Below are 144179 nucleotides of genomic sequence, written 5' to 3' on the forward strand. Positions count from 1 at the left end.
GCGTTCCTCTGGAGTAGTCGATGTAGCGGCTCAGCAACGGTCGCCTTTTGTCTCAGAAAAACGCTGTAGAAGTTAAGTAGTCTGAGGAAGGCCTGCAACTCGGTCTGATTTCGTGGTGTGGGGGCGTCCTGGATCGCCTTAATTTTCTTTGAAGTGGGGTGTATTCCCTGACCATCGATTCTATAACCCAGGAATTCTACACTAGGCACGTTAATTTGGCATTTTTCTTTTTTAAGGCGGAGACCCTTCTCTCTGATTCTGGCCAAAACAGTTCTGACTCTTTTATTTAATTGCTCCTCGTTTGCAGCGGACACTAAGATGTCGTCGAAATAGGGGACGACTCCCGGTATCCCTTGCAAAAGTCGTTCCATGACGCTCTGGAACAAACCTGGAGCAATGCTCACACCGAATTGTAGCCGGTTGCATTTGAATGCTCCTCTATGCGTCACTATGGTTTGGGCCTCCGCTGTGGCGCTATCTACGGGCAACTGCTGGTAAGCTTGTGCCATGTCTAATTTAGCAAATATCTTTCCTGGCCCCAACGAGTGCAATAAGTGCTGTACTACTGGCACAGGATATGCGCTTTGTTGTAGTGCGACATTAATTGTGCATTTATAGTCCGCGCAGATGCGGACTGACCCGTCTGACTTAACGGGGGTCACAATGGGAGCTTCCCAACGCGCGTGATCCACCGGCTCAAGGATTCCTTGCTCCACTAACTTATCTATCTCCTTATCTATTTTTGGGCGGAGTGCAAAGGGCACTCGTCTCGGCTTAACTAGGACCTAGTTACTTGCGGGATCGTATTCTGCCCCATACATCCCTGCGACCAATTCGCTCGCACAGAGAGGGCCTCCTCCAGGTGCCGTCCACTAGACAATGTCGTGGGGCGGCGCCTAGGAGTAGAGCCTTCTCTGTGGCGGGCCCAGCCCTGTGGAATGACCTCCCTCCGGATATTAGGATTACCTCTGACCTCCGCTCCTTCCGTATTAAGCTTAAGACCCACCTATTCCAAGCAGCTGGCCTGGCTCAACTTTGATCTAACCATATCGCTCCTGACGGGTTTTTAACTGGGTATTTTAAATATATTTAATTTCTAGGGCTTTTAATATTGTATTTTAATTGTTTTTATTTTCAGCCGACCTCCTCCTTGTGTATGTCTCAGTATATGTCTTTGTTATATGTTTGTTTTGTCCACATATTTATTTCGTATGTTTCATTGTACGCCGCCCCGAGTCCTTCGGGAGAGGGTGCGGCTAAGAAATAAATATATTATTATATTATTATTATTATTAAGTCGGATTGGCGCCACTTTGGGGTCTAAATTAAATGAGATTGGTTTACCCACATACTTACCAAGACCACATCCTCGAACTCCTTAAATATCTGCTCAGCGCTGCTGTTTTCCACGGCGTTGATTCCGGTGACTTCTAACCCCAATGCTTCAAACCAATCTAGTCCAAGAAGGTTCTGTAACAGTGCGCTGGCAACGGTCACGGGCAGCTGGGCTACGATGTCCTTGAAGCGGATCTGGAATGTGCCTTGGCCCACGATGGGGACTTGGTTCCCCTGGTAGTCTCGAAGCAGGATGTCTGGAACACGTAGTTGGCTCTTTTTGAGGCTAGGGATAGCCTGTTTCATGGATGCCCATGAAATGATCGTCAGGGACGATCCTGTGTCAACTTCTAGCTCGCAAGGTGAGTCCTCCAAGAGAACTGTGACTTTCAGCTTTTTAGGCCGCTTGGTGCGGACCTGACTTATTGTGGTGAGATACGTTCGCAATTCCTCTCTCTGGGTCAACTCTATCTCAGCATCTGTATCCTGAAGATACTCTCGTTGAGCGTCTTGATAGAACGCTCTCTCAGCTCTTTGCGAGTAATCTCTCTGGGAATACGCTCGCTCAGCTCTTTGGGAATTTTCTCTCTGGGTAAACACTTGTGGATTTCTCTCTGGGTGCCCTTTTTGATTTCGCCAAGCCCCTGGGTTGGGCTTCTGTTGGTGGTACATGGGTGGCTGCCGTGAGGCAGGGACTTCGCTCCGGCACACTCGTGCGATGTGCCCAAGTTTGTTGCAGTGCGAACAAACAACGTTCCTGAACCTACAGGTAGACCGGGGGTGATTCCCTCCGCAGCTTGCGCAGGGCGGCAAACGGAATCCGGGTCTCCCCCCAGGTCTCACGTGACTGCTCCGCATCAGGTGACTTTCCTCGAGCTCGGGATCCTCGAAGTCAGGAATTGTGTCCTCGTAGTGGACTCTGGTGTGTCTTGGCGCTGGCTGGCTTGTGTTGAACCCGCGTTGAATTGTTTCCGCTGATCTTTCTGCTGATTCTGAAGCTCTTGCCTCGTCGAGTGCAATCTGCAGGCTTAAATTGGTTTTGGCCAACAGCCGTTTTTGTAGGGAAATGTCTCTCAGCCCGCATATGAGTCGATCCAGAATTTGCTCGTCCAGGTCTCTGAACCCGCAATGTGTGGCTGCTTTTCGTAGAGCTGCAACGTACTGGTTGATAGAGTCTCCCGCCTTCTGGTTCCTCGTGTTGAATGCTTGGCGACAAACGTGGCGGGAAGGTTTTGGCGCGTAATGGGTTTGCAGCGTTTGTTGCAGCGCCGTCCATGATACCTCCTGAATGGGGGTTGGTTCAGAGAGGTCCCTGGCCATCTCGAAAACTTCTCGGCCGCAGTAGCTCAGGAATATATTTTTCTTTCGAGAGTCCGGTATTCCTGTGTATTCGTTTGCTTCGAGAAAACACTCGAACCTGAGCATGTATGATTCCCAATGATCAGCGATTGGGTCGAAAGGAGCTGGAGGAGTGTGCATCGCCATTTTCCCTCGTTTGAAATTGCCGCGCTGCGGTGTCCTGAGATGGCTGCCGGTATTTCTGCCGAATTCCTGGCTGGATCGAATCCGGGGATTCTAAGGTAGCGTTCTTCGTCCTATCTGTCTCTCGATCCCACCTTCGTCGCCAATGTTAGATCTGGGCAACGAGAGAACAGACTGCGGACACGAAGTGACTTAACAGCTCTTTATTTGTAGAAGAAGTGATCCAGCTTGCTCTGTGGCCGGAGGGTTCCCCTTTTATAGGACTCGGGTACGCCTCTCGACCAATCAGAGCGATACCTGTTTCCCGCTGTAGCAGCGGACCAGAGAGGAGACTTCCTACGATATATGCTAATATCTAACAAGGCTCTTCTCCAAGGAGTCCTTCTTCCTTCTCATTAGGTGGCCAAAGGATTTGAGTTTCCTCTTCAGGATCTGGCCTTCTAAAGAGCAGTCAGGGTTGATCTCCTCTAGGACTGACCGGTTGGATCGCCTTGCAGTCCAAGGGACAATAGGTCCCATTCATGGGACCTGCTCATAGCTAAGAGTAGAGGGCCATTTGTCTGTAAAGTTTTCATTCCGATTTAAGTGGATGGCCTCTTCCAATGCTACAGTCCTCTGAAATGATCACAGGGGCTTCTATAAGAGAATGTCCCAGCTTGGTAGCTTTTAATGTTTTTTTTTCTTTATATTAAAACTCACAAGAGGGGGCAACTAATAATTCCATGTCATGACTACATTAGTACTTTCATAACTCTCAAGGGACAGAACAATTCATCCAAACACAAGCACCGTGAGGTTTTTATAATGATATAAAAATAAAGGAAAGTTTCTTTTCTTCTGGTAAAAAAAAAATTATGCTGAAGCTTTTGTTTCCAAAGCAAATATTAAGCATCTGTTGGAAGAAATGTCCTTCTGGGTTCAGGTCCAAGTGGGGAGAAAGACACTGGAAACATGGAAGCTGTTTGGAAAGATGGTTTAATGGTGGACAGAGCAACATGGTTTGAGGTCCTGGGTAATTGAGGAGAGAGAGGGGGGGAGGGAGGGAGGGACCGATCGATCGATTGATCCTCTCTCTTGGGCCCTGCCTTGGAACTTCCTGTTACTGTGTAAGAAATGTATTCTGATTGGTTGTCAGACTCCCTTGGGGTCATGCTTGGGTAACTTTATAGGTTGTCCTGAGTCCCAGGTTTGGTTGAATCTTGCTGGGTGATGATGTAATGAAGAGGGTTTGGGGCAATTCTTATTATGTTTGAGGGCATTCCTACCTTTGTTGAATCTTGGGTGAGGGCAGAGGTAGGCTGCTACCACTTCGCACCGGTTCCGGCAAACTGGTAATTAAGATTCTTCACAGTTAGGCAAACTGGCAAATTCTGGCCCCGCCCCTGCTTGTTTTTCTGCCTATTTTGGGGGGCATTTTTACTCCAAAAAACCTCCCTGAAAATGACCTGAAAATGGCCCGAAAATGCCCCCCAAAATGGCCTGAAAAACACCCAACAAATGCCCTGAAAAACGCCCTGTTTTTTGGCCATTTTTCTGCAACCTACCTCTGCCCTCACCCAAGATCCAACAAAGGTAGGAATGCCCTCAACCATAATAGGAATTGCCCCAAATCCTCTTCATTACATCATCACCCAGCAAGATTCAACCAAGTCTGGGACTCAGGACAACCTACAAAAATGGCTCGAAAACCAGCCTGAAAACAGCCCAAAAAATAACCTGAAAATAACCCAAAAAACAGCCTGAAAAGGGCCAAAACACCGCCCAAAAATGGGGGGGGAGAGAGGCCCAGGCAGTGGTGGGATTAGCCCCCACCGGCTGTATCCTACCTTTGCCATGGAGGCGAGTGGCCAGGAGGCGGGGCTGGGTATGATGAGTGATGTCACCCACCCAGTCACATGACCAACCGCCAAATGCCTACCCAGCTAGAGAACCGGTTAAGTGATTCAGGTCCCACCACTGGGTGAGGGTATTTGCTTATGAATAGACCTAGCTGTCTCTTTATCTTTTAAGTGCTGACATCTGCTGTAGGCTATTGAGGAGGGTGGGAGCGATTAAGAGTGAGTTTGCTTCCTGCCTAAAAAAAACATGTTTCTCCATTTCTCATCCAGGGAAATATAATATTCTGCCTTTTTAATATTTCCTAGAATATTTCATCCTTCTAGGAGAAGGGTGGGTGATAACTTCCTACACGTCCTTTTATTATGCAGATTTATTTGCTCTTCCTTGGATTATATTACAAGGATCTCCGGTCTCCAAAATACAACCTACTCTCTTTTTGCACGTATTTGCAGAAAAGCTTTGGGCCCACCACCCAAAAGAATTCTCTCTCCCCCCCCCACTTTTCTCTACATTATAATTTTACAGTTGGAAGCATAATACCTATAACTCCAATAACAATGGTTAATCTCCAGAGGCCTGCAGGGCAGAACAAATATTACCAGCATTATCTTCATAGGATTTGCATGTTTTAAATCCCGCTGAGTAACTGTGCTTTTAGTAAAAGGCACGGAAAAGATTGGAACAGAAACAAGAGAGGATATCGGAGATTTAGCACGATGATCTGTTAACCAAATAATGCTGGGCAATTAGAAAGGTGGAATGATATGCTGTGCAGTCCTTCGTAATGCTAACTCATAAGGAAAATATTAAAAGATGCTTGCTCCTGGGGAGGAAAGCTATGGCAAATCTAGACAGCATCCTAAAAAGCAGAGACATCACCCTGCCAACAAAAGTGGGTGTAGTCAAGGCTATGGTTTTCCCAGTTGCAACGGATGGCTGTGAAGGTTGGACCATAAGGAAGGCTGAGCGCCAAAGAATGGAGGCCTTTGAACTCTGGTGCTGGAGAAGACTCCTGTATTGAGTCCCTTGGACTGCAAGGCCATCCAACCGGTCAGTCCTAGAGGAGATCAACCCTGGCTGCTCTTTAGAAGGCCAGATCCTGAAGAGGAAACTCAAAGACTTTGGCCACCTGATGAGAAGGAAGAAGGACTCCCTGGAGAAGAGCCTCATGCTGGGAACGATGGAGGGCAAAAGAAGAAGGGGACAGCAGAGAATGAGGTGGCTGGATGGAGTCACCAAAGTAGTCAGCGTGAATTTAAATGGACTCCGGAGGATGGTAGAGGACAGGATGCCACCTGTGGCATCACAGACCTATATAATTCAAAATAGACTTACTGGTTAAGTTTGAATGTTGCATTAAGATGAAATATTTGTTTTTAAGATGAAATACTTAAGTTTTTGGTTGGGTGACACTATGAATCATGTCAAAGTGATTTAATAACTGTGTTTTATGACTTAGCATATTATGCAACCCCTTAGAGTGATTCATTCTATGTAACCCAGTTAGACTAACGGTAACTTAGTATGTGACCTTTTCTTTCTTAAACTGGGTTTAACAACCTGGGCTTACGATATGTGGTGTGATCCCTGTTAGACACTGGTATCAAGTACAGTGGTTTCCACCCAGGTCCTCTGTTCCGGCGGGAACAGAGGTTTAATCCTATGGGTCGAAGGGTCTGACAGCTCCTTATAAAAGGGCTGCTGTCATACTCAACCTTCGCTGGATTGTACTTACTTGTACTTTACTAAAGAGCTGTTGTTGCCTTTAGCCTTGTGTGTGCCTTTCCATTACCCCAGGGGTGTCCAAACTTGGCAACTTTAAGACTTGTGGACTTCAACTCCCAGAATTCCCCAGCCAGCAGATCTGGCTGAGGAATTCTGGGAGTTGAAGTCCACAAGTCTTAAAGTTGCCAAGTTTGGACACCCCTGCATTACTCGATCTAACAATCACAACACTGGTCGTTTCAATAAGGATTGTCTTTTTGTGCTGGCATCTTCTGCTTACTACTGGAACAGAAACGAGCCGGATTATGCTGTGCAAATATCAGTTAATATGATAGTAAAGTAAGAAGAAGAAAAAGATTTCATACTGTAGATTTAGTAAAACATAAGCGGTTCCGTATCAGATGACATTTCAAAGCTTGTTCTCACGTAAAAAAACCTTCTTGTCCTGATCATTTAAGATAATATTTGGTGACACTTAATAGATGTATGTGTGTTACACCTGTACACACACACACGAAGAGTAGTTGTTGTTATTTTCAAAGTTAGAGTGGGGGAAAAGTTCGGTATACTAGTTGGGGCAACAAATATCTAAGAGTATCGTTGTCTTAAAAATGAAGTTAACAAACAGAAATGTTATTGTTGGGCATACCAAGGCAATTGGTATATATATATATATATATATGGAATATCCAACTGCCACTTTGGAACATCTAAAAATGTCTGAGAGGTTATGTTGGAAGAAATGTGCTTCTGGTTCAGTTCCAAGTGGGGAAAAAGACACTGGAAGCATGGAGGATGCTTGGAAAGACGGTTTTAATGGTGGACAGGATCACATGGTTTGAGTTCCTGAACAGAAAACAGGGAGCACATGCTTCCAGATGTTGGGTGAAGACAAAAGAGAGACCGAGATGCTGAAAGTCCCTGGTTTTATGCCCTCTCTGACCTTTGATCTTGAGCTTGTATTCTGATTGGTTGTCAGACTCCTATGGGACCATGCAAGGGCAACTCTCTAGGCTGTGTTTTGAGTCCAGGTTTAATTGAGCATCACTTCTTCCCAGGTGCCCTGTGGTGAGATGGGTAAAGGGCTAATACTATCATGCCTTAATCCCACCGCTCTGGAGCTGGGGGAGATCTTTGTTATGTAGAATAGACTGGCTCAGGCCTTTTAATGGCCCATTGAGAAAGGTGGGGGCTATTAAGAGTGAGTCTGATTCCTGTCTAAAACACAATTCTCCATTTCTTATCCAGGAAATATAATATTCTGCCTTCTTAACATTTCCCAGGATATTTCATTTTTCTAGGGGTGGGTTTTTACTTCCTACAGTTAATTTTTTTAAAAATAAATAAATTCAGATTTCCAAATCAGAATGCTCAGGTGTCATTGGCGTGTCGTTTTATTCATTAAAAGGAATTTTAGGATTTATCTTTTGACTTTTACCGAATTTTCAGCCACTGTAAATGCGAGTAGCGACAGTAAGTGAATCCCACCACTGGCCCCCAATCCCGAAACCAATACCCTTCTTTTGCACGGCTTCTCCATTCCCACCTTCAGCAACTCCAGCCAAGAAAACTGTGCAGGCAGAAAAGGGCAGGACTGGCAAGCGAAGCCCGCCCACCAGCTTCACCGGCGCTCACCGCGCATGCTCATTCCCGTTTCCATAGAGAGACGAAACGTGCAGAATTTTCTTATTATTTCCCTTCTTGTTACTGATCCTCCGCTACAATTTACTCGCCGCCCCTCACACCCTCTCTCGGGCAAGATCCGAAAGAATTGAACCACACCACAACCGCAACCACGACAACAGGCACGCCCCAAGGAATAAAACCACCGTCGACACACAATTGAGAGACACCGGTGTTATTCCCCCCCCCCAAACTGGAAAGGAGGAGGAGAAGGAGAGAAAAGCCCCGCCCACTTGGCGGCTCCTCCTTAGGGCACGCCCCTGGGCAGCCCGACCAATCCGCTCCCGCGGCGCCTCTTTTTTCTTCCCCCCTGCTCCGCCCCGCCGGGCGAGAGAGGTGAGCGGTCGGGGGGCTTCGCGTTCAGTCCGAGCGTGGCCGGAGCATGAAAGGCAGCTGAGCGGGCGAGCAGCGGAGGAAGAGGCAAAAGTCAGACCGGCCGAAGGGCAGCAGCCGCCGCAGGAGCCGCAACGGCGGCCCGATGTCCCGCAAGGCCAATGTGGAATACACGCTGCGGAGCCTGAGCAACCTGATGGGGGAGAAGCGGCGCCGGCAGCCGCCGCCGCCTCCTCCGCAGCCGCCCTCCAGGCGGGAAGCCTTGGGCGAGCGGAGCCTGATCGCGGCCGCCGAGTCTTGCTCCAGCTTGAACAGCCAGGCTTCTTCGTCGGGAGGCGGCGGAGGCGGCGGGGATCTGGAGCGGGCGGCTCGGCGTCAGTTCCAGCAGGACGAGCCGGCTCCTTTCGTCTACGTGGCGGCGGCTTTCTCGGCGCTGGGCGGCTTCCTCTTCGGCTACGACACCGGCGTGGTGTCCGGGGCTCTGCTGCTGCTGAAGAAGGAGCTGCGCCTGGACGCCGCCTGGCAGGAGCTGCTGGTCTCCAGCACGGTGGGCGCCGCCGCCTTGGCCGCGCTGCTGGGCGGCGCCTTGAACGGCTGCTGGGGGCGCCGCGCCTGCATCCTCCTGGCCAGCCTGCTCTTCGCCGCCGGCGCCGTCCTGCTGGCCGCCGCGCCAGACAAGGAGACGCTGCTGGGGGGCCGCTTGGTGGTCGGGCTGGGCATAGGTAGGTAAAGAGGGAGGGGGCCGGTAGGAGCCCCCGGGGGGTGGGGATTGGAGGTGGGGATGAACCGGTTAATGGTAAATAGTGATTGATGAACTGGTTAATAATGGTTAATTAACTGGTTAATAATGGGTAATTAACCGGTTAATAATGGTGAGCAATGAGTCAGTTAATGGTAAATAAGGATTAATGAACTGTTTAATAATGGTTAATCAACTGGTTAATAATGGGTAATGCACTGGTTAAGGGACTGGTTAATGAACCGGTTAATAATGGTGAACAATAAACCAGTTAGTTGTAAATAATTTACCAGTTAATGAACTGGATAATAATAGTGAGCAATTGACTGGTTAATAATAGTGAATAGTAAACCAGTTAATAATGAATAAAAATGAACTGCTTAATAATGGTTAAATAACCAGTTAATGGTAAATAATTAACCAGTTAATAATGGTTAATGAACTGGTTAATAGTGGTTAATTAACTGGATAATAATAGTGAGCAATTGACTGGTTAATAATAGTGAATAGTAAACCAGTTAATAATGAATAAAAATGAACTGCTTAATAATGGTTAAATAACCAGTTAATGGTAAATAATTAACCAGTTAATAATGGTTAATGAACTGGTTAATAGTGGTTAATGAACCGGCTAATAATGGTGAACAATTAATAATAGTAAATAACTGGTTTACTATTAATAGTAAATAACTGGTTAATGAACCAGTTAATAATGATTAACTAACCAGTTAATGGTTAACAATTAACCTGTTAATGGTAAATAATTAACCAGTTAATAATGGTTGATGAACTGATTAACAGTTGCTAACAATAAACCAGTGAACAATTGAAAGCAATTAGCAATTCTTAACAATTAACCAGTGGAACTGCTTGCCTCCAGAAGTTGTGGGTGTTCCCCACAGACATTTCATTACCCAACTAGGTAACCTCATCAGTGCTAGAAAGTAGTGGGATTTGTGGAGAGGGGGAGGGGGAGGAAGACTGGGGTCCTTTGTGCTCTTCGAGCTTGGTGGTTTTCTTGCAGACATTACCCAACTAGGTAACCTCATCAGTGTTAGGAGGGGAGTGGGTTTGTAGAGGGGAAGGGAAGGAATGTGGGGTCCTTGGTGCTCTCGGAGCTTGGTGGTTTTCTTGCAGACGTCTCATTACCAAACTGGGTAACATCATCAGTGTTTGAAGGGAATGGAATTATACAGCATATAAACAACAAACCCCTCCTCCTTCTACCATGGGTGATATTATCTACTTTGAGTCATGAAACATGTGCAAGAAAGCCCCCCCCCCCAACTCAGAGAGCACTTCCCATCCCATCATTCCTGCCTCTTCTTGCAGGAGCAAAATTTGGGACCATTTTGGTTTAACACGGGGGGAGGGTTTCCCCCATTCTTCAGCTCAACCAAAACCCTTCACAAAAGTCCCTTCTAATGGCTCACTGACCCCTCCCTCCCCAACCTTTATTATTTGAAAATAATGCCATGTTGTTAGTTTTGAAGTTCTTGTCCAACCCATTGCGACCCCATGGACAACATTCCTCCAGGCTTTCCTGTCCTCTACCATCCTCTGGAGTCCATTTAAGCTCACTGCTGACTCCATCCAGCCACCTCCTTCTCTGTCATCCCCTCCTTCTTTTGCCCTCCATCGTTCCCAGCATGAGGCTCTTCTCCAGTGAATCCTTCCTTCTCATTAGGTGGCCAAATTATTTGAGCTTCCTCTTCAGGATCTGGCCTTCTAAAGAGCAGTCTGGGTTGATCTCCTCTAGGACTGACCGGTTGGATGGCCTTGCAGTCCAAGGGACTCAATGCAGGAGTCTTCTTCTCCAGCACCAGAGTTCAAAGGCCTCCATTCTTTGGCGCTCAGCCTTCCTTATGGTCCAACCTTCACAGCCATCCATTGCAACTGGGAAAACCACAGCTGTGACTATACACACTTTTGATTGGCAGGGTGATCTCTCTGCTTTTTAGTCTGCTGTCTAGATTTGCCATGATGCCATAAGCACTACTTTAAACTCCCAGCATTATGGAGATTAATTTGAGATTAATTTTGACAATTGGAGCCATTCTTGCTGCTGGCCATCTCCCCTTCAGGACTATGGGCTGCCCTAGAGCTTTTCAGAGACCCCCCTAGACATCAATTGTGTCCTATCGACCTTCCATCAGCCACCTACTGAGCCCCAAACATTTATTGAACCCCCTTTTAGCCCTAGATATTTATTGAATTACAGCATAAACCCATCAACTCTTACAGGGTTGATTTGGGGAGGGCTGCTTTTCAACTTTAAGGTAAAGGTTCCCCTCACACATACAGTATGTGGTAGTCGTTCCCGACTCTAGGGGGCAGTGCTCATCTCCATTTCTAGGCCGAAGAGCCAGTGCTGTCTGAAGACGTCTCCGTGGTCCGGTGGGCTAAATGCTGAAGGTGCACGGAGCGCTGTTACCTTCCCACCAAAGGTGGTCCCTATTTTTTCTACTTGCATTTTTTACATGCTTTCGAACTGCTAGGAAGCTGGGACAAGTAACGGCAGCTCACTCCGTTAGGCGGCGGTGGGGATTCGAACTGGCGAGCTGCCGACCTTTCTGATCGACAAGCTCAGCGTCTTAGCCACTGAGCCACGCTGTCCCTTCAGCTTTACACACACACACAAACACAAAATTGCAGTCTATTTTCTAGCCCCTTGGAGACTTAGACATAGACTCCTAGGGCTGGAAGGGACCTTGGAGGTCATCTAGTCCAGCCCCCCCCTCCCCCAGCCCGGTCCAAGGCAGGCAATTTTATTGCATCCCAGACAAATACCTGTCTACTTTTTTCCTTGAAGACAACCAGCGACACAGGTTTGCTGCCGATATGTCTTGCATCCTGCAGTTTTTGTGGATGTGGAAACCCAAATAAACTTTTCTTGAGATGGGTGATGGGAAGGAGACTGCCAGCTCCTCGGCTGGTTGTTGAATATATAGGATTAAAATGGGAATTTGGTGTTTCTAAAGAACTGTTCAGATTTCCCATCTTTTTAATTTCACGTTCTTCTAAAATGAGCCTGTTTTTCCCCCCTTTTGGCTGCCTCTTGAATTTTCATCCAGCACAAGGGCCATTTTAAGGGACAGAAATATAATCTGAAATAAATCACTTGATACTGATACCATCATTTTCAATTTGTTTGGAAGATTGTCTGATTGTCTTGTCATTATCCATGGTGTTTTATTAAGAATGTAAACCTCTTGTGCTCTGCATAAGATAATATAGTGCTTTGAATAGTCTCCTTGAATTTCTCATGAACTAACACAGAGCACCACTTAAAATCCAGATGCTTCATTTGATACCTGGGGGAAATTTTTTAACCTCATCTAAGCAATTGGTTAACTTGTGATATGACCGTCACAATCAATGTTGTAAGAAGATGTTGATCATTGTTTAAACTTAAATAACCACAAATAAACATCCTTTTATCCATTTATTACAGTATATCACAACTTATCCAGCAATAAGTATTGCCGAAGCATTGTGATTTCATACTAAGTCAGAATTTAAATGATCTCCGAAAATGGATTTTTCATTTCTTATGTAAAGTATCCCTTAAATGCTCTTTCTGTTCAGTTAATATTTATTCCCAAAATACCTTTTAAGAAGTTGGTCTCATAAGGGTTAATTTATCAATAGGGTATAGTTATGTGCTTTTTTGGGGGGGGGGACTTTTATTTAATCTTTGGGTGTTTTTATCACGTGGCACATTTCAAGCAGTCGGAACAAAAATACACACGTTTATGAGAATATTTAAATTTGCTTAATTCTGTGATTCTAACTTCATTCAATCTGGTCAATGTGATTACTGTCTTATATGCATCTGCCTAATATTTTAAAAGTGGCATAACTTCTGGAAGTTTAAGCTAAGGTTTTGAAAACTGCACGTAGTCGTATACAATTTTGCTTTATATTGTGTATGTACCAAGATGGTAACAAGCACCATTACATTCTGCAAGCTAAATAGCTAAATTATGCTATTAGAGGCTGTAACTATTCTGCTTTTTCAAGCAATTTAAAGAAGCTTATATTGTTTTTTCTTTCGCTTCTATCCTTATAACAATTCAGAAAAAATAGATTGGACTGTGGGGGGAAATAGTGACTGGATGAATCTATAATTTATTATTTTTTTAAAGAAAAATATTGGAATAACATTTATCTGCTGATGAATGGTAGCCAAATCTGTATGCAGGGAAGAATTGTCGGCTGCAAAGTCTATCCCGTTAGTCCTCGACATACGACCGCAATCGAGCTCAAAATGTACATTGTTAAGCAAGACATTTGTTAAGGGAATTTTGCCCCATTGTATGACCTTTCTTGCCACGGTTGATAAGTGAATCACTGCAGTTGTTAAATTAGTAATGTGGCTATTTAGTGAATTGGATTTTCCCATTGATTTGATTGTCAGAAGGTCGACAAAGGGAAATCATGTGACTTCTGCAACCGTCATAAACACGAATCAGTTCCCAAGCATCCAAATTTTGGTCACGTAACCCTGGGGATGTTGAAATAGTCATAAATCTCTTTTTTTCAGTACCGTGGTATCGTTAAAGCAGTCACAAAATGACAGGATGGATAAAAAAAATTATTTTTTTAAAAAAATAATCAAGATTTTTAAATTTTAAATTGGATTTTTTTTAAAATTTTTCTCAAATTTAGTAAAATGCTTTTGGAATTAAAAATCTTCTCCAAAGGTAGCTTTCTATTGAAGATACATCAATAATTTAGTTTATTTAGCATGAAATGGAGCTTTAGGTACGTAGCATGAGGCGGTACATTCTGCAATATTTACGTTTTTTTGGTAAATTCGTTCAGTGAACGCAAGCGCTGCAAGCTGAGGTAACAGGCGCTGCATTGATGCATTCACACAATTTCACAGAGCAAAGATGACAGTTGCTCTTTAAAAAAAATTTTAATTTTGCTTTTGCCCAGAAATGGAAAAACAAACTAACTCCAAGCGAAGATGAAATAATAAGAAAGGTTATGGATTGTGCTGAAATGGACAAATTAACTAAAGAAATTCAGGGGAAAGAAGAATCAGAATTCTACCAGATATGGGATAAATGGTATAGGTGGATGGAGGAAAGAAACAAGAATCAATGAAGGAATATAACAAAACTCAAAAATAATAGATATGAGTGAAATAAGAGAGTTATGAATGGTGAAATCCAAAGGAAATACAATAGAAGGGGAAATAATATAAGGTGAGTGGTATCGATTGATAATTGCTATTAGAAAGAATAGGAAGCTCCTGTTTGTATTGCACTGTGTGAATGTGTTGTACGTCTAAGTTTTGTTAGTTATTTTTTAAAAAAAAAATGATTTAAATCGAGTTGATTGAAATAAAATCCACCCTGATAAATGAACTGTTGTAAGTAGAGGACTCTTACCATATTTCCCCCAAAATAGGACAGGGTCTTATTTTCTTTTGACATCCCCCCCCCCAAATAAGCACTTGGCCTTATTTTCGGGGAGTTCTTATTATTTTTGAGGTGCAGGAGGCGGCGAGCGTGGTCACCTCCTCATGTCTCATGCTGTGTTGCAATATTTCCGTGGAGGGCTTATTTTAGCGCATGCGCTCCAGGGAGGGCTTATTTTGTGGGGAAACATTGTAGTTTAAAATCTTTTGGAGATTTGTTTCAGTAAGGCTGGCCCTTTGCTTGATAATTCATAATATCTTCCCGTCGGTCCCTCTGTTACGAATGCTTCTTGCATCTGTCTTTCTCTCTCTCTCTCTCTCTCTCTCTCTCTCTCTCTTCTTTTAATATATTTCCTTCGGCTGCTTCCTACGAGAGAATTTCATTAGTAATTCATTTGGCTCCTCTATCGACTGCACAGCCCTAGATCCATCTTTCCAATCGTACTGATTTGATTTTGGACTTGATTTATCTCCCTCAGTCCAGTCCTTTCTATTAGAAGGGGAAGCTGGGGTGGAGCAAAACTTTGAGGGAACTTTTTAACTGCCATTTTGCGTGTGCGGCGCTTTCATTTCGAGTGACGATCCATTATTCATGAAAGCGTCCATTTCTTCTGCTTGGAACAAGCCGTCAATTAGACATTGCATTTCTTTAAAAAAAAAAAGCGTTTGAACAGTTTTCGCTACTATAATATGTACACTGTTCCCCTGAAAATAAGACCTCCCCGGATAATAAGCCCAATCGGGACTTTTGAGCGCATGCGCTAAAATAAGCCGTCCCCTGAAAATATTGCAACACAGCAGCAGCCATGAGGTGACCACGTTCACCGCCTCCTGCACCTCAAAAATAATAAGACCTCCCCGAAAATAAGGCCACACGCTTATTTTGGGGATCAAAAGAAAATAAGACCCTGCGTTATTTTGGAGGAAACTGGGTACTCTGGCAAGATTTGCTCAAAATCATTTGGTAACTGAAGGAATTGGTATGGGTGGTTCTTGACTTACACGTCTTTGCTTAGTGACCATTTTGAAGTTAGAACGGCACTGACAAAAAGCGACTTATGACCATTTTGTCACATTTACGGCCATTTGTTGCGGCATTCCCACGGTCACATGATCCAAATTCAGAGGCTTGGTAACTGGCATGTACTTAGGACAGTTGTATTGTCCCCAGGGTTACTGTGTGGTCCCATTTTGCGACCCTCTGACTAGCAAAGTCATGGGGGAAAACAGATTCACGTAACAATTGTGTTACTAGCTTAAGAAGTGAGGATATTCACTTAACAACTATAGCAAGAAAGGCTGTAGAAAAGGACAAAACATGCTTAACAACTGTCTTATTTAGCAAAGGAAATTCTGGGCTCAGTTGTCATGTCAAGGCCTGTCTGTATTGTCTCATGGCCACATTAATGTTAAGGACTCTGTTAAATAACAAGATGCTAAGTTAATATCAAATTGAACATGAAGGCAGAAGATATGTCTTTATTAAACAACTAGGCGATAACCCGGCATGGCCCGGATATTTATTTATCCTAATCCTGCATTAGACAGTAAAAGCCCTGATTTTGTAGAAAATGTCCAGACGAAATGTAATTTCTAATGTTTGATTTTCCCCCTTACCAGAGGAAGCCCCCTTGTGGAGTACTATGAAGCCGTTACCATGGCAACTCCACTGCGCTGTGCAGTAGAAGCTATTTTACGGCAGTACGGTAGAAGTCATTTTAAGGCACAACAGGCTATATCTTAACAACACACGCACTCCCAGGGGTGTTAAGGGGTGTCTCGCCTCCACAGTATGTGTTTCCAGAGAGTAAGTCCTATGTTTACCAAGTTTGGTTGAAATTGGTCGAGGCGTTTCAGAGTTATGCTGGTATACTACTCGGTGGGCTATTTCTAACAGCCCTAAAAGAAATGAGATGGACATGGAGAAAATAACATTTATTAAATAAGGTTTAACACGGAGGTGACAAGATAATGGGGTTGGCACGCCAAATTTGGAGAAATTCAAATGCGGGTAAAAACGGATTAGAGAGAGAGAGAGAATGAACAGAAGGAGGAAATAACTCTTCATAATGACTTTGTTTTAGAGAGAGAGAAAAAAAATGAGAACCTCATATTTAGGTTGGTTATTGATCTTTGGGGAAAACCACATGGGCACGAACCCAACATTACTCATCGAGTTGTTAATTGCGATGTCAAAATACTTTAAAATGGAGAATTTGACGGGTGGCGGGCAGGGAAAACAGCCAATGCAGAAAGGGGAGGGAGTGATATCCAAGGCCAGAAACCATGATGGGAAGCAAAGTGTTTTTTTAAAAAATCAATATATAATGCGGAATTAAAATGACATGGCTGTCTTGCAAATTAGCCAGCTACCAAAATTGGAAGGGCGAGTAACTTTACGTAAAATGAAAAACAAGGATTTGGATTCAGTCAGCTTCGTTTTGCCAGGTTTTTCACCTTTCTTGACGTAGCGGGAGACCATTTACATCTTTGAGACCAATGAGTCACAGGAACCTTAAAGCAAAATAAAATAAAATACAGAGAATTCCGATTTTGGGGAAACCAAAGCTTTGCCCTAGGATTAAGCCAGGCAGCGAGAAGTTAATTTGGAAGAGATCTCACGTTAATCTTTAGGCAAAGCTAACAGCCATGAAACAAAAACTAGTGTCAACTATAGTTATGCAGAAGGAAAAATATAATGGCTCTTCGACTATTTTTCAGGATGGGAGTGACAGAACCAAGCAGTTGCTGGTTTTGGTTCTTAAGATGTATCCTGGCTGCTTGGTTGAATTAAAAATAATCGATTGCAGAAAAGTCTCTACAATGGCACTTTATTCTCTGCTATGAAATAGAAACATTGTGGTATTAGCTCACTGTTTGCTAAAGCTCTGCAAGTTAACAGCTGGCAGCGTGTTTGCATGGCACTGAGTTGCCAATTTCTTTCTTTCTTTCTTTCTATCTATCTATCTATCTATCTATCTATCTATCTATCTATCATCTATCATCTCTCTCTCATCTATATATCTAATTTAATGACCCCATAATCCCTTGCAGGGTGGAGTCTGGGCAACAATAGAGCTAGCAGTGTTTACTGGCTGGATGCCCTTCCTGTCACCAATGCAGAGCTTTGTTTAGCAGATACATACTCAAGATATTTCTTCCCAGAGAGAGAAATATCTGCCTCTACCTATGATTGAACTCATAGCCTTCTGATTGTGAGGCGAGAACTCCACCTCTAGGCCACAGCATCTCTGTCTCTGCCTGTCTGTCTTTCTCTGTTTCTCTCTGTCTCTTTCTCTCTCCTTCCCCCCCTCCCCTCATTCTCTGTCCTCTCATTCTCTCTCCCCCTCTCCTCTCTCTTTTCTCTCTCTTCTCTCCTTTCATTCTCTCTCTCTCTCTCTCTCTCTCTCTCTCTCTCCTTTCATTCTCTCCTCTCTCTCTCTCCTCATACATACATATGAACAACTTTAAGCCATGAGGAAATGGATAAAAATGTTGAGCTTTACGCCTCTGGAAATACCTGGGGATGTCGGTTATCTTTCCGCTGCCTCTTTTTCTCCTTTTTAAATCTCCAAATCTGGTTTATGGCTCTGGAATTTCATAGTGGCTGCCCAGTCAAATATTAACCAGTTATTACCTTGGTAACCCTCCCCCCCCCTAAATTCTCTATGGGGTTCAGGTCAGGTGAGTTTGCTGGCCAATCAAGCACAGTAATCCCACGGTCATTGAACCAGGTTTTGGTGCTTTTGGCAGTGTGGGCCTGCTGGAAAATGAAGTCAGCATCCCCATAAAGCTCGTCTGCGGAAGGAAGCATGAAGTGCTCCAAAATCTCCTGGTAGACGGCTGCGTTGACCCTGGTCTTAATGAAGCACAGTGGTCCAAAGTCACGTTGCTCAGTGGTCCAAAATCCTCTTTTCTGATGAGAGCATCTTTTGCATCTCATTTGGAAACCAAGGACCCAGAGTATGGAGGAAGAATGGAGAGGCCAATCAAGCACAGTCATCCCACGGTCATTGAACCAGTTTGTGGTGCTTTTGGCAAAAGTTGCTCTCATCAGAAAAGAGGACTTTGGACCTCTTTTCAGAGCTTATACTTTTGCTTATATGCTTATACTTTTCAGAGGTCCGATATTGTTCTATGAACAATCCTTGTTTTATTGATTGCATGTAATATTCTAATTTTCTGAGATGGTGGATTTGGGGTTTTCATGAGCTGTAAGCCATAATCATCACAATTATGACAAATCACGGTTAGAACTATCTTGCTTTGCATGTAATGAGTCTTATCTCATATATTAGTTTCACCTTTTAAGTTTTTCGAGTTTCACCTGTATTTTGGGCTCAATTGTCGTCGTAAGTTGAGGACTACCTGTATTAATAGGAAGGGTCTGTTCTGGGAGTGGGAATTGCCTAGATTCCTGCTACCCAAAGGTAATTTACGTTATTCAGTAGAACTCAGAATATAAGTACAGAAATAATATAAAACATTAACATTTTTCTTAAATCTTTTAGATTCTGAAAGACTGGTATTTCCTTATGGAAAAAAATAATATTTTTTTTGCCAGTAGAAAAAAAAGAACCATACTAATTAATTTTTTAAAAGTTGAGCATTAAATAGTCTTATTTATTGTCATCCATCAGAGGGCACTAAGGAGCTAACAACTTAAACATCATAAATATACAGATCAACTGTACTGTTTTAAGTTCAAATTAAAATAACACTAAAAAGCAGTAAGCAAAATCACACATTTTTTGTTTGTTTTTGAGAGAGATGGCAGATTAGTAAACTAATAGTTCTTTATTTTTCTCCCTAATGTTCTGGTTAAGATTTAGTTTGAATTTAGCTGAATTAAAAGAGACTTAAATGCTCCAGAAAAAAACCAGGACTGCCATATAGTCAAATTTATGAAACTGGCATAATCAATATGAATTAGAGATGGTGGTAATGCTGAATTTATTTCTTCCGTAATAATGATACTTAATTGTACTTATAAGTATCCTTCCCCCCAAAGGGAGATTGATATACTGCATAATAAAACAAGTATATAAACGTTACCTATCTATTGTCTAGCAGAATAGCCCTCCAATTAAATTCATGAAGCTTACTCGTCTATACAGTGGATTTAAAAAAAAAGAGGCAGAAAGAAAGGAAGGAATATTTCACTTGCAAATAAAACGTTATCAGGCTTCGCCAGGCCAAAGACAAACCATTTCAGATTGAAGGTGTGCATAAATTGATGTCAATCTTATACTCCAGATTCTGAATGGATTGACATCCATTGATAGATAGACAGAACTGTGCGCAAGTAAGGTTGGTTATTTGCAAATAGTCCATAATTTACTTATCTATTGTAGGGACTTTAAAGCAATCTCCTGCCACCGGATTGTAGTTTATATAATCTTGGTCTCTTGCAGCCAGATCCAGGAAAAAACCGTTCACTCCTGCGCAAATGAATTGCTCTCACCCCAGGCCGCCTGACTAATTTCTGAGTACATTTTTATATAGTCCATTTCTGAATACACCTAAAGCATTACAACTCGACCTGTAAGCGGTGGAAAAGATGCCTTAATTATCTTACCACAAATTATTAGCTCTCGGCAAAAATGATTACAGTCTAATGTCACCGTTGCCTCTTAAATCCCGCTTTGTAAGAAATTCATTCTGGCAAGACCAATCTGTGGTTACTGGGTATTGTTATGGCTGTCGGCTGCCGGCTCCTCCAACAGCCGAATCAGATGAGGCGTGAGAGTTAGGGTCAGCATCAAGGCAACCTGAGAGCTCCAAGGGGGAAGAGGGAATGGAGCTAGCAGAGAGAGAGAGAGAGAGAGAGGTGGAGCCTCGGCCGTCCATCAGCATTCAGATGGAGAGTCAACAGCCGCCAGATCTGGAGGTGGCTGATGAGGAAGAGGAGGAACAGCTGAGCCCAGTGCCTGACGCACGGATGCGCAGAAGGCAGCGGAGAGGAGAGCAGTGGAAATCTATGGGCCGGTCCTTGGGAAGGAAGAGCTCCCCTGCTAACGAAGCCCCACCCTAGTTCTGGGGATCAAAGGCAGAGGGCGGAAATGAATAGATGTGACAGACAACTATTCATCTCCCTGCTGGACAGACTTGATAGCTTGCGGTGAGAGAGAAACTATTTGCCGCAGCTGCCGGCACTTCTAATAAAGGAATTTTTGAATTCATTTCAGAGGGTTTGTTGTGTTTGGGTATGTGCGTAATTTTGAATTTATTTATTTATTTTGTCATGTTTTTTTTTATTTATTATTATTATGATGATGATGATGATGATGATGATGATGATGATGATGATGATGATGATGATGTGGTGTATATTGGAGGTGGAGACCCTTTGAGATCTGTATGCAATGAAACTTCATTTTAATGGATGCCCATTCGTGGACATTCAAAGGGACAATAAAGTTTTTCTAAAATCTTAAGGGCAAAGCGCACCGAAGAAAGAAGTGACCTACGACCGTTTTTCACGCTTACGAACTTTGTAGCATCCCCACGATCACATAATCAAAATTCAGACGCTTGGCCACTGACTCACACTTATGACCATTGCTACGTCACGTGATCACAATCGGTGGGCACAGTATTTTTTCCCAGGGGGTAAGTCATCTGTCGACCAAGTTTGGTTGAAATTGCTCAAGGCGTTCCAGAGTTATGCTGGAACTCACACATGGACACAGAGAGAGAGAGACAGGCAGACAGACAGACAAACACGCATATATATAGATATAGATAGATTTAGGGTATAACACAAATATTTACTTTAAAGCTGGGCGTGCCAACTGGGTGGGCATGGCCAGCTTGCCACACTACCCAAACTGCTGGCATGTTTCCTCTTCGCATTGGGTACACCAGGCTGAAGCCATGCCCCTTACATTTTATGGGACGGGCCCATGGGCTGGATTCAACCAGATCGCAGGCTGGATACGGCCTGCGGGCCTTGCGTTTGACACCCCTGCTTTAAAGCAAGGGAGTCTTACCCTGGCAACTTTAGGATCTGTGGACTTCAACTCCCAGAATTCCCCAGCTAGTAGAGCTGGGGGTTGTCTACCTCTACTCAAGAAAAAATAAATGCTAATTTTTGTAACTCCTCAACGATTGATATCATCCTGTAACTCAGGCAAATAAATCGAGAGTCACATTTTTGGCTTACTTTTTTTTTAAAAAAGTATAGTTTGAATTGAGAGATTTAATTTGAGAACAATGTTTCTGAAAACAAGTGATTGTAATCCACTTATTGATACGTTAGCTTCAAAACATTATATTACATTCACCTTAGTTGAATATACTCACGGAAATTCAATATTTTAGAGCAGGAAGAGAATTATACAAATTTTGATGCTGGAGTACATCCGGAATCTTAATGGCTGGTAATTTTTGCTGCTGGCTTAACCATGTTTGAAAATGCAATTACGTTATAGGTGGAAATAATTTTAACAATATAGGGTGGGTTGCGGGTTGTTGTTGGGTTTTTTTTTTTTTTTTACTTTGACTGAAAAACAGCCGGAAAACGTTTGTTTATAATTCATTCCTTTTCAAATATAGATTCTTCTCAGCATACTAAATCTCCCCAAATTTATTTTATGTGCAAAGATTCAGGGTGCAAAAGGAAAGGTACTTTTCTATCCTTACGTGCTATTTCCCCCCCCCCTCCCAAAAAAGGATGTTCTCAGATAAGACGTGCTTATTTGTGGTTTATGTCTATAGCTTATCTCTGATTCATGATGTTGTGGAATATATAACATATTTTTGTCAAAGCAAATCCGCTCGGCAGCCGAGTACAAAGTGACACGTGTCGTTCGACGAGCTAAATTGTAAAGTTGCATTACCGGTCTTGGTTGCCATGGCAACGAATAGTACGTCTACCGTCCTCCTGAACGCAGTTATGTTTATATGTGTGTACATTTGTGTGTGTGTGGGTTTGTATTTGTCCAAAGGTTGCTGCTAGGGCAGATAATACAGCTGTTTCCCGTCCCCCCCATCGTCATTAAAATTGCAAATAAACTATAAACACTGTTGTTTTGATTGCTAGTTCTTAGATCTTCCCCAATGATAGGGACAAGCACTGATTTTGTAAGGATTAAAGTTTATTTTCACACTTATGACTTACCTAGTGCGATAAGCTCTATCTATCTAGCTATCTATCATCTATCTTATCTATCCTATCTATCTATCTATCTATCTATCTATCATCTATCATCTATCTATCTAACATCTATCTATCATCTATCTATCTAGCTATCTATCATCTATCTTATCTATCCTATCTATCTATCTATCTATCTATCTATCTATCTATCTATCTATCTATCTATCTATCTATCTATCATCTATCTATCTAACATCTATCATCTAGCTAGCTAGCTAGCAATCATCTATCTTATCTATCTATCTATCTATCTATCTATCTATCTATCTATCTATCTATCTATCTATCTATCATCTGCAGATTTATACCAATAAAATATTTTAGGGTTGGCAGCGTAGCGGTAAAAATATGAACACAGACAGGGAAATCTCCTTTTGAAAAACAATGTCCCAATGTTCATTTCAGTTTAACCTGGAAACTGTTTACTTATATCTAAGATTTGGCTACTGTTAAAATTAGGGTTTTGAGCTCTTGAATTACTAGTGTTTGTTTTCATTTTATGGACATCTTAGCTAAGGTAAAATTTGGTTTTAATATCATTAAATCTGACAGTTTTGAAAGGGCTGTAAGGTTAGAGTTTCATGAAAATATCACTTGTTCTAATTCAAGTTTATTTATTTACTTACTTTAAACAGTTGCCCTTCTTTCAGTGTCTTTAGCATTCTATCATCCATCCATCCATCCATCTATCATCTATCTATCTATCTATCATCTATCTATATCTATCTATCTATCTATCTATCTATCTATCTATCTATCTATCTATCTATCTATCTATCTATCTATCTATTGCTCTGTGTGTGTGTGTGTGTATGTGTTCCAGCATAACTCTGAAACAGCAATTTCAACCAAACTTGGTACACAGTTGACTTTCTCTCTGGAAACAAATACTGTGGGAGTAAGACACCCCTAACACCCCCCGGGGTGTGTGTTCTGTTAGGATACAGCTTGTTGTGCCTTCAAATGGCTTCTACTGTACTGCCGTAAAATGGCTTCTACTGTACAGCACAGTGGAGTTGCCATGGTAACGGCTTCACAGTACTCCACAAGGGGGGGCTTCCTCTGGTAAGAGGGAAAATCCAACATTAGAAATTGCGTTTGGTCCGGACATTTTCCCCCTATAAATAAATACCCAAGCAACGCCGGATTATCAGCTAGTAAAGCAAATAAAAATGCAAAAAGCAAACCAAAAATAAAAACACATAGCAACTGGGCACAATATCCTGACTTTATTATTAAGGAAGCTAACATACTAAATGCTCCTTCCTCTTCCTGATTTTCCTACAACAACAACCCTGTGAGGTGGGTTGGGCTGAGGGAGAACGACTGGTCCAGAATCACCCAGCTATCTTTCATGCCTAAAGCGAGATTAGAACTCTCCGTGATTGGCTCAGAGTCATCCAACTGGTTTTCATGCCTAAAACGGGATTATAATTATCCGTCTCCTGGTGATTGGTTCAGAGTCGTCCAACTGGCTTTCATGTCTAAGGCGGGATTAGAGCTCTCCGTCTCTTAGTGATTGGCTCAGAGTCGTCCAACTGGCTTTCATGCCTTAGGCGGGATTAAAACTCTCTTGTCTCCTGTGATTGGCTCAGAGTCACCCAGCTGGCTTTGATGGCTAAGGCAGGACTCGAACTCAGAGTCTCCTGCTTCCTAGCCTGGTGCCTTGACCACTAGACCAAACTTGGCTCTGTTATAAATATTATAACACTGACAGTTATCTACATATTGTGGTGATAGGATGCATCCTGTGTACTTAATGTCGCCTAACTAGCTCAATACTTGATGGTGCTTGGACAGGTGTCAGTCACAAACATTTTTAATTTTGTCCATTGAGTGAGGAACTAAGAGTTCCCTGTTTTTCTTTCTTTCTTCTTCTCCAGCAGCTTAGCATACTCAACATGGGTTTTTCATCATCGAAAGGAGATTAAAATTGTATACGATTCAAAACATGAAATGTTTTGCCGTCTCTGGCAAGAAATGAATATTTAGAGCTGTGCTCGTCAGGTTGAAATGAACAGGCAGGGAATTTTAATGCTTTTCTGAAGTGCAGGTAGTCCTCGACTTAACGACCGCAATCGAGCCCAACATTTCTGTTGTGAAGCGAGACGTCCGTTGAGTGAGTTTTGCCCCATTTTACGTCCTTTCCTTGCCACCGTTGTTCAGTGAATCACTGCAGTTGATGTTAGTAACAAGGTTGTTAAGTGAATCTGACTTCCCCGTTGACTTTGCTCGTCAGACGGTCGCAAAAGGGGATCACATGATCTTGGGACATAGCAACGGTCATAAATATGAACCCAGTTGCCAAGCTGATTCTGATCCCATGATGCTGGGGATGTTGCAAAGGTCGTAACTGTGAAAAACAGTCATAAGTCACATTTTCCAGTGCCGTTGCAACTTCAAACGGTCACTAAATGAACTGTCGTAAGTCGAGGACTGCTTGTGTTATTGTTTCAACATGCCTTCCCAACTTCCTGCGATCATGCCAAGGTTCTTAGGTTATTTTGCGTTCCTGTGATTTAAAATTTTGAATTTTAAGTTTAATTTCAGTTTTTATGGATTAAACAATTGATCATGATTTGAACGATCACGGTTTATCTCTTGCAGGCATTGCTTCGATGACGGTCCCTGTCTACATTGCAGAAGTGGCCCCACCTCACCTGAGAGGCCGTTTAGTGACCATCAATACACTTTTCATCACAGGTGGGCAGTTCTTTGCCAGTGTCATAGACGGCGCCTTCAGCTACCTTCCCAAGGGAGGATGGAGGTTGGTATGAATTTTTTTTTTTTGAATTTTAAAATGAAATTACAACCCTTTTTTTCATTGTCGATAGAGCCAAGTCACACTCCCAAAATAAATTTTGTTTTATGTTGTGGCCTGCCAACGGAGCTAGTAGCAGATTCGGACAGTGAGGAGTTTGGGGAGGGACCTGGGCCAGTCCTGGAGTTGGGGAAGGCTTGGGTGAGGGCTCTGTGACGGAGGCAGAGAGGGGGCCAGAGCCGTATGCCAGTTATCAGCTGCCTTCAGAGTCAGACATCAGTGAGGCAGAAGAACAGCTGGAGCCTGTTCCCAGTGTGCGCATGCACAGAGTTGCCAGACGAAGGGAAGGAGCTAAAGAACAGAGGTCGACTTGGGAGTGAGGCCACAGGTGGACGATGAATGGCCCCTCCCAGAGGAAATAAAAGAGGAGCGAAAGGGGAGTGGAGTTTGCAGGAGACCATTAGTTCGTTTAATTGGTTCGTGGCTCTCCGAGACTCCTTGCCAAGTTTTGGAGAGATCGGCCTGGCAGCTCTCCAAGCCAGAGAAGGTCTGTGACTGTAAATCCTCCCTCGAAAGACTTTGCTGGAGGTGAATGAGCAGAATTCACAATAAATTAACAAAAGGGGGTTTTGTGGGGACAAGGAGTTCGCTTCCTGCTCTTGGGAAGCTTAGGTCAGAACAGTTTACAGCACCTATATGTCGTAAAATGGTGCAAAATTCACTTAACAAGCGTCTCGCTTAACCACAGAGGTTTTGGGCTCAGTTGTGGTCGCAAGTCGAGAACTACCCATAGGGATTCCCTTGAAAAAATATCCAAAACTGTAAACTCTCGCTGTTCTTCTAGGACAGGGGTGTCAAACTCAATTTCATTGCGGGCCACATCAGGGCTGTGGTTGACCTCGGGAGGGGGAGGGCGACCGGTTGCGTGTGGCTGACTGGGCGGGCGTGGCCAGCTTGATGCCACTCCCCAAACTGCTGGCATGTTTCTTCTTTGCACTGGGTAGACTGGGACTGATCCGCAAGCAGGATCCGACCACATTGTGGGCTGGATTCAGCCCACAAGTCTTGTGTTTGACACCCCTGTTCTAGGAAGAGAATGTTAATAAGCCGATATGAAAAAAAAACATCTGTAATTTTCTCTCTCTCCCCGTAGGTATATGCTGGGTCTCTCCGCAGTTCCAGCTGTCATACAATTCGTTGGTTTCCTTTTTCTTCCCGAAAGTCCCCGCTGGCTTATTCAGAAAGGACAGACTCAAAAAGCTCGACGAATTCTCTCACGGATGCGGGGAAATCAAACAATAGACGACGAATACGACAGCATCAAGAATAACATTGACGAGGAAGAAAAGGAAATTGGGACAGGTAGGCTGAATTTTTTTTGTCCTTCGCATATAGTTTGTCGCAGGACGTGACTTGTACATCAGAATTTTAATAAGTTGCTTTAGCGTGCATTTAAGTGGAATGGCACCTGCTTAACATGCCTTACAAAAGGTTTTTTTTTTTCAATGTCTGTGGAGATTCTCAGTCATCCAGATCACAAATGTTTAAATGTAGTATGCCGCTTGGACTGACCCATGCAAGAATTGGGCGGCTGCATAAATTTGATTAATAAATAACATATAAATTATGATCCCTATTTTTTGCAAATTATCCCGCTCATCCTGACTTGTTTTATTTGAAGTTATTGTTGGATCAGTCTGATTTTATTCCTTGACCACCGTTAAATACTGTTCTTGGTTTGTACAGTATAGTAAAGATAAATGTTCCCCTCACACATATGTGCAAGTCGTTCCCAACTCTAGGGGGCGGTGCTCATCTCCGTTTCAAAGCCGAAGAGACAGTGCTGTCCAAAGATGTCTCCGTGGTCATGTGACCGGCTTGACTAAATGCCGAAAGCGCATGGAACACTGTTACCTTCCCACCAAAGCTGGTTCCTATTTTTCTACTTGCATTTTTACCTGCTTTCGAACTGCTAGATTGGCAGAAGCTGGGACAAGTCACAGGAGCTCACTCCGTTACACGGCGCTAGGGATTCGAACCGCCAAACTACGGACCTTTCTGATCGACAAGCTTAGCGTCTTAGCCACTGAGCCACCGCGTCCCCTATACGCCATGATATTTCCTCTCATTCTTTTACAGCAATTAAAGTAATTATATTAATTTAAGTTAAAACACATAAAGAACTATTGTGGGAAGTAGATTATGTCTAGTTTAATGAACAGAAGGGCTAGGGGAGACATGATAGCAGTGTTCCAATAGTTGAGCAGCTGCCACAAAGAAGAGCGGGTCAAACTATTCTCCAAAGCATCTGAGGGCAGGACAAGAAGCAATGGGTAGACACTAACCAAGGAGAGAAGCAGCTTGGAATTAAGGAGAAACTTCCTAATGGTGAGAGCAATCACTAATGGAACAGCTGGCCTTCAGAAGTTGCGGATTCTTAGTCATTCATTAGTCATTTTTCCAATACTGTGCATAGGTTATGCGCGCTGCAGTTAGTATATGTTTAATTAGATAAAGTGTATCTTTCTTAAACCCCTCCGGTATTATGCCTAGGAGAAAAGTTTCTGGTTTAAACATAATTTGTTCTCCCACCATTTGTTCTAACCATGATTGGATCATTTCCCAATATTTTTTTGCCTCATTGCACACCCACCAAACAGAACACACATTTTGAGGGGGGTCTTACCCTCACAGTATTTGTTTCTAGAGAGTAAGTCATCTGTGTACCAAGATTGGTTGAAATTGCACGAGGCGTTCCAGAGTTATGCTGGAACACACACACACACACACATACATATGTACGTATGTATGCATGTATGTATGTATATATGTATATATACACACATACACATATATATGGATTCACTGTATTTCCATATTCTTGCAAATTATACTTCAGTTTTTAGCATCCACGTTCACCTATAATAATCAAACATTGTTCTTGCTTGCAGAGTTTTTTTCCTCTATTACGCCAGGTATATAAGACAGCTTAAGAAGTGCATAAATCTTACAACAGCTGCAGACTTGACAGTACACAGATGAGGAATAAGGTCTGAGTAGCAACAGAGTATTCTTTAGGAATTCAAAATTCTCAAGCTCTGTCTGCTTTTGCTTGCAATTTATGTCTACCCGGGAAACATTAAATTACCAGCGACATAAATCTGTGTGATAGCATTTGCCTCTTTGCAATTCGCCTTGGAAAAACTTCTGTCACAAAGATGTAGCTTCTCAATTAGAGGCCGTTTTTGGAGATCAGTTATTCGTGAATAATTGGGTCATGTTCATATATGTCTGCGGAGATTCTCAATCATCCAGGATGTGTTTTTCAAAAGGTTAACTGGCTTTCCTTTGCTTCTCCTTGAAGACGTTTCCCTTCTGACCCAAGAAGCTTCTTCAGTTTTGTCAGAAGTCAGAACTGAAGAAGCTTCTTGGATCAGAAATGAAACGTCTTCAAGGAAAAGGAAAGCCAAGCCAGTTTTCCTTTTGGGAAATATATATATATATGTATGTATGTATGTATGTATGGTATGTGTGTGTGTGTGTGTGTGTACATACACACACACACACACACACACACACACATATATATATATATATATATATATATGTGTGTGTGTGTGTGTGTGTTGTAATTGTACTGATAAATAAATAAAGGGAGACTATATATATAATGTATTTGTGTTACAAGACTATATATATAATGTATCTATATATATAATGTATTTGTGTTACAACCCCTGGTATGCCCAAATATGGGAGGGAGCTCACTACTCCCCCTTTCTGTCCTTCGGCTCATTACAGAAAACCATCCAGGCAGAAAACCATATTTTTATTTTTAATGTTGCCTTTTTTTATATTTGTGTTGTATTTGTGCTGATAAATAAATAAAGGGAGACTACTATAGACTGTGGCTTAGTGGCTAAGACTCCTGCCTAATATGCAATACAGCCCAGGTTCAAATCCCAGTAAGGGTATGGCTAGCTGATGAGAGCTAAATAGCTTGAAATAGATCTATACTAGTCTCCCTTTATTTATTTATCAGCACAAATACAACACAAATATCTATCTATATCTATCTATCTATCATCTATCTATCTATCTATCTATCTATCTATCTATCTATCTATCTATCTATCTAATCTTGATATATATATAATCTTTTGAGTTCATATATTCGCACTTTTTTCACCGGGGCAAATAAGGACTTTAATGTGTTAGCAAAGCAAATTCAATTGGCAACAATAATACATCATGACACAGATTCCTGTGTAGAATAGTATTTATTCACATTTTGTTTCGAAAGGGCCATGGCTTCCTCTTATTTATCTTTCGTTGCTATGACAACAGGATTCTGTTTTCCCCACGGGCCTTAACATGCGTAACGTTTGCAAAAGGAAAAGGAGGAAGAAAATATTGATACCTAAGTAGAAAGAGGACAGCTAATTAAAATAGCAAAAATGACTATTTCTCCCCCCCCCCCAGCCCCCAGGCATATCTCTGCTTCAAAGGTTTAAAAAAAAGGCCTAATTTGTAATGTACCATAAGCAGACATTTTGAACTTTCGTTAGATGAAGAAATTTGGTAATGAGCTAAAATATGGCAATATAACGCTGGCAAATTTTAAAACACATAATTATATCGTAGATAAATTTCCTGACAAGGGAGAGCAATTCATTAACTTGCCTTCAAAAATTGTGGATGCATCACAGGAGGTTTTTAAGTAGAGACTGGACAGCCAATTGTTTGAAATGGCATAGGGTTTCCTGCCTAAGCAGGGGGTTGGACTAGAAGACCTCCAGGGTCCCTTCCAACTCTGTTGTTCTACATTCTATACTTTATATATCAAACCATGAAGGTTTAGGAGTTGGAAACTGAAGCTTTATCAAATGATGTCTTGGATTGACTTGTGAATGCAGCAGGAATTATCAGAATTTGCTGGTTTTTATGCAAAACACAGTATCGTTCTGTTGAGTTAACATAAGAGCTTCGGAAATCAAATCATCAAATGTTGCATTTGTGACTAAGGAACTAAGGAGAAATTTCCTGACAGTGAGAACAATTAATGACTTTCCTCCAGAAATTTTGGGTTCTAGAACACAGGAGGTTTTTTAAGAAGAGCTGGACCACCAGTGACCAACTGGCGGTCCATGAGAAAATTTTGGTGGTCTGCAGAAAAATTATTTGCATTTTTATATTGCACGAAATCAGGGGTCCTCAAATTATGGCCCCTGGGCCGGATATGTGCAAAATGTTTGTGTTATTGCAGAGAGTCTCCCCCTTTGGGGTCTTTTTGTGCCGGTCGGAGGGGGGCAGAAATTCCAACTTGGGGTCTGCTTTGGTCTCCTGGTGAGGGGCTTTGGGTGAAGGTTGGAGGGAAGCGCCACTGGTGGCGAAGAACCGGAGGGCCTCGTTCCAGTGGGCCTGAACTGGCTGACCATCTCAGCCCGCTGAGCCTCCAGGCGCCGGTACCTGGCCTTGCACTCCCGCAGGTCTTCCCTCTGCTTGGAAAGCCTATGCTCCTAGTCCTCAGTGAGGTGCTTCTGCTGAGCCTCCTTCTCGGCCAGATCCAATTTGAACTGAGCTTTTTTTGCCAACGTTTTCTCCTGGTGGCTGCTTAGCTCCAACAACTGCTTCCTCTTGGGGCCCTAAGGAGCCCAGGCGGGCGAGGAGTGGCTGGGAGGGGTGAGTAGAAGCTGGCGAGGTGCCCCTCGATGTGAGTGACATCGAGTTGGCCACGCCCACTCACTCACCTTCCCATGCCCAAGAGGCGAACCTATGACATACATGCCCGAAGTGGCACGCCAACAAGGCCTCTGCACGCATGCCAGCCATCGCCCCACTCCAGCTCCACTGCATATGCACCCCCGGCTGCCCAGCTGGTCTTCGTGTCTTTGCCGTGCATGTGCAGGGGGTTACACTAGAACAGTGGTGGGCAACCTTTTTTTTCAACTGAGCCAAATCTCGCCAAAACCACGATTGAAATTTATTTTGAGAGCCACATTTTTAAAACCGAAAATACATAGGATGGTACACTGTTTTTAGTTTCAATAAACTCTGGCATTGAAGCATGCAAGTCTTAAAGCTGTCAAATTGCAAGACCCTCGCACCCCCAACCCTTTAGAAAAAAAAACCCAGGGTCTTCAAACCTGACAGCTTGAAGACTTGTGGACTTCAACTCCCAGAATTCTGAGAATTGAAGTCCACCAAGGGCATCAATCATATTAGCCCAGGGATCTGCAAAATTGGCTCTTAAGACTGGTGGACTTCAACTCCCAGAATTCTGAGAATTGAAGTCCACCAGTCTTAAAACAACCAATTGTTACCTCTTAAAACTCCCCCATTGGTGGAGCCCCAAGAAGCGAGGAGGGAGAAAAAGAGACGGAGGCCAAGGAGCTTCCCCCCCGCCCCCTCCCAGCAAAAATCTAACCGGGGAGCCGGGCGGGCAGTAGCAAATTAGCTGATCACGCACGCGGCGTGATTGGCTAATTTGCTACTGCCCGCCCGGCTCCCCGGTTAGATTTTTGCTGGGAGGGGGCGGGGGGGAAGCTCCTTGGCCTCCGTCTCTTTTTCTCCCTCCTCGCTTCTCGTCCCCGCCTGACTTCAGGATCCTCCCTAATCATTGTGGGTTGAAAAGAAAAAAGGGAAAGGGGCGCTTGTTTTGAAGTGCCCGAGAGGAGGGAGGGGAGCGGCGCCCGGCACACAGAAGAGCCACATTAAAATGTGTAAAGAGCCGCGTGTGGCTCGCGAGCCGCGGCTTGCCAACCACTGGACTAGAACAGTGTTTTTCAACCTTGGCAACTTGAAGATGTCTGGACTTCAACTCCCAGAATTCCCCAGCCAGCATTCGCTGGCTGGGGAATTCTGGGAGTTGAAGTCCAGACATCTTCAAGTTGCCAAGGTTGAAAAACACTGGACTAGAAGACCTCCAAGTTCCCTTCCATCTCGGTTATTCTTGTATTGTGCTGCTCCCTGACTCCTGCTGATTTACTGGTTCTTCTGAAAAATATGCAGCATTTTTAAAACCGATCCAACCAAAATGCATAGAATAATGAGGCAACACAAGACGGGAGTCCACAGAGTGCTGTTTTTAAGTGTGTGTCCCTGTGTTTTGTGTGAAACTTGGAACAAAGCCAGTGTGTTTTGCGGTAGGGTTCAAGGCTGGTCTCTCTGAACATCTGAGTGTTTTGTTTCAAAACGCTTTCCTGAGATTGGAGCAATTTTCACGGCTCAAAAATAGATTTGTTTCCTTTGACAATCCCTTTGTCCTGTCTTCTCCTCCGTTCCTTCCCTCCCTCCCTCCCTCCCTCTCCTGCCTTCCCTCTTTCCTATCTGCTAAAGGAAGGAAGGTGGCTTTCGTATCCCTGAATTGCTTGCAGAAGCTTTTTAAAAACATAAGTTTTGAAAGCAGCAGACTGCCCACCCTGATCTAATGCAGTTGGTCCTTGGCTTATAAACAGGGGTGGGCTTCAAACATTTTAGCAAGGTGTTCTCTGCCCGGTTGCTGGGTGCGCGTGGCCTAGTCGGCCTCCTGCACCACGGCGGGGGAGGCGTTTTTGCCCTTCCCAGGCTCCGGAGGCTTTCCTCGAGTCTCTGGGAGGGCAAAAATGGCCTCCCCAGGTTCCGGAGGCTTTCTGGAGGCTGGAAAGAAACCGGCTTCTGGATTTCCCAAACTTCCGGTAGGCCCATTTTTCTCCCTCCCCAAGTCTCCGTGGCCCCTGGGGGCCTTGTGGGGACTCCTGGGAGGGGCGGGGTGGGCAGGGCTAGGGATTTCTCTCGAACTCCTGCAAACCTCCAGAAGTCAACCCTTGCTTATAACAGTTTGTTTAGTGGCTGTTTGAAGTTATAGCGGTACTAAAAAAATTGACGGACGACCATTTCTCACACTTACGACCATTGCAGCATCCTCCATGGTCATGGGATCAAAACTCAGACGCTTGGCAAGGGACTCGGGACGGTTGCGGTGTCCCGAGGTCACGCAATCCCCTTTCGCGACCTTTTGAGGAGCAAAGTCCATGGGGGAAGCCGGATTCACTTAACAACCGTGTTGCTAACTGAACGACTGCGGTGATTCACGCAGCAAATGTGACAAGGAAGGTCGTAAAATGGGGCAAAACTCATTTAATAACTAGCCTGCTTAGCGCGTGTAAATTTTGGGCTTCATTGGGGTCAGTTCTCTCATGAAAATGTAGAATTTGGATCTAGACTTTAAAATGAGATATTTTTTTTAAAAAATTCTTTTTTCCAGCAAAAAGCATATAAATTATGTGAGCTGCTGAATTACAAGTCACAAATACGAGACAGTTGACCAGTCATACAAATTTTAATCCCATGGGCATGGGGGTGCTATAATGGTCGTAAGTGTGAAAAATGGTTTGGTGTGGCCTATCGGCCGCTGGCCCCTCCAGCAGCCGAATCAGAGGAGGAGGAAGCGGCGTGGGAGTCAGGGTCAGCATCAGGGCAACCTGGGAGCTCCGAGGGAGAAGAGGGAATGGAGCTGGCAGAGAGAGGGGGCGGAGCCTGGGCTGTCCGTCAGCCCTCAGATGGAGAGTCAATAACCTCCAGGTCTGGAGGTGGCTGATGAGGAAGAGGAGGAACAGCTGGGTCCAGTGCCTGACACGCAGATGCGCAGAAGGCAGAGGAGAGGAGAACAGTGGAAATCTATGGGCCGGTCCTTGGGATGGAAGAGCCATTGCTGCTAGCAAAGCCCCACCCAAGCTCTGGGGATAAAAGGCAGGGGGTGGAGATGAATAGATGTGGCTGACAACGACTCATCTTCCTGCCGGACAGACTTGTTAGCCTGTCTTGAGAGAGAAATTCCTAATAAAGGAATCATTGATTTAAATACAGAGGGTTTGTCGTGTTTGAGGAGCTGGGTCAGAACGCACTTATTTTTCTGTGCCATTGTAACTTTGGTCACTAAACAAATGGTTTATAAGTTGAGAACTCCCGTGTTTTCCCGAAAATAAGACATGGTCTTATTTTCTTTTGACTCCCAAAATAAGCGCTTGGCCTTATTTTCGGGGAGGTCTTATTATTTTTGAGGTGCAGGAGGCGGTGAGCGTGGTCACCTCGTGGCTGCTGCTGTGCTGCAATGTTTTCAGGGAGGGCTTATTTTCGGGCGGAGGGCTTATTTTAGCGCATGCGCTCAAAAGTCCAATTGGGATTATTATCCAGGGAGGTCTAATTTTCAGGGAAACAGGATACCTATACACTGAACTGTGGCTCAGCTATCTGGAGTAAACAGATGATGAGTAAGTAATTCCAGCATCTAAAGGACGTTGGATATGCAAAGGGTGCCTTGCTTGTTAGTTGCAGAGCTCCTGTGACGATTTTTCTGAAGAGATTCAACCTGTGCCGATGGGAAGGGCAGGCTCAGATTGGAAATCTGTTAAGAAAAAAGAAATAATTCTTGGAGTCTGACAGCATTCGCGTGACGTTAAGCTTTAGGGACACGTCATTTAGCAACACAATTCCAGCCTTTACCGTCATTAACCAAGGACGAATTATATCGTAAATAGATATCAGAAGCCTGGAGTGAACTCTTTCAAGGGAAAGAAATGACTTTTAGGAGGCCAGATCTTAACCGATAAAACTTTAATCCCTTTGGCATTTAATCACTGGTACACCACAAGGTTGCGTGTTGAGTCCCTGGTGAACCTTTTTGGCACCTTTTTGGCACCTTGCCCAAACCGGAATGTGCGTGCGTGTGCGCCAGAGTGCCAGAAACCTGAAAACATCTGGCCGGTGCGCATGCCTGTTTTTTGGCTGTTTTTCGGGCCATTTTGAGGCTGTTTTCCAGCCATTTTGGGCCAAAACTGCCTGAAAATGTCCCCCCAAAACAGCCTAAAAACAACCGGGAAAACAGCCTGAAAAATTGCCCGAAAAACATTCTGGAAAAAGGCCGGACACAGCCTGGAAAATGGATGTGCATGCTGGTAAACAGAAGAGCAGCTGGCGACTGCGCACATTCCCACAGAGAGGTATCTGCGTGCCATCTCTGGCCCGTGTGGCATAGGTTTGCCATCACAGCTCTGTACTCTTTATGTGCCTGACTGCATTCCCACTCATATTAGTAATAGCATTATTAAATTTGCAGATGATACATCAGTGGTGGGACTCATCTCCTGGGTGGGGGGGGGATGAGTCTGCCTATCGAGATGAAGTGGAACGGTGGCTTTTGTGGTGTGGAGACAATAACTTGGTCCTTAACACCAATAAAACCAAGGAGCTTATAGTGGACTGTAGAAGGAATAGATTAGACCTCCAGCCCTTGCTTATCCATGGAGACCGAGAGAAGCAAGTGGCCAGTTTTAAGTTTCTGGGCGGTATCCTAAAAGAGGAGCTGACCTGGGGCGCTCACGTTGCAGCACTGGTCAAAAGGACCCAGCAGAGGTTATATCACAGGTCGGCAACCTGCCGCATGTGGCTCTTTCATCCCTCTGCTGCGGCTCCCTGTGGCCGGTTGACCCCCCACAATTGATAGGGTTTTTGGTTAGGACAGGTTGAGCCAAAAGGATGCCGCACTAGGAGGAGACTCTATGGTGGGGGAACCGGACTTCCGGTTGGCTCCAGAATTGAACGGGGGGCTTCTGGTTAGGACCTTTGTGGCTCTTTTGAGTATTTAGGATTGTTGACACCTGGATTATACGACCTGAGACTTCTCAGGAAACAACAACTGAGTGAAAAACTGCTGGCGACCTGCACCATAGAGAGTATTTTAACTTACTGGACCTGTGTCTGGTTTGCCAATTGCACAGTGGTGGATAGGACAACACTCCAGAAGGTCAACGTCATTGCCCAGAGGCTCATGGGTTGCCCTCTCCCCTCTTTGGAAGTGCTTTATAGTTCCCGCTAGTTTAAGAAAGTTCAAAACATTCTTGAAGATCCATCTCATCCTGGGCACCCCCTTTTTTTTTTTGAACTATTACCATCTGGCAGACGGTACAGGACAATAAAAACAAGGACAAATAGGCTGAAAAACGGCTTCTATCCCAGAGCACTAACCATATTGAATTCTAGGGTATAGTGCAATATGAGTGCAGTATTGGGCAAAAAATGGTAATAAGTTATCTTTTTCAGAGCTGTTGCAACTTTGGTCACTAAATGAACTGTTGTAAGTTGAAGACCAGGGTGGATTTGATTTAAGCCAAGTCGATTTAAATCACGTGATTTAAATCACACGATTTAAGTCACGTGATTTAAATCACACGATTTAAGTCACGTGATTTAAATCACGATTTAAATCACTAGTAAAAAAGCTTGATTTAAATCAACTCGATTTAAATTGTAATTTTAAAAGGGCAACTGTCATCTCTGCTGTGAATTGTTTGAATGCATCAATGCAGCGCGTATTATCTCAGCTTGCAAAGCTTCATTGAAGGAGTTAACCCAAAATGTAAATATTGCAGAATAGACCACCTCATGCTACATAAACTAAGTTCCATTTCATGCTAAATAAACTAATTATTAATGCATCTTAAACAGAAAACTATCTTTAGATAGATTTTATTCCAAAAGCATTTTATTAAAATAAATTTGATAAAAATCAAAATTCCAACTTAAATTTTAACAAAATTCTATTTTTTTAAAAAAAAATAGTCATCAATTTTTTAATTATCCACCCTGTCGAGGATTCCTGTAATAGATTTGAAAATGTTTGAGCTAGCAGCAGCTGTGAATGCTCCAACACTGGAAGTTTTTAAGGGGAGATTAGGCAGGGGGTTGGACTAGAAGACCTCCAAGGTCCCTTCCAACTCTGTTATTCTGTTCCTCAGATTTGTAGCTATGGCCAAGAGTTGTTCCTTTTTCCAGCTACACGTTTTAACAGCCATAAGAATACGGCCAGACGTATATCGATAAACCGATTTAATAACTTTCTTGAAACGTGTTTTTGGGATTTTTGACAGGGTTTGATTTTTAGCTGCGGCGAAAGTGGAGGCTATTCACAGCTCTAGTAAAATTTGCTCCCGAGCTCATCACGGTCCACCCTTTTTTCCACCAAATCCCTTTCCAACGTATCTTAGCAACAAGAACGGCAATCTGCGCACCAGGGCACCGGGGAGTTTGCTGCTTTTTTAAAAAAAATATTTTTCTTTTTAGAAAGCGATGAACTTAAAATCACGGCGTTCACCATAATTGCAAAGTTTAAAAAGCGAGGTTGTTTAAGGACTTAAAAAAACGCTTCCCGTTTTATGCCTCCTAAAAACGCAGCCCGCATTCTAAGCTGTGAAGAACAAACAAACAAACAAAAAGGTAACCAACTGCGTGTTTTAATAGACTGGTTTGGTTTTTTTTTTAATTTGGAAAAGATACCATCTTTATAATAATATCTGGTAAAAGGGTACCGGTTGCGACGGGGTCCGGAACCCCCCACTGGGCCTCGTGGGCCAGATCGAAGCACCCCGAAGGCCGGAATCCGTCTCCCGGGCCTTGAGTTTGACACCCCTACTCTAACCCCGTCAAGATTGGTACTTCACTTTCTTCGGCTGGATAGTTCTGAATCGTGGAGAAAGGAGGACAATAGAAGAATATGGGAACCCCTCCCTTACCGTTCTCTTCCCCGAGTCGCTAAGCCGGCTTTTTATTTATGTAATGGAATGCATTAGAAGGATAGAACTGGATGGGATCTGGGAGGTCTTCTAGCCCAACCCCCTGCTCCAGGCAAGCAACCTTAAACCACCTGGGTCAAATGGTTGTCCAATCTACGACAGGATTCCAAATAGCATCCCAAATTAAATCGGAGTCCAAGGCAAAGTATTGCTTCAAAGTTCCAATTTATGAAGAGAGCCATGTTGGCTGGCAGCCATATTCCTTTTGGATCGTTGACCTGCCAATCTATTTTTGAAAACCTCCAGCAACGGAGTACCCATGACTTCAGGAGCAGAGGTGGCATGCTGGTCAGGAGGCAAGCTTATTCCATTGCTTAACTGTTCTCCCTGTCAAGAAAATGTCTCCTTGCTTCTAGGTTGGTTCTCACTCTTTAAAAAGCTTCGGTAATGATTTCTGTCATTAAATAATTGCAAAGAAGCAAGGAGATGAGCATGATACTCTTCTCCACCCCTATCGGTTTGCCACAAAACCGATGTTGAAGCTCTTGTCTGCAGCCGTGTCGCTGATACCAGGAGCAAATACAGAGCCGCCGCGGAATAATGTAGTTAGTATATTTACAAAATTTAATTCCACCCTTGACAGAATTGCAGTGCATCAGAACCTCAGCACAGCCCATCGTGGAAATAAAACGCTCTATATTTTAATGAAACAGAGAAGAGAACGGCAAATGGTATGAATCATTAAATGTGTAGGAAAAATGATATTTTTCTTAGGGGATTAGAGGCCAAAACATATGGAGAACGGTTGCAGGGATTGGGGTATGTCTAGTCCAGTGAAAAGGAGGACTTGGGGTGACACAATAGCAATGTTCCAATATCTTAAGGGGTTGCCACAAAGAAGATGAGGTCAACTTATTGCCCAAAGCAGCAGAAGGCAAGGCAAGGAAGAACGGATGGAAACTAATCAAGGAGAGAAGCAGCCTAGAACTAAGGGAAAATTACCTGATAATGAGAACAATTAATCAGTGGAATGTCTTGGCTTCAGATAGTTTGGGCATAGAGGAAGAACAATCTTTCCCGCGGTTCTCTCTCCAGGTTTTTAAATATATACATGAAAATACTTTAGAACCGTGATGGCAAACCTATGGCACCCGTTCCAGAAGTGGCACGCAGAGCCATCTCTCCGGGCATGCGAGCCGTCGCCAGTTGCTCTTCCAGGTGCCGGCCAGATGGTTTTCACGCACGCAGGAGTGCCGGAAACTGGAAGAGCAGTAGTCCTCTGCGCATGCGCACGCCAGGGAGATGATCTTCCAGTTTCTGGGGTCTGCATGTACACCTGATTGTCCAGTTTCTGACGTTCATGCGCACTCAAAGACCAGCTGGCTGTTGCACATGCGCGCATGCTGAAAACTGTAACAACAGCAGCCCGGTGTGTGTATGTGCGCTGGAAACCGGAAAATCGTCTTCCCAACACGCACATGTGCACCGGCCAGCTGGTCTTCCAGAAACAGGAAGGCCAGGTGGCCAGCGCGCATGCGCACACCAGAAACCAAAAGATCAACTTCCCGGCCCGTACATGCGCTACCAGGCGGCTGCTTTTCTGGTTTCCGGCACGTGCGCTCCCATTTTAGCACTCGGTGGTGGAAAGGTTTGCTGACACTGCTTTAGAACGATGAAATTTGCAGTCCTTTCTTCTCCCGTGCCCATAAATACAGGTGACCTTGTAGAATGTAATATATAGTCTTTTGTATAGTTAAAAACTCCAGGTATGAAAGAATTCGCCCACGCTATCTTCCGAGACTTTAATTGTCAGAAGTGGTGGTAGTGAAGCAAACAGGAAGTATTTTGGACTTTCCTGGTTAGGAAGAGATGGATATTTTCAGTTTTCTGCTTCTTGAGATTGTGGTTCGAAATACGTTAGGCGCAAAAGACTAGTCCACACGGGAAGTTTAATTGGAACTCAACAGCTTCATTGCTAAAAGCCTACGCTCAGGAATCTTCTAAAATAACAGTGCAGCATCTGCTTAGAGTTAGACAGGGGTCAATGGAATTCAAGGGAGGTTGGACTTCATTCGTCTTGTGACCTCGTAGAGATTCTAGGCTAACCCCTCTCTTAACTCCACCCCTAGGTTCTGCCATTCCTTCTCCTGCGAATACTTTCCGAATGTCTTGTACGTCGCCTTGAAAGTCAGTCTACCGAACACTGTTAGAAATACTTTAATATATTTATAATGCAATCGATTTACAAATAAGGGGACGCGGTGGCTCGGTGGCTCACTTGCTGAGCTTGTCGATCAGAAAAGTCCACAGTTTGGCGGTTCGAATCCCTAGCGCCGTGTAACAGAGTGAGCTCCCGTTACTTGTCCCACTTTCTGCCAACCTAGAAGTTCTAAAGCACGTAAAAAATGCAAGTGGAAAAATAGGAACCACCTTTGGTGGGAAGGGAACAGCGTTCCGTGCGCCTTCGGCATTGAGTCATGCCGACCACATGACCACGGAGACGTCTTCGGGCAGCGCCGGCTCTTTGGCTTTGAAACAAAGAAATGATGAGCACCGCCGCCTAGAGTCAGGAACAACTAGCACATATGTGCAAGGGGAACCTTTCCCTTTAATGCAATAGCTGGAAGGCAGAGAACTGTGTAAACGAAGATATGTTTGCTTATCTAGTATGTCCAGGGTAGAGTCACTGAGCACAAGTGAAGCATTTATAGAAGATTTCAGATCCTCTGCCTTGTTGGGTTGAGCTTAGAGCAGCAACAAACGCTTGTAATTTGCACCATCAGCTATTTTAACGGTCTGAGTTAATAGTCTTACTATTTTTAAGGTAGCAATAATGTTTATTTTCATTACAGTGCGATAAGCGCTTGGCCTTATTTTCGGGGAGGTCTTATTATTTTTGAGGTGCAGGAGGCGGCGAGCGTGGTCACCTCACGGTTGCGGCTGGGTTGCAATATTTTCCGGGAGGGCTTATTTTAGCGCCTGCGCTCAAAAGCCCGATTGGACTTATTATCCGGGGAGGTCTTATTTTCAAGGAAACAGGGTATATAGTACCTTTCTCACTGTTCAGGTTTGTTTTTTCTGTTGTGAATCAGCCAACTTGTAGTTTCTTACTCATGTATGACTAAGAGCCATTGTAATACACTGGAGAATTTTTATTTTTATTGCTTTTTATTCTTTAACTTCGATAACTGGTCTATTACGTATGCTTTATTTGTTTTGAAAAGTCAGAAAGAAATTATGCGTCAGGCTTAATTGAGGCCTTTCTTGCCACAGTTGTTAAGTGAATCACTCCAGTTGTTTAGATTGGCATCACGGTTGTTAAGTGAATCCGGCTTTCCCCATTGACTTGGCTTGTCCGAAAGTCGCAAAAAGGGGATCACATGACCCCGGGACACTACAACCGTCATAAGTACGAGTCTGTTGCCAAGCCTCTGAATTTGGATTGCACGAATCATGGGGACGCTGCAAAGTGTGAAAAACCATCCTAAGCGACTTTTTTCAGTGCTGTTGTAACTTCCGCCAAAATATGAGCTGTTGTAAGTTGAGGACTACCTCTAGTAAGAATATATCAGTATTGCTCAATGTTAGATTTCCTGGAATTTCACCCAGGAAGGTATAAAAAAATAATAAAATATGCATTTTCCCCTTTCCAACGGCACAAGAGTTGTGATTAATTTAAGCTTCACTTGGAGCAAAATGCCGTGAGGTTTTTCTCATGTAAACGGAAGAATCAGCGAGGTTAGATGTTACAATGCCTCTCTGGCCACTGAGTAATTAACATCAAAGGTTTTGTTGTCCCCTTTGGAATGCTTTCATTCTGAAGTCAATATTGCAGTTGTGTTTCAAAACCACACAGGTTTTAACAGTATAAACATTTCGGAACACAAAATGCTGTCCTTTTAGCAGCGGTTGTAAGGGTGAATATAACGGTCCTAAGTAAGTTTTTTTCAGCACTGTTGTAACTTGGAACATGCTGTGGCCTGTCGGCTGCCCCCGTCCTCCCAGCAGCTGAATCGGATGAGGAGGAGGTGTGGGAGTTAGGGTCAGCATCAAGGCAGCCTGAGAGCTCCGAGGGGGAAGAGGGAATGGGGCTGGCAGAGAGAGAGAGAGAGAGAGAGAGAGAGAGAGAGAGAGAGGGGCGGAGCCTGGACTGTCCGTCAGCCCTCAGATGGAGAGTCAACAGCCCCCAGATCTGGAGATGGCTGATGAGGAAGAGGAGGAACAGCTGGGTCCAGTGCCTGACACGCAGATGCGCAGAAGGCAGAGGAGAGGAGAGCAGTGGAAATCTATGGGCTGGTCCTTGGGACGGAAGAGCCACTGCTGCTAGCAAAGTCCCACTCTAGCTCTGAGGATAAAAGGCAGGGGGTGGAGATGAATAGATGTGGCAGACAACTACTCATCTCCCTGCTGGACAGACTTATTAGCCTGCGGTGAGAGAGAAACTTTTTGCCTGGGCTGACAGCGCTCGTAATAAAGGTATCTTTTGAGTTCACTTCCGAGGTTTTGTCGTGTTTGGGGAGCTGGGTCAGAACAGAACGGTCACTAAGCAAGTCGAGGACTCCCTGTATATTAAGAAGATTTGAAAAGTGTTAGTTTGAAATGCTAAATGAATGAAAACATTTTTTTCCCCTCTGTTTCTTTTAAAGGTGGACCGGTAATCTACCGAATGCTGACTTATCCTCCGACCCGAAGGCAGCTGATTGTGGGCTGCGGTTTACAGATGTTCCAACAGCTGGCAGGTATTAACACAGTCATGTATGTATCATTCAACTTTTTAAAGAAAATTCCACCCTTTATTTTCAGTTTAAGAGACGGAAAACATCGTTAAAACGGTTTAGCAATGCAAAGTACTAAAGTAACCGTTCGATATAATGCCTATATTATGACTATTTACGTTCATGTTTGGCTTTGCTCTGGGAACATCTTGGCTTCCACCTTTTCAATGATTTGTTCCCAATCGGTTGAAGGACTTCACAGCCAGCGGGGGGAAGGAACTGTCTGAACATGAATGAGCACTGATGTTTCTAAATAAATGCAATATAATGTGACGGCCAAGGTCAGGTGTGGCTTTTACCTTAACAAAAATGCTCTTTCCAGCAGGGTGGGTTGGGTTTAAATCAAGTCGGTTTAAATCACGGTTTGCATCGCTAGTAAAAATGCTAGATTTACATCAACTCGATTGAAATCATCATCTGTAAAGAGCCACTGTCGTCTCTGTCCCGCTGTTGACTCACCGACGGTCCCAATATTGCAGAATAAACAGCCTCATGCTATGTACCTAAGCTCCAGTTCACATTTTATATTTAGATAGACTTTTACTCCAAAAGCATTTTGTTAAAACAAATTTGATTTTTAAAAAATCCAATTTAAATCTTAAAAAAGTTTTGTTTGTTTGTTTAAAAAGCCCATCAGTTTTGATTCACCCTGCTTTGCAGGAAACATCTGTATCTCTTGCAGGTCAGAATAATGGAATAACAGAATAACAGGAGTTGGAAGGGACCTTGGAGGTCTTCTACTCCAACCCTCTGCTCAGGCAGGAGACCTCGTAGGAAGTAGTCTTCGACTAACAACAGTTTGTTTAGTGACCGTTCGAAGTTATGACGGCACTGGAAAAAGCCGTTTTTCACACTTACGACAATTGCAGCCTCTCCCGTGGTCAGATGATCAAAATCAGATGATTGGCCACCGGTTCATATTTATGACAGTACGTTTGGGGCTCGATTGGGGTCCTAACCCGAGGACTGCCGGTGTTGACAGGAAGGAAGGAAGGATGGAAGGAAGGAAGGAAGGAAGGAAGGAAGGAAGGAAGGAAGGAAGGAAGGAAGGAAGGAAGGACTAGGAAGGAAGGACTAGGAAGAAAAGACAGGAAGAAGGATGGATTAGGAAGAAAAGACAGGAAGGAAGGAAGGAAGGAAGGACTAGGAAGGAAGGACTAGGAAGAAAAGACAGGAAGGGAGGAAGGAAGGAAGGAAGGACTGACTACGAAGAAAAGACAGGAAGGAAGGGAGGAATTAATTTCACCTTCTAAAAGAAAAACGGCTTCCCTTGGACAGGCTGCAGATAAAGCAGACTTTATCCTCGGAAAAAAAATAACGTGGGATAAAACAGCGACAAGGTGACCCAACACCAATCTCAGATAGTCTTTTCCATTTAAGGCTGCCTACTTTCTTTTTAATCTCCGGGTGCGATTGATTCTTGTTGTGCGCTCTGATGGATGAAGTTTGCTTATCCAGATAGGTGAAGTTTTCCCACCTCTAAAACCTGTTTTCACATCCCTAAGAATAAAGGTGAAGCCGTCCACGCATTGCGCGACCTGGCGGCCTTTGCTGTGACAGGCTTGAACAACTCATTCCACCCAAGGCTTGTATTCGGTTCTGCGGGACAAATTCATTTGATATTTTTTTATCGCTGCAATGAGCTTCCAATTGAACGTGTTTTTTTTTTAAAGCAAGCTACGCTCCCTGTCTCATCCTATTCCATCCTTCCGGGGTGGGCTGCTACGGGTTAGCTCGGGTTCAGGAGAACCCGTCGCTAACGTTAGGGCCAGTTTGGAGAACCTCCAAATCCCACCTTTGGCTGGCCCCACCCCTCCCACCCTGCCCCTCCCAGGAGTCCCCATGCGGCCTGTTTTGGATGCGAGGTACCGTATTTTTCAGAATATAAGACGCACCGGAGTATAAGACGCACCAAGATTTTGAAGAGGCAATTTAAAAAAAAAAAGTTTTTGCACTCTGCAGATCTCCCAAAACCGGTCCGTTTTTCACGAAAAACAGGCCCGTTTTTTGTCAAACAAATGGCATGCATAGCCTTTAGGAGGCTTATAGAGTGCTTCTGGTGCTGGGGGGGGGGGGATGAGCAAAAAACGGCCCATTTTTCACTCATTTCTGCCCTCCCCAGCCCCCAGGAGCACTCTGGAAGCCTCCTAAAGGCTATGCACGGCTATTTTGGTGAAGGGGGCGTGGTTTCGGAAGGCCAAAAATGCTGTATTCAGTTTATAAGACGCACCCAGATTTTCACCCTCTTTTTTGGGGGAAAAGGTGCATCTTATACTCCGAAAAATACGGTAAATGCAGGGTCTGTGTGGAGGCTTGGGGAGGGGGAAAAACGGGCCTTCTGGGAGTTCCGGAAGGCCAGACATGGGCCCATTTCTGGCCGCCGGAGGGCCTCCAGAACCTGAGGGAGGCAGTTTTTACCCTCCCAGAGGCACGCGGAAAGCCTCCGGAGCATGAGGATGGTGGAAATGCCCCCCCCACGTGATGCAAGAGGCCGACTAGGCCACACCCACCATGGCCACGCCCACCCAGCAACCGGGCAGAGAACCCGTTGCTGAAAATTTTGAAGCCCACCCCCTGCTCCTTCCCAAAGCCATGGACGAGAATGGAGTGGTTTCTCTTCCCCCACACTTCGTTTTTGTTTCCCTATTAATAGATTTCAAATTGGGCAGATAAAATGGAAGGGTAGCCTTAGTTATTGCCACGGCAACCGCGTGAAATCAAATGGGACTACGATTTCCTGACAGTCGGCGAAGGAGACGATGCTGAATTATGAAAGAGCTTTAAAATATAAATGGCTACCGTCTCCCTTCTGGGGCTCCCACTGAGATAACGCATCTCCACGATCATGTGATCGAAATTCAGAAGGCTTGGCAACTGGCATGTACTTATGACAGTTGCAGTGTCCCGGGGTCTCCTTTTGCGACCTTCTGACGAGCAAAGTCAACGGGGAAACCGGATTCACTTAACAACTTAAGAACTGCAGTGATTCGCTTAACAACTGTGTCAAGAAAGGTGGTAAAACTGTATTTTCTAGCATTTACGTAACAACATATTGTAGTTGGGGACTCTCAGTATATCTTCAGTGAAGTCAGTTCCATGATTAAATTAATAATTCACTTTTTAAAAAAATAACTTCTGAATTGAGCACTATTCAGTGCCATTGGATGATCCCAGTTTTCAATATTATTTTAAAAAGGAGAGAAACTTCTTCCTTCCTTTCGCCTTTTCTCTGCCCCCTGTTTATCTTTACTCCGCTCTATCTTGCAACAGTTTTATTTTTGGACGGATCGTTTAAATTTTTAAATGTTGTCTGCCGCTTGGAGTCACGCATGCACAAATTGGGCGGCTATAGAAAGTTGTTTAATAAATAACATATAAATTATGATCTCTATTTTTTTGTAAATTATCCCTCTCATTCTGAGTTGTCTTATCTGAAGTTGTTATTATTGGATCAGTTTGATTTTATTCCTTGGCCACCGTTAAATACTGTCCTTGGTTTGTACAATACACCATGATATTGCCTCATTCTTTTTCGATCTTTTAGAGCAATTAAATTAATTATATTAAGTTAAATTAAAACATATAAAGAACTATTTTAGGAAGTGTCATCTATTTTAATGTAGTTTAATGAGCAGAAGAACTAGGGGTAACATGATAGCAGTCTTCGTCAACCTATTCTTCAAAGCACCTGAGAGTAGGACAAGAAGCAATGGATGGAAACTAACCAAGGAGAGAAGCAACCTAGAACTAAGGAGAAATTTCCTGACAGAACAATTAATCAATGAAACGATTTGCTTCCAGAAGTTGTGAATGCCCCAACACTGGAAGTTTTTAAGAAGAGATTGGATAACCATGTGTCTGTAGTGGTGTAGGGTTTCCTGCCTAAGCATGGGGTTGGACTAGAAGACCCCCAAGGTCCCTTCCAACTCTGCTATTCTGTTACTTCATTGTGGGTTTTATCTATTGGTCTACGAGTGAGTAAGGATGGATGGATGGATTGAATAAAGGTCTTCATTTTGGTGCCTCTAACCCAGGGATGTCAAACACTTAATGTCATCGAGGGCCGCATTAGCGCTTAATGACACAACCAGTTTGGCGATAAGATTTATAACCTTGAACATATGATTTATTTATTTGTGGTTTCGATTCATTCTTTTATTCCTGCCTTTTTTTTTTATAAAGCATGTTTCTCCCCCACCCCCAAAGTTGTTCCACTGAGATTTTTTTTTTTTTAAAAAAAGAAGAGACTATCTTGTCTGCAGACGCGTAAGACTTAAGAGATAAAAAGCAAACAGATTTGAGGCGTTTATTTCAAAAACATTTTCCCAACACAACCAGATGACACAGCAACAGCTATGCAAATCTCTCACCGCTTTTCAGGGGAAGAGTGCAATGGCAATAAATAAAAAAAATACTAGAAATTCATGATCTGAACAATATATCATTATGGCACACCCCTCAAGTCTAGGCTCTCTAATGGAAAATACTGTTGTGGCTTGCCAGCGGATCATTCCGACAGTGAGGAGGTTGGGGAGGAAGATGGGCCAGTCCTGGAGTCTGGGGAAGGCTCTGATGAGGGCTCTGTGTCAGAGGCAGAGAGGGGGCCAGGGCCGTCTGACAGTTATCAGCTGCCTTCAGAGTCAGACATCAGTGAGGCAGATGAACAGCTGGAGCCTCTTCCCAGTGTGTGCATGCTCAGAGTTGCCAGACGAAGGGAACAGCTAAGGGACAAGGATCGACTCAGGAGTAAAGGCACAGGTGGACGGTGAATGGTCCCTCCCATTGGGGAATAAAAGAGGAGCGAAAGGGGAGTGGAGTTTGCAGGAGACCATTAGTTCGCTTAATTGGTTCGTGACTCTCCGAGACTCCTTCACAAGTTCTCCAGATATCGGCCTGTCAGCTCTCCAAGCCAGAGAAGGTCTGCGACTGTAAATCCTCCCTCGAGAGACTTTGCTGGATGTGAATGAGCAGAATTCACAGTCAATCAATAAAAGAGGTTTTTTGTCGGGACCAGGAGTTGGCTATATGCTCTTGGGAAGCCTCGGTCAGAACAAGTACTACCTCTTCACACCTATTGTAATTTTCTTGTTTTACAGATGAAAGAGATACACTGAGTTGTTTCCCTTTGGGAGAAGCAACGTTATGAGAAATGCAGAAAAAGAGTGAGAAGCAGGGAGCAAAAGAAATGGAAAACAGGAGGCGGGAGAGAAGGATTGGAAACTTAAAATCTAGTTTACTAACACAATTCATTATATGTCTCCATATCTTTCTGCCCTGTGGGACATCAACAGTGTGCGGCGGCAGCCAAAAAGCAAATGCAGTCCTAAATTGCATTAATAGAGGGATACACAATCAAGATCAAGTGAGGTACTGATACCTCTCGGTAAAGCCTTAGTAAGACCACACCTAGAATACTACATCCAGTTTTGGTCGAGCTATAATAAGAAAGATTTTGAGACTCTAGAACCGTGATGGCGAACGCAGTTTGCCCCATTCCTCTTCCGGGTTTCTGGCGCATATGCGTAGATGACGATCAGCTGGAAGAGCTGGTCTTCCATCTTCCAGCATGAGCATAGGCGCCAGCCAGCTGATCGTTGCACACGCATGTGTGCCACTAACTGGAAGACTAGCTGGATGGTGCACAAGCACAGGCCGGAAACCAAAAATTTATTTTCTGGCACGCGCATGCTCCCTGGTTGTGGCCCAGATGAGCGTGTAAGCTCCCTTTTCGGCACTCTGTGCCGAACATACAATATTTGAAACCCACCAAACGCAGCAATTGTTGTGTACCTCTTGAAGTTATTTTATACACGGCGCATATGGCTAAGAACCAGGAGTGAAATGCAGCAGGTTCTGGAGAACCAGTAGCGGAAATTTTGCGTAGTTCGGAAAACCATCAAGTACAACCTCTGGCTGGGGATTTTGCAGTATCCTTCCCCTGGAGTGGGGAGGGAAGGGGGATTTTGCAGTATTCTTCCCCTGGAGTGGGGAGGGAATGGAGATTTTGCAGTATCCTTTCCCTGGAGTGGGGAGGGAAGGGGGATTTTGCAGTATCCTTTCCCTGGAGTAGGGAGGGAATGGGGATTTTGCAGTATCCTTTCCTTGGAATAAGGAGGAAATGGGGATTTTGCAGTATCCTTCCCCTGGAATGGGAAGGGAAGGGGGATTTTGCAGTATCCTTCCCCTGGAGTGGGGAGGGAAGGGGGATTTTTCAGTATCCTTTCCCTGGAGTAAGGGGGGAAGGGGGATTTTGCAGTATCCTTTCCCTGGAGTGGGGAGGGAAGGGGGATTTTGCAGTAGCCTTCCCCTACCATGTCTACCAAGCCACGCTCACAGAACCGGTAGTAAAAATAAATAAATTTCACCACTGCTAAGACCCTACACTGCAGCTTAGAAAGAAAGAGCAGATGACTGATCATTTTCGAAAGCAATCTCTTCCATAAAGCCTTCAATTCACTCCTTTCAAGGTGGTTTACATTTACAATTTTTGCATGATTTTCCTCTGCAGCAACATCCAGAGTTTTTTTTTTTTTTAAATCACGGAACGTTTAAGCTGACAAGTCGCAATAGATGCCTCCTGGCAATCAGATATATTGTGTGGCTTTTCTCCTTCAACAATTTCATTTCCAGGAAAGAAATAAATGGAAGCAACAACTGGGGGAAAAAAAACCCGTTTCCCACCTGGGAAACCCAGTGAATTTGGGATGTATTGGGCTTGTATAATATGCAATTTGTAACTCAATGGTCCTTAAGCTGAAACCGGAGAAAGTTCTGGAAGCTTTGTTTCGCCTTGTTTGAGAGGGCGAAGAGAGTATTTTTTCCCCCAAAGCTTCTGTCCTAAAGTTTTTCATGTCAAAGAGCGTGTTACTGTGTTTCCCCGAAAATAAATGTAAGGTTTTTTAATTCAGCTCAGAATCTGGTAATTCCAATGAAACTCTGAACACGAGGCTACTGATAATCAGTTTTTATTTTCTGCAGAAAGCAAAAAAAGACTTGAGGGCATTTTTGTCTCCCACTTAACAGAGCAGGCAGAGAGAGAGAGGGGGGGGGGAACTGGTGTGAGCCTCACTGTCCAGTCGTGAAAAAAAAAACTTTTTGTCCAACTTCATATAGTCCTTGCACAGCTTGTACAGATCGTCATAGTGTTAGAAACATTATTTCATGTTACACAAAAACCTCATGATTTTTCTCAGCGCGTTGAAAACAATCGACTTTGGAAGAGGAAAGAAATACATTTTCTGGCATATATCGTATTTTTCGGAGTGTAAGACGCACCTTTTTTCCTCAAAAAAGAGGCTGAAAATCTGGGTGCGTCTTATACACCGAATACAGCATTTTTTGCCTCCCGAAACCCCTCCCCCTTCACCAAAATGGCCGTGCATACCGGGCCATTCCCCCCCCCCCCGCAGCCCCCAGCAGCACTCTACAAGCCTCCATAAGACTATGCATGCAATTTTTTGACAAAAAATGGGCCCATTTTCGTGAAAAACGGGCCATTTTTTGCTTGTCCTCCCCCCCCCCCCCAGCACTCTGCAAGTTCCCCCCAGGCTATTCATGCCTTTTTAAAAAGAAAACAATGGTCCTGTTTTCGCGAAAAGTGGGCTGTTTGGGGGAGGTTTGCAGAGTGCAAAAACTTTTTTTCCCCTTTTGGAAAGCTCTAACTGATTGAAGAGAATTAGATTGATCAAGTGCTGTCCCAGCAGAAACAGAGTCTTTGGTGCTGCAGATTGTCAGCGATTTCCTTCTCCAGCACATGAATAAATACACCTGGAAACATCTACCTTCCTACCTATTCTCTCTCTCTCTCTCTCTCTCTCTCTCTCTCTCTCTCTCTCTCTCTCTCTACCTACCTACTGTATTTCTCTCTCTCTCTCTATCCCTCTATCTACCTACCTACTCTCTTTCTCTCCCTACCTATCTACTGTATTTCTCTCTCTCTCTCTCTTTCTATTTCTCTCTCAATCCTCCTACCTATCTACCCACTCTCTCTTCCTACCTACTTACTGTATTTATCTTTCTATTTCTCTCTCTCTCTCTATCCCTTTACCTACCTCCTACCTACCTACCTACCTAATTACTCTCTCTCTCTCTCTCTCTCTCTCTCTCCCTACCTGCCTACTGTATTTCTCTCTCTTTCTCTCCCTCTCTCCCTCTACCTACCTACTTTTTTTTTAATTGCCTCTTTAAAACCTTGGTGCGTCTTATACTCCGGTGCCTCTTATACTCAGAAAAATACGGTAAGACAGAGCTTTGTTAGGGAATGCCGAACACACATTTCAAGTTGCAAGCAAGTTTACCAGCTAAGCTTAGCAATTCTCCTGGAAGTTTTATCTATGAAGTTGGCACGTTAGGTTACAATGGAGCTTCTCTCAACAGCAATTTAACAAAAGGTGAATTAGGTTACACTCTTGTGTATGCTCTAATCCTTCAGGGATCCTTTCATAAGTCTATGCAATCTATTTATCTGTCCATCCATTCATCCATCCATCCATCCATCCATCCATCCATCCATCCATTACTTATTGTTTATTTTTATCATCTATCACGGTGATGGCAAACTTATGTCACAGGTGGCACGCTGAGCCATTTCTGAGGGCACACGAGGCATTGCCCTGTCAGCTCCAGGACGCGCTGGCCAGCTGATTTTCGTCCTTGATTTTTGGCTGCTTTTCGCCCTCCGCTTTCCTGAAGCTTCTGGAGGATGAAAAAACGCTCAACGCGGAAAACCGGAAGTTCGGAAGCCTCCGGAGGGAGAAAAACATCCGTTTCTGAACTTCCGGTTTGTGCGTTGGGCCGTTTTTCGCCCTCCTAGGCTCCTAGAAAGCCTCTGGAGGCTGGGGAGGGTGAAAAGCGGACCTACTGAGCCCACCGGAAGTCAGAAAACTGGGGAGGGGGGTTTGGGGAAGGCCGTTTTTGCCCTCCCTAGGTTCCAAAAAAGCCGTGCGCGCATGTGCAGGGCAGCGGGAGCAGGTCACATGGGCATGTGCAGGGTGCACGGGGGGCATTAAATTATGGGGGTTTGCCACAAACTGATCTATCATCTCTATCTAGCTATCGTTCTGGTTGAGGAATTCTGGAAATCCAGAAATCTAAAAAGTTGGATACAATATTTACAATAGCAGAGTTGGAAGGGACCTTGGAGGTCTTCTAGTCCAACCCCCTGCGTAGGCAGGAAACCCTATACCGTTTCAAACAAATGGCTATCCAACATCTTCTTAAAGACTTCCAGTGTTGGGGCATTCCCAACTTCTGGAGGCAAGCTGTTCCACTGATTAATTGTTCTCACTGTCAGGAAATTTCTCCTCAGTTCTAAGTTGCTTCTCTCCTTGGTTAGTTTCCAACCATTGCTTCTTGTTCTACCCTCAGGTGCCTTGGAGAATAGTTTGACTCCCTCTTCTTTGTGGCAACCTCTGAGATATTGGAAGACTGCTATCATGTCTCCCCTAGTCTTTCTTTTCATTAAGCTAGACATACCCAGTTCCTGCAACCGTTCTTGATATGTTTTAGTCTCCAGTCCCCTAATCCTCTTTGTTGCTCTTCTCTGCACTCTTTCTAGAGTCTCCACATCTTTTCTACATCGTGGAGACCAAAACTGGATGCCGTATTCCAAGTGTGGCCTTACCAAGGCCTTATAAAGTGGTATTAACCCTTCATGTGTTCTTGATTCTATCCCTCTGTTGATGCAGCCTAGAACTGTGTTGGCTTTTTTGGCAGCTGCTGCACACGGCTGGCTCATATTTAAATGATTGTCTACTAGGACTCCAAGATCCCTCTCCCAGTTACTACTATTGAGCAAGGTACTACCTATACTGTACCTGTGCATTTAGTTTTTCTTGCCTAAATGTAGAACTTTACTCTTTTCACCCCTGACCTGAGTTATTTCTAAACGCAAGGGGGGGGGGTATTTTTGGGGTACTGGATGACTGCTTAAATATGAGCATTGTCTTGATCCCTTCGTTGGTGTCATTGTGGATGCTGCTTGCCATTTTCAATCTCTATTTTTAAACTCTTCCTATAGTTTAGTCCATCATTAAGACATGCCATCCAATCAACGTGGTATGTAAACAGTGGAAAGCATTTGAAGTGTCATCATGGGTTCGTAATACCTGTTATTTTTAGCTTTGCATCTCAAAAGAGAAAACATCTTTAATAGACATGTTAACTGTTCAGGGACCGGTAGTGGCTAATAATAACTCCAAACATATTATTAGGTTGGACAGAACTGCAGACAAAGGCAATGACTGTGTTTCCGTATATAGAAACATTTCCCGGTGTTTTACATTTTGGAAATGTTCCTGGATGAAAGCTGATTGCGTTTTGGACTGTGCTGAGTAATTAGATAGTCATCATCAAGCTATCTAATCAACTAGAAATGCTAAATCTTGTCAACCACAATCCCCCAGGTATAATATTTTTTTCTGTTTTTTTTCAGTGCAACTACTACAGTAGGCTTAAACCAGGATAGAGAGTCTTGTGACAGTTAGCAAATGGGCTAAAAAAATGGATGGATGTATATATTCAGGAGCTCAGGAAAACTTTCTTGGGTGGTATAAGATGGATGGATGGATAGGTGGATAGAAAGATAAATAGATGGACAGATGGAGAGAAAGATAGATGGATGAATGGATAGATGGGTGGATAGAGAGATAGAGATAATTGATGGATGGATGGATGGATGGATGGATGAAAAGATAGATGGACTGATGGAATGAAAGATGGATGGATGAATGGATAGGTAGAGAGATGGTGGATGGATGGATGGATGGATGGATGGAGAGATAGATGGACAGACGGAGAGAAAGATGGACGGAGAGAGGATGGATGGATGCAGAGATAGATGGATTGATGGAGAGAAAGTTAGATGGATGGATGGATGGATGGATGGATGGATGGATGGATGATGGACTGATGGAGTGAAAGATGGATGGATAGATAAAGAGATAAGGGATGGATGGATAGAGAGATGGATGGATGGAGAGAAAGAAGGATGGATGAATGGATAGATGGATGGATAATGGATGGATGGAGAGATGAATGGATGGATGAAGAGATAGATGGACTGATGGAATGAAAGATGGATGGATGAATGGATAGGTAGAGAGATGGTGGGTGGATGGATGGATGGAGAGATAGATGGACAGACGGAGAGAAAGATAGAAGGATGGAGAGAGGATGGATGGATGCAGAGATAGATGGACTGATGGAGAGAAAGTTAGATGGATCAATGGATAGATGAATGGATGGATGGAGAGATGATGGATGCAGAGATAGATGGACTGATGGAGAGAAAGATGGATGGATAGATAAAGAGATAAGGGAGGGATGGATGGATGGATGGATGGATAGAGGGATGGATGGATAAATAATGGATGGATACAAAGATAGATGGACGGATGGATGGAGAGAAAGTTGGATAGATAGATAGAAGGATGGAAGGAAGGATAGAAAGATGGATGGATGGACAGTCATAAATTTGAAACAAACAAACAAAACCCCTATTTCAGTAGTTATTGCCACCTAAACAAGAACTTGTTCCACTTCTCTATTAATACTTCAGACCAGTTAATTTGATTTGCCCCAATGCAGAAAACAGCTGCCGGTTTCAGAAACGCTTTTAAATCCAGGGAAGGCAAGAAATCACAGTACGCTTTCCCCCCCTCATGTCTCTTTGAAGATCTTATTTCCGGTGTTATGCTCACTAATTGCTTGAAATAATAACCGTAGAACGGATACCGAGAGAGAGAGAGACATTGGAGGCATTTGCTCGAGTTCCAGAATCTTCCAAGGATCAAATCTATCATATCTTGATGGATTGAGCGTAATATTAGTGTCACCGGAAAGAACCATTTCGTCTATCGCTATCCATGACAAAGACCGATCGGTCGCTTCGCTGTTGTCCAAATCGGTGAATGTACTTCACATAGAAGGTTATTTGTCTTTCAGGTACTACAGTGCCACCATCATGCAGATGTCGGGTGTCCGAGATGACCGCCTGGCCATCTGGCTTGCTGCCTTGACGGCCTTCACTAATTTCACTTTCACGCTTGTGGGAGTCTGGCTTGTAGAAAAAGTCGGCCGGCGCAAACTCACCCTGGGAAGTTTAGCAGGTGTGTAAGAATGGACGGGAACCAATGGAAGCACATTTGAACATGGACCGTAGAGATTCGGTCTTGTGGTTAACACAGCAGGTTAGAAATTAGGAGACAGGGAGTTCTAGTCCTGCCTTACCCATGAAAGCCATCTAGGTGGCCTTGGACTAATCTCCAGGAGACAGGGAGTTCTAGTCCTGTCTTAGCCCTGAAAGCCAGCTGGGTGACTTTGGGCCAATCACCAGGAGACATGGAGTTCTAGTTCCGTCATAGCCATGAAAGCCATCTGGGTGACTTTAGGCCAATCACCAGGAGATGGGAGTTCTAGTCCTGCTTTAGCCATGAAAGCCATCTGGGTGACTTTAGGCCAATCACCAGCAGATGGGGAGTTCTAGTCCCGTTTTAGCCATGAAAGCCATCTGGGTGACCTTGGGCCAATCACTTTCTCTCAGCCCAGCCCACCTCACAGGACTGATGTTGTGGGGAAAATAGGGGGAGGAAGGTGTGTTGGATATGTTTGCTGCCTGGAGTCATGTATAAAAATAGTACAGGCAGGATAGTTAATAGGTAGCCTCGGTGAAGTTGATGTGATTCAGAGCAGAGAATCTAGAAGTGGAAGAGCCAACATTTCTCGTTAGTTAGAGTGACTGACTAAGTCGGTTATCAAACTCAAGGCCCGCAGGGTGCTTAGATCTGGCCCGCGAGACCACCCTGGAAACAGTGAAGGACTGGCCTGCGGTGCTTCTGCCAGTGAAAACGGAGCTCGGGATGGCTATGCACAGCTCTCCCAGGCTCCGTTTTCGGCTGCGACGGCCTCTTGCATCCCTCTGCCATCCTCCCCAAGTTCCGTATTTGCTGGCAAAGTGCTACAGGAGGCCATTGCGGCTGAAAACGGAGCCCAGGTGGGCTGTGAGCCTCCCCCCCCCCCCCGGGCTCTGTTTTCCCTGGCAAAGGGCTGCAGGAGGCCACTGCAGCTGAAAACGGAACCCGGCTGGAGCCCCGCGGCTCCTTTTCACTGGCAGAGGGCTGCAGGAGGCCATTGCAGCTGAAAACGGAGCCTCAAGGAGTGACGTTGAGCTGGCCATGCCCCCCCCCCGGGCCCCCACGGTCAAACACAACCCTGATGTGGCCCTCAATGAAATCGAGTTTGACACCCCTGAACTAAGTGATTCAGTTAAGAATTGGGGGGGGGGCAAATTCATTTAGCAAACGTTTCACTTAGCCACAGAAACATTGGGCTCCCTTATGATCATAAGTCAAAGACTCCCTACATGCATGCACGTGTGAATTCTGTACAGTATTCTGGAATGAAGCTGATTGTTGGGTTGTTTTTTTTTTTAATAGGCACCACTGTGGCGCTGGTTGTTTTAGCTTTGGGTTTTTTGCTCTCGGCTCAAGCTTCACCACAAGTTACTCTTCACCCCGAAAGCCAGTCGGGCCAAAACTCCACCTGCACAAAATATAGGTAAGTCGTTTACATTTGCTCATTAAACCTTTGCTGTTTCTGCAGTTGTGCTCAAATGAAACACCGTATAATGAATGTTTGCATTAGTTAAGAATTCAGAATGCAATGGAATAGGAATTAGAATAGGAATAGAATGGGAATAGGAATAGGAATAGGAATAGGATAGAATAGAATAGAATACAGTAGAATAGGAATAAAACAGGAATAGGAATAGAATAGGAATAGGAATAGAATAGGAATAGAATAGAATGGGAATAGGAATAGGAATAGGAATAGGATAGGAATAGAATAGAATGCAATAGAATAGGAATAGAATAGGAATAAGAATAAGAATAGGAATAGAATAGAATGGGAATAGGATAGGAATAGAATAGAATACAATAGAATAGGAATAGAATAGGAATAAGAATAAGAATAGGAATAGAATGGAATGGGATAGGAATAGAATAGAATAGAATAGGAATAGGAATAGAATAGGAATAGGATAGGAATAGAATAGAATACAATAGAATGGGAATAGGATAGGAATTAGAATAGGAATAGAATAGAATAGAATAGAATTCTTTATTGGCCGAGTGTGATTGGACACACAAGGAATTGGTCTTTGGTGCAGATGCCCTCAGTGTACATAAAAAGACAAGATACATTCGTCAAGAATCATAAGGTACAACATTTAATGGTAGTCATATGGTACAAATAAACAATCAAATTATACTAAGAAACAATCAGTATCAATCGTAAGGATACAAGGAACAAAGTTACAGTTATACAGCCATAAGTGGGAGGAGATGGGTGATAGGAACGATGAGAAGACTAATAGTAATGCAGCCTTACTGAATGGTTTGACAATGGTGAGGGAATTATTTGTTTAGCAGAGTGATGGCGTTCGGGTCAAAAACTATTCTTGTGTCTAGTTGTCTTGGTGTGCAGTGCTCTATAGCCTTGTTTTGAGGGTAGAAGTTGAAACAATTTATGTCCAGGATGCGAGGGGTCTCTAAATATTTTCACAGCCCACTTTTTGACTCGTGCATTAGACAGGCCCTCAATGGAAGGCAGGTTGGAAGCCATTGTTTTTTCTGAAGTTCTGATTTACAATTACTCAAGCATTTTGGGTGCAGAACTCCCGAAGGGTTCGTTGTTTTCTGGAAGTGACGAATCCAATCTTGATATCTCTTTGAATATTTTAATTGGCACTCTTCAAATATTAGAAAAACATACCCCAATTATTTTCTCCACACTGAAGGTAGCAACAACACAAGAGTATAAAACAAAGACTTCTTTTAACCTAGTACTCAAAACTGCCGTTTTTGATTCAGTAGTTACAAGGCTGTTTTAATAGAACTTTTTTTTTGTAGACAATTCCTAAATAGTTCCAGATAACAGAGTAATTCTTTAACCATGTTCATCTTTTGTCTTAGCTTAATTTCTCTTCTTATGTTATTGCTGTTCCATGAAGTTCCCCCCACCCACATACTGAGAATATCATGTTATTCTCTCTGCTAGCTCCTTTAGTATCTTAGGATGCAATCCATCTATGATCCTGATAAATTATCTTTGATCTTCCTTGACTACTGCGTTTCCCTGAAATAAGTCAGGGTCTTATATTATTTTTTGCTCCAAAAGATGCACGAGGTCTTATTTACTGGTTAGGTCTTATTTTGGGGAAAATATGGTACTAAATGCATTCATCCGGCTGACAGTCTTAACGGGCTTATTTTTGGGGTAGGGCTTATATTACAAGCATCCTGAAAAATCATGCCAGGATTTATTTTCCAGTTAGGTCTTATTTTCAGGAAAACAGGGTAACTGAAGTTGCAGCTTCCTTTCCCCCCCAAGTGTTATGATACTGTTTGTAACATCCTCCAAAGGAAATAGTTTTCTGGACTTTTTAAAGAAAAGATTGGATAACCAATTTGTCTGAAATGGTATAGGGTTTCTTTCTTGAGCAGGGGGTTGGACTAGAAGACCTCCAAGGTCCCTTCCAGCTGTTTTCTGATTGGTGTGATTGACTCAGCTCATCCTAAGCCTTGGTCTTTTGACACCATTCATACAGGAATGGAATAAAGTACTTCATTCTACAGCTAGTCCTCGACTTATGACCACAACGGAGGGTAAAATTTTCATTGCGAAGGAAATTAAATGAGTTTTCCCCCCATTTTATGGATTTGCTTTCATAAATCATTGGTCTGTGGTTAACTTCAAATAGTCACTAAAAGAAATGATTGTAAATTGAGAACTGCCTGTTATAGAAGCTCTTTCCCAGTAAAACCTATTTAGTATGAGTCTCTCTTTGCTACATGTGCTCAGGTCAAAGCTGGATCTGTGACGGACATTTGAATTTGGATTCCTGCATTGAATTCATCCCGATGGTATAAACAGTTCCTTCTGCTTTACGATTCATATAGTGAAATGGGAGTAACAATGCATATTTCTCATGTGCACATTAACTGGCCAGTTGATACAAGTAGTATGGATTTAATGTGTTAAATCAGGAGACTGTGCGTTCGATCGTAGATAGAGGCAGATATTTCTCTCTCTCAGCACGATGAGAATATATCTGCCGAATAGAACTCCGCATTGGCAACAGGAAGGGCATCTGGCCAGCAAACATTCAGCTTCATTCAGTTGCCGAGACTCCCTCCCCACAAGGGATTAAGGTGTCGTTAAAAGAGGACGATGATAAACGAATGTAGTCTACAAAAATTCCATGATATCTTTTTAAAGGAAGCTTAGTATGTAAGTCTCACGTTGTGCTCCTTGTGTCCTTCATTACTAAATGAAGCTCGAAAACAGAATCAACAACCAGGTGATAAGTTGGTTGCATAATTTAGGAAAGCAATTTCATGCCTGCGTTTTGTTCCAACGTAGGCTGCTTTAAGGGCAAATTGCAGGCATCTCTTAGATGTGAACTCTTTAATGATAAACATCGTCTACAGTGATTAAAAGTTCCTTTAAGTCCAATTACGGAGCAAATCAACAGATTAAGCCTGAAAACCTAATGGAGATGCAAAAAAATTGTTGAAATTACATCCATAACATCAGCTAGCAACATACGTAAATATGATTTTAGTTTGCCACCCATTAATGAAGTAGAAAGGGAGAGAAATAATGCTTGAGTTTGAACTAGGTCAAGGCGGTTATTTTTCATTGGATGGAATTAAGCCTTGGTATTACTAAATAGGGCTGTACAATGTATTGATAATGTAACACATAATAGGAAAAATTGGTACATGCATAAGACAGTCCTGGCTAAAATATGCTGAAATTCAGCTTCAACTGTATGCAGTTTCATAAATATTCTGGATTGGCATGAATACAAGCCAGTAAAGACTTATGAATTGCTGTCTAACTAAAAAAATAATAATTGTCTATTGCTTCTCTGCTACTGTTTGACTGTTTCATTATGAGACGCTGTTGAATTTGAACAATTTTGATATAATATCTCCAAGGTCAAACACAAACCCTCAACAAAGTAGAGTTTGACACCCCTGATGTAGGTAGTCTTCAACGTACAACCACAATTGAGCCCAACATTTCTGTTGTTAAGCAAGGCCGTTGTTGAGTGAATTTTGCCGCATTTTACGATTTTTTTTTTTTGGCATACTTGTTAAGTGAGTCACTGCCATTGTTAAGTTAGCAACCGGATTGTGAAATGAAATTTGATTTTCCCGTTGAGTTTGCCTGGTCTCAAAAGGGGCACTGCAACCGTCATAAGTACCAGTCAGTTGCCAAGATTCTGAATTTTGATTGCGCCAACATGGGAGTGCTGAAATGGTTGCGAGCATGAAAACGGTCATAAGTCATTTTTTTTTCAGAGAGAAAATTAGAGAAAATAAGGACTGGGGGGGGGAATGCGGGGACAAGTTAGCAGCATTCTAGTATTTGAGGAGATGTCACAAAGAATAGAACTGTGATGGTGAACTTATAGCACGCTTGCCACAGGTGGCGCATGGAGCCATTTGTTAGGGCACGCGAGGCATTGACTTGTCGACTCCAGCACGCATGTATGCGCTGGCCAGATTACTTTGGCCTTCATTTTCGGCTGTCTTTCAAGACTCCGGAGGGTGAAAAATGGCCTTACGGGCAACCCGGAAGTCCGTTCCTGAACTTTGATTTCCGGGTTGCCCATAGGGCCAGTTTTCGCCCTCCGGAGCCTTCATGAGGCTTCTCTGAAGATTTCGGGATCGGGCATGTAAGGGCAGGGAGTGTGTGTCACACACATAGAATTATGGATGTGGTCATGCCCATGCACACAAACCCCTGCGCTCCCCCCCCCTCACTTTTGGCACGCGATGGCAAAACGGTTAGCCATCCCTGGAATAGAAGGTCAACTTATTTTCCAAAGCCCCGAAAGGCAAGGCAAGAAGCAATGGGTGGAAACTAATCAAGGAGAGAAGCAACCTAGAACTAAGGAGAAATTCCCTGACAGTGAGAACAATGAATCAGTGGAACAACTTGCCTCCAGAAGTTGTGAATGCCCCAACACTGGAAGTCTTTAAGAAGAGATTGGATAACCATTTGTCTGAAGTGGTGGAGGGTTTCCTGCCTGAGCAGGTGGTTGGACTGGAAGACCTCCAAGGTCCCTTCCAGCTCTATATTCTGAGTTCTAAAAACATACTTTATCATGAAAAGATTAAGGTTTTTTAAAAAAGGAAGGATTTGATCCAGAGACCTTCAGAAGAAACCTTAAAATGCCCACGCAAGCCATTTTCCCTTGCTCTAATCAACATGTAATTAGAATTTGATTGGGAAGTTCATGTCGTAGATCTGAAGGCTGACTTGGTAATAAACCCTGAAATTAGCTAAGCAGCGAAAGCCGTTTTGAGGGTTGCCACACTTAACCTAGCTTTTAGCATGTTTCTCTTTATTAAATCTCTGGTTTAATTTAAAACGCCCGGGGGGGGGGGTAGCAGGCAAGTTTTCAACACAAAAGAGAGCTTGCGCGTCTTGATATTTTAGAAATAAATACGAAACTCTCCTCTTTTAAAAAAAAAAAAAAAGAAGGAAAAAGATGATATTTTTCAATATCCTTCCGAGAAATTCAGATCCGACAATCACAGCATGGATAAAATCTAGGTGCTTCAGGCCAATTGTGAAACACTGCAAACAACTCTTATCATTCCAGAGAGTCCCAAAAGACTTGAAATACGAAACGCACAAAGACAGAAACGGAAAGCTTTCTAAATTAAAGAAAGCGGAGTGATTGCAATAGTGAAAAGTCTGCAGAGATTCCCACTCATCCAGGTCGCGGTTGTCCCGAAGGTGCGTTTTTTTCAGGAGGCAACTGGACTTTTCCTTGTTTTTTTTCTCTTGAAGACATTTTGCTTGTCATCCCAGAAGCTTCTTCAGCTCTGACTGAATGGAAAGATTTATTCTCCTTGCAGACAGCTGGTCATTTGCATCCTTTTTAGAGAGTCATTGAGGCCATTTGGAAGTTTGTTTGTTTTTCTTTGAAGACGTTTCGCTTCTCATCCAAGAAGCTTCTTCAGCTCTGACTGGATGGTGGGGGAATGGAAAGATTTATATTCCTTGCAGACAGCTGGTCATTTGCATCCTTTTTAGAGAGTCGTTGAGGCCATTTGGAAGTTTGTTTGTTTTTCTTTGAAGACGTTTCGCTTCTCATCCAAGAAGCTTCTTCAGCTCTGACTGAATGGTGGGGGAATGGAAAGATTTATATTCCTTGCAGACAGCTGGTCATTTGCATCCTTTTTAGAGAGTCGTTGAGGCCATTTGGAAGTTTGTTTGTTTTTCTTTGAAGACGTTTCGCTTCTCATCCAAGAAGCTTCTTCAGGTCTGACTGGATGGTGGGGGAATGGAAAGATTTATACTCCTTGCAGACAGCTGGTCATTTGCATCCTTTTTAGAGAGTCGTTGAGGCCATTTGGAAGTTTGTTTGTTTTTCTTTGAAGACGTTTCGCTTCTCATCCAAGAAGCTTCTTCAGCTCTGACTGAATGGTGGGGGAATGGAAAGATTTATATTCCTTGCAGACAGCTGGTCATTTGCATCCTTTTTAGAGAGTCGTTGAGGCCATTTGGAAGTTTGTTTGTTTTTCTTTGAAGACGTTTCGCTTCTCATCCAAGAAGCTTCTTCAGCTCTGACTGAATGGTGGGGGAATGGAAAGATTTATATTCCTTGCAGACAGCTGGTCATTTGCATCCTTTTTAGAGAGTCGTTGAGGCCATTTGGAAGTTTGTTTGTTTTTCTTTGAAGACGTTTCGCTTCTCATCCAAGAAGCTTCTTCAGGTCTGACTGGATGGTGGGGGAATGGAAAGATTTATACTCCTTGCAGACAGCTGGTCATTTGCATCCTTTTTAGAGAGTCGTTGAGGCCATTTGGAAGTTTGTTTGTTTTTCTTTGAAGACGTTTCGCTTCTCATCCAAGAAGCTTCTTCAGCTCTGACTGGATGGTGGGAGAATGGAAGGATTTATTCTCCTTGCAGACAGCTGGTCATTTGCATCCTTTTTAGAGAGTCGTTGAGGCCATTTGGAAGTTTGTTTGTTTTTCTTTGAAGACGTTTCGCTTCTCATCCAAGAAGCTTCTTCAGCTCTGACTGAATGGTGGGGGAATGGAAAGATTTATATTCCTTGCAGACAGCTGGTCATTTGCATCCTTTTTAGAGAGTCGTTGAGGCCATTTGGAAGTTTGTTTGTTTTTCTTTGAAGACGTTTCGCTTCTCATCCAAGAAGCTTCTTCAGCTCTGACTGGATGGTGGGAGAATGGAAGGATTTATTCTCCTTGCAGACAGCTGGTCATTTGCATCCTTTTTAGAGAGTCGTTGAGGCCATTTGGAAGTTTGTTTGTTTTTCTTTGAAGACGTTTCGCTTCTCATCCAAGAAGCTTCTTCAGCTCTGAGTGAATGGTGGGGGAATGGAAAGATTTATATTCCTTGCAGACAGCTGGTCATTTGCATCCTTTTTAGAGAGTCATTGAGGCCATTTGGAAGTTTGTTTGTTTTTCTTTGAAGATGTTTCGCTTCTCATCCAAGAAGCTTCTTCAGGTCTGACTGGATGGTGGGGGAATGGAAAGATTTATACTCCTTGCAGACAGCTGGTCATTTGCATCCTTTTTAGAGAGTCGTTGAGGCCATTTGGAAGTTTGTTTGTTTTTCTTTGAAGACGTTTCGCTTCTCATCCAAGAAGCTTCTTCAGCTCTGAGTGAATGGTGGGGGAATGGAAAGATTTATATTCCTTGCAGACAGCTGGTCATTTGCATCCTTTTTAGAGAGTCATTGAGGCCATTTGGAAGTTTGTTTGTTTTTCTTTGAAGATGTTTCGCTTCTCATCCAAGAAGCTTCTTCAGGTCTGACTGGATGGTGGGGGAATGGAAAGATTTATACTCCTTGCAGACAGCTGGTCATTTGCATCCTTTTTAGAGAGTCGTTGAGGCCACTTGGAGGTTTGTCTGTGTCCTCGGGGTATCCAGACTTTAAGCTACACAATTTGGGATGGACACCCTTGGAATGGGGTGGGAGTAGGAATGGATTTCCAGAGGAAAAAATCCCAGACTACAGGAACCATTTGCACCACTCAGGTGACCCCGAGGACACAGACAAACCTCCAAGTGGCCTCAAGGACCCTCTAAAAGGATGCAAATGACCAGCTGTCTGCAAGGAATATCAATCCTTCCATTCCCCCACCATCCTGTCCGAGCTGAAGAAGCTTCTGGGATGAGAAGCGAAATGTCTTCAGAAGAAAAAACAAGGAAGTCCAGTTGCCTCCTGAAAAAAACACCTTTGGGATTGCAATAGTTGTTTTCTAAAAGACAGGATGTATTCCCGTAACTTCCCCATCCCATCCTCCTGTTATTCCCTTCTCTGCTTCTGTCAGCTCAAAGACGAGAGCCGAAAATATTTGCTAAAGCTGGATTTGTTACTAAGCAGGTTTTGCCATCCAGAACTCCCATGCCTCATAGCCGGCGCAGACTTTATGCTTGAAATACTAAATATTTTTTTTTAACAAGCAGTGGGAACTCTCTTATTTGGCATCTGCTTTTCAATATTTGTTAAAGACTTGGGAGTAAATCCTGTTCAGGCACCATGGTTTCAATTAATTTTAATTGCATTCCACAGTTCCTTCTTTCGTTAATGTTTATTTAGTACGAGTGTCGCTTTCATAATTGGAATATTATTTTTCTTCAGGTCTACACACACACACACACCTTTTCCACAGCATGCTTTCTGAAAAATCTTTCAAACCTGTCGTGGAATAATTAATAATTAATAATAATTTATTAAATTTCTAGACCGCCCCCTCTCCCCGGGGGGACTCGGGGCGGTGTACAGGAATAAATTTAAAAACATACAAACAATCATATACATAATTAAAAATCATATTAAACAACCCCTGTACGAATTATAAAAATTAAAAACATTAAAAACAGACCCTAAAAAATTTAGAAATAAAACTGAGGTGGGAAGATGGAATTAGGCCAAGCCGGCTAGCTGGAATAGATGGGTTTTAAGTTTCTGACGGAAGGAGCGGAGCGGAAGGCATTTCTCTCTATCATTTTAGGCCTTGGTAAGGCCACGGTAAGGCCACACTTGGAATCCTGCATTCAGTTTTGGTCGCCACGATGTAGAAAAGATGTGGAGACTCTAGAAAGAGTACAGAGAAGAGCCACAAAGATGATTAGGGGACTGGAGACTAAAACATATGAAGAACGGTTGCAGGAACTGGGTATGTTTAGCTTAAGAGAAAGAAGGACTAGGGGAGACATGATAGCATTGTTCCAATATCTCAGGGGTTGCACCAAAGAAGAGGGAGTCAAACTATTCTCCAAAGCACCTGAGGGTAGAACAAGAAGCAATGGGTGGAAACTAATCAAGGAGAGAAGCAACCTAGAACTAAGGAGGAATTTCCTGACAGTTAGAACAATTAATCAGCGGAACAACTTGCCTCCAGAAGTTGTGAATGCCCCAACACTGGAAGTCTTTAAGAAGATGTTGGATAGCCATTTGCCTGAAACGGTATAGGGTTTCCTGCCTAGGCAGGGTTGGACTAGAAGACCTCTAAGGTCCCTTCCAACTCTGCTATTGTATTGTATTGTATTGTATTGTATTGTATTGTATTGTATTTTTTCTATACTTACGGAAAGTAACATTTAGATCTGCCTTTTTAATGTGATTCCCCCCCCCCCGGTAATTCTCTTTATCCACTTATCAAGTAAGCTAAAAGGACTTTGAAGCAATCCATTATTTAATATATTAATTGGAATAAAGTTGTTCTTTTGTTTTGATTCAGCGTTTTTGATGTAATATCAAAGATCCATTTAAATCTAAATGTGGTATGATTTTAAGAATACATGTAGCATCTTTATTTTATTCATTTATATCGCATCTTTATTATTTTTACCAATAACTCAAGGCGGTAAACTTATCCAACACATTTTTCTCCTTCTATTTTTCCCACAACAAACCTGTGAGGTGGGAAGAGAGAGAATAACTGGCCCAGCTGACTTACCATATTTTTCAGAGTATAAGACGCTCTGAAGTATAAGACACACCTAGCTTTTGGGGAGGAAGATAAGGGGAAAATATCTGCCTCTGCCTCCCAGCTATTTGCCTCCTTACAGCAAACAGTATAGACAATATACACTGTTTCTAGTGTTATATTTCAGACTATACTTGTACAGATGCTGTTAAAATTGATGTGCTTTCTGGAAGTATAGTTATTCTCTGCTATTTAAAAGGAGATACAACAGCACTAGGACTCTTCAGATCAAGCATTGATTTTAAAAAGCTTCTTCACTTTGTTAAGTTGTCTAGAACAATAATAAAGCAGTCTTTAAAAATAAATCTAATAATTTGAATATTCTATAGGCATTTATAGTTGTTGACTTACCTCCTTGCAGCAAACAGCCTGATTAGCACAGGGGAAAAAAATCTGCCTCTGCCTCCCAGCAATTTGCCTTGTGGAGCAAACAGCAAGTTTCACTTTCAATTTCTCCCCATCATCAGCTGTTTCAGCCTGCAGGGATTGCTAGAGCCTATTGCAACCTCCACAAGCCCCTGTTTGCTGCAAAGAGGTAAATTGCTGGGAAGCAAAGGCCAAAGGGTGGGGGAGTGGGGCTACATTCAGTGTATAAGAAGCACCCAAATTTTCACCCTCTTTTAGGGGGTGGGGAAAGGTGCGTCTTATACTCCGAAAAATAGGGTAAGTAATGGTTTTCAAAGAAAAACCAGAAAGTCCAGTTGCCTCTTGAAAAAAATCACCTTTGGCACGTCTTCTAGCTTGTCCTTTTGAGAAACCAGCTAACTCCCACTCTTGTTTAATTAACACTTCTCTTTAAAAAAATCCAGCTTGTTCCAATGACTTTTCCTTCTTCATTTCAGCAATTGTAACGGCTGCATGCTGGATCCCCAATGTGGGTTTTGCTACAAACTGAACAGGTCCAGCGTCATCGAATCCTCTTGCGCTCCGATTAGCAAGAACTCGACAATGGAAGCCGCGTGGGGCAGGTAAGTTGCTTTTGTGTGGCTTACTTTTGCGAGGGGTTCTTTTTCAGTGTACTTTAGAAAGTAACGCCGCTGATAACGTTAGTTTTCAGGATAATACTTAATCGCGTTTTTATGAGAAAAGGAATTCGCTGGTGGCAGAGCGGTTAGAATGAAGTATTGCAGGCTACTTCTGCTGACTGCCAGCTGCCAGCAGTTCGATCCTGACAGGCTAAAGACTGACTCAGGCTTCCGTCCTTCTGAGGTTGGTAAAATGAAGACCCAGATTGTTGGGGCAATAGGATGATTGTAAACTGCTTAGAGAGGGATGCAAAGCACTGTGAAGTGGTATATAAATTGTAAGTGCTACTGCGATTCCTCCCTCCCTCTTATACCCTTTCTCATTCCTGGTGGCGCAGTGATGAGAATGCAGTGTTGCAGGCTAATTCTGCTGACTGCCAGGAGTTCAGTCCTAACCGGCTTAAGGTTGACTCAGCCTTCTGTCCTTCTGAGGTCGGTCAAATGAGGACCCAGATTGTTGGGGGTGACAGGCTGACTCTGTAAACCACTTAGAGAGGGCTGTGAAGCACTGTGAAGCTGTATTTAAGTCTTAAGTGCTACTGTTATTCCTCCCTCCACTCTCTACCTCCTCCTGCTCCCTCTTATACATTTTCTCATTTTCCTTCCTGGTGGCGCAGTAGTTAGAATGCTGCATTGCAGGCTAATTCTGCTGACCGCCAGGAGTTCAATCCTGACCGGCTGAAGGTTGACTCAGCCTTCCGTCCTTCTGAGGTTGGTCAAATGAGGACCCAGGTTGTTGGGGGCAAGAGGCTGACTTTGCAAACTGCTTAGAGAGGGCTGTAAAAGCACTGTGAAGCGGTATGTAAGTGCTACTGCTAGTCCTCCCTCCCTCCCTCTCTTATTCCCTTTCTCATTCCCCTTCTTGGTGGCGCAGTGGTTAGAGTGCGGTATTGCAGGCTGACTCTGCCCACTGCCAGGAGTTCGATCCTGACGGGCTCAAGGTTGACTCCGCCTTCCGTCCTTCCAAAGTGGGTAAAATGAGGACCCAGATAGTTGGGGGCAAGATGGTAACTTTGCAAACTGCTTAGAGAGGGCTGTAAAAGCACTATAAAGCGGTACAGGCATCTTAAGTGCTATTGCTATTTGTGAGTGTTGATTTAAAGGACACATTGTGCTTTTTCTTTTTGAACATCATTGGCAAAATGTTTGCGAGGAGGGTACCAAATCTTTCTCAATTGTGTTATACCAAGAATAGAATATGGAATGGGATGGGATGGGATGGGATAGAACAGAATGGCATAGAACAGAGCAGAATAGAATCAGAAACTATGGAATGGAACAGAGTGGAATGGCATAGAACGGCATAGAACGGCACAGAACAGAATAGAATAGACTGTGTGGAGTGGAGTGTGGAATGGAACGGAATAGAAAATAGAATAGAATAGAACAAAGCAGAATAGAAAATATGGAATGGAAGGGAAAATGTGGAATGGAACAGAATAGAAAATATGGAATGGAACAGAACGGAACCGAACAGAACAGAAAATATGGAGTGGAATGGAACAGAACAGAAAATGTGGAATGGAACAAACAAAATATGGAATGGAACAGAACGGAACAGAACAGAAAATGTGGAATGGAACAGAACGGAACAGAACAGAAAATGTGGAATGGAATGGAACAGAATAGAAAATGTGGAGTGGAACGGAACAGAACAGAAAATGTGGAATGGAATGGAACAGAACAGAGCAGAACAGAATAGAAAATACGGAATACAATATGGGGCAAAGCTCACTTAGCCACAGAACGGTTGGGCTCAGTTGAGTTTGTAAGTCGAGGACTATCTGCATCCTTTCCTATTGCAGGAAGCCTTCATTGTTGCTTTTTATTTCTCCTTTTAATTGTCAAATAACCTTTGGGATGATTTTTTTCCCCTCAGTCAGTCATTGTTAGGGCCGCACCGAAGAATTATTACCTCTGACGTCGCAGTGCAGAAGTTTTAATTAGAGGCACAGGAAGCGTTTGCTGAATGCAGAATAATTTTGATTATATGTTATATAGAAAGCATTGCAATTTGCGTTTGGGTTTTTTTTTTCCCTTCCCTATAGTGCTATTAAACATCCATAACATTTTCGGCTGATTGTGAAGGAGAAAAAGGGGCGTCTCACTGCCAAGGAGCTACAGTGCAAGCAATTAAAATTCTCCTTTTTTTTAAGTAAAAGAGGGTATAATAACATTCACACTGGAAACCTTGTCATCGGTCCAACCACACGAATGAATATATGTATGTATGTATGTAGGTAGGTAGGTAGGTAGGTAGGTAGGTAGTATTTGTGCTGATAAATAAATAAAGGGAGACTAGTATAGATCTATTTCAAGCTATTTAGCTCTCATCAGCTAGCCATACCCTTACTGGGATTTGAAAGGGGGAGTAGTGAGCTCCCTCCCATATTTGGGCATACCAGGGGTTGTAACACAAATACATACCTATTTCCCTGGCTCAGCTGATAAGGAGGAGAGCCTGTGGTTTAGTGGCTAAGACTCCTGCCTAATATGTAATACAACCCAGGTTCAAATCCCAGTAAGGGTATGGCTAGCTGATGAGAGCTAAATAGCTTGAAATAGATCTATACTAGTCTCCCTTTATTTATTTATCAGCACAAATACAACACACACACACACACACACACACACACATATGTGATGGATTAAGGATAGTATTTCATGTGGGGTGGATAATTCATTTCGGAAATTAACAGCGTTTTTCAAATTCTGGAGGTCGGTTCCGGTAGAAAGAAATTTCATTCCGTAATGGCTAATGGAAGAATTCTTCTTCGTTACCCAAGGGAAACAAACGAAAGCTCAAGCATGGAAGAAAATGAGAATAAAATAGAATACAATTTAATTTTCATTCTCTGGGCTATAGACAATCTAAAATATTTTTTTTAAAAACACACACACACACGAGAGAAAGCATCTATGGAGATTCTTAATCATCCAGGATATGACACCAGCCCAGTCCAGTTCGAACGTATACTGTACATATAGCTGGCCAAAAAAAGAAAGAATCCTGCAAATTTTCCCAGCGGATGGTGTAAGGAACAAAGCTGTTCCAGAATCTAGTAATTCTTCTATAGATCCTTCCTAACCTCCTCCAATAGGGGAGCAACTGAAGATGCAAAGAAGGATGATGATAAGCCACCTTTTCCAGGGCTGTTGTAACTTTGAACAGTCACTAAATGAATGACTGTAAGTCGAGCACTACCTGCGGTCCACGTTATTGACCTGAGATTAAATTTGTTCTCTTGACTCGCATAACCGATAAAATACTTATCCAAGCCTCAATTGGTATTCTGAAAAGGGTTGCGTGGTTACATCCGGCCTAACATGACCTTAAAAAGATAAATAAATGATCTTTTCCAAGCGCTTGTTGTGCCCGTGAATGTAAAAAGCCGTTCTCCACTCCATTAAAACCCCTGGCAATTGCCGCCAGCTTCACTTCCTTAATAAAGCGCCCTGCTGCATTATAATTTTCTTTAGAGCAAGGAGTCGTTTCCTTAAAAGCTAATGTAGCAAGGAGCTATGCGGATAGGAAAGCTGCTCGCTGCAACACACACACACACACACACACACACTGTGTGTCGGCCAACGAATAAAGGTAAATACGGGTAACACCAGTTCATTTACTGCAGGGGTGTCAAACTCAAGGCCCGCGGGCCAAATCCTGCCCCACAGGGATGCCCTGGAAAGCGCAAAGAACCAGCCCGCAATGCCTTTGTCAGCAAAAACGGAGCATGTGGCCTTCCCGAACTCCGTTTTCACTGGCAGAGGGTTGCAGGAGACTGCCTTAGCCGGAAACGGAGCATGGGAGCCCGTTTTCACTGGCAGAGGGTTGCAGGAGACCGTCTTAGCCGGAAACGGAGCATGGGAGCCCATTTTCACTGGCAGAGGGTTGCAGGAGACCGCGATAGCCGGAAATGGAGCACGGGAGCCCGTTTTCACTGGCAGAGGGTTGCAGGAGACCGCCTTAGCCAGAAACGGAGCACGGGAGCCCGTTTTCACTGGCAGAGGGTTGCAGGAGATCGCCATAGCCGGAAACGGAGCACGGGAGCCCGTTTTCACTGGCAGAGGGTTGCAGGAGACCGCCATAGCCAGAAACGGAGCATGGGAGCCCGTTTTCACTGGCAGAGGGTTGCAGGAGACTGCCTTAGCCGGAAACGGAGCATGGGAGCCCGTTTTCACTGGCAGAGGGTTGCAGGAGACCGCGATAGCCGGAAACGGAGCTCGGGAGCCCATTTTCCTTGGCAGAGCGCTTGGGCCACCACAGATGCCCCCAACACAAGTGACATTGAGCTGGCCACGCCTACCCTGGCCACACCTACCCCGCCCCCCCAAAGTCAAACACAACCCCATTGCAGCCCTCCATGAAATTGAATTTGACACCCCTGATTTAGTGGAAGTTCAAAGTTACAGCGGTACCAAAAAAAAGGGACTTCCAACCGTTTATCGCATGTAACGACCATTGCAGAATCCCCCGGCCGGGGGGGGGGGTTCTGATCAAAATTCAGGCGTTTGGCAACTCGTATTTGTGGTGGTTGCGGTGTCCTGGGGTCAAGTGATCCCCTTTTGCAACTGTTCGACGAACAAAGCCAATAGGGACGCCACGTTCACTTAACCTTCACAATTTGAGGGATTCACTTAACAACGGTGGGAAGAAAGGTCATAAAATGGGGGGTAAACTCACTGAAGGACGGTTTTGTTTAGCAAGAGAAATTTTGGGCTCTGTTGTTATGGTTGTAAGTCAAGGACTACCTGTGGCTAATTTAATTCCTCTCTCCCCAAACAGCGCTGATCGCCATGTAAAGTTTGTCATAATTATCAAAATTTAACAGGCTGCTTCTTAAATGAATTCCATCTCCTTTTCAGACCCATAAATGCACATAAATTAAGTCACTTTCCTTTAACATAGACTTAAAAGGTAAAGGTTTCCCTCGCCCATCTGTGCTAGTCGTTCCGGACTCTAGGGGGCACTGCTCATCTCCATTTCAAAGCCGAAGAGCCAGCGCTGTCCGAAGACGTCTCCGTGGTCATGTGGCCGGCATGACTCAACTCCAAAGGCGCACGGAACGCTGTTCCCTTCCCACCAAAGGTGGTTCCTATTTTTCTACTTGCATTTTTTACGTGCTTTCGAACTGCTAGGTTGGCAGAAGCTGGGACAAGTCACGGGAGATCACTCCGTTACGCGGCGCGGTAGGGATTCAAATCGCCGAAATGTCGACCTTTTTGATCGACAAGCTCAGCGTCTTAGCCACTGAGCCACCGCGTCCCTAGCATAGATTTACCAATCTTTATTAAAGCAGCTGTTGTGTCGTTCACAAAAATAGAACACACCTGTTTCGTTTTTTTCCAAAAAGAGCAAAAAAAAAAAAAAAAGACTTTTCTGAAACTAAGGAGACAAAAAAATTCAACTTGGTTCTCTCAATTTGTAAAAAAACGAGAAAGCATTTAAAGGAAGAGAAATCCGGTTCGTTAAGGGGGCCAAAAATGCTCCAGCTACGCAGAACGCAGGCGGTCCTTCCACAATTGAGTCCAACATTTCTGTCATTAAGTGAGTTTCACTCCGTTTTGCGACCTTTCCTACTGTAGTTGTTAAGTGAATAGCTACGGTTGTTAAGTGAGTACATCAATCTGGCTCCCCCCCATGATTTTGCTTGTTGGAAGTTCTCAAGAGAGGATCACCAGACCCCGGGGACGGTGGAACCGTCGTAAATATGAGTCAGGTGCCAAGCATCTAAATTTGGATCCCCTTCCGCAGAGTTGAAATAATTCAAGGCAAAAATAAATAAATAAACCATCACCATCATCAAGGGTGATTAACGCAAATCATTGTGCTTTTCACGAATATCTCTTTTTTGCTACGTTCATTGCGGTTGATTGCAGCTGTCATTATTGTGTTTAATGATAGCTAGCGGCTGAAATACCTTTTTACGATAATGAAATGTTGAAAACAAGGCTACGTGAAGCTTCCATCCATCAGGATCTTTCCTGACGGCCCTCGAATAAAAGACTAAAATCATAACATGGAAATAATGAAAAGAATAAAAGATAAATCAGGCTTTTTAAAATTCAAAAAGCATAGCCCCGGGATGGCGAACCTGTGGCGCGCGAGGCGTCGTCCCAGCTCAGCTCCCCTGCGCATGCGCGCAGCTCCCCTGCTCATGCGCGCACGCCTCACGCCAGCCAGCCAGTTTTCAGGTCTCAGCCACGTGGGGGGGCATGTGGGAGATGCGTCCGCATGCATGGGAGGCAGGGGGCACATGGGAGTTGTGTGCTCATGTGCAGAGGTTACACACTCATGCGCGGAGGTTGGGCGCATGCAGGGGGGACTTGCTGCTGTTAAAACATGTAATATCAAATATACATTCCCTTTTCCGCCCCAAGCGCCTGATGGAACCGGATAGGTTCCAGACGGAACTTGGGCCACCTCCTGTGGACCTGACCCGCCCCCGAGTAGAGGACCTGGTAGTCGCATGGAATAGTGCGGCTACCGGGGCCCTAGACCGGGTGGCGCCTTTGCGGCCTCTCCTGCGGCGAAGAACCACCCTGGCACCTTGGTTTACCGAGGAGCTAAGGGTGATGAAACGCCACAAGAGACGCCTAGAGAGTCGTTGGAGATCCTCCCGTTCCGAATTTGACCGAGCACAGGCACGAGCATATTTGAAGACGTACCTTGTGGCACTAAGAGCGGCCAAACGTCAACATTGCGCTGCTCTTATTGCGTCTGCAGATAACCGCCCTGCCGCCCTGTTTCGGGTGACCCGTTCCCTCTTGTTTGAGAGACCACGGGAAGCCCCTTTACAGGGTAGAGCAGAGGAGTTTGGGAATTATCTACAGGACAAAGTCGCTCAAATCCGGATGGGATGGACCCCTTTCAGTGGTTCAGTAGAGACGCCCGTTGCGAGTCTTGAGGGACCGCTTTGGGAGGAGTTTGACTCGGTTGCCATCGAGGATTTGGACAGGTTGCGTGGACGTCTGCGACCCACCACATGTTTATTGGACCCGTGTCCCTCCTGGCTTGTACTGGCATCCTGGGAGGTCACGCGTGACTGGCTCCTGGGCCTGGTGAACGCCTCGCTGGGTGAGGGGTCTCTACCGGCCGCCTTGAAAGAGGCGGTGGTGAGGCCCCTGCTCAAGAAGCCTTCCCTGGACCCAACGGACCTAGTCAATTATCGTCCAGTCTCCAACCTTCCTTTTTTAGCGAAGGTTGTAGAGAGTGTGGTAGCACAGCAGTTCCCACGTCACCTGGAGGAAAATGATTATCTAGACCCGCGCCAGTCCGGCTTCCGACCCGGGCACAGCACGGAGACGGCCTTGGTCGCATTGGTTGATGATCTCTGGAGGGCCAGAGATAGGGGTTGTTCCTCTATCCTGGTCCTATTAGATCTCTCGGCGGCGTTCGATACCATCGACCATGGTATCCTGTTGCACCGGCTAGAGGGGCTGGGAGTCAGAGGCACCGTTTTACGGTGGTTTGGCTCCTACCTCTCTGGTCGGACGCAACGTGTGTTGACAGGGGAGCAGAGTTCGACCCGGAGGCCACTCACATGTGGAGTGCCACAGGGATCGGTGCTCTCGCCTCTCCTGTTCAACACATATATGAAACCGCTGGGCGAGATCATCCGTGGTTTTGGAGTGGGATATCATCTGTATGCTGATGATACTCAGCTATACATTTCCACTCCGAACCACCCCAATGAGGCCGTCGAAATGATGTCCCGGTGTCTGGAGGCCGTACGGGTCTGGATGGATGGCAACCGACTAAAACTCAACCCTTCCAAGACGGAGTGGCTGTGGCTTCCGGCCTCCCGGTTCAACCAGGTGCTTCCATCTCTGGCCATCGGGGGCGTCCAACTAGCCCCCATGGAACAGGTGCGCAATTTGGGCGTCCTCCTGGATACCCGGCTGTCCATGGATAACCATGTAACAGCCGTGGCAAGGGGGGCGTTCCATCAGGTTCGCCTGATGCGCCAATTGCGCCCCTTATTGGACCGGGATGCCCTACGCACAGTCACCCATGCGCTAGTGACGTCTCGCCTGGATTACTGCAATGCTCTCTACATGGGGCTTCCCTTGAGATGCACTCGGAGACTACAATTGGTCCAGAACGCGGCCGCGCGGGTGATTATGGGGAGGACTAGATACTCCCCTGTAACACCTCTCCTGCGCGAGCTGCACTGGCTGCCTGTGGTCTACCGAGTGCGTTTCAAGGTTTTGATTATGATCTTTAAAGCGCTCCATGGCACAGGGCCTAGTTATATGCAGGATCGCATCCTGCCCCACACATCCCTACGACCAATTCGCTCACACAGAGAGGGACTTCTCCGGGTGCCGTCCGCCAAACAGTGCCGGGGGGCGACACCCAGGAGCAGAGCCTTCTCTGTGATGGGCCCAGCCCTATGGAATGACCTCCCCCGTGACATCAGGATGATTTCCGATCTCCGCTCCTTCCGTGTACAGCTGAAGACCCACCTCTTTCAATTATCCGGCCTGGCTCAATCGCAATCGTAATTTTCCCATTCCTCCAAACTGTTTTTTAAATTGTTCTTAAATATTAATTTTATTGGGTTTTTACAATTGGGGTATTTTAAAGCAGATTTTTAACTGTCTATTGATGTAATTTGCTTCCTCCTCCCTGTATGTATGTGTGTTGTGTGTGTATGTACGTTTGGTGTTGTTATATATGTTTCATGTTATATGCTCCATTGTACGCCGCCCCGAGTCCTACTTGGAAAGGGAGCGGCTAATAAATCTAAATTTATTATTAATTTATTATTATTTATCATATTTTTCTGGTATTTACACCTAACAAAAATTGTTCTGGCTTAAACTCTATATGCTCTCTTAACACTTTGTTCCAACCCCATCTGCATTTTCGCCCAATTTCTTTTTGGCTTTTGGGCATGTCCACCACAGGTGATAGTACGTGCCTGGTTTCTGGTTACAATTCCAACATTGGGTGGACATGTTTTTAAACGTTTTTGCTAAGTCTTTTGCCGGTGGTAAATGCCACCTATAAAACATTTTAGATGTGTTTTCGTGATAAGTGGTTGCCGGCGTCAATTTATCGTTTCTTTCCCAGAGTTTTTGCCCGTTATCTAGGATGCTATTTTTATTTGGGGGGGTCTATCAACACTTCCCGCTCGGCTGTCAGATCAATTTGAGATGTGTTCTGAAGGCTAAACCGTCTGGCTCTTTATCGTGTTTATTACATCGATAAAGCAAAGCTAATGAAAACGACACCGTTGTGACCTCAATCGCATTTCAGTTGCCTAGCAAGTTTCTTTAAGTGTCACGATAAATTGCACGCGAGCTAGAGAATTTTATTCCTTGCTGACTTTCTGTTCATTTGACGATGCCGTCCTCTGGGCCGCGTCAACACAGGTAGTCCTCAGCTTACGGCCACAATCGAGTCCAGAGTTTACGTGGCTAAGTGAAGAAATTTGTCAAGTGAGTTTTGTCCCGTTTTACGGCTTTCCTCGTCACGTTTGTTAAGCGGTTCTCTACGGTTTTTTTTTTTTTGGAATTAGTAACCCAGTTGTTAAGTGAAACAGGTTTCTCTGTTGACTTTCTTGGTGAAAAGGTCCCCAAAAGGGGATTGTGTGATCGCCGGGACGCTGCAACGGTCATAAATATGAACCTGTTACCAAGCATATGAATTTTGACCATGGGGACGCTGCAAGAGTCAAAAGTGTGAAAAATGGTCATAAGTCACTTCTTTCCATACCGTTTTAACTTCAGACGGTCACTGAGTGGACTGTTGTAAGTCAAGGACTATCTATATGCTGACTAGCATGTTGAGGAAAAAATTAAAAAAAAAATTGGTGTCTTTTAATGACCCCGTAATATCTTACATCGGGGTGGAGTGTGGGGAACTGAATGTTTACTGGCCGGATGCTCTTCATGTTGCCATTGCGGAGTTTTGTTCAGCAGATATATTCTCATTGTGCCCAGAGAGAAATAACTGCCGCTACCTAGGATCAAACTCACAGCCTTCTTATTGTGAGGCGAGAGCTGCACCTCTAGGCCACTGCACCACCCATGTTAAATTACTCCAACGCAACGTCGAATTCTTACATCTGAGTAGTCTTTTCTGTTTCTGTAGATGTCGTTCCTTCCAACGTTAGCCAAAAGTGTGCGCAATTTTGGACTGAAAAGAGAAGAAGCAAAGGAGCTGATTAATGCAAATGTTATTCCAATTATGTGAACCTTTGCTTATATCTATTGTAGGAAGTTAGTACCCACCCCTCTCCTGGAAAAATGAAATGTTTTAGGAAATATTAAAAGGGAAGAATATTTCCCCTAAAAGAGAGACAGAAACACACCTTTGTCAATGAGCCATTAAGGCCTGAGCCAGTCTATTCTACATAACTAAAGATCGACCTCCTTCAGGCAAAGCCATAATAGGAATCCCAAAGCCCTTTCATTGCATCATCGCTCTACACCAGGGGTGTCCAAACTTGGGAACTTTAAGACTTGTGGATTTCAACTCCCAGAATTCCCTAGCCAGCATGGCTGGCTGGGGAATTCTGGGAGTTGAAGTCCACAAGTCTTAAAGTTCCCAAGTTTGGACACCCCTGCTCTACACCACCGCTCTACCCTGAGAACAATCTGATATAATCCTGTTTTATCAATGAAATCCAAGAATGAACCCTTTTTGTGCAACGTGAATAAAACCAAATATCAGAGACTCCTTATTCAATTGGTAGCCACCTGCTCACCCACCCACCCATCCATCCATCTACCTTATCTATTTATTTATCTACCTATCCATCCATCCATCCATCCGTCTGTCTGTCTATATCTATCTCTCAGTAACTATATTGTTAAGGTCGGTCCTCCAGAATCTTAGACAAATATGTGAGGCTGCCGTATTCCTTTTTCTGCAAAGAAGACTTTTAATATCTGCTCCCTAATGAAATTTATAATTCCTTATTCCAAAAAATAATTATTATTCAAAAAAAAAGGGGGAGAGATTTGGGTCAGCTTTTCCAACAATTGCCCTGATTTAAAACTGAAATATCATCTTATTGATATATCTGCAGAGTTTGTTTGTTATTTTTTTTTGTTTTGCTTCGTTTTATTTTTTTAAAAAATATAGGTTGGGAGGGAAATTGCTAAATTCTGACCTGTCAGTTTTCTGTCAGCTCTTAACAAATACGCTCAGAAAGCTCCGAACTTTGGGAGAGATTGCGGCATCTCTGGGAATTATGTTAGAGGGAGAAGCTAATTAAATGTGACAAGTTTGGAAAACAACTTGCCTCCTATTTTGACTTTTCGATCCTATGAGACAGGAAGCTGGGAATTGATCTTGGGGAAACAAGATCAGCAAAGCAATTAAAAGCCGAGAAGGATCGAGGCACCAGTTTAAAGTTAGAGAACATTTGTCGATGTTCTTATTTCTTTATTTTTCCTTCTAAAAGCATCTTATTTTAAGATGATTTTAAGGCGATGGAAAGGGGGGCACTCCTTAAGGGAAATAGTTCAGGCAAAGAATTGCAACCCATTAGGCCAACTTTCATTCCCTTACATGGTTTTTTTTTTCTTTGACGTGAAATTAAGAAACAGGAGAGCATTTTGTAATTTTTTAAAAACTAGCCGATAAACAAGCATTGCCCGGGTATTTATTTATTTATAAGGGAAAACGTCCGGACCAAACATAATTTCGAATGTTGGATTTTCCCCCTTACCAGAGGGAGCCGCCTTGTGGAGTACTGTGAAGCCGTTACCATGGCAACTCCACTGCGCTGTACAGTAGAAGCCATTTTACAGCAGTAGGGTAGAAGCCATTTTAAGGCACAACAGGCTGTATCTTAACAGCACACGCACCGAGGAGTGTTAGGGGTGTCTTACCCCCACAGTATTTTTTTCCAGAGAGTAAGTCATCTGCGTACAAGATTTGGTTGAAATTGCTCGAGGCGTTCCAGAGTTATGCTGGAACAGACACACATACAGCCATATATATATATATATATATATATGGATGGTTTTCTGTGATGAGCCGAAGGACAGAAAGAGGAAGTAGTGAGTTTCCTCCCATATTTGGGCATACCAGGGGTTGTAACACAAATACATACCTATTTCCCTGGCTCAGCTGATAAAGGAGGAAGAGCCTGTGGCTTAGTGGCTAAGACTCCTGCCTAATATGTAATACAGCCCAGATTCGAATCCCAGTAAGGGTATGGCTAGCTGATGAGAGCTAAATAGCTTGAAATGGATCTATACTAGTCTCCCTTTATTTATTTATCAGCACAAATACAACACACACACACACACACACATATATGTTGATTGCTGTGGACTAAGACCACAAGACATGAATGCCATTGAATGCCACCAACGCTGGCAGGGCAAGCCCGTGTATAAACACGGAGAGTCAGCTCCACGCTCCCTAGCACGGATGTTTCCTATTTTTGTGTAATAAAATGTCTGCCAGCAAACAGCTAAGCGCAGAGAGCACCAAGGACTCCATGTTTCATAAAATGCCTGCTGCTCTTGCCATCTTGTAACTCAATAGATGAGACGATAGCAATAGCACTTACACTTATATACTGCTTCACGCTGCTTTTACAGCCTTCTCTAAGCGGTTTACAGAGTCCGGATGTTTCCTATTGCCCCCAACAATCTGGGTCCTCATTTTACCCACCACGGAAGGACAGAAGGCTTAGTCAACCTTGAGCCAATGAGAATCGAACTGCTGGCAGTCGGCAGAATTAGCCTGCAATACTGCATTCTTGCCACTGTGCCACAACGGCTCTTAGGTAACTTGATTTGTAACGGCTTAAAGAGAGGATGGCAATTTTGATTAAGCTTCTTGGAGGCATGTACAGGTAGTCCTCGACATACAACTGTTCATTTAGTGGCCGAAGTTACAAGGGCACTGAAAAAAATTCCTTACAACCACTTTACTATTGCAATATCCACATAGTCATGTGATCAAAATTCAGACGCTTGGCAACTGACTCCTATTTATGACGATTGGAGTGTCCCGGGGTCATGTGATCCCCTTTTGTACTTATGTCCGTTTTTCACACTTAATGACAGTTGCAGAATCTCCAGGGTCGCCTGATCCAAATTCTGAGGTTTGGCAATGGACTCATATTTACGACGGTTGTTGTGTCCCAAGGTCACGCAATCCCCTTTTGCGACCTTCTGACCAGCAAAGTTCAATGGGGTAGCCAGATTCACTAAACAAGCGGGCTGGTAACTGAACAGCTGCAGTGATTCACTTAACAATGGTGGCCAGAAAGGTCACAAAACGGGACAAAACCCGCTTCACAAATGTCTCCACACCAAAAATGTTGGGCTGAGTTGTGTTCGTAAACCGAGGACTACAGCTTAGACTAGGGGTTGGCAAACTTAAACACTCAAAGGAGTCATTTGAACCCGTTTCCCATAGAAAAAAAAACACTGGGAGCCACAAAGATCCTAACCGGAATCCCCCCATTCAATTCTGGAGCTGACCGGAAGTTCAGTTCCCCCACCATAGAGTCTCCTCCTAGCGCGGCGTACTTTTTCCTCTACCTGTCCTAACCGAAAGCCCTATCAATTGTGGAGCCGACTAGAAACACACACACCCTTACCATAGAGTCTTCTCCTGGCATGCCATGCTTCTCCCCCCCCCCAAAAAAAAACCTGGAAGCTCCTCTCAAAATTGTGGCATCAACCAGCGACAGGGAGCCACAGCAGACAGATTAAAAAGCCACATGCGGCTCCAGAGCCGCAGATGGCCGACCCCTGGCTTAGAAGGATGGTAGAAATAAATGCATCCTTGTGTTTCCTTCCAACCTGCCGTCGTCCCCAATTTATATTAATGACCTGAAGTTTTGATTTACATAAAGTCTTAGGTACACCAAGGTCTGCTCTTCAGAGGAATATTGATGTGAGATTTTACAAACACTTTCTGTTCACAAGTACCCCTGCGCTGTCTCGGGTAGCGACCCGGCGTCTGCCGATGGGATTTTGCTGGTCGCCGCTGCTTTCCTCATACCGCTATTTAACACTGTCATATAGGTTTTATTTTCTGTCTAAATGATTTCCCAGATGCCTGGTGCTCCTGCTGCTCCCTGTGTTGTGTGTGTGTGTGTGTATCGCCTTGGGAGCCAACTCACATCCCTTGACATCATCAAATGACTGACACTATACCAACACGGGATCATATTCAAATGATGCTGCCTCTTTCAGAGCTTAAGGGATGTGTGTGGAATCATTTTTATATGCAAGCATGAATATTCACTCTACAAGGGTCAAACAGAACAGATGTGTGTGTGTGTGTGTGTATGTATTGTGTCACAACCCCTGGTATGCCCAAATATGGGAGGCAGCATACTGCTTCCCTTTTCTGTCTTTCGGCTCACTCCAGGAGACCATCCAGGCAGAAAGCCATTTTTTTTTATGTTGCCTTTGTTACATTTGTGTTGCACTTGTGCTGATAAATAACATAAAAGATGGTTTTCTGCCTGGATCGTCTCCTGTAGTGAGCCGAAAGACAGAAAAAGGGAAGCAGTATGCTCCCTCCCATATTTGGGCATATCAGGGGTTGTGACACAATACATACCTATTTCCCTGGCTTAGCTAATAAAGGAGGAGAGCCTGTGACTTAGTGGCTAAGACTCCTGCCTAATATGCAATACAGCCCAGGTTCAAATCCCAGTAAGGGTATGGCTAGCTGATGAGAGCTAAATAGCTTGAAATAGATCTATACTAGTCTCCCTTTATTTATTTATCAGCACAAGTGCAACACACACACACACACACACACACACACACACCTCAGTGCTAACCCTGAGTGCAAATGTTTAGAAAAACAGAGTAATGGAATGACAGAGTTGGAAGGGACCTTGGAGGTCTTCTAGTCCAACTCCCTGTTCAAGCAGAAGACTAATAATAAGAAGGAAGAAGAAGGAGGAGGAGGAGGAGGAGGAGGAGGAGGAGGAGGAGGAGGAGAAGAAGAAGAAGAAGAAGAAGAAGAAGAAGAAGAAGAAGAAGAAGAAGAAGAAGAAGAAGAAGAAGAAGAAGAAGAAGAAGAAGAAGAAGAAGGTTTAGACATATGGTTGTCCAATCTTTTGGGACTTTTGGATCTTGTGGGACGGATCGTCATTTGGAGCACAACACGCCAGAGATCACGGTTGTAGAGGGCCGAAGTGTATCGTTTATTGATATCGCTGTTCCTGGAGATGCCAGAGTCGAAGAAAAAGAACTAGAAAAAATCATGAAATATCGCGACCTGGCCATCGAAAGTACACGGCTATGGATGAAGCATGTAACAGTGATACCCATTGTCATCGGGGCACTTGGCACCATGTCCAAGAATTTTGCAAGATACATCCACAAATTGCAGCTTCCTGCAATAACACCAGCGGAACTGCAAAAAACTGTGCTACTCGGAACATCTTATATTTTAAGAAGGTCCTTGGTTGATTCCTAGGACGCTGGCAGCAAACCGTATCAACCATTAGCACCAGTCAATGGTGTTGGTAATGCATTTTTGAATGTTCAGTTGGCTGAGTTTCATGTTTAATGAATAAAGTATAAATGAATAAAGAATAAAGTAATAATAATAAGATGATGATGATAAGGCTATGAAAAGTCTTCACATTTAGACAACTGGCTATCCAACATCTTCTTAAAGACTTCCAGTGTTGGGGCATTCACAACTTCTGGAGGCAACTTCTGTTCCACTGATTCATTGTTCTAAGTGGCAGGAAATTTCTCTTCAGTTCTAAGTTGCTTCTCTCCTTGATTAGTTTCCACCCATTGCTTCTTGTTCTGCCCTCAGGTGCTTTTGAGAATAGTTTGACTCCCTCTTCTTTGTGGCAACCCCTGAGATATTGGAACAATGCTATCATGTCTCCCCTAGTCCTTCTTTCTCTTAAGCTAAACATGCCCAGTTCCTGCAACCGTTCTTCATATGTTTTAGCCTCCAGTCCCCTCATCATCTTTGTTGCTCTTCTCTGCACTCTTTCTAGAGTCTCCACATCTTTTTTACATCGTGGCGACCAAAACTGAATGCAGGATTCCAAGTGTGGCCTTACCAAGGCATTATAAAGTGGTCTGAACCCTTCACGTGATCTTGATTCTATCCTTCTGTTTATGCAGCCTAGTTTACATGCAAAACTTTATTCCAGAGTTGGAAGGGAGCTTGGAGGTCTTCTAGTCCAGCCCCCTGCTCAAGCAGAAGATCCTGCTATAATAACGTTCTGAAAAATTTCCACGTTTAAAGGCAGAACTTTATTCTAGATAACAAAATAATAAAATAACAGAATTGGAAGGGACCTTGGAGGTCTTCTGGTCCAACCCTATACCATTTCAGACAAAACAGCTGTGCTGTCTTCTTTAAAACTTCCACAACTTCTGGAAGCAAGCTGTTCCACTCATTTATTGCTCTCCCTGTCAGGAAATGTCTCCTTAGTTCTAGGTTGGTTCCCTGCTTGATTAGTTTCCACCCATTGCTTCTTGCTCTGCCTTCAGGTGGTTTGGCAGAAGAATAACAGAAGAGCAGAGCTGGAAGGGACCTTGGAGGTCTTCTAGTCCAGCCCACTGCTCAGGCAGGAAACCCTGCACCATTTCAGACAAATGATTGCCCACCGTCTCTTCTTAAAAGCCATTCCACTGATTGACTGTCCTAACGGTTAGGAAATTTATCCTTAGTTCTAGGTTGCTTCTCTCCTTGTTTAGTTTGCATCCCTTGTTTCTAGTCCTGCCTTCAGGGGTTTTGGAGAATAGCTTGACACACACACACACACACCTTCTCTGTGGCTGCCCAGCGTCTTCACAAGTTTTGAACTGACTGTGTGGCTGCGTTTTGCCCACAGTGTCCGTTTTAACGAGGGATGTGTGCTTAGTTCAGGCTGTCAGCCGTTCAGTGCCTCGATCCTATGGGAACTGCAAGCGGATAAATCTTTTTTTTTTTAATTCCCAAGAAAACAAATGAGCTGAAGGCACTTTCCGAAATGCGCTGTGCCAATTATAGTATTCTTTGGCTTCCTTCAAGGCACTTGAGCCAGGGATAATCAGCCTGCATTCATCACGGCGCACCTGCGGGGGGGAAAAAAATTCCAAAAAAGCAATCCTGAATTTAACTCCTGTGCTGCGAAGTTGCCGTCCCATTGTCCATACTTTCACTTAACGTCAAGGTGAATATTTGGCTGCCCGGGATGTTCAGGGAAGGAACTGGGGCCTTTTTAAACCTGCTTATTATTTGTGGCAGTTTACAACAATGGCTGTAGGATATCAATGGCAGAAGAATAACAGAGCTGGAAGGGACCTTGGAGGTCTTCTAGTCCAACCCCCTGCTTAGGCAGGAGACCCTACACCATTTCAGACATGTGGCTGTTCAATGTCTTCTTAAAAAACCTCCAGTGTTGGAGCATTCACAACTTCTGGAGGCAAGTTGTTCCACTGATTAATTGTTCTGATTGTCAGGAAGTTTCTCCTTATTTCTAGGTTGCCTCCCTCCTTGATTAGTTTCCGTCCATTGGTTCTTGTCTTCCCTTCTGGGGCTTTGGAGAATAGTGTCCTGACCTAGGCTTCCCCAGCAGCACCAAGTCAAGTCCTTGTCCCAATAAACCCCTTTTATTTAATGTACAGTGAATTCCTCTCCAGCAAAGTCTTTCCTCTCCCACAGTCTTTCAAGATAGTTCCCAATTACCGACCTTAATCAGGCTTGGAGAGGGGCCAGGCCGATATCTTTCAGACGCTGCAATACTTGGCAAGAATGCAGGAATGAACGAATTGCCTCCTGCAAACTCCACTCCCCTTTCGCTCCTCTTTTATTCCCTCGGGGAGGGGCTCTTCATTGTCCACCTGTGGCCTTACTCTCAAGTCGACCCCTGTTCTTTAGCTGTTCCCTTCGTCTGGCAACTCTCTGCATGCACACACTGGGAACAGGTTCCAGCTGTTCCTCTGCCTCACTGATGGCTGACTCTGAAGGCAGCTGATAACTGGCATACGGCCCTGGCCCCCTCTCTGCCTCCGACACAGAGCCCTCATCCGAGCCTTCCCCAGACTCCAGGACTGGCCCATCTTCCTCCCCAACCTCCTCACTGTCTGAATCTGCTGCCAGGTCCACTGGCCGCCGGCGGGCCACAACAAATAGGTTGAACGGCCCCTCCTTCTCTGTGGCAGCCCCTTAGATATTGGCAGAGTTACGACCCCAAATTGTAGAATGAGGTTCTTCCATTGAAATACTGTCGGTTGCAGAATTCAGTGATATCTGTCCATCTATTGAGAAAGGAAATAAACATCACTTTAAAAACAACATCATCATGTTGGGAATTAAGTAGTGGGAATATGATTTTTAACCGCGTGAGTAATTTCACAATAAAGTATATTTCTGAGATTTTACACCGAACATGTTTCGTGATCCACTTAGTTCAGAAGCCACTCAATTTATTTCAGGAGAAGAGTTAGGCTTAATAATAATGAGTTAAGTCTGTTCTAACTTTGTGTTCTTGCAAATAAGCATTACATTTATAGTCAAATGTTTGTTTCTTTCTTTCTTTTCTTTCTTTCCTTCTGCTTTTCTTCCCTTTCTTTCTCCTTTCTTCCTTTTCTTTCTGCCTTCCTTCCTTCCTTTGTTTCCTTCGGCCTTCCTTCCTTCCCTCCTGCCCTTTCTTTCTTCTTCGTTCCCTTTCTTTCCTTTTTCCTTTCTTTTTTCTTTCCTTCCTCCCTTTCTTTATTTCCTTCTGCCTTCCTTCCTTCCCTCCTGCCCTCATTTTTCTCCTTCTTTTCTTTCCTTCCCTTTCTCCCTCTTTCCTTCTTTCCATCCCTCCTTTCTTTCCATTCTTTCTTCTTTCTTTCTTTCTTTCTTTCTTTCTTTCTTTCTTTCTTTCTTTCTTTCTTTCTTTCTTTCATCTTGCAGATGCTCCAATGAAACCAAACTCAAAAGCGAAGATCTCTTTTGGGCTTACAACTTCTGTCCAACGCCCTATTCATGGACCGCGCTGCTGGGACTCATATTGTACCTGGTTTTCTTCGCACCAGGTAAGCCCATTTGACGAACTTGACTTCCCTGGATCAAAAGAAATTGGCTGTTATCAGCTGGGAAAACTCAGTCACCCTGGTCCAAAATCTCCCAAGTCTGCATTTTTACTTTTCGCTGAAAACAAAATTGGAATCCCTGGTTGCCCTGTTGGAATGCCCATCTCCTTGAACCATCTAGCCTGGATAGGTTATAGGCCGTGATGGCAAACCTATGGCACGCATTCCACAGGTGGCACGCAGAGCCCTCTATGCTGGCATGACAGCTGTCACCCCAGCCCACCTGCACCACGCATGCGCAGGTGCCTTCCGACGGCCAACTGGTCTTTGGGTCTCTGCCTCGCACGCATAGGGGCGCTGGGGCGCATACGTGGGATGGCTGTGCAGGGGAGGGGTGCAAGCATGGGGAGGGCACTCACATTGCATTTTGGGACCTCAAGCAGCGCCCCATGCTCTGTTTTGGGCCTGGAAGGCCTCCTGCATTAACCTGGAAGCCAAAAAGGGGCGCGGGGACACCACACAAGGCTCCCCACGCTCTGTTTTGGGCTTGGAAGTCCTCCTGCATGAACCTGGAAGCGAAAAATGGATGAGGAGGCAGGGTGCATGCGTCGGGGGGGCATGGAGGTGTCGTATGCGCATTGCATTATGGGTGCAGGCGTGTGGGTGCTTTCAGCATGCGTGCACTTTCGGCACGCGACGACAAAAAGATTAGCCATCACTGTTACAGAGTAAGGAAGGAGATTCTGCTTTCAAACCATGGGTATAATCAATCCCTGGGTGGAGAAAAATCAATGAAGAAAATGAAGAAAAACAACATACACTTTCCTATAGAGCAGGGGTGCCAAACTCAAGGCCCACGGTCAGATCCAGCCCGCAATGTGATCGGATCCAGTCCGCGGAGCCGTCCTGATCTACCCAATGTGAAGAGGAAACATGCCAGCAGTTTGGGGAGTATCGTCCACCCAGTTAGCCACACACCCCGAGATCGGCCAAAGCTCTGATGCAAATTGAGTTTGACACCGCTGCTATAGACTGAGAATCTTTCTTTTTGAACCCATCAATAGACATAACGGCAGTGTGTTTTGGGGGGAGCTGGGTTCGCTTAACGACCACGTGATTCACTTAACAGCTGTATTTTGGGCTCAACTGTGGTCGCAAGTCGAGAACCACCGATATGAGGGTGAATGTTTGTACATTTTTATTGAAGGCCATGTTAATCATTTCTATCTTTCCATCTTGGTAGATCAGAGTCATTTAAGAATCCTCCGTTAAAGTTAAAACTACTTACCGGTTATTTTTCAATTACTTGTCACAAGGAATGGGGCCCATGCCTTGGACCGTCAATTCCGAAATTTATCCCCTTTGGGCGAGAAGTACAGGAAATGCCTGTTCCTCTGGCGTCAACTGGACTTTCAACGTTTTGGTGTCTCTGACCTTCCTGCACGCAGCTGAATATCTGACCTATTATGGTAAGGAATTGCATTTTCTCTCTCTTAAAACAAGACCCAGAAAAATTAAAATTTTGCGTCCGTTGGGGTTTTCGTTTGTCATTTTCACTTATTTGGCTTGGCAACTTTTATTGTTTCAAAATGTTTCTAGCACCTTTTAAAACATCCTTAATATTTCTAACTGTGATATACAGTTGGTCCTCGACTTACATCCATTCATTTAGGGACCCTTTGACGTCACAACGCCAGTGTCAAGAGTGACTTATGACCCTATTTCACACTTACGACCGTTGCAGCATCCCCGGGGGAGGGGGGTGTCACACGATCAAAATTCAGATGCTTGGCAGCTGACTCATCTTTATGACGGTTGCAGTGTCCCGGGGTCATGGGAATCCCCTTTTGCGACCTCCTGACAAGCAAAGTCAGTGGGGAGGCCAGATTCACTTAACAACCTTGTTTATCATTTAACAACCGCAGAGATTCACTTAACAAATGTGGCAAGAAAGGTAGTAAAATGGGGCAAAATTCACTTCATGTCTCTCTCATGCAGTAACTAAAAGTTACCAGTTCGGCGCGCAACTTTTTTTGCATGCGCTTGCATCGCTCTCACATGCGCATACGCATTTGTACCTAAAAAGCTCTGTGCATGCGCATAACATTACAAAAGGAAAACAAAAATTAAATTTTTGCAAGGAAGATTGTTCTGCGCATGCGCAGCACCGAAAATCAAGAGGACGCCACTGCCGATAGACCTGGTTTGCGGGCGTGGCAGGCCAAGTTACTACCTACTTGGCCAAAGCGGTAGGAACTAACCTCTGACGCACATGTACAGACATTCGTTCATTCAGTTTCTACATCCACCCATCTCAGTGAATGATTCTGGGAGGAAGAAAAAGAAGAGGAGAAGGGAGAAGGAAGGAAAGAAGGAAGGAAGGAAGGAAAAAATATATAAGGCGTCCAAAATTATCGACTGAGATGGGTGAGTGTAGAATACACATGCGCACACACACAGTTGTAAGCTGTTCAGAATCGCTGACAGAGATGGGTGGGTGTAGAAATTGAATGAGTGAATAAACGAATAAATATTAAGTTTGTAGGGGTGTTCTTGACTTTATATAATGCTTTGAACGAAAATACCTGTATAATATTTTTGAAATATGGATCTTAAAACCGGCCCTACGGGCAAACTGGAAGTTCGGGAATGGACTTAGGGTTTGTCTATAGGGCCATTTTTCGCTCTCTGGAGCCTCCAGGGAAGCCGCCTGAAGGCTCCGGGGGTCAAAAAATGACCCTACAGACAAACCGGAAGTCATCGTTCCCATTTTCTTCACCATGGAGCCCTCTAAGTACCTTTTTGTGACCAAGCACCATGACCACGGACACCCCCCTCCCCCAAGGCTTAAGATTTAATCATAACTTTTCTTTGCGGACCCCCATGATGACACTGCCCCCCCCACAACTTTCCAGGTATACATGGACCGCAAGTTGAGACCCACTGCCTTAAAAACTTCCTTTAAAAAAAAAAAACCCTATAGCTGTGATGGCGAGGTGACACACGGAGCCCCTCTTTACAAACGAGCCGTCACACAGCTCACTCCACCGCACATGCGCTTCCCGCCAGCCAGCTGATTTTCGGGTCTCTGCCATGCATGCGGGAGAAGCGGGTGCATGCGTGTGAGTGGGGTGTTACGTGGGGGGGTTGGTGTCCCCCCCATGCCCCATTTTTGGTTTCAGGAGGCTTCAGGGAGGCCTACTAGGCCCAAAACAGGGCACGGGAGGGGCATACGCATGCGCGGGGGAGCGTGGGCAGGTCGCGTGCATGCGTGGGAGGGGGGTAGGGGAAACGCAGGGGGATTGTGCGTGCATGCGCAGGGGGCAGGGGGCATTGTATTATGGGTGTGGGCATCTGTTCACGCAGTCTGGCATGATTTTGGCCCGCGAGGACAAAAACCTTAGCCATTACTGACCTATATATTAACTCTGCGTGGGTGGACATGTTTGTTTCTTTTTAACTCCAGGAGTGTTCTTTCTTTATGCCGGATTTGCGTTTGTGGGACTGCTTTTTCTCTACGGCTGCCTTCCAGAGACCAAAGGCAAAAAACTGGAGGAAATTGAATGCTTGTTTGAGACTTCACTATGTACATGTGGCATTCCCGAATCGGAGGACGGGAGGTATATCGAGTACATCCGGGTGAAGGGAAGTAATTACCATCTGTCTGACAATGACGCCTCTGACGTGGAATAAATCTCAGCCGCCGAATCGGTTAGATTTTTCGAAAGCCTTGGCTGAGGGATGCTGAAGGAACTGCGCTGAATAACCTCACTGTTTATGGTCTGCTTCTCCTTCCTACTGCCTCGGTGGAAACGGTTCCCTATTTTTAAACCATGTCCTTTGGGGGGAGGGGGAAATTGAATTAAAATCCCACATCCTCTTATCTGCTAGCCAAGAGGCGATCGCCGAGAAGAATAGACAAGAAGGAAAGAGCTTGCAGATTGGAAGTGACTCTCTGAAGTCTCTAAGGGTTCCTGTTCTGGACGCTCGTTGTGGTCCTTGCAACTTCAGGACGAGAGTCGAGGGATGAGGTGGCGTCTTAGTTGACCAGCTCGAAAAAATTAAAATGCTTTAAAAGAACAACAAAGTCAGAAACCAGGCGATTCATAAAAGCAGTTAACCTGGAACCCCGAGACTTGGGAGCAAACGTAGCCCCACCGCTTAGGAGTAAAACAGAAGGAGGGAAAGAACCAGGGGAAATTGTAAACTGATTGTAACGTTGATACTCCTCTTAAAGCGACGTTGTGTGCAGTGAGAGAAAGCGGCTTCCTCTGGGTTGCTTGCTTTCCGTGGATGCTTTAACCTTTAGAAATCATTCTTTCCCACCGACGTTGCTTTGCACAAGGAACACTGAGATCTTTTAGGATGACAACTTTTTAAACGATTTGTGGTCCGTGGCACTTCAACGCTCTGGGGTCCTAGCAGGCCCATGGAGAAGATTTTGCTTCATCTTCTTGGGGCTCTTCCTGGTCTAGGTTGTCAGAAATTCATTCTTTTTTAAAAACTCTGCAAATCTCAAAAGCCAACGCGAGAACTTCTCGTCTCCGAAGTAAAATTGCTTCTACGCAAACAATTTGGCTTTGAATAAACCACATTGATTCAGTTTTAGAGTGAATACAGAATAACAGAGTTGGGAAGGGACCTTGGAGATCTTCTAGTCCAACCCCCTGCTCAGGTAGGAAACCCTACAGTATTTCAGACAAACAGCTGTCCAATAACTTCTTGAAAAAGATCAACCGAAGGAGCATTCACCAATTTCATTGTATTTATTTTGTGCAATGACAATAAAGACTTCTGGAGGCAAGTTGTTCCACTGTCCATGGAGATTCTCAGTCATCCAGGTCACAGTTTTCCCAAAGGTACTTTTTTTCCCCAAAAAAGTTTCTGGATTTTTTCTTTTGAAGACATTTCACTTCTCATCCAAGAAGCTTCTTCAATTCTAACTGAACAGTGGAGCATGGAAGGATTTACATTCCTTGCAGACAGCTGGTCATTTCTATCCTTTTAGAGAGCCGTTGAGGCTACCTGGAGGTTTATTTTTGTCCTCAGGGTCACCTGAGTGGTGCTAAATCTCTAGATATCTTTACTAGTTCAGATACCCCTACAAATGAGGTAAGATATTTGGGACAATCTGACCCACAAACCATTCACCGTCTTATGAGGATTAAACTAGAATTCTGTTCAGTTCTGTCCTGCTGCCATAATCCAGTGTTGATCTCCTCGGTGAGCCTTCAACTTGTAGAATTCAGGTAGTCCTCGACTTATCGTATTTTTCGGAGTATAAGACGCACCAAGATTTTGAAGAGGTAAATTAAAAAAAAAAAGTTTTTGCACTCTGCAGACCTCCCAAACCCTCTCCACGCCTCGTTTTTTTGTGAAAAACGGGGCATGCAGAGAGTTTGAGAGGCCTGCAAAGTGCTCCCGGGGGCTGCCCCCCCCCCAAAACAACGAGCAAAAAACGGCCTGTTTTTTGCCCCCCAAAAGGGCATGCATAGCCTTTAGGAGGGTTGTAGAGTGCTCCTGGGGGCCGGGGGGGGGCGAAAACGAGCAAAAAATGGTGCGTTTTTTGCTCATTTCTACCCTCCCCAGCCCCCAGGAGCACTCTGGAAGCCTCCTAAAGGCTATGAATGGCCATTTTGGTGAAGAGGCGGGGTTTCAGGAGGCCAAAAATGCTGTGTGCAGTGTATAAGACGCCCCCAGATTTTCACCTTCTTTTCTGAGGGAAAAAGGTGCATCTAATACTCCGAAAAATACGGTAACAACAATTCGTCAAGTGACCCTTCAAAGTTACAGCGGCACTGAAAAAAGTGACTTTAAGTCCATGCTTTTTTTCCCCACGCTTACGACCATTGCAGCATCCCCAGGGTCAGGTGATTTACATTCAGTTGCTTAGCAAGTGGCCTGTACCTATGACCAGTTGCAGCGTCCCAGGATCACCTGATCAACTTTTCCGACCTTCCGACAAGCCAGGTCCACGGGGCAGCCAGGTTCACATAACAACCGCAGCGATTCGCTTAACAAATGCAGCAAGAAAAGTCTTAAAACAGGGCGAAACTCCCTGAACAAACGTCTCACTTAGCAACATAACATTTTGGGCTCAGTTGTGGTCGTAAGTCAAGAACTACGTGTATGAGTAAATGTGTCTCTGTATCTAAGTAAGCTAGAAGTTAGCTAAATAGAATCTCTGGAGTTAACCTGTGGAATAAGTCACTCGTTTTTTTCTTCGTATACGAGATTACGTTCCTAAATTCGGCGGGCCTGAAAACCGTTCAATTTCAGCTAGATTCTAGGCGGTAAAAATGACTTCCCTTGTGGCCAGCGATGAGTAGGGTTGAACATGCCTAGGGGAGAAATATAAAATGTGGGAATTGTTATAATAATTAAGTTCTGAGCCAGAAGGAGGTGTACAGTAGCTTTTAATTTCCCCTCGTTGCCTCTTTGAAATGCTATAGGGCCGTGATGGCGAACCCATGGCACGTATGCTACAGGTGGCATGTGGAGCCATTTGTTAGGGCACGCGAGGTGTTGCCTGTCAGCTCCAGCATGCCGGCGCTGGCCAGCTGACTTCAGCCTTCTTTTGAGGCCTTTTTTCACCCTCCGGAGGCTTCCTTAAAGCCTCCGGAGAGTGAAAAACCAGCCCTATGGGCAAACTGAAAGTTTGGGAACAGACTTACGGTTTGTGTATAGGGCCGTTTTTCGCCCTCTGGAGCCTCCAGGGAAGCCTCCTAAAGCTCCGGGGGTCAAAAAATGACCCTACAGACAAACCGGAAGTCATTGTTCCCAAACTTCCGGGTTCCCCGTAGGGCCGTTTTTCTCCCTCCTGAGGCTTCAGGGAAGCTCCTGAAGCCTCCAGAGGGCCTCCCAGGGGGTGGGGGGAGGCTGTTTTTGCCCTCCTCAGGCTCCTGGAAAGCCTGAGGAGGGCAAAAAAAGCATGCCAAAAGCAGGGGGGGGAGCGCTGGTTGCGCAAGCATGCACGTGGGGTCACGCGCATAGCATTATGGGTGTGGCACAACTGAGCACATTTCCCGTGCGCTCTCCCCACTTTTGGCACGGGAGCCAAAAAAGATTAGCCATCACTTCTATAGGGTATGGCTTGCTTTCAGAAGTTATGGGGGCTTCATCACTTGAGACGTTCAAGAAGAGATTGGACAGCCGTTTGTCAGGAATGGTATAGGGTCTCCTCCTTGAGCAAGGGGTTGGACTAGAAGACCTCCAAGGTCCCTTCTAACTCTGTTCTGTTTCAACAGCTGGACTATTTTTTTGAACCTTCTGGAAGTTCAGCAAAGGAGTTATTGGCTGAGCTTTATTTTTTTACTAGCTGATAACCCGGCGTTGGGTAAAACATAAATTATGTCTTAATTTATCCTAATCCTGTATTAGATAGGATTTCTAATGTTGGTTTTTTCCCCCCTTACCTGAGGGAGCCTCCTTGTGGAATACTGTGAAGCTGTTTCCATGGGAACTCTACTGCGCTGCACAGTAGGATCCATTTTACGGCAGTACGGTAGAAGCCATTTTAAGGCACAACAGGCTGTATCTTAACAGAACACCCCTCCCCCTCTCCGAGGGGTGTTAGGGATGTCTTACCCCCACAGTATTTGTTTCCAGAGAATAAGTCATCTGTGTATCAAGTTTGGTTGAAATTGCTCGAGGCTTTCCAGTGTTATGCTGGAACCCCCCCAACCCCCCCGAACCATTTATATATATATATATAAAAGATGATTTTTATTTTACTGGATGCAAAATGACAAAAAATGAAGGTGCACAGACACACCGACCTACGATTCACGGTTCTCCTTGTGCCAAAGCCAACTTCGATATTTCAGAGAGCTTTTCCGTTCCAATTCAAATAAAGAAACAGTGTTGCCTTAAAGTAACTCACCTCCCCCCATCTTTTTAAAAGATCGGCTGCTGCTACGGACCACCGAAAGGACGAAAGCCCAAGCTCCTCCCCTTGGGGCTGGAGAAAAGAGGCGGGCCCCTTGCGTCCCGATGCCGCTTAATCCCACTTGCCAGCCCCCTTCCTCCTCCTACCTAGATGACACCAGGTTTGCTTTTAGGATGAATCTGGTTTCTGCCTTTGTGCCGGTCGTGTTCTGATCTTTCGCGGCATCGACACGCAATTCGCAAGCCCGGTGTTACCATTAACTGAAGTCCAGTTATAAAATGCTGCCCTTAAATATATGCCTTTACTGGTTTCCCTGCCTAAAGCCTTAAACTGGGGAGGGGATGTGGAAACAGGACATCTAGCATGTGGGAAACGGATCCGTGGGAATCAGCCGCTTCGAAAGATTTGGGTGCAAAGCCAAATGGGATGAATCGATGTCCTTCAGTTCTGCTTCACTTATTTTACTTTGAGGGTATCAAGAGTTGTGCATGGCTTCCCTGATTTATGGAAATGATTAAATATTGTCAGAAAGCCGCATGCTGCGCTTTGCAAATTATGTTTCCCCTTTTGATTAACCTCCTTAGTTTTCCAGACTCTGCTGAAGCTTCTGTCTGCCCGAAAAAGTATTAATCGTCGTTTTAATTTTTTTTTTGTTCAAGTCACATTCGGCCCCGCGACCTTTGGAAGCTTATTGTCTCCTTATGAAATACTATTTTTAAAAGTCAAGTCTGATGCCTCCCTTATCCTCCCCCCTCAGGGGTGGGCTTCAAAAATTTTAGCAGGGTTTCTCTGCCCGGTTGCTGGGTGGGCGTGGCCTAATCTGCACCACGGCAGGGGGGGGGTGTTTTTTGCCCTCCCGGGGCTCCGGAGGATTTCCTCGAGCTTTTGGGAGGGCGAAAACGGCCTCCCCAGGCTCCCGAGGCCCTCTTCTGGTAGGCCCATGTTTTGCCCTCCCCGAGCCTCCACGCGCACCCTGCACTTAACCTGCATCTGAAACAGGCCGCGTGGGGACTCCTGGGAGGGGAGGGACACAGAGGTGGGTTCCTATCAGTTTGGCCGAACTAGCAGTGATATGCCAGCCTGGGTCGCAGAACCGGCAGTGACCCCAGGCTGGCCACGCCCCTGAACCCGTAGTACACAATAATGCCAGCTAGAACCCATCCCTGGAGGGCTGGGGTGGGCGGGGCCAGCCAGGAGTGGAATTTGGGGGTTCTCTGAACTGCACAGAATCTTAGCTAGAGGTTCTCCCGAACCCCTACAAGCCCACTCCTGTTAGAAGTTGAAAACAAGTATATTTCAACTCACTTAACAAGAGCACAAGGTCCGTTGCCCCCTTACTCTAACCAGGATTACTGGTTTACGTCTTCCTTTCAATATCGCTTTATGGTTTAGCCCTGCCTTAGTCATTTACGTTAAGAAATATCCTTCATGCCAAGAATTTATTTATAATACTGCTGAATTAAATGAAATACTTGAAATAAGCCCTCTACAAATTAGGTGTTTTATTTTTGGAATCTATGTTTATACACAAATGAATAAAGGGTGGAATATTTCTATTTAGCAAGGGTTTTCTTTATATTTTGCATGCCGTACTCTTAGGTTTGAGAAGGCTATGTTACAGATCTCATGTTCTAAATAGAGTAGACTTAGAGGATATTGAATTAATTTCGTCGACCGAAAATGTCTATTTTTAATAATGTTACGAACAACAAGCTGAAGCACAACACATTCTAATGTTTAATTATTTTTAGAAGTCTGTTGGATTTAGAAGTCTGTTTTTAAAAGACACGATAGCTTCAAGTAGTACACTACAAGAGGACAAAATATCTAAATATTTATGTTGCTGTTTCTATTTATCCGTTGTTTCGATCTATCAAAAACAATCTGCTAAGGGGAAGATCTGTTTGATGAATCAAATTCTTAAATCGCCTGCAGCCATCATGTTTTAGCATTATCTGTACAGGACTGGTTATGGTTATATCAAGAACGTAGCAAAAGTTAAACCGACTCCAGATTAGGTAGCTGAATTTGCTCTTCCATTTACTTTATCAAAATCCTTTTATTTGTTTCAATGTTCCAACAGCTTTTTGAGCGGTCATGTGCATTATTTTCTTGAGAATTTTCCTCAGTCTGTAAAATGTGGTTAAAAATACATTTACAAATATATACGTATATATAAATTCTTAAAACCAGTTGGGTTAATGGTTATAACTGAGGGCTACCATCAATGGTCATGGGGAAGATGTTCTGAGCTATTTTAAAAATGAAGAGTTCTAAATTTAGAAATCTATTCAGTAAACTCGGAGAAATAATCTATTTTGGATATATTCTACTCGCTGATAACCCTGGGTTGCTTGGGTATTTATTTATAGGGGAAAACATCCAGACCAAACGTAATTTCTAATGTTGGATTTTCCCCCTTACCAGAGGGAGTCCCCTTGTGGAGTACTGTGAAGCCGTTACCATGGCAACTCCACTGCGCTGTACAGTAAAAACCATTTTATGGCAGTACAGTAGAAGCCATTTTAAGGCACAACAAGCTGTATCTTAACAGAACACACACCCCTCCCCAAGGGGTGTTAGGGGTGTCTTACCCCCACAGTATTTGTTTCCAGAGAGTTAAGTCATCTGTGTACCATGTTTGTTTGAAATTGCTCGAGGTGTTCCAGAGTTATTCTGGAACATACATACACACACAGCTTTTTATATATACATAGATAATCATGTCAAATGGAAGCTATCTTCTTAAGCAGAGAAATGTAAGATTTTTTTTTTAGAAGCACGTCTACAAGAGACGGAATTTCTCCCACATAGAAAATGGATGTTGGACTAGAAAGAATTGAGATGTTAGATCCATATATTTGCTGACTTTAAATAAGCAAAGATTATCAAGCAGTTTCAGCCCCTAATCCTCTTTGTTGCTCTTCTCTGCACTCAATATCTTTTTTACATTGTGGCGACCAAAACTGGATGCCATATTCCAAGTGTGTCCTTCCCAAGGCATTACAAAGTGGTATTAAACACTTGATGTGGTCTTGATTCTATCCCTCTGTTGATGCAGCCTAGAACTGTGTTGGCTTTTTTGGCAGCTACTGCACACGGCTGGCTCATATTTAAATGGTTGTCCACTAGGACTCCAAGGTCCCTCTCGCAGTTACTACTATTGAGCAAGGTGCCACCTATACTGTACCTGTGAATTTTGTTTTTCTTGCCTAAACGGACTTTTGCAGATACTTTTTCTACGGCTTGTGTGACTTTCAGTGAAACTGCTAAAAGTGCCAGTTTGCTCCTATCGCTGATCATCCTTCCATTTATACCCTTGTTTTGAAAGTCTAAGTAAGGTTTTTATTTTTCCACTGTGGTGTCAATTCCCATGGGCTGACCAGCAAATTCCAGGGTCTGCCTGTAACTGGAAGACCTCAAGCTTATGTACAGGAAACCGAGAGAGATAATAAAGTCAGTGTTTTAAGACGTCAGAAAGAATGTATTAAAGTTTTATTTTGATATGAAGATTACAGACCTGAGAAGCACTTTAACCCCCCCTTTTTGTCTCTTCTCTGGATGCATCTCTGGCCAGAAATAGGTAGGTACAATATGTGCTTTTTCAAGCGGCAACTGGACTTTGATTTTCCTTGAAGACATTCCGCTTCTCATCCAAGAAACTTCTTCGGTTCTGACTCACTTCTGATTCTGACTTCGATCAGAAACGAAGAAACTTCTTGGATGGGAAGTGAAACGACTTCAAGAAAAAACAACCAAGTCCAGTTGCCTTTTGAAAAAGGACTTTTGGGACAACCCCATAAGATGGTTGATTGAGAATCTCCATAGATATATGTGCTTTATGAATTGTTGGTTTTTTTTAAGTGTGGTATCGCGGGTAACTTTACAGCTTAAATGTAGCTACAGATTATAAGAAGATTCGGAAGGGTCTTCAGATTTAAGCAAGTCGCATTTTTGCCGTTTGAAAATGTGATTTCCTAACACTTCATCGCCTCGTGTACAGTTTTCGTGGCTTGGTCTCTAGGAATGGCTTGAATTGCAACGTGTCGAAAATGGACAAACTGTAAATTGGGGGCGAATGGTTTTGTTTCTATAAAATGGTGTAGATTTAACATAGGAATCTATTAGGCAGTTATTTTGTTTTGGTTATTTTCTCATCCACAAAAGATTATTTTTTTATGTGCCTATAATCCTCACTGGTGTTTTTGTAACTAAGTGCTATTGTTCAAAAGTACTGTATATGAAACTATTTTAGCCACCAAATTTGTTAGCATATATATTTCCTAATCTTAACTTCTATCAAGGCGGTAAAAAAAAATATGTGTCAGAAACTAGTTTATATCAAACCTTTTTTTGTATGTGCTAAATATCTAATTATCAAGAACTGGGCATGTGTGCTGAGCATACTTTCTTCCTTTTGATTCCTTCCCTCCAAAAATAAAAATAAAAATGAGTATATAGACATTGGGGAGGGGGGGGGTAATTTCGTGTAAAGTACCAGAGGAAGATTAGAAAGCTGAATAATGACTGTTCAAGATGGAGTAGAATGCTTTAAAAAATTCATTTTATGTAGAAGAATAGATACCAAGACATTACAGAGGTTTCTTTTTCTCATGGGGACCACTATTTAAAGCAGTGATTCTCAACTTTTCATCACCATGATCGCCTTTAAATAACCTTTATGGCCAAGGAACAAGGCCACGGACCCCCAAGACTTACCGTATTTTTCAGAATATAAGACCCCCTAAAAGAAGGTGAAAATTTGGGTGCGTTTTATGTTTGTTTGTTTATTGGATTTATATGCTGCCCTTCTCCCAAAGGACTCAGGGCGGCGTACAACATTAAAAAAACACATATTACAAAAGTTAAAAAGGAAATTAACTAGAGTATCCAAAAACAAACCCAATTAATATTAACAGTAACATTTTAAAAATTACATTAAAATCAACAAATCAAACATTTATTTTATTTTGTTCAGGCCAGGCCGGCTTGCTGGAAAAGGCAACTTTTTAGGGCACGTCGGAAGGACCGGAGGTCGGGGATTATGCAAAGCTCCGGGGGCAGCTCATTCCAGAGGGAAGGCGCTCCCACATTTATACACCAAATGTAGCCCAAAATGCGAGACACGGAGGAGGCGATGGTCTGTGGCAATCCCTGCAGCACGGAACAGCTGATTGGAGGTATTCCGGGAGGCCGATCCACCCACCAATCAGCTGCTCATGCTGAATCAGGCTGCAACCACATTCAGAAAGCACACACAAGTAACAGATTCAGCAGGATTCAATAACTCTTTATAATATAACTCATTAAGTAAATATACACTGCCAAAAGCAGGTTTTCCAATGTGGTAATTCAGCAGAGAAGTTTCACTTTCAGTTTTAGTTTCAGATAGCAGTACAACATGCAGCTTTAGTACAGAATAAGCCATGCCCTGGCTCTTTTCTGTCTCCTTCCTTGTTGCTCACATAGCAAATACTGTTTGTTTCCAAACAGCCCTCAACTCTCTCACACAATGACAGGACGCTAGACAGATGAATACCATGGATGCTGGTAGGCAGAGGCAGATATTTTTTTTCTTATTTTCCTCCCCAAAAACTAAAATGCGTTTTATACTCCGGTGCATCTTATAGTCCGAAAAATACGGTAACTCAAGATTTAAATCATCACATTTCTTCAAGTCTTGCACGGATCCTCCCGTGACGACAACGTGCCCCTCCGCGGGGGGTCCACGGACCACAGGTCGCGATCCACTGACTTCAAAGTACATTTCCTTACATAAAGCCATTCTGAAATTATAGTGTCCAGAAGTCGTTTTATCACGTCATGAAATCCTGTTTTCACATAGGTGTAATTTTAGAGACCTTGAGTGATGAGATGGAGATGGCAAAAGAACAAGGAACTTGTTGCTTGCCATTTTAGGAAGAGACCTGAGATTTCTGTGTTGCCTTTTTGACCTTAACACATGCCATTTTATTTTTCCAGCAAACAAGCCTATCATGTATTTTTTTAAAAAGTGGTGTATTTTATTTTATTTTATTTGGAAAAATGTAGTGATCTGAAGTTGACTGTTTTTATGTTCAAACTGCTTTTTGGACCACTGGGTCTTTCTCTCTCTCTCTGTATGTATGTAAAGATAAATATCTTTTAAAAACGGCAGTAACACAAACAAAATAAAAGAGAAATTGATTACACAATCTTTTGTGGCGTTTTGTTTGTATGCCAGGGCAAGTTTGATTTTTGAACGTTGAATGTTGTTCAGTCGAACGTCGTGTTTGTATATCACAAAGAAGTGCTACTGAGATGAAATGCACAAGGAACACAAGACCAACTGCGTAATTCTTTGATTCCAAATCTGATCGGATTTCTTTTTCTTTTTAAAACGGACCCTATCTCGTGTATTCCTCATCTGCCGTAGATTTTGATATTTCCATTATTTTCTGAACGTTACAGAGAACACACAAATGGCTAAATCTTCTGCCTGGAAGATCCTTCCAGTTATTATTCTGTTGTCTCTCTCAGTAGGACTGTGCCATCCTCACATAATGAGTTCTCACATGAGGAGTAACCCGCTGGTTTGTGTGCAAATGGGAAATATTTTATAATTAAAGATAAACATAACCACAGCGGCCCGTGCAATTTGCTTAGAGGTCCGATCAGGGAGGCTATTCACTTATCTTCCCTACCGGTTCGCAAATGTGAGTGCATGGGGATGCACTCCGCCTTCCGCGCATGCACTTCGGCTTGAAAACTTAAATGGGAGGTCATAGAGCCGGGGGCAGGTGGGCGAGCCCACCCATGATTTCCACTACCGGTTTGACTAAACCGGTCCTAACCGGTAGAATACTACCTCTGAGTGCGACACAGAAATCTCACATGCTGCAGGCTGCTGGTTTTCAAATATATCTCTTGGTTGGTGTCTCTGCATGTTGTGGCCCACCAGTGGCCAGTGGAGCTGGCAGCAGATTTGGACAGTGAGGAGATTGGGAAGGAACCTGGGCCAGTCCTGGAGTTGGGGAAGGCTTGGGTGAGAGCTCTGTGTAGGAGGCAGAGAGGGGGCCAGAGCCGTATGCCAGTTCTCAGCTGCCTTCAGAGTCAGACATCAGTGAGGCAGAAGAACAGCTGGAGCCTGTTCCCAGTGTGCGCATGCACAGATTTGCCAGACGAAGGGAACAGCTAAAGCACAGGGGTCGACTTGGGAGTAAAGCCACAGGTGGACGGTGAATGGCCCCTCCCAGAGGAAATAAAAGAGGAGCGAAAGGGGAGTGGAGTTTGCAGGAGACAATTAATTCAATTCCTTAGGGTGAAGATCTGTTCCTGACTTCTGGCCAAGGAATTGCTGCTACAGCGTGGAGTTTGGAAGATATCGGCCTGGCAGCTCTCCAAGCTTGATCAAGGTCTGTCATTGTGAAATCTCATGAAAGACTGTTGGCCGGGACATTGCTGGAGAGGAGTTCACTTTAAACTAAATGAAAGGGGTTTTATTGGGACGAGGAGTCCGCTTTGTGCTTTTGGGGAGCCTAGGTTAAAGCAGTAAATGTGTGTGTGTGTGGGAGGGGGGGTATTTCATTCTATCATTTGCATATCTTTAATGAAGGCAGAGAAGTCCCTGTAGCATAGAGGAAAGGTGTTGCTTGCAAAAAAAAGATCCAATTTAATAACTAGCTGGATGAAGAAAGCAGAAAGCAGTCGGCCGAAGTCTCCTAGGAAACAACCCCTGGATTTGCTGTTATCTTCAAATAGGCTTGTAAAGTTGGTGTCTCCTAGTAGTGCATAAAGAGAGAAAGGTTGATGGGAGATAGAAGCCTGTGGTTGCAAATGTTGGATGATCAAATAATGAAGATAAATCTTCCATCTAAAAGCATCAGAACAAAAATAGTTTCCTCCCTTTATTTTCTTCCCCCAATTACTGAATGTTATCTATATCTATAAAAGGCAAATATCACACCCTCATCACGAAATCTCCAGAACCATAAAGCTTATAAACTTGAAATGTGGCACGTATGTTCCTCTTGGCTTCTAGGCGCTCGCTAAGAAGGGATTTTTCGAAATGACCATCAGATCATTAGTATTTCATATACAGTATTATATTCACACGCTCTGATGCTAAACAGACATTCTACTCCCCCTCCCCACCTGAAAAGAACACTGTTCCAACTGCCAGTTGTCTTATATTAACACGCTCTGATGCTAAGGAGTTAGACATTTCTACTGCCCCTCCCCACCTGAAAAGAACTCTGTTCCAACTGCCAGTTACTTCACATTCCGTTGCCTCAGTTCAAGCTGGTAGACGTTCCACTCCGTCACGTGAGGAGAGGTCTGGGGCTCCTTACAGTACTAAACATTGGTACCTCACCAAAATGTCTACACCTTCCACCTATGGAACTGCTTCCGGACTCATAGGCAGAGGGAGCGATATTCCCTTATGTGTTTCAATCACTGACTACCACTGAGCCAACGGATTGTGAACTGAATTTCTCCTGTGTAGCCCGATCACATAATTTTGTTGCGAAGCACTGGTATCCAGCTAGTCACATATACAATAGAAAGATTCATATCTCCATAAGGGAGAGAAAGCCCTGGATAGTCACATTTGCCAATATTATAAAACATTTAGGAAACAATCAGCAGCATAAGTACTGCTGAGCAAGCCTGAACGATTCCCACGGGCCATTTCCAGAGATAGGAAAACAACCACTGCTACCCAAACACCAACGGGCAGGCAGCTCTGTGTGAAATGCAGCACATAACCAGCTTGGATGTCCAAATAATGTGGCTGGGCCAAGTCCAAGAGGCCTTCTCGTCTTATTGTTCCCCCCTTTGAGGGGATACTCCAGGACAGCGGTCACCAACTGGTGGTCTGCAGAAAAATGATTTGCATTTTTTATATTGCACTAAATCAGGAGTCCTCAAACTACGACCCCTGGGACGGATACGTGCAATGAACGCTTGTGTTGCTGCAGAGAGTCTCCCCATCGGTGTCTTTTTGTGTGGTTCGGAGGGGGGGCAGAAATTCCAACTTGGGATCTGCTTCAGCCTCCTGGTGAAGGGCTTTGGGTGAAGGGGGGAGGGAAGCGCCACTGGTGGAAATGAGACAGAGGGCCAGTGGGACTGCATCATGGCCTGAAACTGGCTGACCATCTCAGCCCGCTGAGCCTCCAGGCTCTGGTACCTGGCCTTGCACTCCCGCCGGTCTTCCCTCTGCTTAGAAAGCCTATGCTTGTAGTCCTCAGCGAGTTGCTTCTGCTGAGCCTCCTTCTTGGCCAGATCCAATTTGAACTGAGCTGTTTTGCCAACTCTTTCTCATGGGGGCTGCTTAGCTTCAACAACTGCTTCCTGTTGGGGCCCTAAGGAGCCCAGGCAGGTAGGTGAGGGGTGGGTGGGAGGAGAGGGGTGAGTAGAGGCCATCGAGGTGCTCCTCAATGTGAGTGACATCGAGTTGGCCACACCCACCCAGTCACATGACCACCTAGCCATGCCCACCCGGCTGGTCATAAGGCAGATCACATTAGTGGTCCTCAGGATGTAAAATTATGAATTTAGTAGTCCCTGAGGTTCAAAAGGTTGGTGACCCCCTGCTCCAGGAACATCGATAACTGGTAGAACGATTCACCCAGGTAAGCATTGTGGGTGCTCTCTGAACTTGGTTTTTTTGCTGACATTTCATTGCTAGCACTGATGATGTTACCTAGTTTGGTAATGAAACATTGGCAAGTTTCCAGAGAGTACCAAGAAACCTCACAGTTCAATCCTGAGCTACACATTTATTCATTGATTTATTATTACATTTGTTTACTACCCATCTCACCGGTCTGGGTGGCTAATATTCTCTTCTATCGGGTTAACCATTGTCGACCAAAGGATTTCGGCAGAATTTTCAATAGGGAATTAAACTGTAAAAGACCCACCTATATGGCACACCCTGCCATACCTCGAAAACATTGCAGAAGCAGTAGAACGCCGTTTCCGAGATCTACAAGTGGGCATCGCACCCTGCTCAGAGGCGGTGGACGAGGACAAATACGAGGACAAATTATGCATTGTAAAGATCACTTGGAGGTGGGAGATAACTTCCAATGTAATCTACTGGATCTCCTGCATGGATTCCCCCCTGTGACTATGAAGGTCAAATGGGGAGGAAGCTAACCACCAGATTGTAAGAACACAAGTGAGCGGTCAGGTGAGGGGACCCAAACCCATGGTAGCCTCACATTGCAATGAACACGGGCAGACATTCAATTCCGCAGCTACCAAGATTGTTGGCCGAGCAGGTTCAAAAACAGCCAGGGAAATGATTGAAGCCTGGGAAATGGGCCCCTTGTCAGTTAACAGGAGCGCTGAATTACCACCAGCCTATCAAATCCTTAAGAGCCGAGGGCTTGGCAGCACAAGGAAGCGACAGCCAATCGCCAGCCATCAACACACCGATCAGCCAATAGGAAGGCACCACATAAACACCACTCACAAAACAGCCCAAAACATGCATTTCAGAAGAGAGGAATTCCCTGAGGATATGCTGCAGCACGATTCTGAAAGCTTGGAAGAGTAAATCACTGGTCCCAATGACCAACCCACGTTCGATCTTGCGTCATTATCCAGGGACACGTATATTTGCCTTCCATTGGTGAATAAACTTTTCTCTGGTTTGAACTATGTTTATTGCCTGCCTGAGCTATTCACATTTTTCTTCTTTCTTTGGCTATTTCACTTTCTGTTGCCACGTTCACAGATAAGACTTCTCGCTGTTCTGTGATTCGAAATAATCCTAGAAACGTTAATGAAAAAACCGCTCTTAGATAGTAAGAGTTCACAAACTGGTTCTCACACACAAACACACACACATACACACACACACACACACACGAACCCCACTGAGGGCAGCTACTACTTCAAAGCCCTTGTGGTGGCATTTGGTGGGTGAATAGGAAAGGCTCACAATTGCCTTCCCTTGTCTTTTAGGAAGCACGAATCTTTTGAAGTCGCCAGCACAGCTGTCGAGAGCGTGTGTGAATGCGCCCTGCAAATCTCATCATCTTGCAAGCAAATCGAATTTCAGAAAAAGATTATTTAGTTAGGTGGCTTCCTGCTGGAGAATGATTCTGTAGACGAGCAACTTTCCTTCCCCAAATTGTATCACTGAGCACTGACAAACTCTTGTGCGACGTATTCGCCTATTTTTTTATTTTGATAACACGCCCGGAAGAACAAGAGGTATTGTTTTAAAGAGCTTTTGGGTCATGCGTTTCCTTCTTTTTATGTTAATATCTGGAGATATCAGATACACAATGGAGCCCAAAATTTCTGTTGCTAAGTGAGACAGTTGTTAGGTGAGGTTTGGCTCATTTTACGACCTTTGTTGCTAAAGTGATTTAAGTGAATTACTACAGTTCTCAATAGAACAGAATAGAACAGTATATAAAATAGAATAGAATAGAACAGAACAGAATATAGAATAGAATAGAATAGAATAGAAAGTAGAATAGAATAGAATCAAAAATAGAATAGAATAGAATTCAGAATAGAATAGAACAGAATATAGAATAGAATAACAAATAGAATAGGAATAGGAATAGAATAAGAATAGAATAAGAATAACAGAGTTGGAAGGGACCTTGGAGGTCTTCTAGTCCAACCCCCTGCTTAGGCAGGAATCCCTACACTACTTCAGACAAATGATTATCCAACATCATCTTAAAAGCTTCCAGTATTGAGGCATTTACAATTTCTGGAGGCAAGTTGTTGTTGTTAACCGTTGTTAAGTTAGTAAGTGAGTCCTGCTTCCCCACTGACTTTACTTGTCAGAAAGTCGCGAAAGGTAATCACATGACCCCCGTTGCTGAACGTCTGGATTTTGGTCACGTGACCTTGGGGGTGTTGCAACGGCTGTAAGTGTGAAAAACGGCCATAGGTCACCAGTGCCATTGTAACTTTGGACACTAAATGAAAGCTTTTGAGAACCGCCTGTAAATATATACTCCGTCTTTCCCATCCCTTCGCTAACCATCCACCTCTCATCCTCTCTCTCTCGAGTCTTCAGAAAAGCAGTTTTTGATTATTTCTTCTAAATTCTGTGTCTTCCAAGAAGCTGCTAAGACCTGTGAATTCTACCAGCGGGGTTTGCAACAGGTTGAGAAAGTCTTAAAAAGAGCCACAGCACGGTCAAGAATATAGTCTCTGCATGGATTGAACTCTCTACACGGCTAACATTTCTAGTAAGAAACAACTACAAGTATTCCTCAGCTTATGACCACAACTGACCTTTGCACCCATTTTATGACCTTTCATGCTACCGTGGTTAAGTGAACCGCTGCAGTTGTTAAGTTAGTAACACTTCATAGTTACTACTCGGGACCCTGCAATTGTCCTAAAGGTGAACCAGTTGCCAAGCCTCTGAATTTTGACAGTGGGACCTTGGGGATGCTGCGAGTGTGAAAAGCGGTCGTTAGCCACTTTTTTCAGGGCGGCTGTAACTTTGAGCGGGCACTAAATGAACTGTTGCAAGTCGAGGACTTTACTTTAAGATCGATGTTTATTTTAGTGAGATGTTGGTACTTTAGAACACAATTTGAAAAACACAATTCTTTAAGGCATCAGGTCTTCCAGATCGAGTTTGCTGAATTTTCCAATAACATACTTCAAAGAGGACAAAGGTGTTACATAACCACCTGCTCGGCTATGTTTTCCTTCAATATCTCTCTCTTTTGTTATCCGATGGAGTGATATCGACAACCCTAAGACTCTTCCTTAAAATTAGAAAGGACGCTTCTTTCAACCGTGGCTACTCAAGGCTGACCCACAAGGAATATGGCAAACCAAAAGCAGGGGTGGTTTAGGAAGGACCTATCTCAGCACAACCGTTGTTCAAACGGTAAAAATAAAGCAAGCTGTCATTCCCGAGTTTGCAGGCAACCAGGAGTGGGATTCAGCCGGTTCAGACTGGTTCGAGCAAACCGGATGTTAATTTGTAACCGGTAGTTACAAGGACTGGCTGACAACCACCACCCCCGTTCCCCCTACCAGGAGTCTACACAAAGCCAGTTAAGTCCACAGCCCACGCAGCGGCTCTGAGACGGCAAAAACGGGCCTACCGGAAATACCGGAAGACCGGAAATGGGTCTGTTTTTGGCCTCTGGAGGGCCTCCGGAACCCGGGGGAGGCCGTTTTCACCCTCCTGGAGGCTCGAGGAAAGCCTCTGGAGATGGGGAGGGTAACAACACTCCCCCTGCTGCTGTGGTGCAGGAAGCCGACTAGGCCACATCCCCATGGCCACATGCCCCCAGCAACCGGGCAGAGGAAACGGTTGTTTAAATTTTTCAATCCCCCCCTTGCAGGCAACATGCTGTAACTACAAAGAAAACAACAGCGAATTTCAAAATCTCTTCAACCAGAAGATGTTTGATATAAAAGCAAGAACTGGTGAATTAAATCCCTGTCTAAAAGGAGGGCTGAAATATAACTATTCAGGAGCATTCTCAAGGCTCCCAACTTCCGATGCAGAAACTTATATTCTTCATTTTTCTAATATAGCTTCTGATAGCATTAAGAGTTTACGATAAAGATGGAAATCTATGGATCCAATCCCTAAATCTTTGACTCGATTTATTTACAACGGGAAACCTGCTTCTTGACCTATCAATAAATAACAGGATGACGTGTGCCTTCTTCCCTTTCTTCCTGTAGGCTCCATCATAGATTAACCAAGATACTACGGTTTACAGATGGTTTAAAAACAAAATAGCAAACGGACTCTGGGTGGGGGCTCTTCATCCATCAATTTCTGGTGCAGACATCGTTTTAAAATGAGGATTCTTTTCCTTCTGTTCCAAACTCAGCTGAAGAGGATAAAATGAGTTTGCCAACAAATTCTGGCTTGCGGGACTCATGACAGAATTGGGCCATTGTGCATTGACTTTAGGAAGGGAAGGACAAAATGCAAATGCATTAAGTGTTGTTTTCACAGAGACATTTACATTAAACGGCGTTAACAAAAATGGGAGGCACAGGACAATATATTTAGTCAAGGGATGGAGAAAGGAGTTGCCGAGAAGATAAAGTTACTAAACCACTAGCTTAGCAATGTTATATATATTGTGTTAGTCACTGTTGTTATAGTTGTTATTATAGTTGCTAATGATAAGGAAGGACTCCCTGGAGAAGAGCCTAATGCTGGGAACGATGGAGGGCAAAAGAAAGAGGGGACGACAGAGAAGAAGGTGGCTGGATGGAGTCACTGAAGCAGTCGGCGTGAGCTTAAATGGACTTAAATGGATGGTAGAGGACGGGAAGGCCCGGAGGAACATTGTGCATGGGGTCGCGATGGGTCAGACATGACTTTGCAACTAACAACAACATTATAGTTGCTTCGTTCCCCACCGTTTTGCGACACGTATTTATCCCTCAATCTGTGTAATGTATATATGTTGGAAGGAACACATTCATTTAAGCTCCTTGACTGCATTGCCAATAAATATGTATGTTCGGGTGCAATTCCCCACCCCCTTCTTATTTGTTAGACCGAGCTAGGCTGACTTTGCCACTACAAAACCATCTGTTTCGGGAGACAAACCCTTAGCTGACAAAGAATTGCTATTTGCAGGCCGAAGGACTGCACTATCTGCTGTAACATTCTGCCCTCCAGTGGCCTCTGCCTTGCTAGTCGAAGTCACCATTTCAGCACCGTGGGCGACGGACAGCTCCTTTTTGCAGGGGCAGCTCTGGATGATGTCACACTGCACAGCTGCGTTGGATTTTTCTACTGGCTCAGCACACGCCTCGGTTTGAGAGGAAGCCTCCTGCTTCCCCTTATCGTTCACGCCTGACATCGGCAGTCCAGCTCTGCGCAACGTATTCTTTCTTGGAGTCGTGGCGGGTTCCTCCTGGGGTTGAATGTTGGTTTTATTCCGGTGCCTGCCATTGAATTGGAGAACGCCCTCTGATCCTGAGCAGGGACCGCGGGAAGTCCTTGAAAAGGAGCCTTGGGACTCCGACGACGCCCCTTCATTGCGCTCCTCTGATTTAGACTGTTGAAATAAATCAGAGTCACTGTAATTCTTTTGACAGCGGCCGATAAATGACTCTGGTTTTTAAGGGGTCCTTTTTATTGTTCGTATGACCCTTTCAAATAAATGATAAAATTATGGAAGAGAACTGTACAACAGAAGAGAAATGATAATGGAATGGAAGAGAACCGATTCCCGCTTCAAAGCACAGCCAATAGTTTTGTTTTCCACTAATCCATTAAGTAAACTGGAAGTAATGGCAATTATGCTATTAGCTATTCTATTTTCATGTGTATTATAGAGAGGGATTCTATTGTAGGAAGTTAGCACCCACCCCTCTCCTAGAAAAAATGGGATATTTTAGGAAATATTAAAAGGGCAGAATATTTCCCCTAAAAGGGAGGCAGAAACGCAGCCCCTCTCCCGCCTTTGCCAATGGGCCATTAAGGCCTGGGTCAGTCTATTCTACATAACGAAGATCTACCTCCTTCAAGCAGAGCCATAGTAGGAATTGCCCAAAGCCCTCTACTCATCTCACCACATGGCACCTGGGAAGATTACATCATCCAGCAAGACTCAACCAAGCCCGGGACACTGACAACCTACAGCAGGGGTGTCCAAACTTGGGAACTTTAAGACTTGTGGACTTCAACTCCCAGAATTCCCCAGCCAGCATGGCTGGCTGGGAATTCTGGGAGTTGAAGTCCACAAGTCTTAAAGTTCCCAAGTTTGGACACCCCTGACCTACAGTGTTACTCCTGCATGGCCCCTTGGGAGTCTGACAACCAATCAGAATACAAGCTTAAATTCAAAAGACCAGAGAGGGCATAAAACCCGGGCACTCTCAGCATCTCTGCCCTTTTTTTTTCAAGATCTTCAAGGCATGTGATCCCCATTTTCCCCAGGACCTCAAACCATGTGGTCTTGTCCACCATTCAAACTATCTTTCCAAGCAGCTACCATGTTTCCAGGGTCTTTCTCCCCGCTTGGAACTGAACCCTGGTGGACATTTCTTCCCACACATGCGTTAAAATAATTTGCAGGAGGATTCAAAATCTGCAGTGGGCAAGTGCTTGAACAGCTTCAAGGAAGCTGTGTCCTTACCTCGTCAGAGGAAGAACTGGCATGTCTATCTGCTTCCTCTGGAGAATAAGGGGGTGACGGGCTGCTTAACTGGGAATCATCATCTGAAAAAGAACAACAACAAAAGTTTGTTTTGAAAAACTCCAAACAGTAACATAGGTAGTCCTTGACGTAGAGCCAAAATTGAGCCCAAAGTGTCCATAGCTAAGCAAGGCAGTTGTGAAGTAAGCCATGCCCCATTTTGCAACTTTTTTACCGTGGTGGTTAAGAAGTCACTACAGTTGTTAAGTGAATCATGGCGACATTGAGTGAATCAGGCTTCATCCCATTGACTTTGCTCATCGGAAGCTCCCAAGGAAGGTTGCAACTCAGTATGGGCCAACTCACTGAGGAACAATTTACCAATACTATTTAATTATTTTTATTTTTGTCATTCATGTTTCATTCTATCTCTTCTTTTGCATCCTTTCTTTAAGGATTCTATGCCACTATTTCTTTAATATTAATGTAACTCTTGCTCTGCAACCAGTTGTCCTGTGACAAGTTGGTGAGTTGGCCGTGGTGAGTTGGCCGTGATGAATTGGCCGTGATGAGTTGGTCCTGGTGAGTTGGCTGTGGTAAGTTGGCTGTGATGAGTTGGCCCTGATGAGTTGGCCTCAATGAATTGGCCGTGGTGAGTTGGCCCTGATGAGTTGGCCTCAATGAATTGGCCATGGTGAGTTCGCTGTGGTGAATTGGCCGTGATGAGTTGGCCTCAATGAATTGGCTGTGGTGAGTTGGCTGTGGTGAGTTGGCCGTGATGAGTTGGCGATGGTGAGTTGGCCATGGTTAGTTGGCCGTGGTGAGTTTGCTGTGGTGAGTTGGCCCTGATGAGTTGGCCTCAATGAATTGGCCGTGGTGAGTTGGCTGTGGTGAGTTGGTCCTGATGAGTTCGCTGTGGTGAGTTGGCCATGATAAGTTGGCCTCAATGAATTGGTCGTGGTGAGTTGGCCGTGGTGAGTTGGCCGTGGTTAATTGGCCCAGAAGTGGGTGTCATATACTGTAACAATCGGTTCTCCCAGAACACGAAAATGTGGGCATACACATGGCAGCAAACACATACCGATTATATGGGACAGCATAACGTTGGGGCGGGTGGGTGGGCCCAGCCACTGGTTGGAACTACTGGTTCACCTAAACCAGTCCAAACCACCAGCAGCTCATCTCTGAACTGGCCATGGTTAGTACTCCATAGTGAATTAGCCGTGACGAGTTGGCTGTAGTGAGTTGGCCATGGCAAACTGGCCAGGGCAAATTGTCATAGAGAATCCAGGCCCCCAGGTTGCTGTAACCATTGTACATTGATGGTGTTTACCAAGCACCCAAAGTCTGATCATGTGACTGTGGGGATGCTGCAACGTTCATGAAGTGTGAGAACTGGCAATAAGTCAATTTTTTTTTCAGTGCTGTTTTAACTCTGGTCATTAAATGAATGGTTGTAACTTGAAGTCTAACGGTAACCCTTTTGATAGATGCAAAATGTAGCTTAGCAATTTATTAGCTAGATTTTTTTTCAATTTCCTCCAGTGGCATCCTGATATCTCTGCTGCCAATTTCAATACTAGCTCTTTTCGGGATATCCCTGCATCGCAGCCTTGTAGAACCTGCAGAGCCAAATTTTGTTTATCCTTGGCCCCGGGAATTAAAGGCACTCCCATATTTTGTGCACTACTGAACTGTAGTATATTTGGAATTAATTTGTTGGAATGATTCAACAATTTAAAAGGGGGCATTCCCTTTTTTAGAACCACAATCGTTCCAACAATATAATTCCAGTATACTACAGTTCGGTACTGCACAGAAATGGTGGAGTGCCTTTGACGTGGAGATTACAAGGTAATAATAATAATATGTATTTACGTGAGTTCTTGGCTCACTTCTACACCTAGTTGTTACAGAGCACGGATACGCAAGGAAATAAACAGCCTATTTCTGACTCTTAAGAAAACAGTGATCAGGCAAAGGAGGTCCCTACCTCTGTAAGGCCAAGTATGGATAATATAAAATTATGAAATGTTAATAAGAAAACAATGAAGATATTCAATGATTAATCACTGTATGATACCTTATGATTGTGGCTAACAACCTTCTTACTCCATGGATCGGAGGCAGCTGCGTGGGGGAAGGCGGTGTGTGTGTGTGTTTTGTATGTGCAACCTAATTCCCGCGTGTGTGCAAATAAAGCTTCGTGCACTCACACGCTGCTTGCGCGGCCCAATTTCCAATGGGCCACAGCAGTCTGGTAGTGGTCCACGTGGCCTGATGGTTGGGGACCCCTGCCTTAAGATGGTGCTTCCCAAACTTTTTCCTTCGTTATCCAAAAACCACTGATCAGAAAGTTGTTTTTATCCAATGTAGGTAAAATACGGCCATCCCTCTTGTGATTGGTTAATGGGTTCAGAGGTCATGACCCCACCCCACGCCCCAAAATAACTTTTACCCAATTTGGGATAATTCACCCAAGTTTGGAAGGCTGTTCTTTAAGATGACTTAGAAGTACATTGCAGATCCTGTTAAAAGAGTTTTCTATTCTTAAAAAGGATATTAAAGTCAAAGAGAAGAAGGTCTCTTTTTTCCCCTTCACCATTAAATTTAAGACAACTAAGATGCCAAGATGAGAAGATGGCGGTTAATGAATTTCAAACTAAAACTCACCGTTTTGCCTGCTTTGCTTCCAATGCTGATCAGAGTCACTATAAAATTCCTTATCCAGCTTAAAGAAAATTGAAAAAAATGATATTAGTATAATTTTTTGCCCCAGCTGCTTTTGTTTAGCTTCTTTTTCAGATCTTGACATCACGGTACAAATAATTTGCTCAGAAATGTTCTGTTGTTTACAACATAATGTAGAAATAATTCTTTCCTTACATAAAGGAAATGCTGTTTCTCGGTGAGTTAGTTCAACTACAGGTAGTCCTCGACTTACGACCACAAATGAGTCCAAAATTTCTGTTGCTAAATGAGACAGTGATTAGGTGATTTTGCACCCATTTTACCGCCTTTCTTGACAAGGTCGTTAAGTGAGTCACTGCAGTTGTTAAGTTAGTAACATGGTTGTTGTGAACATGGCTTCCCCGTTGACTTTTGCTTGTCAGAAGGTCGCAAAAGGGGATCACATGTCACCAGGACACTGCAACCGTCATAATATGAGTCAGTTGCCAAGTGTCTGGATTTTGATTATGTGACCTTGGGAATGCTCCAATGGTTGTTAAGTGTGACATAAACAGTCACTTTTTTTAGTGCCATTGCAACTTTGAACCGTCAGTAAATGAACTGTTGTAAATTGAGCACTATTTGTACACCCATTGCAAGGAAACTTGATTGCAGAAAATACGACTTCAGCAACAGAGTGGTGAACAATGTTCTACTCGACTCCGTTGTTACAGCCTCAAACCCTCACAGCTTCAATCTCAAACTGTCTACTGTGGACCTCACTCAGTGGTGGGATTCATTTTTTTTTTATTACCAGTTCTGTGGGTGTGGCTTGGTGGGTGTGGCAGGGGAATGATACAATAAAATCCCCATTCCCTCCCAATCAGCTGGGACTCAGGAGGTAGAGAACAGATGGGGCGGGGCCAGCCAGAGGTGGTATTTACCGGTTCTCCGAACTATTCAAAATTTCCACTACGGTTCTCCAGAACTGGTCAGAACCTGCTGAATACCCCCTCTGACCTCACCCCATTCCTAAGAGGTCCGTAAAGGGGGCGTGCATAAGCACACCAGCGTGACTACCTTTGCTGTCTTACTGTCCCCATTTATCTGTATTTACTTCCTTTCTTCATGTTTATGTTTATGTTCATACCTATACTTGTTATTTTGTACATGTCCAACAAACAAGCAAACAAATACATTTTCTGAAGCCTTCACTAATGTAATTACACAATCATTCCATTAAGGGAACCCAAGTTTCTTTCCTATTTGGTTGTGGATTAAAATCTTACGAAGAACAGGGTTGCCCCATCTGGTTAGAAAGAAAGAGCAAATGTGTCTTTTCTGCTTATTGTACAAATGATCTTTCAGCATGCAAAGGGGAGATTGCTTGGCATCTGCTCCTGGGTAGCTACTGACTGCTCATATGCTCTGCACGCAGATCAGCTCGAGAGGTTATTTGTTTTATGTAACTCAGCCTTGTTCCCGTGGCAAGCTAACAAAACGTAAAACAAAAACAGAATGTAAAAGAGGTGTTGAAAGAGTACAGAGAAGGCGCAACAAAGACAATAAGAGTTTCTTTTTGAAATGTTCTTATAAATAAGAACAATTATTTCAAAAATAATGACAAGCAGCAGGGGAGATCTACCAGGCAACTTTCTTTGAACGATCGCTTCTCATCCAAGAAGCTTCTTCAGCTCTGACTGAATGGTGGGAGAATGGAAGGATTTATATTCCTAGCAGACAGCTGGTCATTTGCATCCTTTTAGAGAGTCACTGAGGCTACTTGGAGCTCTGGCTGTATCTTCAGTGCAAATGGGTGTGGTGTGGACTGAGAACCTGGACAAACCTCCAAGTGGCCTCGACGATTCTCTAAAAAGGATGCAAATGGCCAACGGTCTGCAAGGAATATAAATCCTTCCATCCCCCACCATCCAGTCAGAACTGAAGAAGCTTCTTGGATGAGAAGCGAAACGTCTTCAAAAGAAAAACCAGAAAGCCTTTTGAAAAATCAGCTTTGGGATAAGCGATGGACCTGGATGGTTGAGAATCTCCGTAGACATTTCTTTGAACAATTTATATATCAAATGTTACCGTTTCATGGGCGAAAATCTTCAAATAATCCATATTGGGATCTGATTGGTCTTTCTTCCTGCTGGAGAATAAACCAGATTTATTCTGCAACTTAAAATTATCAATGTTAGGGTACAGTATAGTTTAGGAAACTTAAGTAAATAAGGTAAGGATAATTCAATCGTTCTTCTTAGCAAGTTCATCTCATAAGCATTCAGTAACTATCTGACATCTTTTAGAACTAGGAAACTCTAACGACAGGAACCTACTCTAATATGTTTGAATAATACAGCAGGGGTCCCCAACCCCCGGGCCATGGACTGGTAGTGGTCCGTGGCTGTTAGGAACTGGGCTGCAGGTGAGCGAGCAAAGCTTTGCCTGCACATCTGTGGGATCTCTGTTGTGTGTGAAACCATCCTTCCCGCCTCCAGTCCATGGAAAAATTGTCTCCAATGAAACCCTGGTGCCAAAAAATTTGGGGACCGCCGTTTTACAGTATAAAATATAAAATATAATACACCAAATACAACTGTAATGCTGAGATAAATACTTAGGCCCTGAACGAATACACAAAAATGTATTTGCTTGCAGTAGTCAAATCCATTTTCATTTCTTATATTTAGCATTACAATAGCATTGCTATTTTCATCCTGGATGAAAGAAGATTGGAGAAATGTTGCAGCAGAAGAGCCAGTGTTGTCCCTAATACAACATATTAATGGACATCATCCACATCTTCTAACTTTTTGTGGTTCAGGGCACGTCGTCCAGGCCAATTGCACAATGACTGCAAAGTTGGCTTGGAAAACTAATTCAGCACTGAAGAATAGTTCTCTGGCATAATAGGTGCCAGTAATTACTGTCATAGATAAGTCTCCTCAGCTTCTTCTTTCTTTCCTTCCTTCCTTCCTTCCTTCCTTCCTTCCTTCCTTCCTTCCTTCCTTCCTTCTTTTCTTTTTCTTTCCTCCACTTTTTTTCCACACAACAACAATCTTGTGAGGTGGGTTGGGCTGTGAGACGGTGCCCAGCCCAAAATCACTCAGCTGGCTTTTGTGTCTAAGGCAGAACTAGAACTCGCTGCCTCCTGGTGATTGGCCCAAACTTACCCAGCTGGCTTTACTGCCTAAGGCAGGACTAGAACTCAGAATCTCCCGATCAGTAGGCCTTAACTACTAAACTGGATCTCTTTAGAATAAGCAAGTTGGTAAATGTTGATCATGGGACTCTTGCTGGTCACTTTGACTGTAATTAACCAAAGCTAGTCTATGAAAATAAACATTAAGCTGTAATAGTTCAGCATTATTTTGAAGTTTATCCTCAGCTGGAAAAAAAAAGGAACAATATTTTTGAAGACAGAAATTCTGTGCATGCGGGCATATTAGAGCTGTTTCCCTGTAATCAGCGTTTGATCGTGCTTCCCTCGTAGACATCTTATAAGAGTACTTTCTCACGAACTATGTAAAAAATCCTCATTCTGTAGTACCTTTCTTTATGTGAACGAAACTCTTTTTTTAAAAAAGAAACACCTTACCTGTTCGTTAAGTAATTCTTTATAGGTTTTGGTGCCTTAGTACATTTCTTTTGGTTTTTAAAACCTCCTGCAAAACAAAAGAAAACAAAAATCTTAAAAATACGTTTACATGATAACGTTAAAAAGAAAACACGGACCATAATTCAGCTGTGTGTTTTTCCCTCCTTCAGCAACGTCCCCATTAATTTCAGTTACTTATAAGTTCACTAGCCTGCTACTAAAATGAAAAGGGATCCTCCCATAATTTCTACAGACACATTCATTTTTATGATCATTCATATATCAAAATATAAGTCATTTAATTTAACATGACACTAATTAATCAGTTGTCCCCCTCCATATTATAAGGCGTGTTTTTAATTCCGCTTTCAAATTTGTCAAACACTGTATGTACCAGCGGTGGGATCTTCCGGTTTAACAACCAGTTTGGTGATCGCGCGATTTTCTGCGTGCGAATCTACTCTGCCGCGTGAATCAGCTGAGAAGATAAAGGTAGGAAAATAGCGTGGGGCGGGCAGTTGGGCCCGTCTGATTGTCGGGGTGAACCAGTTCGCTCCCAGCTGATCGTCAGAGCTACTAGTTCGCCTGAATCCCACCCCTGAGTACACCGATATTGTTGGAGAGGAATTGTCCCAGTCAAGGAAGAGGGATCAAATAGGGAATTAGTAAGGACTCATTATGTAAACACAAGAGGGCAAGGTCTCCCTTAAATGCCTTTGAGCCTTATCTGGTCTCTCTCAGGTGAATCTGCCAGATTGGGAACATTTCTGTATTATAGGCATAGAACAATAAAGTAGATACTTAGAACTCTAACGATCAGTTTGTGGGTCTGATCGTTTGTGCCTGACAGACATAGTCAAAACATTTTAAAGGTAACATCCTCCAACATTACAAGGAGAAGAGCGAGAACCAAGTCATAAAAGTTCTCATCTCATTCAGGTTTTATAGAACAAACAGGTTGATTTTGGGGATACAGAGATTCATTTCTCTAGGCCGAATCTTCAGGATCCAACCACGACGGCATTCTCTCTTTCCTTTGGTTAATCATGATTGCCGTTGACATGTTTGGGAAATCACACACAAGGGACAATATTGTCCCTAAGGGTAGTGGTATTATTTGAATGCAATATATTGCAAATGAGTTGTATGAATGGCTGGTATGAATGTGCGTTGTCATTGGGATGGGGGTGGGGGTTAATTATTACTTTTATTATTTTCATTTCTTTTATATTGTGCTTTTATGTCCTTGTAAGATGCCTTGAGAGTAGGCGGCAATAAAAAAAGTTTCTAAATAAATACATAATTAAAATATAGCCCAGCAAGACATCCCTGCAATTTTTAACTCTTTCCCAACCCACGTTAAATGCCTGCCTTAATAAAATTTTAAGAAAAATATTAATCAAGTGTTAATCAACCCCTTAAACATAAACCCTCCTCATTGCATTTGCTACTTGCATTGTGATTATTTACCTATATTATCAAAGAGCCTGGTAAGTTTTTGCTGATCACAAAACTCTACAGGATTTCTTTTCTGGACACCGCAGTGTTTGAACTGATTCCAAGTTGGATTCTGTTTTATTGCATTTAAGCTTTGGTTGTTAAGGGTGCAAATCATTTCTGGAGCTGTGAGAATGCTTGCGAGGTCCCTCTCAGCTGCCCAGTGGGAAGGATCTGTCACCTGTTGCATTTCTTCACTGTCATACAGGCTGGGTTTACCGAAGATTTCTTTTTCGTTGCCAAAATCTGTGAATAGCTGGTCAATATGGCTTTTGTTAGCAAAAGAACAGTAAGACTGAGAAGGAGGAAACGTCAGAAATTGATTTTCTTCTTCAAACAAGCTTGCAATTGGCTGGACGTTTGCATCTTGGTTAGTCTTTATCTGGTTGTTTATAGTACCAAACAATGATTCTTCTTCGTTTGCTTGACTGTTTCCAGAATCCTTATCAAAGGAATTACCATATCCTGGACTTATGGGGAGGGAAAAGATGAAATGTGAATTGCTGGTATGTTACAGACAGTATAAATGTGTAAGGTTTTAAAATTTATTTTTTACTTAATATGAAAGAGGGACTTCTTGCTCATATGACATTATGTTGGGGTTTAGAATTCTGCAATAATTATATATTTTTATTCTTAAACAAAAACTGGAAATCTGAGTTTCCTACATTTCATTTGAAATATTTTGTTCAATAACCGTGATTAACCAGTCTAACCACTGTATGTCACTGTGGCTCCATTTATGTCAGGAAAAGAGGTAATAAAAGTCACAGGAAATGATGTCAGAGTATAAAATACCTAATGAAACATCTAAGAGTTTTGAAAGGTTTTGATTTGTACCATGACTGGTGTTATACCTAATATTTTAAACAGATCAAATAGAACCAACAATACTGTATTTAATCATCCATTCATTTTTCTGAAAGTGTACATTTCAGAAAAACGAACTGCCATACTCTGTTACATTTGATAATATTCTCTTTAATTTGGATATTACTTTGGTAGTACTCAAATACATTTAGCTTTAGGTATTTAAGCTCATGTGTAAATACGATAGTCTAGCAAAATGAGCAAGATTGCCGGAAGATAAGCACAATTCTGATTTCTACATCAGACATGGCTGCAAGTGTCTCTTTATTTTCAATAAAACAGGCCACTTTTTGGGGACTGAGGAGAACTAAAGTGAGACAGGTATAAACTTGATCTGTTTCCTGCACATAATCTCAAACAATAGCATAAGATTTCAACAATATAATTGTACATGTATGTGAAATAAAATGAAATAATTGATTAACCCCCGCTTTTTGTAAGAAATTATAACTTTATTGAAAATTCACACCGAAAAATCACTATTACAAAGCAAGGGGTTTCCCCCTCAAAGATGATGACGCATTTAAAAGTAGGGTAATACAATTAATAAATAATCTATTTTTACCTAGTCAGTTGCTGAAAATATAGACCAACTGGTGCTTCTGAATCTGGTGCAGAGAATTCCTCTGGCCTGTATGCTGTAGTAGAAAACCAGAAGTCTTCTTCTTTATTATTTACTGGCCAAGAAGACTCTAACTCCTGTCAATATATTAGAAAAAGGTTTCATGACAGATTAGACATCTTCTAAGAAATTTGTTCATTTTATCAATTTAACTTCAATAATAGGAATATATTTTTTTCTTTAGAGAACAACTGGCCAACAAACAATTTATTCTTTTACTTCATGGAACTGTATAGTAATATGCATTTATTTGTTTTATGATGCCTGTATTTTATTGGGGTTTTTTAAGGGGTTTTTATTATACTGATGGATGTATATATCATTTTAGTATTATTTTGGGAAGGGTGATTGACTAGAGCTATGCAATGAAGACGAGGCTTATATTAAAAGCCTTCTATTCTACAGAATGACACTAGAATTGCTCTAAAATTCATGCCATAAACACAAACCATTATGTTGGCAGAGGACCTAGTTATCTGCAGGATCGCATCCTACCACACACGTCCCTGCGACCTATCCGCTCACACAGGGAGGGGCTCCTCCTGGTGCCGTCTGCTAGGCAATGCCAGCGGGCGACACCTAGGAGTAGATCCTTCTCTGTGATGGGCCCAACCCTCTGGAATGACCTCCCCCCAGACATTCGAACTACCACCGACCTCCGTTCCTTCCGGCAAAAGTTAAAGACTCACCTATTTCAATCAGCTGGCCTGGCACTTTCTTAGTTTTACCTCCCGGGATTTATTTATTTTAATTGGGTTTGGGGTTTTATAGGCTTTTAACGTATTATATTTATTATTCTATTACAGTCTCACAACCTCCTTCACCAGTATTAATTTAATTGTTTATGTATGTATTTTACAACGTATTTTAGTGACTGTACACCGCCCCGAGTCCTCCCCGGGAGAGGGGGCGGTCTATAAGTGTGAATAATAAATAAAATAAATAAAAATGTTATATCTGACACAGAGATACAAGTGATAAATCTTTACTGAAAAAGCCCTTACTTCAGAATGAACACTGGCTTTTTCATAGAGGTATTTTCTTCGACTATCCAAGATTTCTTCTTGTATCCTATGAAGAAAACAATTTTAAAAGCCAAGTAAGTCATTGGTGTATTTAAAAAACAACATACGATATATGCATTTTTCGGTAGAGGCAAATTTGTTTTGAAATAAACTTAAAACATTTACTTCCGTAGGATAATCCTATTCAGGTCTGCTTAGATTTAAGTCCTGTTTTCTCCAGTTTTAAATAAATGTGCATAAAATTCTGCTAATAGTTAACAAATCTAACGCCCCTTTAGATCTGGGAGTACTTTCAAGACTAACAGCCAAAATGGATTTTGAACCAATTATGGTTCAAAATCCATTTTGTGAGAGGGTTACCTAAATTAAGTACTGCATACATTGCCTGAAATATAGAAAAGAAACAACATTGAATAAGTGGGGAAAAATATTATCAGTACAAAAGAGAGCAAGTTATCTTTTTATTAATTATGTAAGGACATGAAGTCTTTGACATAACCTTTCATTTAGTAATTGTTCAAAGTTACAACGGCACTGAAAAAGTGACTTGACCATTCTTCATACTTATGACAGCTGCAGCATCCCCATGGCCATATGATCAAAATTCAGAAACTTACCAACTGACTCATATTTATGATGGTTGGAAGGTAATATGATTGCCTTTTGCAACTTTCTGACCAGCAAAGTCAATAGGGGAAGCCAGATTCATTTTACAACCATGGTATAACTTAACAACTGTGGCAAGAAAGGCCGAAAATGGGGCAAAACTCACTTACCAACTCTCTCGCTTAGCAATAGAAATGGCTACAGGGCTACCTGTAGCCTAAATCTGGGGTCGTTGAGGATGATAATCAGCAAATTAAGTGCAAGATTTTAGGTGAGAATGTATAGCTAATTGTTTATAACTTTCCATAAAGAGAAATGAGGTGGAAAGTTTTGAACTAGGGAGTTTTCCTTTAACAGTTGACAGTAACTTGATGTCCTGTAATCTACTTTTTCATGAGTTTAGGAACATGGAAAGGTTTGAGATTTTTTAATGAAGAGTTGTTGTTAGTTGCGAAGTCGTGTTCAACCTATCGCGACCCCATGGACAACATTCCTCCAGGCCTTCCTGTCCTCTACCATCCTCGGGAGTCCATTCAAGCTCACACTAACTACTTCGGTGACTCCATCCAGCCACCTCCTTCTCTGTCGTCCCCTTCTTCTTTTGCCCTCCATCGTTCCCAGCATGAGGCTCTTCTCCAGGGAGTCCTTCCTTCTCATTAGATGGCCAAAGGATTTGAGTTTCCTCTTCAGGATCTGGCCTTCTAAAGAGCAGTCAGGGTTGATCTCCTCTAGGAGTGACCGGTTGGATGGCCTTGCAGTCCAAGGGACTCAATGCAGGAGTCTTCTCCAGCACCAGAGTTCAAAGGCCTCCATTCTTTGGCACTCAGCCTTTCTTATACTCCAACTTTCACAGCCATCCATTGCAACTGGGAAAACCATAGTCTTGACTATAAACATTTTTGTTGGCAGGGTGATGTCTCTGCTTTTTAGTAGGCTGTCTAGATTTGCCATCACTTTCCTCCCCAGGAGCAAGCGGCTTTTGATTTCTTAGCTTCAGTCCCCCATCTGCGGTGATCTTGGAGCCCAGGGAAATAAAATCTGTCACTACCTCCATTTCTTATCATGAAGACTACAGTATATCTTATGGATATTAACAGCCCTAAGATTTCATTACATTTCCTCCTTCTTTATATGTCCACATCAATTTTAATGCAAGGCAATACCTGCAAGAAGGAAATGATCTGGAAATCTTAGTACTTTAAGCATACGATGGGAAAATAATTGGCAATGACAGTTATGGGGGGGGGATTGCACTTGAATATGCAAACCATGAAAGAAATGAAAACATTTCACTAAAATGTGAAAAGATAATTGACATTTTATGTACCTGTGCTGGATGTCATCAAGGGACAGCTTAGCTGGTCTGCATTCTGGTGACTTGGGAAAATCTACATTTTGCTTTCTCAAAGGAATTTGAGTTTCTCTGTTAATATCTACATGAATTGGCTTTCGAATATTCTCTGTAATTAAAATGAAGATTATTAGCAAGATTACAGTGAGTTAAAGAGGAACAGTATCTATCTATCTCTATCCCTCTATCTCTATTTTATATCTCTATCTCTAATGTTTAGGCCTCTGTATCTCTATATTTCTATTTAAAGGGGAAGAACCTGGCCAGTTTTTCAGATTCAGATCCAAATAGGTAATTGCCATGAGATCTTAGGGGAAAAAGGCAGCTACTCTACGGAAGGTAGACAGATGTTTTGCTCATGATCTTGTGTTCCAAAGCACCTGGATCCAAACGATTGTACAGCTCTAATTCCCACTAGCAATTGACAAACACGGTATTATGGGTTACAGCTTTTTATGCCCAATTTCTACTTCTAATTATGACAACAAACTTGGAGTTCGGATGAAAAATATAGTTGATATTTGATGAGATGAATATTGAGGCTACAGGGCAGCTAGGACTTGGTGATGTCCTAACAAAGAAGAGGGGGTCAAATTATTCTCCAAAACACCAGAGGGCAGGACAAGAAGTAATGATTGGAAACTAATCAAAGAGAGAAGCAACCTGGAATTAAGGAGAAATTTCCTAACAGTAAGGACAATTAACCAGTGGAATGACTTGTTTCCAGAAGTTGTGGGTGCTCCATCACGGGAGATTTTTAAAAAGAGATTGGATACTTGTCTGAGATTTTATAGATTCTCCTGCTTGAGCAGCGGGCTTGACTAGAAAACCTCCAAGGTCCCTTCCAGTTCTATTCTATTCTATTCTATTCTAGTCCAGTCTTTGAAAATTAAACTTTGAAAATTAAACTGTGTCTGTGAAATATTTACCAGCATTTTCTTTCTTTGTAGAGATCTGATTAACAACGTAGAGATTGAGGAGGTCCAAACTGACAGCTGAGCTTTTCAAAGGAGATACTCCCAGTAACTTCATCTTTGACTTAAGTTTCTTCTTTTCAAAAAAATCCTATTGAGAAGCAATAGCAGTTATCACATATATGTTCACATGGGACATTTGCGACCTTCTGACAAGTAAAGTGTGTGTGTATTTGATAGATAGATAGATAGATAGATAGATGATAGATAGATAATAGATAGATAGATAGATAGATAGATAGATAGATAGATAGATAGATGATAGATAGATATAGCTATTGATATTGATATGATTGATTTTTGACTTTTCCTCTTGGAAACTAACATGGACATGAAGGTTACAACAGCAACCATCTGTTGTGGTTAAACTAAGAGAAATGTGATGGGTCAAAAATCACACAGGATCTTACAGTAGATTCCTGAATTTTCCTAGTTAAACATCTTTAACTTCCTAGTTAAACATCTGCACAACAATGATTGATGATTTTAAAACAGCATTCAATATATCTGAAAATAGCTACCATGGCTCCATCATTATAGAATATGCAAACTTCCGTATTTGGTTCATAAGTTTTTTTATTATAAAATTATTGTGATGACAACAATGAGGATGATGAAGCTTTCTGGCTAGCTCGCACGTATTTTTAAAGTGTAATCATTAGTTACCTTCTGTTTTCTTCTCTCTTTGGTAAGCATGATTCTTCGACTAGAGGTTGGAAGAGAGAAAAGAAGAAGCATTTTTAGAACAGTTTAACGAGTGGTTAAAATGAAGCCAGATGTATTCAACCACTAAATCAGAAGTTATTATTAATGGTGTGTTTTCCTTTGATTAAATTTCTTGTCACTTAATTCAAAACTTAAAATTTGTGGGAGGGCATCAAAGAAGTGAGAATATTTGAATAATATTGTTAAATATTGTTTTTCGAACTGTTCTGTTTATAGCATCATTTGTACATGCCTTTTCTTTCCTTATTGCTATTACTGCCATTATTAGATTTTTATCTCATCTTTCTCTTTTTCCCATCTCTATATTCAAAGTGGCAAACATACTTAATACTCCTGCCACCTATTTTCCACAAAACAACCCTGCAAGATAGGTTCCTCTGAGAGTGTGATTAGCCCAAAGTCACCCATCCAAATTTCCCAATCACAACCTGCTCTGCCAACACCTTAACTACCATACCAACTAGCTTCTATTATCATCATCAAAGCTTTGCATCATATATAATTTATGATAACAACTCATGCCAACAATTAGCATGGTAAATATTGCATATTATATTATTGCATTCAACATAACATATTAATTTAGAATTAATTCCTGCATGGTATTACTATAATTATAATATATCTCAATTTATGATTATTGTATAGCATGATTAGAATAAAAATATTGCACATTATCATACTGTAGTAATCATCATTTGCTATTAATGTATGCATGGCATAATTCATTATGATGTATTTATTTATTCAACTTATTCAGCAGCCTATCTCAATCAATGAACCTGAGGCTTACAACTGAAAATATATATTATTAAAACTCTGAAAACATTTAAAAAACAACAATTTTAAAACAATAAAAACCTAAATAAAAATATGAAATAAAAGTATTATTTATCCAAAATAAACAAAATATGCATCCCAATCTATGGCTATTGATTGGCATGATTAGCATAATAAATATTGCATATTATCCTATTATTTTAGTCATCATTTGCAATTAATGTATACATGGCATTATAAAACTTCACTATGCATCTATTTATCTATTATTTATCTATTTATTTATATGTCTCTAACTGCCCATTTCACTCAATGACCCTGGCCATCATACAATTCAAAAAATGCACACTACAATTAAAACAATAAAAATAATTTTAAAAACCCTAAATAAAAAAAGATAATTATCTGAAATAGGCATTGATATATCTCAAATATACCGATTTGCATCACAAACAGAGCTTATTATCATCACATATGTTGAAGAACGAAGAACTACATAATTTTTAGATTTTTAAATCTCTTGAGACAAAGTTTCCATTACTTTTTGAATAGGGAGATAATATTTTTTTTTAAAAAATGAAGAACAAGAAGAAGGAAGGGGGACTACTCAAAGCACAGCTGTTATCGTCTCTAACATTATAGTTGCCTGTTTCTACATTTCCTTGTTGTGATACCGAGAGATGCTTGGTTGATTTTGGAAAATTAGCATTTTTGAAAAAGTGAGTCTGGAGATATTTTGGATTTGGGGCAGAGATGAATATCCCCATAAAATAGACCATAATGGAGGCTATGAGGTGTTGATCTGACTTCAAAATGGAGACACCTGAGGGTTTTATCCTAGATGTCTTTTTCCCTCACCCCAATATTTTTAAATATTTCTGGACTGCATTTCCCTGCCCTGCAAAAAAGAATATAATGAACAGGGAGATCAATAAAAGAGAGGAATTTATTCAGTCCTAACAGAGCTGGCAATAATAATAATAATAATAATAATAATAATAATAATAATAATAATAATAATAATAATAATAATAATAATAATAATAATAATAATAATAATAATAATAATAATGTAATGCATTTTTGAATCTTCAGTTGGCTGAATTTCATGTTTAATGAATAAAGTATATAATATAATAATAATAATAATAATAATAATGTTGTAATGCATTTTTGAATGTTCAGTTGGCTGAGTTTCATGTTTAATGAATAAAGTATATAATAATAATAATAATAATAATAATAATAATAATAATAATAATAATAATAATAATAATGTAATGCATTTTTGAATGTTCAGTTGGCTTTCAGGTTTAATGAATAAAGTATATAATGATAATGATGATGATGATGATGATGATGATAATAATAATAATAATAATAATAATAATAATAATGTAATGCATTTTTGAATGTTCAGTTGGCTTTCATGTTTAATGAATAAAGTATATAATGATGATGATGATGATGATGATGATGATGATGATGATAATAATAATAATAATAATAATAATAATAATAATAATAATAATAATAATAATAATTTCCTGAAATGCAGGCAGAAGTTCAAAAGGGAAAGATCTTTTGAAAATCCAAAATTATTTCTAATTTTTCCCCCTCAAGTACTTTGCAGGCCTTGCAGTGTAATAATTGGAATTTATTTTTAAAAAATGCTTTTTGTTGTCAAGGGGTAAGATAAATGTGTTGTTGCTGAGGTGGGCTGTGGGGGGTGGAGGGTTATTCTATCATTTGCCTTTTTTAAAATTATTTTTATTTCTTTTATATTGTGTTTTTATGTCCTTGTAAGCTGCCTTGTGTGAGTGTTGGCAGTGATATGAATTTTCTAACTAAAATAAAAACAAAGAAATAAGATCAGAAGGGGAAGGGAGGCCCATTGGATACATTCACGGCCTTCCATTGTTTGCGACGTCAATAAAGGCTGGATACAAATGAAATCAAATTAAAATAAAATAAAATTATAAAACAACCCAGCCTGAAAGGAGAGGGTCAACCTTATAGGAGACAATATGGTCCCCTCAGGACAAAAAAGGGGGCAGCTGTGTCATTGTGAGGCCTTTTTGGCTTCACTCACCGCGACCCGCCAACCCAGTTCATTTTCCCTTCGTCCTGCCAACGCCCCCCCTGACAGGCAGGCCACCCAGACGGCCACCGGCCTGAAAAGAAGGAAAGGGAAAAAGAAAGAAAGAAGGGAAAGAGGCAGCCCCTGAGGAGAAATGTCACTCCCCCCCCCCCCAAAGTCCAATGGGGATGACAATAATGTCTGAGGGAAAGGCTTTCCTGGGTGGGTTAGCTTCTTCTTGAACCCGTGGGCACCTCAGGAATGGATTTTTTTTTTTTAAATAGAGACAAGGAAAAAAGGAGCAAAATGGGTGTTGCGAGGGAAGAGGGGAAGCAAAGATTTGGGGAAGGGTGTGCCAAAATGAGGTGCATGAGCCGAATTTTCCAGATTCTCTGTTCGGCATTTGCAAGCAAAGTCCTTCCATGCACATGCATGGAATTTTATTTTATTATTTTATTTTATTTTATTTGTATCCCACCTTTTACTATTTTTACAAATAACTCAAGCAGTCAGACATATCTACACACCTTCTTCCCTATGTATGTTATATATGTATGCATGCATGCATGACTGTAAATTATGGTGTATTATTGTAATATATTATGCTATTGTATTACATATTATTATTATATTACATATTATTATTATTGTATATTATATATTATATTGTTATGTTGTTATGTTATGCTATATTGTATGATATTATTCTCTGTTGTATTATATTGTGCTATATTATACTATATATTAAATATTACTATATCTATATTATATAATGCTATAGTATGCTATATTATGTTATAGTATGTTAATTGTACTATTTTATACTATATTATAATATACTATGTACTATATTATTACTATACTATATATTATACTATTTTATACTATATTAGACTACAGAATATTATACTATAGTAATATATATTACTATATATATACTATACTATGCTATTGCTATACTATACTATTCTATACTATCAGTGGTGGGTTGTAGGGGGTATGCCCCGGTATGGGTGTACCGGAGCCTGCCCAGAGCACCGGGTACTGTTCCGGTACGGTGCTCCAGAGGGCCCTCCCGCCCTCCTTACCTGTCCTTTAAGCCTTTCGCGCTTCCACGCACATGCATGGCTGGAACATCGTGGAGGCTTGCGGAGGCATCGCAGGCAGGTACGACGTGCGCGCGCACCACAGGTGTCCATGTGGGCGACGCCGGGCCCGTTCCAACTGTACCGGTTGGAACGGGATCCGGAACCCACCACTGTATACTATACTATACTATGCTATACTATACTATACTATTATAGTACATTATATATTATTACATCTAACCCTAACCCCCTTACTATACTATTAGGTTTATGTTATGTTATGTTATGATTATTACAGATGTGGAAGGCTCCTCCTACAGTAGGCCAGGCTGATTGCTGCCTCTCAAGGTAGTCCTTGACTTACAGCCATTCATTTAGCGATTTTTCAAAGTTTCAACAGTGCTGAAAAAAGTCACTTATGACCAATCCTTGCGTTTACAACCGTGCAAGTGCTCCCATAATCACGTGATCAAAATTTGGGAACCGGTCTCTATTTGTGGCGGTTGCAGCATCCTGGGTCCACATGATTGCCACACTCCCAGAGGGCTTCAGGATAAGCAAAGTTAATGGGATCAGATGGATTTACTTAATGACGATGGGATTCACTTAGTGACTATGGCAAAATTGGGTGTGGTCGCATGATGATTCACTTAAGAACGGCATTGCTTAGTGACAGAGGTTGCAATTTGTGGTGTAAAAGTCATGAATTCTCTGTAAGTAACTATGCACATTGCTTAACCTCCCCCCGTCCCTATCTGCAGCAGGGCTATTCAAAGGAATGGGCAAGATAGGAATAAAAACTGCATTGTTTAATTGGATTTTTAAAAATGTATGTACAGTACTTTATTAATGCACTCTCTTCTTTCTTACCTCCCGTAGTTTGGACTGGCCTGTAAAAATTGAATTACTCTGTTCTTCTTGATGCTCTTGACTCTTCCCAAACCAATTACCCTTACCAGTTGTTTCAACGTAAGTTTTTTTAAAAAATTCTTTAAATGTTGCTTTTCCCCCCAGAGTTTAGTTTTTAAACAGGAGGAAGCTAAAGGTCACACTTAGCTTGCATCAATCTTTTTTTTTTATATATCTTTTCGATGCCCATTAGTCGTAATTCTATTCCAAATACAGGAGGAGTTATTGATTATTCAATAAAACAGGAAAGACAACCAAGTAAAACATGCTTACACGGCTGATTTCGTAAACAGATGGAATGAGGAGAGCTTGATCTTTTATATCATTTTAAACGGAAATGCAGATGAAAAGGTACAGAAATATGAGACAGGATCATACAGTACATAGGATCAATATGTATTCATTGATGTACTAATTTTATAAATTAATATATTGCCCATCCCTAAATGACTTTGCATAGATAAAAATGATGGATGATAGATCTATCATCTACAGTATCTATCTATCATCTATCTATCTATCTATCTATCTATCTATCTATCTATCATCTACAGTATCTATCTATCTATCTATCATCTATCTATCTATCTATCTATCTATCTATCTATCTATCATCTATCTATCAATCTATCTATCTTTACAGCAGAAAATAAAAAGCATTTTTCTCATCCTTCCATGCTTCTCTGTTTCTGAGTCCTGAGCAGGATAATCCCTTGTAACTTCTGAATAGAAGGCTTCTAATCTCTGGCCGGAAATAAGCAGCTCAAGGGATCAGAAACCCGTTTTATGATCAGCAAGAGGAAATTCTTATGAAAGAAGAAAGATGGAGAACGAAGGTTGTGGTGGTAACATTGGAAGATTTATCAGCTTTAGAAGTGTCTCGGAATCAAAACAGTGGGTGATGACCCCTCTCTGTTTAATAACATACATTGTAAGATTTTTATTCCTTCTGTAAGTCTGTAACTTTCATTTATTGCACTTATAAGCCACTGAGCCACCAAGACTCTATTGAGGAAGGTAAAAATCTGATTAAAAATAAGTAAAAATAAATGGGTGTAGCTAAACACACTTGCCCTCAACGTAAATCAAAAGAAAAATATTTGCATTAAGAATCATCGGAGGAAACAATCTAGAGAGCTAACTTTTGAGATGTACAGGAAGTCCTCCACTTATGACCACAAGGGAGCCCCAAATTTATGCTGTTAAGCGAGACAGTTGTTTAGCGTGTTTCGCCCCCCTTTTACGACCTCTCTTGCCACAAGGGCTATGAATCACTGCTGTTGTTAAATTAGGGTTGGACTATGAATCCCATTGATTTCGCCGGTCAGAAAGCTGTAAAAGGCGACCACGTGACCCTGGGAGATTGCGACCGTCATAAATGCGAGCCAGTTGCCAAGTGTCCAAATTTTGATTACATGACCTCAGGGATGATTCAATTAGTAAGAAAAATAGTCAAAAGTCCCCTTTTTTCAGATCTGTTGCAACTTCAAATGGTCATTAAGCGAATGCTTTTAAGTTTTCATAACTTGTAAAAAAAATGTCACATTTTGTGTTGTGTTGATCGGTCCTCAAATGATAAATTTACGAAAGGAGACAGCGTTAATCTTTGGCATGGATTCTTATTTGGCTCATAAACCAGAACAGATGTTTATGTGTCTGCATCGTTTGTGAAAGGAAATATACAGAAATATATCTTCCCCCCCCCCCCTGATGATAATTACCACTCTGGGGTATTGTTAACACCTGAGCCTTCATTGGACTATTTAATGCAAGTCAGAAGTTCCAGGTAGGTAAACGCCACGCTGTATTAATGTCAGAAATAATTGCTCTGTCCCTTTTTGTCCTGAAAAATCTTGATTTCCGAATTGTTTCTTCCAGCGCCAACTTCTTTGATTGGAGCGGAACCAAAAGCACAGACAGTCCTCGACTTACGGCAATTCATTTAGTAACCATTCAAAGTTACATCACTGAAAAAAACAGACCGATCATTATTTTTTATTGTTTAAAGCATGTTATTAGGCTATAACATAAGGAACAAAATACAAAAGTCAATAGGAAGGCAGTGGGGTGGGGTGGGGGAAAGAAAAGCGAGGAAGGTTTTTTTAAAATTATTATTATTTAAGGTTTTTAAAATTATTATTATTTTATTGTTTTAAACATTTTATTAGGTCATAAGATACAAAAGCAAATAGGAAGTCTGAAAAAGTGACTGTTTTTCACACTTATGACCATTACAGCACACACACACACACACACACGAGATCAAGTGATCAAAATTCAGACGCTTGGCAACGGGCTCATATTTATGACGGTTGCCGTGCTGCAGGGGGTCCTTTTGCGACCTTCTGACAAGCCAAGTCAACAGGGAAACCAGTTTCACTTCACGACCGTTTTACTAATTTACGACCCACAGCGATTCGCTTTTAACAACTGTGGCAAGAAAAGTCATCAAAACAAACTCACTTAACCAATGTTTCACTCAGCGTCAGAACTCTTGGGCTGAATTGTGGTTGTACGTTGAGGACTACCTGTATGTAGTACTATTTTTTACAACATGGGACTATGTTGTTAGGAATACCTGCACAGGTGGTCCTCAGACCTAAAGAACTAAAGATTAAATGGGGAAATGGGGCTTTCTCCCTAAGGATGAGGATATTCGCTGCAAATGTGGTACTATTCAAACAATTGCCCATTTTTTACAATGTCCTCTGGACGGACTTACAGGATGAGGTTTTGGTCGGAAATATCTCTGCCATTAATGTGGCCCAGTACTGGGCTAGAGCGATATAAATTTATATTTTATTCAAGCTTTTCAAATGTTAAAATATTAAATTAATAATTTCCCCTTTGCTAGTTCCTGCGTGTCTAACATGAGACGAGACGGGGAAATGCCAGCCAGAACAAAGGATCATGGTGAGAAGAAAAACTATCCAGAGAAAAGGAACTTTTGAGGAGCCACCACTAAGATGGCCTTGTACTCATCGCTCAAGTCTTCTTAACCTTCAGACAGGTGAGTCACCTGCTGCCTAGGTGCAGGCTATGACTCAGGAGCCACCTTTAGGGGAACATAGAGGGATTCCCTTGAGGGATCCTTGGTGCTCTCTGAGCTTGCTTGTTGTTTTTCCCGCAGACGTTTCATTACCCAACTAGGTAACGTCATCAGGGCTTCCTCTGCCAACGTTCTCTGCAGCTGCTGCTGTTGTCACAGAGTTACTTTGCAGCCAGGATGGATAGAAGCCTAGCTACATGGAGCACAATTAACCGAGGCCATCATCCAGTCTTTCTCAACCTTGACGATGAGTGGACTTCAACTCCCAGAATTCTCATCAGTGACCACGTTGGCTGTGGAACTCTGGGCTTGGAAGTCCACCCATCTGGGAAAGGCCAAGTTAGGAAACAACTCTTAAGCCAGCATTTCTCAACCTTGGCAATTTGGGTGGCCTTCAACTCCCAGAATTCCCCAACAAGCACACTTTCAGATGGTAGGATTTCAACTCCCAGTGTAATTTAAGTTGTCTGGACTCAACTCCCAGAATTCCTCAGCCAGCACACTTTCAAATGGATGGACTTCAATTCCCAGAATTCCCCAGCCACCATGCTTCCAGATAGGTGGACTCCAACTCCCAGAATTCCCCAGCCAGCATGCTTCCAGATGGACTTCAATTCCCAGAATTCCCCAGCCAGCATGCTTCCAGATGGATGGACTCCAACTCCCAGAATCCCCACGCCCTCATCCCCCTCCTCCCCTCTGCATTGGCCAACCCCCGGAGGGGGGGCTTCCCAGGCAGGACCTCCAGCCTGGAAAGGACCCGGGGTGGTGGGGGTGAAGAAGAGGCATCCCGCAGCTCCGCACCTGCGCCCGGCATCCCCGGCTGGGCTCTCCCCGCGGCCAGGCCTGGTGGGGACTTGGCGACCTTGCCGGCTTGCAGGCGCGGCCAATGAACGGCGGAGGTGGAGCTTGGCGGCGATCGCCCCGGAGCGGGATCTTCTTGCAGCCGGGCCGGGCGACGGCGGCAGAGGAAATCCCGTTGCGTCCCTGCCTCTCTGCGGGGTCTCCGGACGGGAGGATGAGCCCGGCGTTGCAAAGCCTGCGAGCCGGGCGCTGGAGCCGGACGAGCGCCGCCAAGAGAGCGGCCGCTTTGCTGGCCGCGGCTTACGGGCTGAAGATCCTCTGGCCGCTGCTTTGCAAGCGGTTGCGGCGGCAGCGGAGCGGCCAAGATGCTGCCAAGCGAGAGGAGGAGGAGGAGGAAGCGACGGGGTCGTTGCCCCGGCCCGAGCCGGCTGCCAGCAGAGCCTCTCCGGCCGCCAATGCGGAATTCCTCCGGCAACTCCTGGCGCTGCGCAAGATCTTCTTCCCGCGGCTGGTCAGCCCCGAGAGCGGCTGGCTTTGCCTGCACTCGGTGGCGCTGGTGTCGCGGACCTTCCTCTCCATCTACGTGGCCGGGCTGGACGGTCAGATCGTCAAGAGCATCGTGGAGAAGCGTCCGCGGAGCTTCGGCTGCAAGTTGCTCAAGTGGCTGCTGGTGGCCATCCCGGCCACCTTCGTCAACAGCGCCATCCGCTACCTGGAGTGCAAGCTGGCCCTCGCTTGCCGCACCCGCCTGGTGGATCACGCCTACCTGACCTACTTCGACCACCAGACCTACTACAAGGTGACCAACATGGACGGCAGGCTGGCCAACCCCGACCAGTCGCTGACCGAGGACATCATGATGTTCTCCCAGTCGGTGGCTCACCTCTACTCCAACCTGACCAAGCCCATCTTGGACGTGGGGCTCACCTCCTACACGCTCATCCGGACGGCCCAAGCCAGGGGGGCCAGCCCCGTGGGACCCACGCTGCTGGCCGGCCTGGTGGTCTACACCACGGCCAAAGTGCTGAGAGCCTGCTCCCCCAAGTTTGGCAAGCTGGTGGCCGAGGAGGCCCACCGGAAGGGTTACCTGCGCTACCTCCACTCGCGGATCATTGCCAACGGGGAAGAGATCGCCTTCTATAGAGGCCACAAGGTAAGAGGACAGGAGACGGGATGGACGGAGGGAAAGAGAGGGGCCTAAGGTGGCTTCCTTGTTGCTGCTGCTGCTGTAGTCCTTGGTAGGTTTTTATCCAGGAACATCTGGAGTGGTGCGGTGGCCTAGAGGCGGAGTTCTCCCCTCGCAATCAGGAGGCTGTGAGTTCAATCCTAGGTAGAGCCAGATATTTCTCTCTCTGGGCACAATGAGATACATATCTGCCGGCATCGGGGACAGGAAGGGCATCTGGCCAGTAAACACTCTGCTAGCTCCATTCAGTTGCCCAGAGACCACCCTGCAAGGGATTATGGGTTGTTAAATAAAGATATGATGATCTGGAACATCTGCTCAGGGCAAAAAACAACAACAACCCACTGAATTAATGGGGTATCCAAGATCTAAAGCAATGCTATCAAACTTGGCAACTTTCAAGAGGTATGTCTATGGAGATTCTCATTCATCCAGGTCATGGTTGTCCCAAAGGTGCTTTTTTTTTTCAAGAGGCAACTGGACTTTCTGGTGAATTTTCAAAGACAATTCTGGTTTTTCTTTAAAAATTCACCAGAAAGTCCAGTTGCCTCTTGAAAAAGCACTTTGGGGACTTTTAAGACGTATGGACTTCCAACTCCTAGAATTCTCCAGCCGGTGTGTTGAAGGCCACATAACTTAAAAGTTGCCAAGTTTTGAGAAACGCTGATCTAGAGGATGCCAAATTGGCTCTTTTCTCTCTGCTTGGTTAGCAATATTAATTGTGGGGTTTTTTTTTAAAAAAATCCTAGCAAAATGGAAGCGGGCAAGAGAAGACAATCGTAGGTTAGAATTTGTTAGGTAACCTCCCACCCAAAAATGTCTTTTTTTTTCTTTGCAGAAATTAAATTTACTCGCAGGATGGGTTTCTGCTCTGCCAGCAGTTGTGGCTATAAAGCAGCTGTGTGGACTTTGAGTGAAGGATGTACTGTAATCTGTTACCTTCCTGATTATTCTTCCTCCACCCATCTCTTGTGATTTTGCACATTAATTTTCTAATGTAGACATTTAGTTGATTACAGAGGCTCTTTAGATACTCTCCCAACCAATCAAGTCTGTGGAAATCCTGTATCGTTTCATTTCAGGATAAACGCTTTGCTGAGCGGACTGCAGCGAGATTTTTTTTTTAAAAAATGCAATAATATTTATATCACGTCATTTTAAACAGGGAGATTCTATTTTTTTTTAGAAAGTTTAAATTATTGAAAATAAGATGAAAACAGTAAAAAAACAATCCATAATGGACATCACTAATGCAAGCATAACATTATTTAACCTTATCCAATGATTGTAATATTAAAAAAAGCCGCTGCATAGCAGAGGCGGTATTCTACCAGTTCACTCTGGTTCGGGTGAACCGGTAGTGGCGGCAGCAGGCTCCACCCACCTGCCCAGATGTCACCACGGATGCTCTGCGCATGCCCAGAAGGCTCTGAACATATGCAGAAGTGCCATGCACTAGCGGTAGCGAAAATAAGAGGAAACCATTACTGCTGCATAGCATATCAAAATAGCGATATGAATATGTAACGATAATTTCAGTCTGAAACTAAATACTTAGTATTAAGATCTCCATTGTAGCATATATATTTGTGTGTGTGTGTGTTTATATAATACGTTAATGAAATAAAAGGTAGACGAAGCAAATTTAACAAAAGTAAAATGCCTTATCCTATACCTTTGAAATTATTCCTTCCAACCCCTAAAAATAATGAGCTTATTTGCTATTGCTCTTATAAAATGTTCATTACGATGGATGGATTTCAAGTCCCGTAGCATTGTATAATATGTATTGATACCTAGAATAGGTGAAATGTCAGGGTCAGATATCAAGTTGTCCCAAATGTGCTCCCCCCCACCCCAAGAGGCAACTGGACTTTCTGGTTTTTCTTTGAAGAAATTTCGCTGAGTTGTGAAATTCAATTTTTTTTACTACGGGTTCTGTGGGCGTGGCTTGGTAGGTGTGCCAGGGGAAGGATACTGCAAAATCTCCATTCCCTCCCAACTCCAGGGGAAGGATATTGCAAAATCCCCATTCCCTCCCCACTCCCGGGGGAAGGATATTGCAAAATCCCCATTCCCTCCCCACTCCAGAGGAAGGATACTGCAAAATCTCCATTCCCTCCCCACTCCAGGGGAAGGATACTGCAAAATCTCCATTCCCTCCACACTCCAGGGGAAGGATACTGTAAAATCTCCATTCCCTCCACACTCCAGGGGAAGGATACTGTAAAATCTCCATTCCCTCCCCACTCCAGGGGAAGGATACTGTAAAATCTCCATTCCCTCCACACTCCAGGGGAAGGATACTGTAAAATCTCCATTCCCTCCACACTCCAGAGGAAGGATACTGCAAAATCTCTATTCCCTCCACACTCCAGGGGAAGGATACTGTAAAATTTCCATTCCTTCCCCACTCCAGGGGAAGGATACTGTAAAATCTCCATTCCCTCCCCACTCCAGAGGAAGGATACTGCAAAATCTCCATTCCCTCCGTACTCCAGGGGAAGGATACTGCAAAATCCCCATTCCCTCCCCACTCCAGGGGAAGGATACTGGAAAATCTCCATTCCCTCCCCACTCCAGGGGAAGGATACTGTAAAATTTCCATTCCTTCCCCACTCCAGGGGAAGGATACTGCAAAATCTCCATTCCCTCCTGACTCTGGGGCCAGCCTGAGGTGGTATTTGCCGGTTCTCTGAACTATTCAAAATTTCCGCTACTGGTTCTCCAGAATCTGCTGAATTTCTAAGTTCCCTCTAAGGTGCGCGGCTGCGCGCCCGCGCAGGTGGCAAGAAAACACCGCGCAGCAGTTTTCAACTGCCGCGCAATGATTTCTATTGCCACAGGCTCCAGAAGCTGGGGAAGTCCTTTGCAGGCAGCTAGAACGGGCCGCCCGCAAATGACTTCCCCAGACTTGCTTTGAGGAGCACGGGGCGACTGAGGCTAGTTGTGAAGCCCCAAAGCCCCCACCGCCACCGGAAGAACTGCTACCACCTCCTCCTCCTCCTCCTCTAACAGGCAGCACTGCCGGATTTGCCGCCCGGCGCTGCGGCTGAGATGAAGCCGCCAAAGCTCCAGCCGGCATCTCCGCGCGTGGCAGCGGCGCCTCCCCTCTGCTCGGAGTACCTGAGCTCAGCGCTGGGTTACCCCTGCCTGCCCCCTCCTCCTCCTCCGCCGTGCTTTTGAAGAGCCATGAGGCTGCGGGAGACAGTAGGAAGGCAGGGGGGGGAGCAGGGGGGGAAAAAGCCTCATGGCTCTCAAAAGCACAGAGGAGGAGGAGTGGGCACGGGTTACCCAGCGCTGAGCTCAGGAGCAAATCTGGTGGTGCTGTTGGAGGAGGAGGAGGTAGCAGCAGTTATTCTGGTGGCAACTCGTCGGCAACTTCAGCAGCAGCCCTGCCCACAATGAAGAAAGCAAAGATGGAGCAGATCCACGCAGATGACGTCGCTGCAACATGACTGGAGGAGGAATTCTGGGAGTTGAAGTCCACAAGTCTTAAAGCTGTCAGATTTTTTTTCTAGGGGTGGAAGGGTCTTGTAACTTGACAGCTTTAAGACTTCCATGCTTCAAATGCCAGAGTTCCTGAGCCAACAGGACTGGAGGAGGAATTCTGGGAGTTGAAGTCCACAAGTCTTAAAGCTGTCAGATTTGAAGACCCTGGGTTTTTTTCCCTAAAGGATTAGGGGTGCAAGGATCTTGTAACTTGACAGCTTTAAGACTTGCACGCTTCAATGCCAGAGTTCCTGAGCCAACATGACTGGAGGAGGAATTCTGGGAGTTGAAGTCCACAAGTCTTCAAGCTGTCAGGTTTGAAGACCCCTGGGTTTTTTTTTCCCTAAAGGGTTAGGGGTGCAAGGGTCTTGTAACTTGACAGCTTTAAGACTTGCGTGCTTCAAATGCCAGAGTTCCTGAGCCAACATTTTGGTTGCTAAGCAGGAGCGTTGTTAAGTGATACTGACATTATATAACACTTTGAATTAAGCGGGTACCTTGAAGAAACATAACTTTGAGTTTCAAATAATACTGATTTCGTTGTTGTTTTAGGTGACATCTGTGAAAAAAATTCAGGTGCTCAGGCATGAAAATGTGCCGCTCAAACACTATACTTTTCTGCTCACATCGAAAAAAAATTAGAGGGAACATTGCTCACAACCACATTTCAGCCCAAAATCTCTGCTCCTAAGTGAGGCATTTGTTAAGTAATTTTTTTTTCCATTTTACGACCTTCCTTGCCACGGTTGCTAAGTGGATCACTGCTGCTGTTAAGTTAGTCACATGGGTTGTTAAGTGAATCTGGCTTTTTCATCGAGTTTGCTTGGGAGATGGCCGCCAAAGGGAAAATCACGTGACCCCTGCAGCCGTCATAAATACGACTCCGTTGCCAAGCATCTGATCGCATGATCGCAGAGATGCGCAATGGTCATAACTGTGAAAAACGGTGCTAAAACTTTTTTTTTTGGGGTGCCGTTGTAACTTTGAGCGGTCCCTAAATAAACTGTTGGAAGTCGAGGACTACCTGTAGGGGCGTGTCTGATCAATTTTTACGGGATGTCCTTATAGATGACATTCTTTTTTTGTGTTTTGTATTTATACATTTTTCTTTCATATATATACGTATATAAGTGCTTAATAAGTATTGTATTGTCTGAGTCAATTTACAAATATATGTTGTAGCCCACCAGTGGCCAGCAGAGCTGGCAGCAGATTCGGACAGTGAGGAGGTTGGGGAGGAACCGGGGCCAGTCCTGGAGTCTGGGGAAGGCTCGGATGAGGGCTCTGTGTTGGAGGCAGAGGGGGGGACAGAGCAATATGCTAGTTATCAGCTGCCTTCGGAGTCGGACATCAGTGAGGCAGACGAACAGCTGGAGCCTGTTCCCAGTGTGCGCATGCTCAGAGTTGCCAGATGAAGGGAACAGCTAAAAAACAGGGGGCGACTTGAGAGTAAGGCCACAGGTGGATGATGAATGGCCCCTCCCCGAGGGAATAAAAGAGGAGCGAAAGGGGAGTGGAGTTTGCAGGAGACCATTAGTTCGTTTCATTGGTTCGTGACTTTCCGAGACTCCTTGCCAAGTTTTGTAGATATCAGCCTGGCAGCTCTCCAAGCCAGATAAGGTCTGTGACTGTAAATCCTCCCTGGAAAGACTTTGCTGGATGTGAATGAGCAGAATTCACAGTCAATCAATAAAGGGTTTTTTTGTCGGGACCAGGAGTTGGCTTCAGGCTCTTGGGGAGAACAATATATAATAATAACAGTAATAACATTCTTCACTTATATATAATGATATTCTTCCAGTTTCTGATTTCTACCTTGTTTATCTAACCATTGGTAAAACAAATCTCGTTAAAAAGTATTCTTTACCTTCTTATACACCACATTCTTCAAGCATTTTGGGTTTTTTTGTTTGTTTAAATTTACAGGTGGAAATGAACCAACTTCAGAAAAGTTACAAAGCTCTGGAAGAGCAGATGAATGTCATATTGTCCAAGCGCTTATGGTACATCATGCTCGAGCAGTTCCTGATGAAATACGTCTGGAGTAGCAGTGGGTTGATTATGGTGGCAGTGCCCATCATCACGGCAACAGCATTCGCGGACGGCGGTAAAAGCGCTTGAATTTGAATTTGGGTGAAACAGAAGCCTGGGAAGAAAAAGGCATAGAAGAGGCATATCTCTTCTATGCGAGATAACAGGTAGTCCTCGACTTTACGACCACGATTGAGCCCAAAATTTCCGCTGTTTGGCGAGACACATGTTAAGTGAGTTTCGCCCCACTTTACAAACTTCCTTACCTTGGTTCTTAAGTGAATCGCTGAAGCTGCTAAGTTAGTTAACCCGGTCGTTAAGTGAAGCAGGCTCCCCCATTGACTTGGCTTGTCCGAAGGTCGCAAAAGGGGATCACGTGAACCCTTGGATGCAGCAATGGTCATAAGTTTAAATCAGTTGTTGAGCGTCTGAATTTGAATGTGATCGTGGGGGTGTTGTACAGTTTTCATAACTGCGAAAAGTGGTGATAAGTCACATTTTTCACTGCCTTTATAACTAAATGACCCGTTGTAAGTCAAGGATTACCTGTAGTTACTATGCCCATAAATTTTATACTATTACTGTGGAAATGAGTTGAGTTTTAAAACCAGGGATTATTACCTGATATCTTGGTAAGAGTGAAGGGTTTTTATTGTTTATTGTAATTTGTCAAATTAATTCGTATCCCTTGCCTAACTTCCCTGTTGTATATGAAGAAGACCAGGAAATCAAAAAAGAAATCACCGAAATAAAAATATTACAAGTGCTGTGCCATTTTAAATCTAATATTTGATTTTAAAATAATAATCCCAAAATTTGTTATTTTTTAAAAAATTAGGATGTCTGTCCATTCAATTGCATCGGATTGTGCATAGCCGCTTCTCACTGACCTGGACAGGTGGGATAATCCATTGTGAAAATAAGAGACAGGAAGTTCATTCAATTCATAGATAACCATAGATAATAACTCTTCCCACAGCCTGACGTGGGAAGTGCGCCTTTAGCGTTGAGTCATGACCAGGGAGACGTCTTCGGATAGCGCTGGCTCTTCGGCTTTGAAACGGAGATGAGCACCGCCCCCTAGAGTCGGGAACAACTAGCACCTATGTGCAAGGGGAACTTTTACCTTCACCTTAACGTTAAACTGTAGGTGTAGATCTCCACGTAAAATGTAATTTGAACCTTAATGCTAGGCTCATCTTCTTATTCATATCTATATTTTCTCTCCTCAAAATACTAGAAATGCCTTATAATTATGACATAAATTCTGAATAGCCAGAGTCTATCCCCAACCATTGCTTTTTCTTCTGTTGTATTAGAATATTTCCACGAAAATATTAAAATATTGCTTCTGGATGAAGGCATAAATATGTGACTCAGTATAATGTTGCAGGATCCAATTGCTTCCTTTGACTTTCTCTCTCTTCGATAGATTTGGACAATGGCCAGAAACAAGCTATGGTTAGCGAACGAACGGAAACCTTCACTACCTCACGAAATTTATTAGTTTCTGGAGCAGATGCCATTGAACGGATTATGTCTTCCTACAAAGAGGTACTCCATTAACTTAGTCTTGGTTAACAGAAAGGGAAATATATTGTCAACCTCATAAGACACTCCTAAATATAAAGTTTGTATCCTGGGGAAGTGTTAAAGTGTACGTGAAAATGAAAGCCGGACAAAATTTAAATTATGCTGTCAATCTTCTTCTTTTAACAACCCCATAATCTCTTGCGGGGTGGAGTCTGGGGAACTGAATGGAGCTGAGTGTTTACTGGCCAGATGCCCTTCCTGTCACCAGGGTGGAGTTTTGTCCAGCAGATATATTCTCATTATGCCCAGAGAGAGAAATATCTACTTTTACGTAGGATCAATGGTGGGTTCTTACCGGTTCGGCCGAACTGGTAGTGGTATGGCGACCTGGGTCATTGGAACTGGTCGCGATTCAAGCCTGCCACGCCCCCAAACCGGTTACCCAGTTGCCGCCGTTGCTGCTGCCATCTTATTTTCTAGTTTTGTGCAAATTGTAATTGAACTGTGAGTGAACCAGCAGTAAAGCCGGGCAGAACCCACCCCTGCCTAGGATCGAACTGACAGCCTCCTGACTGTGAGTCGAGAGCTCTGCCTCTAGGCCACTGCACCATTCCTAAATTATGCTGTCAATGTGTGGATGGGGGAAATTATGTCTTTTTAGGGTCCTCTGTTCTGACTAGCTTGGATACTGTACAGCTATAAAGCAAGGATAAATAATGTGGAGCTAACAGAAATCAGGGAGTCCCAAGAATAGGCAGTCCTCAACTTATGACCACAATGGCAGACCTGCAGCCGTATTCCTTTTGGATCTTTGGCCTGACACACTTTCTATTATTCTACTGTGTCTTTTAGATTGTGGGAAAATGGGAGGGGGGAATTGTACGGAGTTAGACTCACTAGGCGCTCACTTAACCAACTGTGTTACTAACTTAACAGCTGCGGCAGTTCACTTAACAACCGTAGCAACGGAAACCGGGGACTGCATTGGGGTTCCAAGTCGAGGGCTGCCTGCAGTTGTGGGGTTCAACCAGTGTAACCACCGTTTCGCTGAGTGCGCCAAATGCGCGCAGTGCATTTAGAAACAGCTCAAAAAGGTATCTTCTACTGCAGCCCCAGTGAGTAAAACCGCTGAGGCGCAGCAACCTGCTCTGCCGCCCCTGTTAGCTGGGCTTCAAAAAAAGGAAACATAGGTCGGTATAGCGCAGGGGCGAGCTGGTGGCCCCATCTAATCATCAGAGTGAACCGGTTCGCTCTCAGATGATCATAGGAGCTACCAGTTCGCTCTCAGCTGATTGTCGGAGCTACCAGTTTGCTCTCAGTTGATCATAGGAGCTACCGGTTTGCTCTCAGTTGATCATAGGAGCTACCAGTTTGCTCTCAGATGATCATAGGAGCTACCAGTTTGCTCTCAGTTGATCATAGGAGCTACCAGTTTGCTCTCAGTTGATCATAGGAGCTACCAGTTTGCTCTCAGATGATCATAGGAGCTACCGGTTTGCTCTCAGATGATCATAGGAGCTACCGGTTTGCTCTCAGATGATCATAGGAGCTACCAGTTTGCTCTCAGATGATCATAGGAGCTACCAGTTCGCTCTCAGATGATCATAGGAGCTACCAGTTTGCTCTCAGTTGATCATAGGAGCTACCAGTTTGCTCTCAGTTGATCATAGGAGCTACCAGTTTGCTCTCAGTTGATCATAGGAGCTACCAGTTTGCTCTCAGATGATCATAGGAGCTACCAGTTTGCTCTCAGTTGATCATAGGAGCTACCAGTTTGCTCTCAGTTGATCATAGGAGCTACCAGTTTGCTCTCAGATGATCATAGGAGCTACCGGTTTGCTCTCAGATGATCATAGGAGCTACCGGTTTGCTCTCAGATGATCATAGGAGCTACCGGTTTGCTCTCAGATGATCATAGGAGCTACCAGTTCGCTCTCAGATGATCATAGGAGCTACCAGTTTGCTCTCAGATGATCATAGGAGCTACCGGTTCGCTCTCAGCTGATTGTCGGAGCTACCAGTTTGCTCTCAGCTGATCATAGGAGCTACCAGTTCGCTCTCAGTTGATCATAGGAGCTACCAGTTCGCTCTCAGATCATCAGAGCTACCAGTTCACTCTCAGCTGATTGTCGGAGAGAATCGCTGATCATAGGAGCTACCGGTTCGTTCTCATCTGATCGTCGGAGCTACCGGTTCACCTGAACTGGTCCGAACCAGCTGAATCTCACCCCTGACTGCCTGGATTTCAAAGGATTTGAAAGTCTGCAGAAAAAAGTTGTACATTGTAAGAAGAATTGAAAAAGAATTTTTTTTTTAAAAAGGCTCCTTAAACATTTTTAGGCTGATCGCCAGATACTGGCTGACCTCGCTTCCTCTTTCTAAGGTCGGTTTGCCAAAGTGAGAATGCTTATTCTTCATTTGAGATGATCTATGGGTGCCTGGTCCCTTCCTCGGAAATTGTGCTGTTTTCTGCAGAAGCCCAGGCCTGTGCACTTAAGCTAGATAACAAGGTTCACTAATCGCTTATGGTGCTCTTAATTCAATTGAAGCGGGGTGCCACGGAATCGGGATTAAGTGGAGACAAGCCAGTCCAATTGTTCAGGTGGCAAACCTCTGCTATTTTCTGGGTGCATTTTGTGCAGTCTTTGCAAAATAATAACAGGCACGGCAAAAAAAATGCTTTAAAAAGCAGAGTGAGGAGAGGGGAAGCTTCTGATGATTGCACGGCTCAGAGCTGAGCTGCGCCATTCTCAGAAGCTTTTTTTAAATTACAGGTTCGCAGAACCAGGGTCAATCGTCCCTACTGGTTTGGCTGAACCTGGAAGATTTCACCCTTGCACTAATGGAAATATTGTACCGTAGTTCACTTTAGTTTGAAACTTGGATTTTGTGATCTTCTCTCATGAACAGAAAAAAATATATCTGATGATGTATCAGAATGTATAACTTTATTACGGTCACAGACCAGCAATAGACATCACTTTTTACAATATATTAAAAAAATAGTACCGACATGAATAGTGGATAATAACGTCCCTGTTAAGAAAATACATGTTCTCAAACTGTTAGGGTCATTCCCTAGTTTACGTGGGTGAAAAGCCGATAAGTATGTGAGTAAATATAGCGTTCCAAAAATTGTTAGAGATATCTCCCCAAAATTGGTACAAGTTGACAGCTATAATTCTGTAACCAATTATATTTCTTGTGGACATTGCAGCAACACTTCTCAGCCTTTCGGCTAAGATCAAGTGTAGTATCTACTGATGTTGTACCAAGACGGGATTCAGAGAATTCGTTCTTTGTCAAGATTACAAAATGCAAATTCAATAGAGGCCTTTGCAATAATGAAAAAAGCATTTCTTTCAGTGCTCAATCCATGCCACTTATCATTATGGCTTTGAATTCAGGGGTGGGATTTGCTTACCTTCCCTCTGCACA

General features: G+C 43.4%; 3 protein-coding genes across 3 annotated transcripts in view; 2 read left to right on the forward strand and 1 right to left on the reverse strand.

The window, feature by feature from the left end:
* The first annotated feature begins 8413 nt into the window (after positions 1–8413).
* SLC2A13 (solute carrier family 2 member 13) lies at positions 8414–90827 on the forward strand. Its single transcript, XM_081957547.1, has 10 exons — positions 8414–9119; positions 25336–25495; positions 26643–26851; positions 42684–42792; positions 54756–54919; positions 56246–56366; positions 66699–66824; positions 85741–85862; positions 87176–87328; positions 89326–90827. Exons 1-10 carry the CDS (start codon positions 8543–8545, stop codon positions 89550–89552), a joined length of 1968 nt encoding a protein of 655 aa, XP_081813673.1. The 5' UTR covers positions 8414–8542; the 3' UTR covers positions 89553–90827.
* Positions 90828–108263: 17436 nt separating this feature from the next.
* Positions 108264–126690, reverse strand: REDIC1 (regulator of DNA class I crossover intermediates 1; the record flags this gene model as incomplete). The annotated part of the gene is made up of 12 exons (XM_081958659.1): positions 126662–126690; positions 123730–123769; positions 123019–123154; positions 122066–122198; positions 120112–120178; positions 119051–119184; positions 117589–117884; positions 116119–116185; positions 114609–114669; positions 112521–112578; positions 109848–109930; positions 108264–108764 (listed from the first exon to the last, which is right to left on the reverse strand). Exons 1-12 carry the CDS (start codon positions 126682–126684, stop codon positions 108264–108266), a joined length of 1599 nt encoding a protein of 532 aa, XP_081814785.1. The 5' UTR covers positions 126685–126690.
* A 5971-nt stretch (positions 126691–132661) lies between these two features.
* ABCD2 (ATP binding cassette subfamily D member 2) overlaps positions 132662–144179 on the forward strand; it is a 29923-nt gene continuing 18405 nt past the window's right edge. Inside the window, exons 1-3 of the mRNA XM_081957542.1 lie at positions 132662–133652; positions 139104–139284; positions 140641–140762. Of these exons, the coding sequence (XP_081813668.1) occupies positions 132714–133652; positions 139104–139284; positions 140641–140762 (1242 nt within the window). The 5' untranslated portion in view covers positions 132662–132713. The remainder of the gene's footprint in view (positions 133653–139103; positions 139285–140640; positions 140763–144179) is intronic.

Source organism: Natrix helvetica, assembly GCF_964273705.1.
Source record: "Natrix helvetica genome assembly, chromosome: 6".
In the NCBI taxonomy this organism is placed as follows: Eukaryota; Metazoa; Chordata; class Lepidosauria; order Squamata; family Natricidae; genus Natrix; species Natrix helvetica.

Coding starts and splice junctions, on each gene's coding strand:
- SLC2A13 (XM_081957547.1), top strand. CDS start 8,543: ATGTCCCGCAAGGCCAATGTGGAATACACGCTGCGGAGCCTGAGCAAC. Junction 25,496..26,642: donor CTTCCCAAGGGAGGATGGAG/GTTGGTATGAAT, acceptor CTCTCCCCGTAG/GTATATGCTGGGTCTCTCCG. Junction 87,329..89,325: donor TGAATATCTGACCTATTATG/GTAAGGAATTGC, acceptor TTTTAACTCCAG/GAGTGTTCTTTCTTTATGCC.